This window comes from Macadamia integrifolia, chromosome 9 (genome assembly GCF_013358625.1).
Source record: "Macadamia integrifolia cultivar HAES 741 chromosome 9, SCU_Mint_v3, whole genome shotgun sequence".
NCBI lineage: Eukaryota > Viridiplantae > Streptophyta > Magnoliopsida > Proteales > Proteaceae > Macadamia > Macadamia integrifolia.
In genome coordinates this window covers 23,457,326-23,601,504 of record NC_056565.1, presented here as the reverse complement: position 1 = coordinate 23,601,504, position 144,179 = coordinate 23,457,326, and the positions used below count along the sequence as shown (strand labels likewise).

Sequence of the window (144,179 nt, the reverse complement as noted above, 5' to 3'; positions counted from 1 at the left end):
GTAGATCTGACCGGTATCACCATTAAAGCCGACCAGATGTGCATCCGCCTAGGGTAGATTAGTGCCCAGTGGTGGAAAGTTGGCCTAGGGGAGAATCCAGGCAACATGTCTCAGATAGCACATTCCTTCCTACTGTTTGCCGTGGGTCAGTGCCTCTTCAGTGACCTCCGAGGGGGAATAGATATCCACTTAGTGTTCTTCCTTAAAGATCTTCGCATAGTAGATACCTGGGACTGGTGTGGAGTCGCCTATGCATATCTCTTGCGGTCCCTGGATCCGCTATCCTATGGGGATAGGGGCCTCAAGGGGGCAGGCTACATCATCAGTTAACTTTCCTTCTCATATCTATTTCCTTTTAGTCATTTGGTCTGCACTTTCTTACTTTGATTTCTTGAAACAACCCTGGTGTTTTGAGCATTTGGGAACCATAGCCCCTAAACTGAGGGATCCTGAGACATTCTTCTTCCCCCTGACCACAAAATGGGGAGATAACCAGGTGGTCCGGGCCCAACGACATCCTCCGTGGACCACCGCTTGTTCTCTTTTGAACGATCTCACTGAGGTATGCCATGTCTGATATTGAAATTCTATTCGCCTGATGCTGTACTTACCCTTCCTTGGTTTTGCAGGCTACTTGGAGACCATTCCATGACCTTGTGTTTCTGAATTCTAAGAGAGTCGTCTGGGCTCATTAATTGTATGAGAACCGAGTCCTTTTCTAGGTCTGTGGGGCCATACCTGGTATTTAGGAGAGAGAGTAGTACCCCAATGGTTAGACATTGATCCACGTCCTTCTCCCGGTATTCCTCCACCCACTATGTATTGTCCAGAGATTGTCCCTATAGACGAGATGAAGTACTTGGTTAACGAAGTATGGGAGGACTCCTTTCTTGATTCCGATAGGGACTACAGAGCCTTCCTGGAGGAGGAGATAGTGTGTACCCCTCTCGGTCCCAATAGTCCAGTGGTATGTTACCCTTTCTTGAGTATTTCCTATAGATTCTTCCTTGTTTTGGTCTTAACTGATGTTCTTTCAGGGGAGAGTGAGATGTGTCCTTCTACTGTTCGGTCGCATGCCAGTGCTACCGACCCTTCACAAACAAGGCCCTCTACCAGTGCCAATGGGTCTCTCAGAGTTGCTAACGTCCCCTTTCATGGCTTCCCTGCCTGGACCTATCCCAACACGGCCAACCCCAGTCTCCCTCATCTTCAGGAGCCGAACACAGATGTAGACGCTTCCCTTGGGCTGCCTATTCCTCATGATTATGTGAGTATTTGATCATTTTCCAATTAGCTCTTGACTTCCTTTGGCTGATATGCTCTCTCTCAAGTGTCCTCGGAGGTCTATGCTTAGATTAGGAGGATGCACTATAGCCTATGCGAGATGATAGTTACCAAGGATCGGGAGATTGCCCAGCAGGGTGCACTAATTGAGGACCTGACCCAGAGGTTAGAGCAGGTTGGAGTAGCATCTGTGGACTCCCTGGTGCTTCATGAGGATGGTTCAGAATATGGTTTAGATGATGGCTTCTGACCTATAGGGATTTGTTCCTGTATTTCCTATAAGCACAAACACATGGATATTTTCTTTCTTTTTTCTTTTTCCCTCCCCTTGTTTGTTCATTATTTTATTTCAGCATCTCTATAAAAACTTAGTTTTGGCACAAAAAAGATCTTTTTTTTTTCTTGCAATGCTTAGGCACAATCAATTCCATAACTCAAGTCATAATTAGAATAATTGGGATAACACGAAAATCCAAATACTTCCTCATTCCATTACCAAGTGAATTACATGAAAAGGGGGACCATTTTCCTACCACAAACAGGATAGGTGAATAACAAGGTTGGGAGACAATTCTTGAGGTGGGTGAAAGTTCACTAACTCTTCTAGGTCCGTCTCCTCGAGCCCGTATTGTTGGCTAATGTACATAGGCATCATCAATTTTACATAGTTATGGCCAGGGGTCTTCATCAAAAAATCTTCTTGTGGCTTCTCTGGGCACCTCAATGCGATATCTTGCACAGTCCTTTCCTGCAGGTACTTTTCCTTTTTCCTAATCAGTGATAAGGTTGAATTCTAGAACTTTTCTCTTATCCCGGTAATAAAAAACTCCGAGTGGCTTCCCTTTAATGGTGTAGTGAGATTCAGTTTCTCGAGGAGCCAAATTTGAAAAATAGCAGGACTTCCCTGATAATGATCTAGTCCGAATCTATAGCCATAGCTCATGTCATCAAATCCTTTGAACGTTTCTACAAGAACCGTAGGGACGATGTCACCTCCCTTCTTCAACTATTTTACTCCCTCAATCAAAATAGATGGTGCACCATGCCTGGGAGTGTGGAAAACAAAACGAGCTATCAGACAAAGTAAATAAGCATCCAGGGATCGCTGCTGATGGATTCCTCCCATTGGTAGATATTGAATTAAGATCTGAGCCACCTTCAAAATGTCGATCTTCCCATACCTGAAAAACTACTTTACTTCTCCTTATTTCCATCGGAAGAAACCCTGAATTTACTCTAAACAATCTTTCTTCAAAGAGGGTTGGAATAAATTGCCTTTGGGTGGAGATAGCATACAAACCCGAAATTCTTCAAGAGTTGACCAAATCTCCACTAATCCAAACCAAAATACATGTAGGTCGGCATCCCAGTGTTAAGGCACCTGTTAGAGTAATTGGTGATGTAGCTTTACACATCCAACTTGGCCAAGAAATGACACATTCATGGATTCCAGCAATTCTGGTGCCCTCATATTTATGTCCAAGGTCCATTTCCTCAACGTCTTATCCAACGAGCCCTTAAATTTTCTTGAAACCAATACAAACAACGAGATATGATGATTTATCAAAGCATTACTCATTGGCTAATGATTCAAACAAGCCTTTACCACTGTTGCATCAAGCTCTTCCTTTTTTCTTTTGACTTTGACTGATCAAGGGTGGAGAATAAATTGGCCTTGATAAACTAGTGCCGGGTGGCGATTTTCTTTTAGAGGATAGAATCTTGGATAAGAATGGATGGACCATACGTGAATGACAGATACCTAATAGCCTTGCATGCCAAATGGCGATTCTTGGGGGATAGAATCCTGGGTAAGAAGTGACGGACCAATGGATGGATGACTGATACCTAATGGCCTTTCATGCTAAATGGCGATTCTTGGAGGACACAAACTATGATGATTTTTTAAGGTACTTTGATCATTAATCAAGGAACCGATTTATTGCCTTTAGATGGTTGAGACCGTACTTGCACATATCAAGTTACCTACGTATCCTTTGTAAGGAATTAGGTCAGACGTAGTTCAGGACATTCACTTTTTCAGACATAATATTTCTTGAGTTGAGCCAAGTTAACCAGTCTGGGTATTTCTTCACCATTGTGGTCTACGAGTTTCACAGCTTTGCCTGATAAAATTTCTTTGAAAGTGAATAGGCCACTCCAGTTGGGCCTAAATTTTCCTCTTGGGTCATGAATCAGGGCTCTTTGTTCTCGGAGAACAAGTTCTCCTTCCTCTATATGACGGGGATTTACATTCTTGTTAAAGGCTCTAGCCATTCTCAATTTATATTTCTTCAGATTATCCATGGCTTTCATATGCCTTTCATCAAGAAAGTTTAGCTCATCATGTTTGGACTTCACCCATTCTCCTTCAGGTAGCTGACTATCAAGGAGTACCCTTAAGGATGGTACCAGGATTTCTACAGGTAGAACCACCTCAACACCATACACTAAAGAGAAAGGAGTTGCCCCTGTTGAACATCGTACATAAGTCCGGTATGCCCATATGGCAAGGGGTAACTTATCAGCCTAATCCTTTTGTTTTTCTATCATTTTCTGTAGAATGACTTTGATATTCTTGTTAGCTGCTTCTATTGACCCATTGGTCTATAGCCTGTAAGTGGTAGAGCAATGCGTTCTGATTCTGAATTTTATGCAGATTTTGTCAGTCTTGCCCCAGAAGTGGGATCCTTGATCTAATATCAATTCTTGAGGTACTCCATATCGGAAAATGATGTTTTCTTGGATGAACTTGACCACGTTAGTAGATGTGAGGATTGCATAGGACTGAGCTTCTATCCACTTGATGAAATAATCAATGGCTACCAGGATGAACTCGTGGCCATTGGTTGCTTTAGGGTTGACTTTTCTAGTGATGTCGATGCCCCAAGTGGAGAATGGCCAAGGTGAACTGAGCGAATGCTGCTCGGTTGGCAGGATATGTATGATGTTAGTAAAAATCTGACACTTATGGCATTTTTGGACAAAGTCCACGTAATCTGCTTCCATTGTGTTTCAGTAATATCTTAGCTTGAGGACCTTCTTAGATAACATCTTGGCATTCATTTGGGGTCCACAAAGACCTTGATGAATTTCTTTCATGATAGCTATAGCTTGTTCCTTATCTACACACAACAATTGTATTCCATCATAGGATCTCTTGTATAACAAATCATCTTGGAGAATAAATTGGGTGGCATATCTCCTCAAAAACTTCTTCTCTCTGTCAGTTGCTTCAACTGGATACTTCCTTTCCCTAATAAAATCCACTATGTGAGCGAACCAAGATCGATCGTCCACAGTGAGAGAGTTTACGAAATTTTGATGAATAGGCCTACTTCTTTCTTCTACCAAAAATGATCGGACTCTAGCCATAGGGTTACACTCTACCATAGAAGCCAAGGTTGCAAGGGCATCAACAAACCTACTGTTATCCCTTTGGAAGTATTCGAATGAGATCTTCTCAAAGTGTTCAATCACCCTTTTCAGATGTTCTTGATATGGCTACAACTTTTTGTCTCTAGTTTTCCAATTTCCTTGCGTCTGACAAATGACAATGAATGAATCTCCATAAACCTTGATCCTTTTCACCCCAATGGTTTAAGCAATTTCGAGCCCCAAAGCACTAGCTTCATATTCGGTAATATTGTTGGTATAAGGGAAGTCGAGGCAAAATGATGAAGGCAAATAAAGGCCGTCAGGATTGATAAGTAATATTTCTATGCCACATCCCTTCTGATTGGCCACTCCATCAAAGAATAACTACCATTCATTAACCGTATCTTCTTCCTCTACTGCTGCTATTCCTTCATCGGGAAAGGCATCATCTAAGGATCTTTTATCTTCTGTGGGGTGAGCAGCCAAATGATCAGCTATGGCCTGCCCCTTGATAGATTTCTAAGTAACATAGGAGATGTCAAACTCTGATAGCAAAAGTAACCAATGGGTCATCCTTCTTGTTAAGGCTGGTTTCTCAAAGAGATATTTGATGGGATCATCTTTGAGATCAAATGCACCGGATAGGAAACCATGAAGTGTCGTAACCTTTTAGTTGCCTAAATCAACGTAGCACAAGTTCTTTTCAAAGATGTGTACTGGATCTTATATTCCAGAAACTTCTTGCTGAGGTAATATATGGCGTGCTTTGTCCCCTTTTCTGTTTCCTTCTATGCTAGCAAAGAGCCCATGGAATATTCTCCCACGGACAAATACAATAGAAGTGGTTCTCCTTCCACCAGCGGTGTCAATACCGGTGGGTTCATGAGGTAGCCCTTGATCTTGTCAAAGGCTTGTTAGCATTGGGTATTCCATTCTGTTGGCTGATCTTTCTTCAACAGCTTAAAAATTGGTTCACAGATTGTAGTCAACTGAGCTATGATCTACTAATATATTAGATGTGACCCAGAAATCCTCGTATTTGCTTCTTAGTCCAAGGCATGGGCATTTCTTGAATTGCTTTGATCTTGATAGGGTCGACCTCAGTGCACCTTTCACACACCAAGAAGCCTAACAACCTTCCCATCGTTACCCCAAATACACACTTCTAAGGGTTCAACTTCAGCTGATACTTCTTAATTCTTTCAAAGAATCACCTTAGTGCGGGAGTATGCCCCTGTCGATCTTTAGACTTTACTATCATGTCATCTACATAGACTTCCACATATTTGTTCATCATGTCATGCAATATGGCATGGCTGCTCTTTGATAGGTTGCCTCGGTGTTCTTCAGTCCAAAATGCATCACCTTATAACAATAGGTTCCCATGGAGTGGTGAAGGTTGGTTTCTCACAATCCTCTGGGTGTATGCTTATTTGATTGTATCCCGAGAATCCATCCATGAATGATAATAAAGCATGCCCCACCGTATTATCCACCAATATGTCAATGTGAGGTAATGGGAAATCATCCTTAGGGCTTACTTTGTTAAGATCTCAGAAGTCTACGCACATTCTTACCTTTCCATCTTTCTTCGGTACTGTTACAATATTGGCCAACCATTGGGGGTACTTTACCACTTGTAGGAAACCCGCATTTAATTTCTTCACAACTTCTTCTCTGATCTTCTCACTCCATTTTTGTCGTATTCTTCGGAGCTTCTATTTTACATGCTTTGCCTTAGGGTAAGTCGAAAATTGATGTTGTATAATGTTGGGGTCGATACCAAGCATATCCTCATAAGACCAAGCAAAGACCTCGGCGAATTCCTTTAGAAGATTAATCATCCGCTCTACTTCTTTGTCATCAAGTGTAATGTCAATTTTTACCTCTCGAAGGCATTGGTCGGTTCCTAGATCAATAATCTGAGTATCCTCACAGATGGGTTGGGCTTTCTTTGAATTGCATTGTTTTATTAACTCTTGATATTTATTAAGATCATCATCGAAAAAAGGAGGTAAGTCATACTCGGAATAAAAAATTTCATTCATGAAAGAAGGAGTAATAGACTCATCATACAAGGATTCTGGACTCTTCTCAAGAGGGGAGATTGACACAGAATTACAAACAACAGACTCGACTACAGACTCAATAACTGGCTTGATGCTTTCACCATGGGTGATCAGGCTAGTTGACATAATAGCATGAGCAAACTTAAAGTTTTCTCCAATGCTTGTCCAGTTTAGAAGTGGTTTAGTGGCCTGATGGATGAGGAGATGTGGCAAAGGGCCTTCTTCTTCTTCTGAGAAAGTTGTTGCTATTTCTTTAGTGGCGTCATGGTTCCTTTGGACAAGTGCCTTCTTCTTCATGAATACTAGCTGATCAATCTCGTGCTCTCAGAAGCTGAACTTTCTGAGGGGTGAAGATCGATGGAGACTACTCAATCCTTTTTCTATGAAGTCTATCTTTTTGAGCCTGTTGAGGGATGCCATCTCGGTACCTCGATCACATCTTTGACCACCTTCACTATCCTTCCCATTGCAATTGGCTTGGGCACAGTACATACATACCATCATCCTCTGTGCTCTTCTCTGTTTTGCATACACACTTCTTTCTCTGAAAGGATGGAGCTTGATCTCATGCAACTCTCGGGCTCTTGGCTCTTGTAGGAGAGAGCAAATGAAACCTTTCAAATCAATGGGAAGTGGTAGACTCTAGGTGAGCCTTATCTTCTTCTCCCATTCTCTTTTCATAAGAACTTGAGGACTAGGTGCCTCCTTCGATTGGTTCAATGTTGTAGGATTACCAGAGGAAGACCAAGTCTCAATCAATGTAATTTCTGCTATCCCAGTGATGCAACTGTCATGGTCACCTTCTTTGACTAGCATTTTCTGTTGTTCCACTTCATGAGTCACCCAATCTAACTTGTCTTGGAAGAAAATTTCAAGTCCTGGTTGCATCTTGGCAGTGGTTTCATCAAACCATGGCTCCACATTTCCACAAAAGGGGAAATCCTCTCCTTCTTTCACAAAGTATCCATTGAGAGTACGGTAGTAAGTGACGGAGTTCTTCCTACTCATCCTCAGCACTTTCTGCCCTTTGACAATTGGGGTAGTGTACCCGAGACCATTCTTCCCTTTGTTCACTGTCAAACTAGGCTGCTTTGGAACTCCTTGATGATATTTCTCTAGCCCCATGCCAAGAAAGTATTGCATATTCTTCATTATTTGATTCACTGGCAGACTTCAGATTGCTTCATAGTTAGCTAGAATTTTCTCCTTTGGAGCTTCTTTAGCAATGGCTACGCAAGTGGTGTCTATTCAAAACCACTCAGTAGCACCTCATGGTCTTGAACTTCCCCATTTTCAATGTTGGCTAGAGTGTTAACCACTTCAAGATCTCCAGCCACTAAGACCACCCTCCCCTCATGAATGACCTTCATTTTTTTATGGAGACTAGAGGACATCGCCTTCACAGGATGCAACCAAGGCCTTCCCAAGTGCATGTTAAAAGCTACCAGTATATCAATAATTTGGAAATCAACATCAAACTTCATCGGGCCAATCTTTATAGCAAGGGTAATGATGCCAAGGATCTTCCTCTTGGTATTATCGTATGCCCTTATGGTTTGGGTGCTTGGCCTCATTTCTTCTAAGTTGATGCCGATACTCTTCGCTGATCTTAATGGTAACACATTTAAAGTAGACCCATTGTCAACAAGTACCTAGGAAACTACTTTGTTAAGGCATTCAATTGTAATGTGGAGAGACTGATTGTGTTGAGTTTCCTTAGAAAGCTCAGAATCTAAGAACATCAGGGATTGCATTGCATATGTTGCTCCTACTATATGTGTGAGGTGCATAGGATGTATCTCGATCTGCACTTGCACATTAGCGAGAGACCTCAAGACTGGTTCACGGTGTGAAGGGGATACCATCAACAATCCCTAAATGGAGATGTTTGCCTAGGACTTCTTGAGTTGAGCCAAGATTGGGTTCTCTGGCTCTTTCTTCACGCTGCTAGTTCCGACCTCATTAGCCCTTTGTTGCTCTACTGCTAGAGCCTTACCCTTGCAGTCTTTCCCACTTCTAGTTTCCAACATGTTGATTGGTTTTTTCACAATAATCTCGGTGGGATAACTATCTTCATCATCACTATTGGTTAGGGTGATTATCCCCACCATAGAATCATCTTCTTCTAATTCTCCTTCCCTGCTTGGGGTGGGAAGTCAAGGACCTCCACAAATATCCACTGCCCTGGCTCGTAACTTCTTGACTGTATTGGAAAGCTGTTGGAATACAGTGTCTACCGCCTCTGTGATTGTGTCATCTGGTCCTATTTCCTCCAAATCATCCAATTGCTCTCGGTAGCATAGATCATTGATGGTTACTTTCCCTAACATTTTGTCAATTGCTTCTATCCTTTCTTGCATTCTCAATCTGTTGGAATACACTTCACATAGTTTTTCTTCCAACTCAAATGTAGAGGTGTTGTTCGTCCATATAAACTTGCATCGGCTCTCCAAATTCCCCCTCATTTTCTGAATCTGATGTAGAATCATCTCCCTCTATGCATAGGGAAGGGTAAATGCCACCTGTGGGATCAGCTATTAGGTCATCATTGCAATGGCGTATATTGAGAAATATGTCGAATGTTCTGGTGAGTAATATTCTGACTCATCATAATCATTGTACCAAGGCCCTTGGTAGTCATCCCAGTCTGGATACCCATTATCCTTAGAGTCATCTCCATCCTTCTCATCTTCATTTTTATCCTCATCATCATCATCATCATCCTCTTCTTTGCTGATTTCACTCTCACTTGATTCTTCATCAGATTCCTCAAGACCACCAAATTCTCTGGCATCCAAACGCTCGTAGTATTCAGAGCATACGGACCGAAAGATTTTCATAGGGTTGGTCCTATCATTACTGGCTCAAAGTTGGACTAGTCCTGACTCATCATCCTCAGTGTCACTTCCTATGTGGATTAAGGAATTGTATTCCTTGATTTGCTACTCTATGGCCAATGTGGTTACTGCTCTAAGAAGATCAACTATAATCTCTTTAATTACCTCTGGCTTATCTTCTGGAGTTACAACAAGCTGAATTAGAGAAGTGGGATGACTCTCCTGGTCTTCCCCTAATGCACTTACTGACCTTGTTGATGAAGTCATCTTTGGAGAATCTGGTAGTGCAAGCATATCCTTCTAATCGTATCATCCCTCCATCCTTCTTTTGAGTTATGCACTGAACCTTTAGAATGGGATTGGTATGAGGGTGATGAGAGATATGAAGTGGGATGGTATGAAGATGATGTAATGTGAGAAGTAGGGTATGAAGATTGGGGGTGATAGGATGAAGAGGTTCCTCCACTTTGATGGTGGGGGAAAGGTTGATGATATGGCAGAGTCTGATAATATGGTGGAGGCTAATAATATGGTAAAGGCTGGTAATGTGGTGCGATGGATTCTTTTGATGAGGAGGGATGGACGGGGGCAGTTGATCTTTTGACTCTTCCCCTGATGTTTCTCTTCTTCTTGGGGTTCTTATGATTCCAACCCTTTGACTCATGACTCTTCTGTAAGTATGGGCATTCATATGATTCTTCCGAGCTCTAGGTACAATGAGTTGAGTGGGGTCACTCTCCATAGTTTCTTCATGTAGATTTTTCATATGATCAGGAAGTGGGTTGGTATTGACATTGGGAGGCTACTTGATCTTGACCTCAATGGTTCCATTGTCTACCTAGTCCTAAATTGCATGTTGTAAACCCAAACATATTTCAGTATTGTGACCCTTCTAAGTGTGGTAGGTACAATACTTATGATCCCTATACCAAGCTGGAGGAGGGTTGCTGATCACTTTTGGAGCCACTGTTCTTAGCAATCCTTGCTTCTTTAACTTTTCATATATAGTTGTTACGGGCATTCCTAAATAAAAAAATTGCCTTCTTGGGCGAGGAGCCTTTTGGGTAGCTATATCTGTTACATTATGAAGGGCTATGAAGAAGTGGCTAGTGAGACTGACTGCTAAACTGCACTCACCATATTATTTTTTAGGCCCTTTCCCCATTCTACTCGGGTGTTCTTGCTTACATCTTAGGAGGATCCTTGATACTGGGCCTCTCTTATAATTCTATTCTCCAATCGTGTGCCGATGGCTATCAAGGTATCAAAAGTTTGCAAATGCTGATAGTAAAGAACATCATAATAGGGCTTTGACAAGTTCTCTATTAACATCTCTACCTGCTCTACTTCTGAAGGCCTATCTACCATCTTGGCAGCCTTGTCTCTGAATCTCATCAAGAAGGCAGTGAATCCTTCCTTAGGCTACTACCTCAACGTCTTAAGCTCTCGACGTTTCACATCCACCTCAGTATTATAGGAGTACTGTTTGGTGAAGGCCTTCACTATCGTGGCCCAATTCTGAGTTTGTGATAACTCCAACTGTGTGAGTCACCTCAGTGTTGGTCCTAATAGGGTTAACATGAAGGCTTGCCCCATCTGGTTATCTGCAAGTTGCCACGAGTTGGCGATGCTGAGGAAAACCTTGAGATGAGCCTTGGGGTCTCCTGACACATCAAACCTATCAGTCGACCACTTGAATTTTTCTGGAATTCTTGCTCCATAGAAGAAACTCATTTCCTCAGAATCCACTGCTTGGACTTCTGAGCCTTTTCCTGCTCGAATCATATTCTCCAACTTCTCTAACTGCTCTCTGAGCTTCCTTTCTTTCTCTGTCTCCAAAGGCTCAAAGAGGACATGTGCTATAAATTCCTCTTCTTCATCTTTAATCACTACCCTAGGAGGAGGGACCCTGGAAGAGGCCCCTCATTGACCATTCAGATGAGTAGGTGAAGATCCTTTCTGACCGGTTGGCCAAACATGCTCTGGTTCCCCTGAGTCAATTCAAGAAGAATTCCCACGATGACCTGTAGCTCCATTCTGATCCACATTTCTCATTGTCGGTGCCGGTTCTGGCTCATTTCTGGGATCAGCTCTGGGAGGGTTCTGAAGTGTATGTAGTACCTGAGCTATCCCACTTTTAACTTCAGCCATTTATGTCTGCAAGGTCTCCACGTGACGGACCCAGGCCTATTCGGGTGTTTCCAAGTTGAGTGGATCCATGCTTACTGGGCTGTAATCACCTGGTAGGAGATAATTTAGAAGAGATGACGGAGGTGATGCTGGATTTAGGCGAGGCAACCGATTACCCTGATGCATCCAAAGGGACCGCGACAAATACTTGAGTTGTGGAATTGTACCTAAACCAAAAGTGGTTTATTTTAGGATTCTTGAATTCCCAACCCCTTGTTCATACATTCACTAAATTAACAAACATTAATTCATCTAAGGTCAGTTCGCTAAATGGTAGGGGTGGATAGGGTTTGATGCCCTTGGTCCACCCAATGCCATAAGCGAGAAGTTCATACAAATGGCTTGTTGAGAATATTCTCATAAGACATTCCATGTAATAAAGTCATGCTTTCCTAGCTCTTTTCCCACTAGGTGTCCTTCCTCCTGATTTTCTTAGGACTTCTCAGGACTTGACGTGACCCTGACGGGATTGCCCCTGAGTCACATATCTGGACTTTTTCCTTAAGGAGTAGGGACACCTTTTATCTGAAACCCACTTTAGGAAAGCAATTCTTTATGATGGGAATATAGTGTTGGAACATTCCTTTTCATGACCACAAACGAGTTCTACAATTAGCTTGTGTCGCTCCTAGCTTCTTCATCTATTTTCTACATAATGCGAGTATGCAGTTGATTCAATAAGACCAACAAGGCTTCCTTAACAGGATCTATATACACAAGGTACATGATCCTTTTGATATACTCGTAGGTACGAGATCAAGAGGGTGACTTCCTTGCCCATTAGTCGTGACTACACACAAGGTTAAGCAATTGGCTATAGGATGGTGGAACCGTGAGTGATTGTGTGTAAAAGTGTAATGTAGGGTAACCATCATTCGATCTCAGAATGCCATAAAGTGCTCCGACCTCCCCAAGGATGTTGGCACAAATACAACATCCTCGCTGTTTGATGACGCATTCGATCTCAGAATGTTATAAAGTGCACGGACCTCCCCAAGGATGCTAGCACAAATACAAAATCCTCACCGTTTGACGATACCTTTCATTCTTGTACAGGAAATGGGTATCATTTGGTCTCAAAGTACTCTCCATTACATGACCGACCTCCTCGAGGGTGAGGGCATAACTGGGAGTCCCTCGCTAAAAGATTTCACTTTGAGCACGATGCATGATGTAATTAGTGAATACAATTACAAACATAGGGTTAACCAAACATGTTTTCAAACAAAGGTTGTGGAAAATGTTCTTGCATTTAAAGGTAGCATCTAGTATCGGAAGCTTGACATATATCCCCAGTGGAGTTGCCACTGTGAGGGTAGCGGTCGGAGAAGAATGGACTATACTTCCCCATCCTCTCTCCTCTCTCTCACTCTCTACTTTCATGGGAGGGGAGGGGTTCGAGTCATGTGTACTTTGCTTGTGGGCCTTGCATCACCGTATTACCAATTGGAGATATGTGGAGGCTTATTTCGTAAGAGAATAAAATTCATCATTTTAGACGGGGGTTTTGATGGTCTAATTCGAGGATCGGGATCATGCAAATGGGGTTTGGAGTCACCACCTAGGGTTATGGGTCTAAGACCCGGGGGTGGGCCCAATTCCTGAGAAAAGGGCCCAAAATTTGGTCTGGTCTAGCGATTTAGGGTAAATGTCAGGTTACAGAGTTGGGAAGGTGTTAAGTACCCAATCTGCCCGGTTCAACCGGTCTTCTTACTTGATGCTTGAGAACGAATATTTTCCATAATTATTATTCCACATGTATGGCTAAGTTATCATACATATATGCATTAATTGAATTCAAACTACTATATACACTAAAAGAAGGCAAGTATAAAGTCTACATTATAACGAGTTGGTTAAGAAATTATACCTAAACTTAACCCCTGTTTTGGATCAAGAGGGTTGGGCCCCTGACTAGTACAGGTTCAGACTATCTTTCGGATTCTCCTGACTTAGGGGAAGATGGTCTTGACCTCCAACTTCCTTTCTTGGGAGATGTTGATTGTGATGGTATTCGGACAAAGTTCTGGCTAGGAACGGTTGCTTTTGGATTTGGATTCGGATAGAGCTTTGGCTTAGGGAAGGCTAGTTCCAGATTTGGATTCAGACAGAACTTTGGCTAGGGAAGGCTATTTTTGGGCTTAGGATGAGGTGGCACTCCAGCAGAGCTTCTGCTGGGAATTATATTTCTGGATTTAGGATGAGGTGGCACTCCGGTAGAGCTTCCACTGAGAATGGCCATTTCTGGAAAGATTCTAAGGACACTCGGACAGAGTTTTTACTAGGAAAGGCTATTTCTAAAAACAAACGGGCTGACCTAAAAATGGATTGAAGAACTCCAAAGTCTCGAAGAACACTTTGAAGATCCGAACAGAGTTTCAAATCTTAACAAAGATCTCTTTGTAGACCCAAAGAACCTCAAAAAGGGGGGGTTTCTATCTCAAGAATGCTCAAGAACACTCAAGGGAGGTGGCTTAAGAATATACTATTTTTGGATAAAAACTGGATCTAACTAAGAATTTGGATTGAAGATCTTCAAGATCTCAAAGAACACTTCGAAGATCCGAATGAGTTTTCGGATCTTGACGAAGATCACTCTGAAGATTAGAAGAAAATCAAGAAGGGGGAGGGGAGGAAAATTTAACTCTGAAAGAGTGAAGGGGATTTTGATGTGTTGGTGTGTTATTTTCTAAGGGAGGGGGTATTTATAGTTTTTTTCGGCTAAACAAGAGAGGGGGAATCCCTTTATCCAGTGGGTAAAAGGGGGGAGTTGAAGGCAAAAATGGGAAAAAGGTGATTTTTAAAAAATTGAGAGCAGAGAAAAATTTCAGCTAAAAAAAGAAGGGGTTTTAAAAAAAAAATAGGAGGATAGAGAAATCCCAGTTGAAAAAAAGGGGGGTTTTCAGAAAAGCAGGAGGAGAGAGAAATTCCAGCCAAAAAAAGGTGATTTCTAGAAAAATGGGAGGAGAGAGAAGTTTTTGCCGAAAAAAGGTGATTTTTGGAAAAATGGGAGGAGAGAGGAGTTTTAGTTGAGAAAAAGTGATTTCCAAAAAAATGGGAGGAGATAGAAGTTTTAGCTAGGTGGTGCGGGTGATGTCATGGGTGTGCGACAGATGACGAGCAGGGTAATGGCCAAGGTGGTGCAAGTATGGGTAGTAAGTGCGTGCATGCGTGGGTGTGGGGGTAATGTGCAAGGTGTGCAGGCCATATGCGCAAGGTGCAGGTGCCATGTGCACGGCCATGTAATAGAGGCATGCACAACGTGCGACCGGGGTGTGCATGCTGTGCGGTGGGGGTGTATAGTATACGGCGGGGGTGTGCGACCAGGCTAGGCTGGCTGGATGGCTGGCTTGGCTTGGTTGGGCTTGCTGGCTTAGTTGGTGAGTGTAAAAAAAATGTGTGTTTCAAGGAAGGTTACGGGAGATCCATCGATCTGATTTTGGCATACCATATATTCTCGGAATCGTATTTCTGAGCACTATCCATCTGTATGGTCATCTTGACCAGATTCCTTAGTATATAAAAAGCCAAAATTAGACACCTTTCCTTCTGTGCGGGGATTTCTAGGGTTTCAGGCCCGGGAGTATTTCGGGGTTATCTGGGTGGGTAGGAGATGAATTTTAGGGTGTTGGGGTTAGGTGAGGGATTTTTCCAGGTTTTCAGTGGGACTGTCCATATGCGAGGCATATATACAGGAAGGCGTGATTTTCTGGGGATGATTGTCAAAGATCCGTCGACCTAATTTTGATGTATCATATATTGTCAGAATCGTGTTTTTGAGCACTATTTATTTGTATGGTCATCTTAACTAGATTCCTTCATATATGAAAATTCAAAATTAGACCTTCCTCTCTCCCGCATAGGGATTCTAGGGTTTCGGATAGGGAATGTTTCCATCAACATCTCTATCAATTGGAAGCAAGAAGTCGTGCCCAAGATCCATATTTCATCATAGCCAAAGGAGGGTGACAAAATTGGGTGTTTACAATAGGGCCAGATACAGAGGGCACTGGTACCAGTGCTAGACTCTCAGAACAGGTGCTATGTTTGCCATTCACTCGGGCATTTTGCAAAGGATTGCCCATACAAACCAGCTGTGGTATAGAATCAGCCTCCTGTTCATAGACCCACCTTGACTCAAGGTGATCCACCTCAAGGAATAATGTATGCATTATCAGCTGAAGAGGTTGAGGCAAGCCATCGATATCGTACCAGGTACCCTATCTATCTTTGGTATACTAGCTTATGTATTATTTGACTCTATTACATCATATTATTTTATATCTAAAAGATTTTCTAAGAATATTGACATGACACCTAAGTCTCTAGGAAGTAAATTGATTATTAGTACACCCACAGGCAAGGTGGTCCAACTAAATGAAGTGTATGGACCATATCCTGTTGGCATAGGTGGAAAGAAGCTGGATGCCTAGCTTATCAAATTTAATATGTAGAATTTTGATGTTAAATTGGGCATGGATTGATTATCTACTCATCGGGAAAATGTCATATGTGGCGAGAAGCAAATTAAAGTGGTGAGTGATGATAGTGAAGAGCTTGTGTATCAAGCAGGTAAGATAAAATGACCTAGAGAGATTCTCATCTTTGCATTACACATGGTAAAGTTATTAGAAGATGGATGTCAGGGCTACCTAGCTTCAGTACAAGTTGTAGAAGCAAGGGTCACACCATTAGAGGAATTAAATATAGTTAGGAAGTTTCCCGATGTCTTACCAGATGATCTAACTTGGCTTCCAACTGACAGGGAGTTAGAATTTGCCATTGATTTGGTTCCTAGAGTAGCACCAGTATCTAAAGCTCCGTATAGAATGGCACCACCCAAATTAAAGGAGTTACAGACTCAGTTACAGGATTTGTTAGAGAAAGGATTTATATACCCAAGTGTTTCTCCTTGGGGTGCCCATACGGGGGTTTGATGATGGTCCAATACGGGGATTGGGATCATACAAAAGGGTTTGGAGTCCCACCTAGGATTATGGGCCTAGGACCCTGGGGTGGGTCCAATTCTAGAGAAAAAGGCCCAATAATTGGTCTGGCATAGAGATTTAGGGTAAGTGTCAGGTTATAGAGTTGAGAAAATGTTAGCACCCAATCTGCCCGGTTCAACTAGTCTTCCTACTAGATTCTTAAGAATGAACATTTTTCACAATTATTATTATTCTACATGCATGGCTAAGTTAGCACATATATATAGACTGAATTTAAACTACTGTGTACACTAAAATAAGGTGTATATAAAGTCTACATGATGATAATTTAGTTGAGAAACTGTACCTGAACTTAACCCCTATTTCGGGTCAAGAGGGGTGGGCTCCTGATTGGTACCGGTTCGGACTGTCTTTTGTATTCTCCTAGATCAGGGGAAGGTGGTCTTCACCTCAAACTTCCTTTCTTGAGAGATACTGACTGTGATGATATTCGGATAGGGTTCCAGCTAGGAGCGTTACTTTTAGATTTAGATTCGGACAAAGCTTTAGCTAGGGAAGGCTATTTTCGGGCATAGGATGAGGTGGCACTTCGGTAGAGCATCCACTGGGGATTGGCTAGGGAGGGATAGGATAAGGTGGCACTCCGACAGAGCTTCCACTGGGGATAGGCTAGGGGAGGGCTAGGCTGAGGTGGCACTTTGGTAGAGTTTTCGCTGAGAATGGCTACTTTTGAAAAGATTCCAAGGGCACTCGGATAGGGCTTCCACTAGGAACTGCTATTTTTGAAAAGAAATGGATTGACCTAAAAATGGATTGAAGATCCCCAAAGCCCCGAAGAACACTTTGAAGATCTGAATAGAGTTTCGAATCTTGACAAAGATCTCTTCATAGAATCAAAGAACCTCAAGGGGGAGGGATTTCTATTTCTGGTAAAACTCAAGAACACACAAAGGAGGGGATTGAAGAACACCCTATTTTTGAAAAAAAATTGGATTGGACTAAGAACTTAGATTGAAGATCTTCAAAGTCCTGAAGAACACTTTGAAGATCCGAACAAGATTTCGGATCTTGACAAAGATCGCTCCGAAGACTTGAAGAAAATAAAGAGGGGGAGGGGAGGAGAGAGGGCAGAGCTTCAATACTATGGAGTGAGATGGGGTTTTTTGGTGTGTGAAATCCAATGGAGGGAGGTATTTATAGGTTTTCTAGCCAATGGGAAAGAGGGAACATCTTTATCTAACGGACGAGAGAGGGTTTTTGAACCAAAGTGGGTGAAGAGGGATTTTATCAAATGGGTTAAAGGGATTCTTGGACCAAAATGAGTGAAGAGGGATTTTATCCAATGGGCAAAAAAGGGTATTTTAGGGAGAGAGAATCCTTAGCAAAAAAAGGGGAAGTTTTGGTCTTAAGTGGGTGAAGAGGGGATCTCTGCATCTACTGGGTCAGCGGAAAACTAATCCCAGCCATTGATGGCGGTGCCCAAGATGGGCTAAAGTGCACAGGGCATGGTCAGTATGGGAGGGCAGGCAATACGGGCAATGTCATGGGTGAAGAGTCCCCTCTTCACCCACTAGGTCAGCAGAAAACCAATCCCGACCATTAATGGTGGTGCCCAAGATTGGGCTGAAGTGCATGAGGCATGGTCAGTGTGGGAGGGCAGGCAATGCGGGCAATGTCATGGGTGGTGTGGGTGTGCGATACTATGGCACGACACCGTGGCATGGGTGGTGAGCATAGGTCGTAGCCATGTGCTGCAACTATGGGCAACAACTAGCAAAGGTGCGGGCATGGGCTTGCGGGGGTGTTGGCATGGGCATAGGCCTGTGGGGGAGCAGACACGGGTAGAGGAGGCACGAGCATGGGCCTGTAAGGCCCCAAGAACGGGTAGCGGGAGTGCGGGCATAGGCCTGCAGGGGCACAAGCATAAGCCTGCAGGGGCACAGGTATGGGCCTACGAGGGTGCAGGCATAGGCCTACGGGGTCGTGAGTATGGGCTGGCTAGGCATGGGCTGGCTAGCAAACATATGCTACAGCCCATGGGCAACAGCCATGGGCAGAAACCATGTGTTGTGGCCATGGACAGTAGCCATAGACTACAACAATGGGCAGTAGGCACACGTGAGGGCTGACCTGTTGGCCAACACGTAGCGCACGATCATGGATTTTTCTGGTGATGATCGTAGGAGATCTGATGATCCCATTTTAACATACCATATATCGTCGGAATCATACTTTTGAGAACTATCCATCCGTACAGTCATCTTGACCAGATTCCTTCGTATATAAAAAGTCAAAATTAGACCCTCTTCTCTCCCATTCAGGGGTTTCCAAGGTTTCAAGTAGGAGAATGTTTATGGGTTATCTAGGAAGGTAGGGGATGGATTTTAAGGTGTTTGGGGTAGGTAGGGGATTTTTCCTGGTTTCTAGTAGGCTTGTCAGTGTGCGTGGCATTCATACGGGAAAATGTAATTTTTTGAAGATGATTGCGGGAGATCTGTCGATCCGATTTTGACATGCCATATGGGAATTGTATTTTTGAGCACTATTCATCTATACGGTCATTTTGACCAGATTCATTTATATATAGAAAGTTAAAATTGGACCTCTTCTTTCCCGCGCTGGGGTTGCTAAGGTTTCAGGTAGGAAAATGTTTCCATCATCTCTATTGATTGGAAGCCAAAAGTCGCATCTAAGATCCAAATTTCATCATAATCAGAGGAGGATGACAAAATTGGGTGTCTACAGAATGTCCCCCTTTGGCCGAGGCCTGTGCTAACAACCGAAGGGTAAAGAAAATAACTATCACATTTTGTCACCCAAAGCATGTACTGCCATCATCTTGCTTATTAATGACGGAGTTGAAAGTGGAATAGGTAATATCTCTTAACTACTTTGGAATTTAGGACTTACCTGAGCCATTGATTTTGTAGGAAAAAAATTCACTGCTCTTTCAATCCTGCAAAAGATGTTAGTACTTGATTTTTGGATTTTCCTTTGTTGGGCTTCACATGTGCCAGTTCATGGAATTTGGTCTCCAGGCTGGGTCTTTCAAACCAATCTAGGCTATCTGGGATCAGTAGTTACAAGAGAGAAATTCGCTGCTCCTCCAATCTTGCAATAGATAAAAATATTTGATTCTTGGATTTTCCTTAGATGGGCTTTACATGTGCTAGTTCAGGGAATTTGGTCTCCAAGCTGGGTCTTTCAAACCAATCTGGGCTATCTGGAACTAAAGGTTAAAAGAGAGAAATTTGCTGCTCTTCCAATCTTGCAACAAGTAAAAACATTTGATTCTTGGATTTTCGTTAGTTGGGCTTCATATGTGCCAGGTCAAGGAATTTAGTCTCCAGGCTGGGTCTTTCGAACCAATCTGGACTATCTGGGACCAGTGGTTATAAGAAAGGAATTCACTGCTCTTCCAATCTTGTAACAGGAAAAAACATTTAATTCTTGGATATTCCTTAGCTGGGCTTCACATGTGCCAGCCCAAGGAACTTGGTCTCCCAGGTGGGTTCTTTTGAACTAGGCTGGGCTATCAGTTTTCCAGGCGGGTTCTTTCGAATCGAGCTGGGCTATCTAGTCTTCCAGGCGGGTTCTTCCGAACCGGGCTAGGCTATTTGGTCTTCCAGGAGGATTCTTTCAAACTAGGTAGGGCTATATGGTACTGTCAATTATAGGAAAGAAATTCGCTGTTTTTCAATCATGTAAAAGACATTAATAATTGATTCTTGATTTTGTGATTTTTGACCTTTGATTCTTTGATTCTTCTTTGGATTTTTTATCTTTTGGACTTTTGAATTGAAATCTTGAATTTTGACCTTTGAATTGGAATCTTGAATTTTGACCTTTGAATTGGAATCTTGAATTTTGACCTTTGAATTGGAATCTTGAATTTTGACCTTTGAATTGGAATCTTGATTTGGATTGAATTTTGCTTTTCACATGAATTTTACTTTCATTTGAATTTGATTTTCGCTTTTCACATGAATGTGATGTAAATTTTATCTACCACATTAATTTGCTTTGAGTTTTACTTTTCACTTGAATTTGATTTTCATCTTTCACATGAATGTGATGTAAATTTCACCTTCCTCACGAAATTTGATTTGGGTTTTGTACTTTGTGTTAAGAAATTTTGAGCTATACCATGAAATTGGAATCCTTCTTCTTTTTTTTTTTTTTATATTTGATTCTTTGATTTTTTTTTTTTATCTTTGATTTTTTACGTTTGATTTTTGGTTTTTTCTTTTTCTTTTTTGAATTTTGATTTAAACTTTGAAATTTGAAATTTGATTTGAATTTGAATTTTGGGTTTTGATTTTGAACTTTAAAGTTTGATTTTGGATTTTTATTTTTGCATCTTGATTTGAATTTTGGATTTTGATTCTTTATTTAAAAAATTCTTTTGATTTTTTGAGTTTTAATTTGATTTTTTTTTTTTTTTTTTTTTGAATTTTGTATTGAGGGTGGGGATTTTCACTGATTTTATTTTATTTTATTATTACTCCTTGCTTTGACCATCTTTTGTGCCTCCTTGGATGGGTAGGTTACTTCTCTGAGGGAACAGAATGCTAACCAGGCCACCCATATTGAGGACTCACAGCACAGCTTGTGAGTTCGCGGTCAGCACATGATACTGTTACGTTTAGTAACTTGATGACTTCCATAAGTAGGTCCAAATATGGCACAGATGAGGATGGTGATCCCTAGAGATCAATTCTGTTGTTCTAGTAAAACACAAACGTTGTTTTCTTCTTTTGCTTTTTCCCTTCCCGTGTTCATTTCTTGGCTCTTTATTTTGGAATGGAAACTTATCTCCTTTTTTTTTTTCTGAGTTCAAGAGTTTGAATTTTAATGCACGATTAATTCCACAACTCAAGTCTTCATTAGAATAACTGGAATGACACTAAAATCCAAAGATCATCTCATTCTATTACCAAGTAAATTACATGGGAGGGAAACAACTTTCTTACCATAGGCAAGATAGGTAAGCAACAAAGTGGGGAGACAAATCTTGGGGCGGGTGGAAGTTCACTAACTCCTTTGGGTCCATTGCCCTGAGCCCATATTGTCGATTGATGTATGCAGGCAAATAAATGGATGTGTGAGTCAATCCCATCAATCTGACATAATTGTAGCCCGGGGTCTTCATAAAAAAATCTTCTTGTGGCATTATTGGGCATTTCCATGCAATGTCTTTTGTAGTTCTTTCTTGTAGGTACTCTTTCCAATCATCAGTGAGTTTGAATTCCGAGGCTTCCCTCCTTCCTTGGTAACTAAGAGCCCCAAGTTGACTTCCATTTGATGGCCTGTTCAGCGTCAGCTTATCAAGTAGCCATAGTTGAAAAATGGCGGGACTTCCACGATAATGATCAAGTCTGAATCTACGGCTATGGTTCATGTCATCAAGCCCTTTGAATGTTTCTACAAGGACTATGGGAATAATATCTCGTCCTTTCTTTAATTGTTTTATCACTTCTATTAAGACAGTTGGTGCACCACGTCCTGGAGTTCAGAGAATATAGTGAGCTATCATGCACAATAGATAAGCATCTTGTGACCTTTGCTAATGGATTCCTCTCAATGGTAGGTATTGAATGAAGATCCTAGCTACCGTAAGAATTTCAATCTTTCCATATCTGACGAATTGCTTCATTTCCTCTTTTTCCCATCTGAAAAAAGTCTTGAATCTCTTCTGAATGGTATTTCTTCAAAGATGGTTGAATCAACTTGCACTTAGGTGGAGATAACATGTAAACTCGGAATTCCTCAAGAGTTGGATAGATCTCAATCAACCCAAACCGAAATACATATAGATCAGCATCCCAATACTAAGGGATCTGTCGGAGTAGATTGCAATGTAGCTCTATGCACCCAATTTGACTAAGCACTGACATATTCATGGATTCTAGCAGTCCTGGTGCTATTACACTTATGTCCAAGGTCCATTTCCTCAATGCCTCATCCAAGGAGCTCATGACTTATCCTGCAGTTATCACGAGCAAAGAGAAGATGTGGTGATTGATCAAAGCATTACTCATTAACTACTAACACAACCAAACCTTTACCACTGTTGCATCATGTTCTTTTTTTTCTTTTTTTTGACTTGATTAAGGATGGAGAATGAATTGGCCTCAATAAACTGGTGCCAGGTGGCAACTTTTGGGGAGATAGAATCCTAGATAATAATTTGAAGGACCATAGGTGAATGATAGATACCTAATGGCCTTGCATGCCAAATAGTGATTCTTAGGGGATAGAATCCAGGATAAGAATTGATGAACCAATAGGTGAATGACAGATACCTAATGGCCTTACATGCCAAATGACGATTCTTGAGGGACACAAACTATGATGATCTTTTAAGATACCTTGATTATTAATTTATGAACCAATTTATTGCCTTGAGATGGTTGAGACCGCATTTGCACATGTCAAGTTGTCTATATATCCCTTGAGAGGAATCAGGTCTGACGTAATTTGGGCTATTCACCCTTTTAGACATAATATTTTTCGAGTTGATCTATGTTGACTAGTTTAGGTATTTCTTCGCTGTTGTGGTCTATGAGCTTCACAGCCTTGCCTAGTAGAATCTTTTTGACAGTGAATGGGCCACTCTAGTTGGGCCTGAATTTTCCTCTTGGGTCCTGAATTGGGGCACTTTGTTCTCGAAGAACAAGTTCACCTTCCTCTATATGGCGGGGCTTCACATTCTTGTTAAAGACCCTGGCCATTCTCAGTTGATATTTCTTCAGATTATCCATGACTTTCATGCGCCTTTCATCGAGAAAATTGAGCTCGTCTTGTCTGGCCTTCACCCACTCTCCTTTAAGTAGCTGACTATCAAGGAGCACCCTTAGGGATGGTACCAGGATTTCCATGGGTAGAACTGCCTCAACCCCATATACCAAAGAGAAAGGGGTTGCCCCTGTCGAGGATCCCACAGAAGTCCGGTATGCCCATAAGACAAAGGGTAACTTATCAGCCCGATCCTTGTGTTTCTCAGCCAATTTCTTTCTTCTCTTTTTTTTTTAAGGGTGGCTTTGACATTCTTGTTGACTGCTTCCACTACCCCACTCAGTTAGTGGCCTGTAGGTGACGGACCAGTGCCTCTCGATGCTTTACCCTAGAAATGGGATCCTTGATTCGAGATTGGTTTATATAGTTGATAAGCTGCCCTAGCATTCTTTAATCCACAAGGCATCACCTTGTAAGAATAGATTCCCCATAGAGTGGTGAAGGTTTTCTTCTCATGATCCTCTGGGTGTATGCTCACTTGGTTGTATCCTAGGAATCCATCTATAAATGATAGCAAGGCATGCCCCGCTATGTTGTCGACTAATACATTAATGTGAGGTAATGGGAAGCGATCTTTAGGGCTTACGATGTTAAGATCTTGGAATTCTATGCACATTAGTATCTTACCATCATTCTTTGGCATTGGTACTATGTTAGCCAGCCATTGGGGGTACTTCACTACTTGTAGGAATCCCACACTCCACTGCTTCACAACTTCTTCTCTGATCTTTACTCCATTCTGGCCACATTCTTCGGAGCTTCTGCTTTACTAGTTTTTTCCCAGGATAGGTTGGCAATCGATGTTGCACGATATCAGGGTCTATACCAAGCATATCCTCATAAGACCAAGTAAAGACTTCAATAAATTCTTTCAAAAGACTAATCATCTATTCTGCTTCTTCGTCATATAGGGTGGTGCCAATTTTTACCTCTCGAAGGCATTGGTCTGTTCCTAGGTTAATAACCTGAGTGTCCTCATGGATGGGTTGGCCTTTCTTTGATTTGCATTATTTTATTAACTCTCGATATTTATTAAGATCATTATCAGAAAAAGGAGGCAAGTCATAATTGGAATAAAAAATTTTATTCATGAAAGAAGGAGTAACAAACTTGACATACACAAACTCTAGACTTGCCTCAAGAGGGGAGGCCTACACGAAATCATAAACAACAGACTCAACAACAAACTCAACTACAGACTTGACAACTGACTTGATGCTTTTGTCAGTGGTATTTAGGTTGGTTAACTCGATAGTATGAGTAAACTTTAAGTCTTCTCCAATGCTAGTCCAATTTAGGAGCGGTTCGATGGCTTGATGGATGAGGAGGTGTGGTAAAGGGCCTTCTTCTCCTTCTAAGAAAGTTTTCGCTATTTCTTCAATGGTGTTGATATCAGATACTTGTTTCTTCACAAAGACGAGTTAATCCAACTCATATTCTTGAAAGCTGAACTTTTTTAGGGGTGATGATTTGTGAAAGTTGCTTAATCTTCTTTCTATAAAATCTAACTTTTCAAGCCTATTGAGGGATGCCATCCCAGTGCCTCGGTCATATCTTTGACCACCATTACGGGTCTTCCTATTGCAGTTGATTCGGGCACAGTGCATGTAGACCATCATTCTTTGTCTCTTCTTTGCTTTGCATATATGCTCCTTCCTCTGAAAGGCCTGGGCTTGAGCTCATGTAGCTCCTGAGATCTTGGTTTTTGCAGAAACGAATAGATGTGGTTCTTCAAATCGGTGGAAAGTTGTAAACTCTAGATGAGTCTTATCTTCTTTTCCCATTCTCTCTTCAGGAGTACCCGGGGGCTTGGGGCCTCCTTTGACCAGATCATTGTTATGGGGTTGTTAGAGGAGAACCCATCTTCAATCAGTGCTACATCCACTATTCCAGTGATGTAACTATCCTGTTCTCTTTCTGTTGAAACCTCCTCTTGAGGTGTGTTTGACTGAAATAAAGATGTAGGGTCATTCTCCTTACTTTCCCTCAGAACATTTACTAACTCTGCTAATGAAGTTATTTATGGAGATTCTGGCAACGTAAATATATCCTTCCAGCTGCACCCGCCAATCCATCCTTCTTTTGGATTTGATGGATTGTCTACCAACCCCTGGGAATGGGAATGATATAAGCGTGATGAAGGATATGAGGTGGGGTGATATGAAGGGGATGTGATGTAGGAGATAGTGTATTCTGATGAAGATAGTGGATGATAGGATGATGAAGGGATTCCTGCTCTCTGATGGTATGGTGATAGGGAAGACAATGGAAAAGGTGGATAGTATGAGATGGTGGATTCCTCTTCTCGAGTTGGTGATGAAGGAGGGAAGGTGGGTATCTGATCCTCATCTTCTGACTCTTCTCCTAATGGCTCTTCTTTCCCTGGGGTTTTTATCAAGTGATCTCTTCGAGCCCGTGGCTTGATGAGTTGAGTGGGGTCACTTTTTGTTGATTCTCCTTCCAATATATTGACTGTTGCATGATCAAGGAGTGGCTTAGTAATAACATTGGGAGACTGTTTGGCCTCGACTTCAATGGTCCCATTGTCTACCAAGTCTTGAAATGCATGCTGTAAAGTTATGCATCTTTCAATAGTATGCCCCTTCTGAGCATGGTAAGCACAATACTCACAATCCTTGTACCAAGCCGAGGGAGGATTACGGATCACCCTTGGAGCCGTAGCTCCCAAAAGACCTTGCTTCTTCAACTTTTCATATATTGTGGCCAAAGGCATTCCCAATTCTGTGAATTGTCTTCTTGGGTGAGGAACTTTCTGGGAAGGAGCATTTGATCGTATCACAAACGGCTGTGAAGGTGGAGTGGTCGCAGATGATATTAACTATTGGATTGCACCTATCACATTGGTTTCAGGATTCTTTCCTAGCCCACCGTTGGCATTCTTCCCCATGTCTTGATATTGTGCATCCCTCAGGATCTTGTTCTCAACACGTGTCCCAGTGGTTATTAGGGCATCAAAATTCTGCAGATGTTGATAGTAGAAAACATCATAATAAGGCTTTGATAAGTTCTCAATCAACATTTCTACTTGCTCTACTTCAGAAGGTCCATCTGCCATCTTGGCGGCCTTGTTTCTGAACCTTGCTAAGAAAGTGGTAAACCCTTTCCTAGGTTTTTATCTCAAGGTTTTGAGCTCTCGACGTTCCTTATCTACTTCAATGTTGTGGGGATACTATTTAGTGAAGACTTTCACTACTGCCGCCCAATTCTGTGTCTGTTTGGATTCCAACTACGTAAGCCACCTTAGTTCCGGTCTTAATAATGTTGACATGAATACCTGCTTCATTTGATTGTCAAAAATTTTCCATATCTTCATGATACTGAGGAATACCTCCAAACGAGCCTTAGGATCCCTTAACCCGTCAAATCTATCGGTTTGACACTTGAACTTTTCAGGGATTCTTGCCCCAGAAAAGGAACACATCTCATAAAAATCTACTATTTGACTCTTTTAACTTTTCCCTGCTCAGGTCATATCCTTAAGCTTCTCCAATTATTCTCTCATTTTCCTTTCTTTCTCTATCTCTGGAGGTTCCTTTTGAACATGTGCCAAAAATTCCTCTTCTTCATCATTAATTACAATCGGAGAGAGATCCCTGGAGGAAGTCCCTTGATGATCTGTAGGCCTAGTTGGTTCTGGCTCTGCTAGAGGAGGAGTTATGTTAGCCCCAAGATTGGTCCTAGGCAGGCTCCGTAACAAGTGCAACACTTGAGCTAATCCATTATTCACTTCAGCAACTTCAACTTGCAATGTCTCTACTGGGTGGACCCATGCTTGTTTCGATGTTTCCATGTTGAGTGGATCTATGTATGTGAATTGGGCTATAATCACTTGGCGGTAGAATATCTCAGAGAGATGACGGGGATAACACTAGACTTAGACAAGTCAACCGATTACCCTGACATGCCCAAATGGACCGCAAAGAATACTTGAGGTGTGGAATTGTGCCTAAATCAAAAGTGGTTTATTTTAGGATTCTTGAATTCCCAACCCCTTGTTCATACATTCACTAGATTAACAACCAAAGATCCATCCAAAGTTAGTTTGCTTAATGGTAGGGAGTGGCTAGGGGTCGATGCCCCTAGTCCACTCAATGCCATAAGTAGGAGATTCATACAAATGGCTTGGTCAGAACATCCCTATTAATACATTCTTTTCTAATAAAGTCATGCTTTTCTTTCTCTTATCCCACTAGGTGACCTTCCTCCTAGTTTCCTCGGGTCTTTTGGATAATTCGACATTTTATGGGACTTTGACAGAGGTCAGTCCAGATTACGTATGCAAAATTATCCATATTTCAATTCTAAAGAGGAAGGACACCTTTTATCCGAAACCCACTTAGGAGAGCATTCCTTTATGACTAGAATATATCATAGGAAAATTCCTTTTCAAGACCACAAACAAATTCTACAAATTAGTTTGTGGCATTTCTAGCATTCTCCATCTATTTCCTACATGATGCGAGTATGCAGTGGATGCAATAAGACCAATAAGGCTTCCTTGACAGGATCTATATACGCATGGTACGTGATCCTTTTGATATACCCGTAGGTACGAGATCAAGGGGGTGACTTCCTTGCACATTACTCATGACTACACACGAGGTTAAGCAACTGGCCATAGGGTGGTGGAACTGTGAGTGATGTGTGTGCAAAACTGCAATGCGAGAATATCATTATTCGATCTTAGAATGTCATAAAGTGTATGGACCTCCCAAGGGTGCTGGCACAATTATGAACATCCTCATCGTTTAACAATACCCCACACCCTTGTATAGGAAGCGGGTATCATTTGCTCTCAGAGTACTCTCTATGACATGTGTTGACCTCTCCGAGGGTGCGGGCATGACAGGGAGTCCCTCGCCAAATGATTTCATTTCGAGCACGATGCATGATGCGGTTAGTGAATACAATTACAAATATGGGGTTAGCCAAACACGTTTTCAAACAAATGTGGTGGAAAATATTCTTGCATTTAAAGGTAGCATCTAGTATCGGAAGCTTGACATTTATCCCCAGTGGAGTCGCCACTGTGAGGGTCATAGATAGAAATGATGAGTTGTCTCTCTTCCCTTTGGGGGGGAAGGGATTACATCGATTCTGCCCTATCTCCTCTCTTTCTCTTTTTAGTGAGGGAGGGGTGTGTCATGTGTGCTTTGCTTGCGGGCCCAGCACTGCTGTATAGCCACTAGGAGATACATGGAGGCCTATTTCACAAGAGTGTAAAGTTCATAACTCTAGATGAGGGGTTTGATGATGGTCCAATACGAGGATCCAGATCATACAAAAGGGTTTGGAGTCGTAACCTAGGATTATGGGCCTAAGACCTGGGGGTGGGCCCAATTCTAGAGAAAAGGGCCCGATAATTGGTCTGGTCTAGAGATTTAGGGTAAGTGTTAGGTTACAAAGTTGGGAAGGTGTTAGGCACCCAATCTGCCCGGTTAAATCGGTCTTCCTGCTAGATGCTTAAGAACGAACATTTTCCATAATTATTACTATTCCACATGCGTGGCTAAGTTATCACACATATATACATTAATTGAATTTAAACTACTATGTACACTAAAACAAGGTCTATATAAAGTCTACATGATGACAATTTAGTTGAGAAACTGTACCTGAACTTAACCCCTGTTTCGGGTCAAAGGGGTGGGCCCCTGATTGGTACTGGCTCAGACAGTTTTTCGTGTTCTCCTGTCTTAGGGGAAGATGGTCTTGACCTCCACTAGGGATAGGCTAGGAAGGCTAGGCTGAGGTGGCACTCTGGTAGAGCTTCCACTGGGGATAGGCTAGGGAGGGCTAAGCTGAGGTGGCACTTCGTAAGAGCTTCTACTGGGAATGGCTACTTCTGAAAAGATTCTAGGGGTATTCGAACAAGGCTTCCGCTAGGAATTGCTATTATTGGAAAGAAATGAATTGACTTAAAAATGGATTAAAGATCCCCAAAGCCTCGAAAAACACTTTGAAGATCCGAATAGAGTTCTGGATCTTGACAATGATCTCTTCGTAGACCCAAAGAACCTCAAGGGGGAGGGATTTCTATTTCTGGTAAAACTCAAGAACACTCAAAGGAGGGGATTGAAGAACACACTATTTTTGGAAAAAAAACAGGATTAGACTAAGAACTGGATTGAAGATCTTCAAAGTCCCAAAGAACACTTCAAAGATCAGAACAAGATTTCAGATATTGATGAAGATCGCTCTGAAGACTCAACGAAAATCAAGAGGGGGAGGGGAGGAGAGAGGGTAGAGCTTCACTACTATGGAATGAGATGGGGTTGTTTGGTGTGTGAAATCCAAAGGAGGGGGCTTTTTATAAGTTTTCCGGCCAATGGGAAAGAGGGAACATCTTTATCCAATGGACGAAAGAGGGTTTTTGGACTAAAGTGGATGAAGAGAGCTTTTATTCAATAGGTAAAAGGGATTCTTGGACCAAAATGGGTGAAGAGGGCTTTTATCTAATAGGCCAAAAAGGGGCTTTTAGGGAGAGAGAATCCTTAGCAAAAAAAGAGGTTTTTTGGTCTTAAGTGGGTGAAGAGATATCTCTTCACCCATCGGGTCAGCGGAAAAGCAATCCCGGGCATTGATGGTGAGGCCCAAGATTGGGCTGAAGTGCACGGGGCATGGTAAGTATGGGAGGGCAGGCAATGTGGGCAATGTCATGGGTGGTGTGGGTGTGCGGCACTATGGCACGGCACCGTGGCAAGGTTGGTGAGCATAGGTCGCAACCATAGGCAGTAGCTGGCAAAGGTGTTGGCATTGGCCTATAAGGGCGTGGGCATGGGTAGAGGGGGCATGGGCATGGGTAGAGGGAGTGTGGGTAGAGGCCTATGGGGGCACAAGAATAGGTAGAGGGGGCACAGGCATAGGCCTGTGGGGGCATGGGCATGGGCAGAGGGGGCGTGGGCTAGCTAGCAAACATGTGTTGCGACCATGGACAGCAGCCATGGGTTGAAGCCATAGGCAGCAAGCACGAGTGCGGGCTGGCCTGCTGGCTAGCGCATGCAGCGCACACACGATCATTGATTTTTTCTATGATGATCACCGGAGATCTGACGGTCCAATTTTAACATACCATATATTGTCGAAATCGTTCTTTCAAGCACTATCAATCTGTATAGTCATCTTGATTGGATTCCTTTGTATATAAAAAGTCAAAATTGGACCCTCTTCTCTCCTGCGCAGGGGTTTCCAGGGTTTCAGGTAGGGGAATGTTTCCGGGTTATCTGAGTAGGTAGAGGATAAATTTTAGGGTGTTTGGGGTAGGTAGGGGATTTTTTCAGGTTTCCAGAAGGCTTGTCAGTGTGCGTGGCATACATACGAGAAAATGTAATTTTTTAGGGATGATCGCGGGAGATTCGTCAATCCGATTTTGACGTGCCATATATTGTCAGAATCATATTTTCGAGCACTATCCATCTGTACGGTCTTCTTGACCATATTTCTTCATATATAGAAAGTCAAAATCGGACCCTCTTCTCTCCTGTGTGGGGGTTTTCAGGGTTTCAGGTAGGGGAATGTTTCCATCATTATCTCTATTAATCGAAAGCCAAAAGTTGCATCCAAGATCCACATTTCATCATAGCCAGAGGAGGGTGACAAAATTGGATGTCTACAGTACTTAATCCATCACATGTACTAACTCTGGAACCAGAGTACATAGAGGTAGATATGACTTATGAGGAGCAGCCTACTGAAATCCTGGACTAAAAGATAAAGACACTTCGCAACCGATCCATTGCTTTTATAAAGGTGCGATGGGCCAACCATTCACTTGAGGAAGTGTCCTAGGAGAAAGAATATGACATCCAATTTAAATACCCTCATCTATTCGGACAACCAAGTAACTTTAATTTTAAGGATGAAATTTTTAAAGAGGTGTGGTAGATGTAGAGCCCGGCTCTTTAAACCCAGTTTATTGATCGGTTGGTTCGGTTTGATCTTGCAGGGTCCGAACCAAAATGGGTTAATGCTAGTGCCCTATGGTACATGACAGTAACGGTGACGTCAAATGCCGAGTGGCCGAATAAGATTGAGCCTATACCCGAAGTGATTCGCATGCCTAAGCCATGCCCTTACACATATCATAAGACCATGTACAAATAGAAAAAGTGTTATCATACTTGAATGATAGAAACTTAGTCCATAACACGAGGTTAGGGTGAGATACGCATAAGATTACACTTTCCCCAAGAATACAGGAAGGTTAGCTATGTTTTGGCCAACTGGTGGGTGCCACTGGTAGGTGCGAGACCCACCTATTGGGGAAATGTGGGCCTCAGTAAGCCCAGCTTGGGTGAACACGTGTATTTTGGACTCCTCATCAAACTGAGGTCATGTATGCCCAAAGATGTTGGCTACTTCACCCTGAAAATGCGGTTTAATGTGTTTTGGTCCGAAAAGGGGCAAAACCAAACGGAGCTTAGAAGATATTTATTGGCCATGATATAAATATCAATTATACCTTTCTCTCTCTCCCATTTATGATTTTCAGTAAAGGTTGGTGAGAGGAGTAAAGAGGAGGGAGAAAGGAGGAGGAAGAAGAAGAAGAAGAAGAGTAGGAAGAAGCCTTTCCCCTTGGATTCCATAGCCACGTTTTACCTTTTCGTTGCCAAAATAGTCACCAGTGTCTTGGGATCTACATTTTGAGGTAAGTTACGCCCTAAACTGATGGATTATGATGAAACCCTCATGTGTATGTTCAAATCAAAGTAACGATAGAACCATTGTGTGATTTTCTTGAAGGATTTAAGAAAAGAAACAAAGATTTGGGAGTCATTGAAGTGGTATTTGAGTTTGGGAAGAGGATCCCAAGATTTAGGGTTTTTCAAGCTAAGGTATGATTACTTTCCTCAAATCTTGATGATGACTTAAATCCATAGAACAATCTAGTAGATGAGGCTTAGAATGTGTGGAAAATGAAGTGGGAACCACTCTATTGGGTTTTCAAGAGGTGGAATGAAGAAAAGATGGAAAACAACAAAACCCGTAAAATACTGATGGGTAGCACCGGCAGGTGGTCACACCTACCAATGTGACCCACCACTCTTCTCTGGCTCAACCGGTGAGTAAGACTGATGGATGCCTGACCCGTCGGTGTGACCTACTTATTTCGCCAGTGCCTCTAGGTCTACCGGTGAGTAGGATTGGCGGGCACCAGACCTACCAATATGACCTGTTGGTCTCCTCTGGACCTACCGACGGGTGTCAAACCTATCAGTATGAGCTACCAATCTGGGCAGTTTGCATAGGTGGATTCTCTTACCCACCTGTATGACTCACCTGTAGCCCAATGAGCTCCGATGGAACTCAAACTCACTGATAACCTTCTTCACTCTATTAAATGCGTCGTGGCTATATCTTACATCATTTACAGTCCCAAATTGGACATATTTCTAAACTTCTTATCTGTGCTAGGTTTCGAGAGACTCATCTTCCCACACCGGATCTTACCTATATTATGCGTGCATTTATTGTATGAAAATAAGTAAGTGGGGAGAGGACTTTGATCTTATTTTTGAAGTGTTTATGGCATCCTATGCATTCATAGACTATATTGACATTCCGATTGTCATTCCCATGCATATGCTTGATGTATGAATGATGCATTTAGAACTATATATGTTGTATCTTAAATTCTATATGCTTGTCACTTGCTTGGAATCTTGAGAATGAGTTTATCATATGTTGGAATATGGTGATAATTTGCCCAACATATGTGGGATTTCTAGAATAGATGCCGTAGTCGGCTTGAAAACAAATGCATTGGTACACCGTGGAATGGGACACAGAAGTACTATGTAGTCGTGTTATCTCATATGGAGCATGTGGTTAGGATATCATATTCCCTCGTGCTACGACCATTTTCAACAGGAATTTATGTGTTGGGTTATCACTGGGAGAAAGCATCGATCGTGGACTGCCGTGGTGATTAAAAGTACGCCTAGCTGATCATTAGGATAGTTGAAAACCTTGGTGGTATATTCAAAGGGCCAATCGTACTGCTTTTAATTTTTTAGTGTGGTTTGGCCACGATTTATTTTTTGTTGTGGTCCGTCCACGATTTACATTTCTACTATGGTTTGGCCACGATTTATATTTCTGAGTGCTCATGGCTGGCCTTCTCCCACAACCCTATGGGCGTATCACGAGATGGAGAACGCATCTTACACCCGGGGCAAACGCGCACTGTGGTTGTGAGTAGCATGTAACCTATGAGCTAGTAATGATTGTTTAGGTGAAGTAGGTTTAATTTGAATCTCATGCATATAATATCATTTGAATTGCAATTACTTGTGTGTGTCTTTCTTTCCATTTACTGAGTTAGTGAGCTCACCCCTCGTGTACACGTCTTTTTAGATGATTTTACAGGCTATTTAGTAAAGGAACCCGTGCTGGGTCCCACCGACGAAACCCCAGTGGGGGATTGACGGGTCTCCGAAGGATTCGATCATGGTGACGGTTGCCCATGTGAAGGTTGTGCTGCAAAGCAACAGTAACTGATTATGCTTGTTGTACTCTTTTGATTTTATGGTATATTTTTCCCTTTTGTGCTCTCAATAGTTAAATTTTTATTTCTTATGTAAATATCATGCCTACAGGCCCACATGTAATTATACTATGCATGACAATTTGGGTATCAAGAGTATATAGGGAATTACAGGTATTTCTATACAACAAGACTTCCGCTATATTATATTATTATATTCCATTGATTACTTATCATTGCTGTGCTTTGGCTACTGTATCAGATGATCCTGGTGGTTTTGGGTTACCTGGAGGGAACCTAGTCACCGGTCCGATTCTATGTGAACGGGGCCTGACACTATCTTCCTTGTATACTCACCCTTGAACCTTTGCATTGTTATCCACCACGCACTGCCTTTCATCTTCTAGCTTTTTCTACCTACAGGATGAGACCTGATGCCCAAACTGCCTACAATAGCCACACGTTACATATTGTCCTCATAAATAACTTTCTGTCGGAACCCATACCTGGGATGTACGAGGTTCAAATCTCTCCACCTGCACTTCATCAACTCTCGCAGCCAATTCTGAAATATCCATCTCAACAAGTACTCTTGCAAAGTACCCCAAAAGGCCTTGCCTTGTATGTTTATCTAGGGCCACAGGACGCCCTACTAGGTTTGCAATCGATAACAACACATTTTCATGCCAGTACTCCAGTGGGAGATCTGGAAACCGCACCCAGATTAGTTTTGTGAAGATCTGCTTCTCGTGAATATTGAAATTGGTCTTCCAGTGTTGGAACCGAATCAATTGATCACCTATCCTGAGAGGGCTCCTCCTCCAAACCGTTGCCTTATCCCCCTGACACTGGAATTGGAAAATGACATAGCCCTTTTCTAATGGATGCATTAGCACTCTGTGACTGAGATTCCATTTTTCCCGAGCCTTCTTTCTCAGCACGTCCAAAGAAATCAGACGAAAGTCTACTCGACCGATTCAGGCAAATCGAAAGTTTTGCCTCTTCGATTCATAGTCTTGTTGAGGAATCACGATGCACCGGATATTCCCAACCTGAATAGGTTCAAGCAGAGAATCAGTGGCCGGTCAATCGAAGTTTCCCAAAGCCTTTGCGTATAAACATCGTTGACCTACGTTCACCTGACGATTTCCAGGTTGAGAGAGCCCTGGACCTCAATCCAAGGTCTCTCGATCACCACCATCTTCATCCTCCACAACTCTTGCCCCATTCCCAGCCAATTCGCCAGACTCTGTCTCTCCTCCACCCGACATTTGATCCTCAAATCTTGATTGTCTTGTACGATTTATGAAAAAACATATAATTAATAAGTGCAATTTTGATTATAATACAAGGAGGAATGTTTTGTCTAGGAATGTGGCTCCTACATTTGTGCATGAGCTAGATTGACAGCGCACGAGGAAACATCAACAAGGGACATGACAGTCATTGGTCATATGTCTAGCGCAAGGGTCATACTCTCTCACAAAAACCATTTGCCCATAGACATGTTATTTTGACTGGAATCTTAAAAGTCAAATACAAGAAGAAGAAGCAACAAAAATTTCCACATATAAATGACTCTTTTTGGATTTTTATTTCAAAATACTTGTAGATTTTGCTGCAATGCAAGATCTATGTTTCATTAATTTATATTATCTTACTAATTAATAGAAGGGAAGAAATGACAAAAAATAAAGACTCAGGTCCCTGCATGGCCAACTCAAAAGATTCAAGTGAATCTGGGCAATAATTTCAACTTTGTGAGAATGGGAGTAGTACTTTCAGAACAAGTCTTGCTACTTATCATTTCCAAAACGACTCAGACCTCAAGTCACGGACTATTCATAAGCTGAGCTGCTGAGGAATGAAATGCACCCAAAAATCACAAGTTAAAAGGAAAGCCAATTATGGCCGACATGGGAGATGGGACAGAATTCTTCCCTAGGGAGGAACCTCACCCTTAGACAAAATTAACAGACTATTTAATTTCCTGGGCTTCAACTTATATCCAAAACCTAGCCTAAGCCCACCTATTGGACTATCTGATTACGGTTCACCGACCAGGTCATAGACTACATACATATTACATGGAGCTAGGGGTGTCAATCGGTCGGCCTGGATCAGTTTTGTTTGGGTTTATTTGGCTTCCCCACTTTAGGACCTCGCATCATAATCAGATCGTTTAAGTAATCAGTCCTCATAGGTTAGGCATATGGTCCCATTTATGAAAGGTTGGTCAAGTTCACATTTTTAATTGCGCTACCAATGATCCGGCTAAACGGGTTAATGAGACATTAATCTTCAAATGGGATAAAAATGGGATGTGTGTCAAGATAGGTAAATGGGTTTTAAACGACGGATAGATAAATCGGCCTTAAACATGTTGGGTTGAGTCAGAATATTAATTTATCAATCCCGACTAAATGCCTGTCCGGTAGCACCCTTGCACCAGGAGTAACTGAATGTTAGCCAGGAAAGGCTTGAGTTAAGCAGGTTGTGCAAGATTTAGGCTTTCCCAATCAGCTCTCAGTTGGGCAATTGATGCAGACTTGAAACTGACATCCCTAGGAGAGCTATATAAGATATCATTTGTTTAGGCAAAAAATAGCTAGTAAAACAAATGGTCCTATAAAATCAAAATTTCTGCTATTTGTTTTGCAGAAATTTAGACGTACATATAAGAGGAGTATAGACCAAACTATGTGCTGCTTTTTTTTTTTTTAATGAATTTTGCATCATCATATTTTACGTAAAAAAAATAATTGTTCAAATATGTAAAGTAAATTTTACACAAATAAGGAATTCAAAGTTCTAATCACCTAGGTTCAGATCCATAAGTAGTGATAATTGCCCTATGAAGACTTGTTTTTGCTATGGCTTCGATGGATTCCCTTAACTAAGCCATTATTTGTGAGTCTCTGACTCATTCTTCAACAGGCATGCGGTCATAGCCCTAATCTCCTCCTACTGCTTGGGAGCTTACAGTTTCATATTCTGTTTCATTCTCTGATGGTGGTTCTTATCACCTTTCCTCATGGTACTACTTCCCGACAGTGATAAAAAAAAAAATCCAACTCCAACTCTAACTCAAACTTTGATCACTTGATTTGCTGTGGGATTCATGTAAGGAATTCAATTGTGTATCTACAGTGATGAGATTCATCATCTAAATTCTCAATAAACTCCTACGTCTATTTTCACTTTTAAGACCCTGCAAATGAAAAAGGGTAACTTTAGGCGTCAATCATGACAGGATAAAGGAAACAATATGAGTCGGTCATCTGTAGAAAAAGGATTCATACGTCATGAACATCAAAACAAAAAAAAATTCTTGAGGAACTTAAGCTTCATGGACAACAACCTATATTTCTTCAACATGAATATAAGGACAGATTTGATTGGCTGGAGTCATATTTTGGGGTCATTATAATTTCTTTTTTTCAAAAGATCATTGTAGTTGGATAGTCCACCATGCAATCATTACCTTCTATATTTCTTAAAGGGAACAGTTTCCCCAGACCGACGGTGAATGAGGAATCTCTTGCCCACGGATTTTTTCTGTTATTGCATCCTAAATCTCAAAATCAATGCATGGATCAAGGATGGACCGCAAAGACTTGCCCGGAGGACTTCCCTCGTAGAGTGGCTGTTTTTTTCTTAATGTCAGCAAGAATTTATTATTATTAAAAAAGGAAAATGTTGGGTATGCCGCTGATATCAAGTATGCTAGTACCCATTGTGTCTATCTCTCTCTTCCTTTTTTTCTGAAATAACCCCCATATCCTTCTTGAATGATACTCCATCATGTGTTTCTATTCGTGCTATTCACTAGCATACTTGATATCGGCGGCATACCTATCCCTCTCCCAAAAAAAAAAAAATAAATAAAAGAAAGAATCAATCGAAGGCCAAACTAAGAAAAATAACAAAATTAGTGTATATATCCACCTTCGACATTGCTCAGTTGATAGATATACCAAAGCGCAAAACTTTAGTTAAAACGAAATTGAGGCTTCCTAGTAGTGTCCCAACTAGTATTTACCAAAGAGAATCTGGGGGTTGCCTCTCAGCTATTTGAAACCCTAGCAACCGTTGCATGCTTAGCCAACATATCAGGCACCATGTTAACTTCATGGAAGCAATGAGTAATATTCGAGGTGATCTTGTCCAAGTACTCCTTATAGAATAACTAATTTTTAAGAAAACCACGGGATGACTTCATTATTACCTCGTAGAGTGGCTTTATAATACTTTTTTCTATCATTTGAATAAATAAATAAATAAGAGTTTGAGTTCTCTTGGCTTGCTTTTAGCCATGTAGGGCAGCTACCCACATGTCCCAAAGTGACGCCCATTTTTAGTAATAGATATACTCAAGATAAAAGGTTTGGAATTTGACCTTCCACGACTGAGAAATTATGTATGAAAAACAAAGGAGAGGGTTGGGCTTACCACTAGCTTTCCTAGAGCTAACACTCAACTAATGAGGGGTCAGGATGGGAGGGGTATTGGGATCATTTCTAAAGGGAAGAGAGAATGATTCAGCCTCATCGTAAGCCACGGATCGAGAGAGTCAAGAAATACTCTTCTAGGTGTGCAGCCGCTTAACACAAACACAAGAAATAAATAAATGCAACGGGAAAGCTACCATTCTACCAGATTGTAGTGAAACTCTCTATGATTTCAAATTAATACACCAAGGGTGTCTGCTCAAAGCAAATTCTAATTCATTCTTCAGTGTCATTACAATGAGCAAAGCTCTTACAATTTATAAGAAAATAAAATCAATACCCTAATCTAATCTATTCTATAGCTAAGAACACATCTGAAATAAAATAAAATCCTAATTTAGGCTAGGCTCCTTGACAACTAAAAGGATCAAAATTATAAAACCCAAACAATGGAATGGGAGTTGTAGAAATCGGTCAAGGCATGGCTGCCTTAAAAAAGTCATCCAAAGAGCTCTCTCATCAAACCGACACAAGATGACTGACTATTTTCCAAAATCTGATCTAGGGGTGAGGTCTTCATGAGATTCATCTCAAGAGGGGCAGCTGTCGGGCTTCATACCAAAAACAAGGCAAGAGTGGGATCTCCTAAATTGTGGACTCATATGGCCGCAAGGATTGATCCCCCAAGTCAATATTTTATCATATATAAACCTTTTTAAAATAAAAGATGATGATGATCTCTATATGGCAAGTATGTATACTGGCCAATCCTAGCTTCTGTAATAAAACCCAGTTCAAATAAGGTATCCAAAAAGTTCCATTCCAATTTGGAAAGTGTATCTCCATAGCTGAATCCATATGGGCAGGTGCTAGATCGGTTTGGGCTGTTGATGCTATGTGGATCTTCTTAAAAATGAGGGTGGCCGTGTTGAGCTTTGAATTGATGGGACATGAAATCCTGACCTGTATCAGAGAAAGAGTGACATAGACTGGGCGCCACAATAATGTACCCATCCTTTTCTCATAAACAAAATACAATTCATAAAAAGCCATGAAGATGAACACGGACAAGTCAAGCTCTTAATCCAAACTCGAACCTCTGCCCTAGGCAACACTAATCGCAGGAGTGATGAGGCCTATGTACATATATAGCCTTTAAGCCTCCTAACCCATCATAGGAAGAAAATCTTTGATTAGACCTACGATATACTTTAAGACAAAGTTAGGCGATTTACCTTACAAATAGGGATTTCCTCATTGAACCCAAGACCAAAAGCTAATGTATACATATGTGTGTTTATTAGGTAGGCAACTGGATATTTTTGGGAACTTCTAACACTTTTTCACTTGGTCTATGGACCATATTGTTGTTGGGAAAATTACATGATTGCCTACTTCTAGGTTTCTCTTTACAAAATTATCCATCAAAAGTTTCAATTAACAAAAATACTCAAAATTATGTTTTCCTTTACAAAATTACCCATTTAAAGTTTAAATTAACAAAAATACCCAAAATTGAGTTTGGATTTATAAAACTACCCACTCAAAGTTTTAGTAATAAAAAAATACATGATTATATGAGGAAGATGAAGAATCACTATTTTGGGTAGTTTTGTAAACCCAAACCTAATTTTGGGTATTTTTGTTAACTGAAACTTTGGGTGGGTAGTTTTGTAAACTCAAACCTAATTTTGGGTATTTTTGTTGATCAAAACTTTTTGTGGGTAATTTTGTAAAGGGAAACCCAAAAGTGGGTAATCATGTCATTTTTTCATTGTTAAAAATAAAAAATAAGAAATAAGAAATAAAAATAAAATTTTTAAAAATTGATCAATATTTAAAAAAATTAACAAAATAATTCTATTTTAATATTTCGCAACAATTTTATACTTGTCAAATGAAATTGTTACACATGGATCAAGACACTCATCATGTCATTTAATCAGTATAATAGCTGATTGGGCCATTTTAGATGTATCCATAAATTTGATTGGATGGTGTCATATTTTGGGGATCATTATAATTGTATAGTCCACCACTAACTGATTACCTTATGTATTTTTCGAAGGTGGAGGCAGTTTCCCAACACTTACATTGAACGGGGTATTCAATGTCTTGGGATGGGTATCAAGAATAATAGAGAGTGTATTTTTGTCTTTGTACCGTAAATGGAGAAATGCAATAATAACCTTAGATGTGTGGGTGAATCTTACTTAGATCTGTGGGAGAAGAAAAACTTTCTCTCTTTTATTTTATTTTATTTTATTTTATTTTTTTTGGGTGGGGGGCAATAGAACACTATCCACAGGTGTGTAAGTACATGCCAGTGGCCTTGACCAATGGAAGGGAGCACATGAGCATAGACAGAGTGGGGGCTTTTTGCACGCTTTGTGTTTAGGCATAGACACACTAGTGAATAGCGTTCTTTCTTCCTTTTATTATTTATTGGAGAGCGATTTTATGAATGGTCATGGATGGTGCACAATCATGACACAATAAATCCTCATCCCCCATCAAACGGTTTCGTGGGATCCGGCTAATCTCCAACGCCTTCGGTGTCCAACTATTTACCTCCCACTCATCGATCCAATGGTTGGGATGATTTAGACATAAATCCCAACACCTACTAACACCGAGAATATATGTTCCAAATCATCCCAACCATTGGAAGAATAAAAGATAAATGATTGACGCTAGAGAGGATCTTTTTCCAATTTTGCACACACAAATTTGGAAAAGAAGTGAGGGAAAAGCAATACATTTGGAAACAAATAAAAAAGGTAAAAGATTTTGTGCATGGTGTATTCCATCACACAAGGACATGCTTCAAAATTGATGCAAGGGTATAGAATGATATGAACATATCTACCTTACCAAAAAAAAAAAACATGAACTACAAGTGCCAATAAGTTGCCATGTGGTAGATATGGTCAAGGAGACAAAAATGATTACAAAAAAAATAAACTGTGCCAGTGATATCCTACTTTTGCATTTCCTTTATGCCTACGTACACCAGCTCCCTTTAAACAATAATTTGTACATGAATATTGGCGTGGGATTCTTGGTTTGAAATAAATTATAAGAGAAATTCTTATGCTCAATAATATTTCTTAGAATCAGGGTTTTTCACCATACACATCCATATATCTAATGCATTTAAACTAAATGTGAAAATTTTCCACCAAAAAAAAAAAAAAACTAAGCCTATGTTTGATTGCAAGAAAAATTTAAAGGGAGAGAAAATGAAAATTTTTAATTTAAAAAATAAATGTTTTGTAATCATTATCCCATCTGATTGTCTAAACTATTTAAAATTTTTACTACATTAAAATGATATATTTTACATGTTATTTTTTATTTTATCTTATAGCAAAGAGTTTTGAATGCAAAGCAATGAAAAATTTGTTAACCAAATATAGAATGATTTGGAGTTAGTGATATAACACCACATGGGGTTATGATTACAAAGATTTCATTTTTAAGTTTGAAATATTCTCTTTCCTTCCCTTTAATTCCCTTTGCAACTAAAAATAGCCTTTCTGTTTTTTTGTTTTTGGTGTTGCTATTGAGCCAAAATTTCCATATACTTCAATCCATCCCTCTCCCCAAATATATATATATATATATATATTTGATTCTTATAAGATATTATACCAAATTACTAACTCGTTATTTGAATGGTCCGGCCTAATAAATCTATACAGGCGGCCTATCTTATTGTGCCATGTGGAATGATCATGTAGTAATTATGACCATCAAATGAATACTTTGGATTAGTCACATGTCAAATTTTAATTTAATTCAATCAAATAACTCTAGTGTATTAGCATACATCCCTATATATGTCAATGCATATTTATAGTACTTTGATTACTATTTCACTTTCTACCATGGTCCTGTTTTTCAGATCTTTATCTTGCAACTTGACAAGCTTTGTTTGAGTTGACATGTTGCATGTAAATATGAGAGCTTAGGATTAAATCAACTTTTGTTTCTCACTTCTCTAGGAAATTTAATCCATCCACTCTTAATCCCAATTTTCCTATCCCTGATGATATTACTTTCACTAAGGTTCCCCCGACCTTAGAAGGGTTCTATCAACTATTCCTTAATATGAGGAGATTTTTGGGGTCATAAATTCCCATAAATCTAATAAAGTTCCTGGTCCTGATAGCTTTAGTTTTGGGTTTTTCCCTTCAGCTTGGGATATTGTCAAGGATGATCGTTTATCTGTTGTTCGTTATTTCTTCTTTAATCCGTCTAGGGTTGGAAGCATTAATCAAACTTTTATTTGTCTTATCCCGAAGTTTGAAGGAGCTGATTAGGTTTCATCTTTTCAGCCTATTTCTCTTGCTAACCTTCTTTATAAGTTTATTGCAAAGATTATTGCAAATAGGCTTAAGTTGGTTATTGATTCTCTTATTAGTCATAATCAGGTTGCATTCATCCTTGGGAGGAGTATTTCTGATAATATCCGCCTATGTCATGAAATTGTTAGGGGTTTTGATCGGAAAAACCATCCTCCTTTTATCCTTCTTAAGCTGGATATTCATAAGACATTTGATTCCATCAAATGAGACTATATTGACCAACTTCTTTCCAGGATGAATTTTTCACCTATTTTCATTAATTGGATTCATTATTGCATTTCATCTTCTCATTTCTCTGTGCTGGTTAATGGTTCCCCCCAAGGTTATTTTGAATCCAAATTAGGGATCCGGCAAGGTTGTCCCATATCACCTCTGCTATTTTCTATTGCCATGGAGGGTCTTTCTAAAATCCTTTTGATCAAAACTGAGGCAAATTCCATCCAGCCTATCCCTAAGTGCAAGGATTTAAAAATCACCCACCTTCTATTTACTGATGACCTTATGATCTTTGCTAAAGCCTCGCTTTCTTCTGTGTCTGTTATTTCGGATGCTTTAGCTTCCTTCTCTGCTATATCTGGGCTTTCTATCAATCTTCATAAATCTCTTTCTTTCTTTAGAGGAGTGTCTGTACATCTTAAGGCACAAATTAGTGTAATATTGGGCATTCCCGAGGGCCAACTTCCTGTCACATATCTTGGATTACCTTTGGTTTCCTCGAAGCTTGCTGCTCATCACTATTCTCCTATCTTGATAAGGCTTCGCAAGAGACTTCAACTTTGGAAAGTAAACTTCTATCTTTTGTTGTTCGCCTTGAGCTCATTAGATCAGTTATGCAAAACTCCTATATTTTTTGGTCTGGGGTTTTTGGGCTTTTAGCTTCTATCTCTTCAAAGATTGAATCTCTTATGGCTTCCTTCCTTTAGAAAGGTCAGGAGAGTGCAAATTTTCTCCATCCCATTAGTTAAGGTAACGTATGTCTTCCAAAAAGGGAAGGGGGTCTTAGTTTCGTAGAGTTAAAGAGTGTAACATTTCAGGAATTGTTAAGCTTATCTGGAATATTGCCTCTCGTAAGAAGAGCATTTGGATTGACTGGGTGTATTCTAGATACCTCAAGTTTGACTTGATTTGGACTGCCCCTTATCCTTTGGATATTTCTTGGGCTTGGAGGAAAATTCTTAAATATAGGCATTTTGCGTCTGAGAAAATTCGATCTTCTATTGATGATGGCTCAAACACATTTCTTTGGCTTGATAATTGACATCCTGATGGTGTCCTTATTTTAAAATATGGTGACAGAATCAAATATGATGCTGGTTTGGATAGGTTTGCTAAGGTTTCCTCCATCTTGAGAAATGGGAATTGGCTTTCTTGCCCTGGTAATTCTCTCTCTCATAGAGGTTTGGAAGAAACTCCCCAATATTCGCTTTAGGCCTAGGGGTAGTGGGGATTCTGTTCAATGGGATAACTCTACTAATAAATCCACCGGTTCTATTGCTTGGAATCTGGTGCGCACTAGAACTTTTGTTGTTCCATGGTTTAGATCTATTTGGTTTAGTTCTTCCATCCCTAGGCATTCATTTACTGCTGGGAGGGCTATGACTAAATCCCTCCTCACACAAGAGTTTCTTCTTCAAAGAAATTTAACCATTCCCAATTGCTGCCTTTGTTGGAACTCTATAGAAAGTGTGGATTACTTTTTTTTCTCCTATCCCTTTTCCAAGTCCGTTTGGCATGGTATCCTCAGGAAATGTTGGCCCCTCCCTAGAGTTATCCTTTCTTTTGACAGGGAATGGAGGTGGATCTTAAAAGAATTCAATTGTAATACCCAACTTTTTAAATCCGGTCTAAATACACGGTTGACCCGGTTTAACCATGCAGGACCCGAACCAGAGAGGGTTAAGGCGGGTTCCTTATGGACCATAATGGCAAGGGTGACTTTGAACACAGGCTGGCCAGACAAGTTCGAGCTAGTGCCAGAGGAGACGGGTGTGCCCAAGCCGTGTACATGCACATATCATAAGGCCATGTACGAATAATGCTGGTATGTAGCCGTATCCGAAAGCGCATACGTATAAGATACATGTCAAGAGTCGAATTCCATAAAAATCCCACTTGTTGGCCAATTTTTGGCCCTCAGGTGGGCGGTCACAGGTGGGTGCATCCGCCCACCTGTGTGACCCACCCATAAGGTTACTAGCTGTTTTAAAAAGTATAAATAGTATTATTATGTTTTTCATTTTCTCATTTATGACACTCGGGCGTTTGGTGAGAAGAGTAAAGAGGAGAGAGAAAAGAAGGGAAAAAGAGAACGGAGAAGAGGAAAAGGGAAGGAAGAGGAAGAAGAAATGGAATTAAGTTGCGTCAAAGTTTGATCTTCGAGTTCCGATGCCAGAAGAGTGATCCCCAACACGAGATCTACGATTAGAGGTGAGCAAATGCTATGTTTCTTAAACTTTCACCAAACCCAAGTAAAACCCTTGATTTGGGTAGAGTTCCTTGAGATCTTGTAAATCCCCCTTGAGATGATGAATCTAAGGTTTGATAGATGGTCTATGTGTTGATTTTGAAGGATTTGAAGAAGTGTTTACAAGGTTAAAGAAGCATTGATGATTACTTGAGCTAAGAAGTGATTTTGAGGTTTTGAAAGAGTTCTTGAGTAAAGAAGTTAAGATGGCTTCTCAATCCTAAAATCTAACTTAGATCTAGGTTAGAATCATCTTATGAGACCTTGAATGTGCGAAAAATGGGTTTAAAAAAATCCCCATTTGATTTCCCAAAGGTTGGGAAAAGTTTCAAGGAAAATGGCATTTTTCCGCCCTCTCAGGTGGGCCAAGACCGGTGGGCCGAACGGCCAGCCTGAGGGCACTCGCCTGAGAGGGCAGGCCTCGGGCAAGACCAGTGGGCCCCTATCGGTGGACCGACCGACCGACGGCCTGACCTACCCACCGGTCAAGACCTGTGGGTCAAGACCAATGGACCGTGACAGGTGGGTTGTCCGACCCATCCAAGAGGCCCCCAACGTGATTTTTGTATCCGAATGGACCTAAAATGGATGTGCAACCTTCTTTTATGATTCTAAACATGATTTTTCCATCAAATCTTGTTAGTTTTGACCCCAAAGTGGTGAAATGCTAACCCCATTCACTTATGATAGGTTTACCGAAATTTACGTTTCTCGCGCCGGATCTCACCCGTACCGGGCGTGAGTCTTTGTACACAACAAGTAAGTGGGGAGAGGATGTTTGGCCTCATTTTAAGGCTTGTTTGGCATTCATTAAATTGTATCTAGACTAGCCATGTCATCATGCAAATTATATGTAGCTTAGCCATCCTCATATTATTATGACATATGTGTTGTGTTTATTCTCTCAATGTCAAATGATGATGTGATTATGTTATGAATGATGACATCATTGTGCATAATGCATTAATAGACTAGATGCCATAGTCGGCTTGGAAACGAGTGCATTGGTGGCCCGTGGAATGGGATGCGGCAGTATTATGCAATCGTACTATGTCATATAGGAGCATACGGTTTAGGATTATCATTTTCCCGTGCTACGACCCTTCCCAACAGGGGTTGAGGTGTTGGATTATCATTTGGGGGGAAGCAGTGGTCACGGTTGTTGGGTCACTGTGGTGGTTAGACATACGCCCGGCTGGTCATTAGGACAGTCGACAACCTCGGTGGTATATTCAAGAGGGCCAATCGTACTGCTTTTAAATTGTTGGAGTCAACACCTTTATTTTCTGTCATTTACTTTTATGTTGAGAGCCGGCGGTCGGCATGCTTTACTTTTCTGAGTACTCACGGTGGGCCTTCTCCAACAACCCTATGGGAGTATCGCGGGATGGAGTTCGCGGCTCGTACCTGGAGTATACACGCACTGTGGTTGTAGTTGCACTAAACCAAAGACTTAGTAATGTTGTTTAGGTGGATGTGATGAAAAATGAATTGCATAGCATATAGTGCATATGGTTGTGATTATTGTGTGGACTGTTGTGTGGTCCTCCTTTTCACTTACTGAGCTAGTGAGCTCATCCCACATGTACACCTCTTTTAGATGATTTTGCAGGTCACCAGCCTAGGGATCAAGGGTCGAGCCCCACAGTTGAATTTTTCTAAGAGGATTGGTGGGTCCCCGAGGACTATAAGCACGGCACGGATTGCACGTGCGAGGGTTGTGCTGTGGGACCACAGCAGTGACTCCATACAGGGTTACTTTTTTATTCTTTTGATGATCCCTTTTGTGTACTTGATACGTGAATTGTTATTCTTTTTATGTAAATATCATACCTGTGGGCCCACATGTATTTATCTATGTACTACAATTTAGGTATCAAGTATATGGGGGATATTTACAAGTAAATTAAGTCTTCCGCTGAACTGTTGAACATTATCTTAGTTGTGTGTATAATGTGGTTAGATATTGTATTAGATGATCCTGGCAGGTTTGGGTTAACCGGAGTTAACCCTGTCACCGGTCCAATTCTGTGTGAACGTGGTGTGACAATGGTGGTATTAGAGCGTGATACTCTACAGCATACCATATAGATCCCATAGAATCTATAATAGGAAATGGGATTAGGTAAATGTAAAAACTTTAAAGAGTTAAAAGCCAAAGAAAGGAAGTAATAATAATGGTTGCATTTAGTTAACGCATTTCATGGCGTGCATGAGAGAAAGTTACTGGGAAACAATAAAAGATTAGTTAATTGATGTCATAACCCATCGAGTATGAATTTAATGAAATTTCGGCAGCATAACGGCGCAAAACAAGCTTTCCAAAAAATTTTCACACATAAACACCTGATAGACAACATATACATATATCATTGAGCATAAATAACCAATGACACCACAACTAAACTACGGTAAGTTATTAAACATACAAAACTAGCACAAGCCACCAACAAAACATACCCCCCCACAAGTAAGTCCAATTACAGGGAAAGTACAAAGAATGAGAAAAGAAAGAAATATATAATAAGATTAACAACATAGAAATAAGTGAGAAGCTGGTGTGGACGGGTGAGCTAAGTCCTCAGAGATCCTCGTCATCGTCCAATACTATTACTCCGTCCCTCCTAGGTCTCGAGCTAACGTTGAGTCGATGGTCGTAGTAGTCAAACCTCAAGTTCACCAGCTATACATCCCTCCGAAGTCAGGAAAAATCCATTGAAATGGCATTGGCCGTTGTATCCAAGTCCTCGCCCAATCTGAGGAAGGAACTCTCTAGGGTAGTCTGCCTCTCTAGGATGTTTTCCTCTCTAGAAGCACTCTCATCCAGTCTTCTTAATAGCTGATCTTGCCTATCTTTCAAGGCCTTCATAGCAGACATCATGCCCTCAAAATCAAATGCACCACTCTCAGGTGGTGGGGCTCTATGCTGTGGGCCTGCAGCCCTCGTGAAGCCAGGATTAGCACCTCTCGAGTCAAGAGGCTCCTCCTCGAGGATATCCTCGTCCACAAAATCCTCCTCCTCGCACTGAGTAACATAGTCCTCATCCTCCTCACTGGTCTCCTCCTCCATGGGAACATCCTCCCTATGGGCATTCCTCCTATCCCGGCCTCTTTGAGCTCCTGCTCTCTAAGGTACATCCATGAGAATGTGGAGACCTATCCTCAATAGATTTCCCCTGTCAAACTTATCTGCTGGAGTCTTCCCCTCCTCACTACTCAGGTCCACCCCAAAGAACTCAATGATCCTGGTAAGGATCCTACCATATGGAAACCCTCCGTCCTTGGGTGTGAGGTATGGTGCTCCATAGTCTTGAGGATGACGTAAGGTAAGCATAAGTGCTCAGCACCTCCCTCTAAGGCCTTATAAATGCAGAAGGCTAAGTAGGCTGTCATGAAGCCTACCTAGTTCCGGTGACCTCATCTGGGATCAAATTGAACTGGACCAAACAGGCAAACACACGAATCTCTGGATAAAATGACGTCTCGGAATCCGAACGCTCCCTGCTGCCACAGATGGTCTCGTAGATATGGTCCTGCGTCTCCAAACTCAAGGATGGGCCCACGGGCTTACTCTTTGGAGGACTGTAGAAATGCTGCCCAACTGAAGAGATGTCCAAAATGCTAGCCAGAGTGTCCACAATCAGGTGAATGTCCACCCCCTTTACCATGCTAGTTATCGCATACTCTCCATACTGGAAAGAGACCTCCAAGTTGCAGTAGAATCTACGAACCAGTTGCTCATAACACGGACGGTCTATGTTGAGGATAGACTGCCAACCCAGTGCGGCGAACCTCTCATGAAGCTGAACCTTGTGGAAGTCGCTGACTACCACGGTCTTCTCCATCATCACAGACCTCTTTAGGAAGGCCTGCCAGTTGGTTGCTGCCTTTGAACTTCGGAAGAGTCCCTCATCATAATCTGAAGGATCGATAAGGGCCTGTCCTGGTCGCCTTGGGCGAGGGGCTAGGGAACTAGTCCCTGCACTATTCCGTTTGGAAGTGATGGTCTTAAGCCGAGTGGAAGAGGATGCGGGTTCTTTGCCCTTGCGAGAAGACATCCTGCCAAGAAAAGAGGAGAAAGAATGATAAGTAAGGATGAGGAATAACAAAGGAACCAAATAGATGGGTGAGCAAGTACAATACATAATGTGGATTATGATAGGAAGAGAAGGGGATAAATCATAGAGAAATGAATAGGAGGAAGCCCCAAAACATGATATCCACTAGCACATTGCAAAACAGAAATGTAACAAAAGGCATATAAAGCATGGCAAGTGAGGAATGATAGAAAAACCCCAATTCTTAATGTGCAAGTTTAATCTAAGAAACATGAAAAGTCTCACAATAGAGTAAAGCTTGAAGCTTACATGTCTATGAATGAAATGCCATTGTTATACAATCTAGAATATGCAAAGACATCTTCTATTATGACATTGAGGTGCAAGGAATCCACAAGTATGAAGTGGCGGAAAGAGAATCAAAGAAACCCAACACAAAAGAGATGGATTTTCATGGAAAGAGATGGGATTTCAAGCATACATGACTTTCCATGATCTCTCCAACATTTCAAGTGCAAAACAAGCATAAGGAAACTCATTTGAGTTGTTAGTTGGGGAGAAAAGGGTAGAGATAGAAGAAAGCCCCAAATTAGAGAAAATTAGGGCACGGTTGGGTTTTCTCTCAAAAATTGAGAAGTAAATCCTAAAACTAGAAATAAATCACAAAGAAAACATCACATTTTCATGGAATCATTGTTCTATGGAAAGAAACACGGAAAAAAAATCAATATTGAGTACTACACATGGTTTCTACCTCCAAGTACACGTTCTAAGAAGAAAAAATGGGGAAGAGACTTACTTGGGAGTAGAGGAGTTGAATCTTCCCAAAATCCGCCGGATTGTTGAGTGAGATCACGAGTGGAAGCGTCAAATAACTCTCAAAAATCGCCTGAGAGAGAGAGGGTGGAAGAAATGGGAGAAAAACATATGAAATAGGGCTTAAAAGCCCTATTTATGTTCCGCCTCGGGTTGGACCAGCGGGCCAACCCGAGTTGCCCACCGGTTGGGAGAAAGCTTGAAAAAAAAAAAAGGGGGATGGAGGTGTTATATATATGATATAAAAAAAAGTGTGTGCGGCTAGCACCATATTGTCGTGTGGGACCATCATACTACTTATTGAAGCACTAGCACTGTATTTTTGGGATTAAGTTATGGTTAGTTGCAAAACATCATCCACTATAATACCCTGTGCGTTGGCATATGATTATGTGCCGATATAAATTCTAAGGTGCTTAACCAATGTGGTGTATGGTATGGTCCAGGTGCAAGGATACGATGGTACGTACTAGATCCGGAAGCAATGCATGAGGTACCTCGCGCGGTCCTCGTTCGGTTGGTCGACCACCGAATCCTAGAAGGTCCCGCTCTATGGGGCAAACCCCACTCCCACAACCTCCAGAAACCTTTGGTCAGGGTGTGGCACAAGGGGACCCACCTGTGACTACACTTCCGGATCCTACACCAGTCATCACTCCGGGTGATGTTGCTACCATAATTCAATAGTCACAACAGGCTTTCCAGCAACAAATGCTTCAGCAGCAGCAAGCATTTATGACTGCTATACAGCAATAGTTAGACCTTTCTCAAACAGGTCAACCTCCCCGGATACTTACTCCACAGGACCCACCCGTAGGGTCTGACACGGGGTCACAAGCTGGAGTTACACCTCCAATTCAGCCACTCAGCACTCCTCCGTATATGGTGCCCCCTCCATACCCATATTATCCGGTATATGCACCTAATTACCCGTCGACGAATAATACGTCAAAGGTAGTGGAATCTTTCAAGAGGAATTTGTCACCTGTATTCTCTAAGGTGGGAAGTGATCCTCTAGAGCCGGATTAGTGGATCCAAGAGCTGGAAAAGATATTTGAGGTGATTGAGTGCACTAAGGCACAGAAACTTATTTGTGTGGGGCAGCAACTCAAAAATGAAGCCAACTCTTGGTGGCAAGCCTCTAAGCCTATATTGTTGGCTGCACATCCGGAACCCACCTGGGAACAGTTCAAGGAGTTGTTCTTGGCCAACCACTACCCTCGTAGTTTCAGAGACCGTAAAGAAATGGAATTTATGGCCTTAACTCAAGGGAATAAGACTATCCTTGAGTATCAGCAGCAGTTTGAAAGCTTGTTCCATTTTGCCCCCAGGCATATGAGGTCAGCTGAAGAAAAGGCTGTAAGATTTCTGAAGGGATTAAAGGCATCCATTGGGTCAGTGCTTGAGGTCTTAGATTTGACAGATTATAGCCAGATTGTGCAAAAGGCTAAGACCATGGAAGATAAGCAGAAGGGAGAACAGTCCCTCACACCTGGATTGTGGGAGAGGACAAATCCATTTTCGGACATGGGCAACTCATCCAAGGTATACCGTGGGTCGTATAATTCTGGGCCTACATATAGACAGCCCTATAGGCCATCTGGCTACCCTCCTTAACTAGCTGGTGGCTTGGGCTCTACATCTTTTCGCCCGAACACTAGTACGGTGCCTACAGGCCCAAGGCCGCCCTGACCTCCATCTACAGCGGGTCAAGAGCAGAGGGGCCCCGCCCCAGTTTCGACATCACAGATCCATTGCTTTAATTGCCATTCCTATGGGCACTATACTAAAGACTGTTGGGTCAGACCAGCCTTACCCTCTAGTCAGCCCTCTGCATACCGACCTCCCTTAACTCGGGGGAATCAACTACAGGGAAGAATGTATGCCTTATCAACTGAGGAAGCTGAGGCCAGCAAGGAAGTGGTAGCAGGTACATTTTAATTTAAGATTTTCCTTATGTTAAATATTGATGACCTGCTGTACTTATATGCATTGTTGCACTAGGTGTTCTGCCTGTATCGGGCATACCAGCCTATGTCTTGTTTGATTCAGGGGCTACACATTCATTCATATCTAAGAGGTTTGCTGAGAAACTGGGTATGTCACCCAGGACACTAGATCATGGGATGATTGTTAGTATGCCTACCGGTAAAGTTACACAGTTGAAGGAGGTGTATGGGCCGTGCCCAGTGGAAATCAGTGGGAAGAAATTGAATGCACAACTCATTAAATTCAACATGCAGAATTTTGACGTTATACTGGGCATGGATTGGTTATCGGCCCATCGAGCTAATGTGATATGTGCTGAAAACTAATTAGGATGACAGATGATGAAGGAAAAGAATTGGTATACTGAGTAGATAAAATGAAACGGGCTAGAAAGGTCCTCGTCTCCGCTCTTCAAGCGGTATAGTTGTTGGAAAGTGGATGTCAGGGTTACTTAGCATCTATACTTGATGTTGATGCAAAGGTTACACCACTAGAAGGGGTAAAGGTGGTTAAAGAATTTCCCGATGTCTTTCCAGATGATCTGATGCATCTACCGCCTGATAGAGAGTTGGAATTTGCCATAGACTTGATTCCTGGAGCAGCTCCAGTGTCTAAAGCTCCATACAGGATGGCACCAGCCGAATTGAGGGAATTACAGATGTAGTTGCAAGAATTATTGGAGAAGGGGTTCATTCGCCCAAGTGTTTCACCTTGGGGTGCCCCAGTATTGTTTGTCAAGAAGAAGGATGGCAGTTTGCGTATGTGCATCGATTACCAGGAATTGAATAAGCTAACCATTAAGAATCGATATCCATTGCCACGCATTGATGATTTGTTTGATCAACTACAAGGTGCAAGGGTATTTTCAAAGATATACCTTAGATCAGGCTATTATCGGCTCAAGATAAAGAGCGACGACATACCCAAGACAGCGTTCAGGACTCGGTATGGTCACTATGAGTTCCTAGTATTATATTTTGGGTTAACCAATGCACCAGCAGCGTTCGTGGATTTAATGAATCGAGTATTTCACGATGTCCTCGATAAATGGGTAATTCTTTTTATTGATGACATCTTGATCTACTCCAGGACAAAAGAGGAGCACACTCAACACTTGAGGATGGTGTTACAGAGGTTGAGAGAACAACAATTGTTTGCCAAATACAGTAAATGTGAATTTTGGCTTGAGCAAGTTGCATTCTTGGGACACGTAGTGTCTAAGGCCGGAATCGAGGTGGATCCTGATAAGGTGAAAGCAGTAGTAGAATGGGAAAGCCCTAAGAATGTCATTGAAATTAGAAGCTTCTTGGGTTTGGCTGGGTACTACCGGCGCTTCATTGAGAATTTTGCTCGGATCTCAGCACCAATGACTAAGTTAACCAAAAAGGGTGTGAAATTTGAATGGGTAGAGGAATGTGAGAAGAGTTTTCAGGAATTGAAGAAAAGATTGGTGTCGGCCCCTGTGTTGACCATCCCTGAAGGCACAGGTGGAATGACAGTCTACACTGATGCTTCTAAGGTGGGGTTGGGTTGTATTCTCATGCAACGCGGTAAGGTGATAGCGTATGAATCCCGACAACTAAAGGAATATGAGAAGAACTACCCCACTCATAACTTGGAACTAGCAGCAGTCATTTTTGCCCTAAAGATTTGGCGACATTATGGGGAGAAGTGCGAGATATACAGTGACTATAAGAGCCTTAAGTACTTTTTCACCCAAAGAGATTTGAACATGAGGCAGAGGAGATGGCTCGAACTCATGAAGGATTATGACTGTGACATTCAGTATCATCTTGGCAAGGCTAATGTAGTGGCAGATGCGTTGAGTCGGAAGGCACAGACTATATCGCTCTCACACTTAGCAGTCAGCCCACCACTCGTACAAGAGGCAACGCTAATGGATGAAACCCTCTTATATGAAGGAGCAACCTTAGAGCTTGAATATCAACTAGAAAACCTTAAATGGTTGGTTGTATCCCTGGCGGCTCTACAGGTGCATCCGTCTATTAGGTAAGAGGTGATAACGAAACAACCTTTGGATCCTGAATTGCAGCGGATCAGAGTTAAGATTCAAGATCAAGCAATGAATGACCCTGATTTTGTTTTTAGGCAGCAATGGGGCATTGTTGTTTCGAGGAAGATTGTGTGTGCCCGATGATTTGGATATACAAGACAAGATAGTGCAGGAAGCACACAGCTCCGAGTACTCACTCCATCCAGGAAGTACAAAGATGTATAAAGACCTTAAACAAAATTACTGGTGGCCTAGCATGAGAATCACAATAGCCCTGTATGTGGCGACTTGTCTTACATGCCAAAAAGTAAAAGCTGAGAGGCATCGACCTTATGGTACTCTTCAGTCACTCCCAGTACCAGATTGGAAGTGGGATAGGATTACAATGGATTTCGTCACCGGACTACCATGCACACCTATGGGAATGGATGCGATATGGGTGATAGTTGATCGGCTTACTAAAACGGCTCATTTCATTCCCATCAAGACCAAGTTCTCTATGGCCAAGTTAGCACAACTCTATATGGATAACGTGGTGCGCTTGCATGGAGTGCCAATGAGCATTGTGTCAGATAGGGACCCAAGGTTCACTTCCAGATTTTGAAAAAGTTTCCAGCATGCTTTGGGATCGCAATTGAATTTGAGTACTGCTTTCCACCCGCAGACCGATGGTCAGTCGGAGCGAACCATAAAGACATTAGAAGACATGCTCAGGGCGTGCGCAATGGAAATGTGTGGTAGTTGGGAAGAATATGTACCCCTTATGGAGTTTGCCTATAACAACAGTTACCAAACTACAATTGGGATGGCTCCATATGAGGCATTATATGGTAGGAAGTGCAGAACTCCTCTGTATTGGAATGAGGTAGGCGAACGCCGAATGTTAGGACCTGAAATGATACAGATGACTTGTGACAAGGTCGATGTTGTTCGAGAAAGGATTAAAGCAGCTCAGTCACTTCAAAAGAGCTATGCAGACAACCGCAAGAAAGACATTGAGTTTCAAGAAGGAAAAAAGGTGTTTCTCAAGATCTCTCCTACTAAAGGGTTGCAAAGATTCCATAGAAAGGGTAAGTTGAGCCCGAGATACATTGGCCCATTTGAGATCTTAGCTCGGGTCGGCTCAGTAGCCTACATGCTTGTTCTACCACCCTCACTGGGGAATGTTCATAATGTATTCCATGTATCCATGTTGAAGCGGTATGTTCATGATCCATCGCATGTATTACCCGTGGAACCAGAATATCTAGAAGCTGATATGACCTATGCAGAGCAGTCAGCTGAAATCTTGGACCGAAAAGTGAAAACCCTTCGCAACCGCTCCATTTCCTTCGTAAAGGTGTGATGAGCTAATCATTCACTTGAAGAAGCATCATGGGAGAAAGAAGATGAGATCCAAGCCAAGTACCTCATCTTTTCGGATAACCAGGTACACCAATTTCGAGGATGAAATTTTCAAAAAGGGGGGGTAAATATAATACCCAACTTTTTAAACCAGGTCTAAATACACGGTTGACCCGGTTTAACCATGCAGGACCCGAACCAGAGAGGGTTAAGGCGGGTTCCTTATGGACCATGATGGCAAGGGTGACTTTGAACACAGGTTGGCCAGACAAGTCCGAGCCAGTGCCAGAGGAGATGGGTGTGCCCAAGCCGTGCACATGCACGTATCATAAGGTCATGTTCGGATAATGTTGGTATGTAGCCGTATCCGAAAGTGCATACGTATAAGATACATGTCGAGAGTCGAATTCCATCAAAATCCCACTTGTTGGCCAATTTTCGACCCTCAGGTGGGCGGTCACAGGTGGGCGCATCCGCCCACCTGTGTGATCCACCCATGAGGTTACTAGCTGTTTTAAAAAGTATAAATAGTATTATTATGTTTTTCATTTTCTCATTTATGACACTCGGGCGTTTGGTGAGAAGATTAAAGAGGAGAGAGAAAATAAGGGAAAAAGAGAACGGAGAAGAGGAAAAGGGAAGGAAGAGGAAGAAGAAATGGATTTAAGCGGTGCCGAGGTTTGATCTTTCCATTCCGACGTCGAAAGAATGATCCCCAACACGAGATCTACGATTAGAGGTGAGCAAAGGCTATGTTTCTTACACTTTCACCAAACCCAAGTAAAACCCTTGATTTGGGTAGAGTTCCTTGAGATCTTGTAAATCCCCCTTGAGATGATGAATCTAAGGTTTGATAGATGGTCTATGTGTTGATTTTGAAGGATTTGAAGAAGTGTTTACAAGGTTGAAGAAGCATTTGTGATTTCTTGAGCTAAGAAGTGATTTTGAGGTTTTGAAAGAGTTCTTGAGCAAAGAAGGTAAGATGGCTTCTCAATCCTAAAATCTAACTTATATCTAGGTTAGAATCATCTTATGAGACCTTGAATGTGTGAAAAATGGGTTTGAAAAAGCCCCATTTGATTCCTCAAAGGTTGGAGAAAGTTTCAAGAAAAATCGTATTTTTTCGCCCTCTCAGGTAGGCCAAGACCGGTGGGCCGAACGGCCCGCCTTAGGGCACCGGCCTGAGAGGGCAGGCCTCGGCCAAGACCGGTGGGCCCCTATCGGTGGACCGACCTGCAGGCCGACCTACCCGTCGGTCAAGACCGGTCGGTCAAGACCAGTGGGCCGACCCGCCCACCTGTGAGACCGGTGGGCCGTGACAGGTGGGCTGTCCGACCCACCCGAGAGGCCCCCAACGTGATTTTTGTGTCCGAATGTACCCAAAACGGACGTGCAACCTTCTTTTATGATTCTAAACATGATTTTGTCATCAAATCTTATTAGTTTTGACCTCAAAGTGGTGAAATGCTAACCCCATTCACTTATGATAGGTTCACCGAAATTTACGTTTCTCGTGCCGGATCTCACCCGTACCGGGCGTGAGTCTTTGTACACAACAAGTAAGTGGGGAGAGGACGTTTGGCCTCATTTTAAGGCTTGTTTGACATTCATTAAATTGTATCTAGACTAGCCATGTCATCATGCAAATTATATATAGCTTAGCCATCCTCATATTATTATGACATGTGTGTTGTGTTTATTTTCTCAATGTCAAATGATGATGTGATTATGTGATGAATGATGACATCATTATGCATAATGCATTAATAGACTAGATGCCGTAGTCGGCTCGAAAACGAGTGCATTGGTGGCCTGTGGAATGGGACGCGGTTGCACTATACAATCGTACTATGTGATATAAGAGCATGCGGTTTAGGATTATCATCTTCCCGTGCTATGACCCTTCCCAACAGGGGTTGAGGTGTTGGGTTACCATTTGGGGGGAAGCAGTGGTCGCGGTTGTTAGGTCACTGTGGCGGTTAGACATACGCCCAGCTCGTCATTAGGACAGTCGACAACCTCGGTGGTATATTCAAGAGGGCCAATCACACTGCTTTTAAATTGTTGGAGTCAGCACCTTTATTTTCTGTCATTTACTTTTATGTTGAGAGCCGGTGGTCGGCATGCTTTACTTTTCTGAGTACTCACGGTGGGCCTTCTCCAACAACCCTATGGGCATATTGCAGGATGGAGTTCGCGGCTCGTACCTGGAGTATACGCGCACTGTGATTGTAGTAGCACTAAACCAAAGACTTAGTAATGTTGTTTAGGTGGATGTGATGAAAAATGAATTGCATAGCATATAGTGCATATGGTTGTGATTGTTGTGTGGACTGTTGTGTGGTCCTCCTTTTCACTTACTGAGCTAGTGAGCTCATCTCACATGTACACCTCTTTTAGATGATTTTGCAGGTCACTAGCCTGGGGATCAAGGGTCGGGCCCCACAGTTGAATTCCCCGAAGAGGATTAGTGGGTCCCCGAGGACTATGAGCACGGCACGGATTGCACTTGCGAGGGCTGTGCTGTGGGACCACAGCAGTGACTCCATACAGGGTTACTTTTTGATTCTTTTGATGATCCCTTTTGTGTATTTGATACATGAATTGTTATTCTTTTTGTGTAAATATCATGCATGCGGGCCCACATGTATTTATCTATGTACTACAATTTGGGTATCAAGTATATTAGGAATATTTACAAGTAAATTAAGTCTTCCGCTGAACTGTTGAACATTATCTTAGTTTTGTGTATGCTGTGGTTGGATATTGTATCAGATGAACCTGGCAGGTTTGGGTTAACCGGAGTTAACCCTGTCACCGGTCCGGTTCTGTGTGAACGGGGTGTGACATCAATGGCAAAACTTCTTGTGATATTGTATGTAAGTTGACTTTTTGTACAACAATTCACTATATTTGGTGGGAAAGAAATAAAAGGAGATGGACTTCCTCTTCCCGTTCTATTGATCAAATATAGAATGCCATCACCTTTGAGGTGAGGAATAAAATCCTTTATAGGTGTGCCAGGTGCCCGAATTCTTTTAGAAATAGGCACCTTGCTTTGGCTTGGGACCTTCCACTTGTCTCCCCTTGCCCCTAACTTTGATGAAGCCTCTTTTCTTTTGTTTCCCCCCTCTCCCTTCTTTTAGTGTACCATTCTTTTCTTGGTATGTAATTTGCCCACACCCGTAGTTTTTCTTGTATCCCCCTTGTTGGTTGTTTTGTCCCCTCCCCTTTGTTCTTCATTTGTTTGGGCTTCGGCCTTTGGATAGCCTATGGCTTGGCTTTGTATTTCCTTTTTTCTTTTATTTAATATATTTTCATTCACCCAAAAAAAAAAAGTTGTGCCTCAACCCATTATATCTGTCATTCGATAAATATTTGGACCACCTTAATAAGTAATACTCTTTTGCGAAAGATGCATGGAAACAACAAAAGCTTCTTCTTCCATCCAATAAATTTTATTTTTAAAAGAAGATTATTTTTCTTAACAAAAGGTCTCTTTTATTTTGATTGATAAGATAGAATACAATCTGTTAGTCCTAATATAGCGTCACGTGCCAAATACCAAAAAGAAACACCCTTTTGACTGAAGAAAAATGGGTTATATTAAGCTTCCTTTGTCACTTAAAAAAAAAAAAATTAAATAAATAAATAAATAAATCTTAAACCCCTCCATGTAAAGCAAGCAGACAAAAAAATCTTAAACCCAAACCCAAGATTTTAGATTTTCTTAGATTCATCTCAAGTCCTTGTACATCAGCATAGCTAGGTAACTATATATATATATATATATTAATGAAGTCCCAAACCCCAGCCAGCTAGAATCCATTCAAACCAGGCCTAAAGTTAATAATACCAAAAGATTGAAATACGAAACCGAGTCTCCAGAGTCCACTCGGCCTTGTTAATTCCATGGAAGTAGCTAGTGGGAATGAGGAGGAAAGATGTTGGAGGATAGCCCATAACCATGGTGCAAAACAGGAAACTTATTACAGATCACAAGTTCACAACCATGTGAAACATGTACAGATGTATATGCCATGATCCAAGTGGAGAATGATGAGTGAAGAGGTGGCCCTGGCCCTTTTATTATTGGGTTTCAGCTTGCTTAATGGGGGAATATTCGTTATAGAGAAAAAAGTGAAGAATGGTTGTTTGAAAGGAAGAGAAAAAGGAAGGAATAGCATTCTAAAGCTTAAATATAAAAATGCCAGCTTTTCCAAACACCTAGGTGGGCTGTGGATGTGTAACATGACATTCCATTCCAGCACTACCCCACAAACACACACAAACAATCGCATTAAGCTTTGCTTTCTCTCTCTCTTTTGCCTTCCTTTTTGCAGCTTTGGCTCTTGTGTCTCATGTTCCCCGGGTAAGGAAGACTAGGACCCCCCCCCCAACAATTCTCTCTCTACCGGCTCCTCTCTGGGTCATTCTTGGCTCAGATCATTCTCTTAGGGGGCGTTTGGTTCGAATTATCCATCGGACCAGATTCCAGGGATTCAGGATTCTGGATCTAACTCATATGAATGAGTTTCTTTGGAATAATTTCCTTTTGGTAAAAAAACTGTTTGGTTACCTTGATTCTGTCACTGGATTCTAAGTGGAAAACTGTTTGGTTACCCTGATTCTGTCACTTGATTCTGAGTGAAAACTGTTTGGTTACCCTAATTCTGGCCATTGATTCTGAGTGTAAAACTGTTTGGTTACCTTTGAGTCTTTGAACCCATGTTCTGTTGGAAAAAAAAATCCTAAAAACAAAACCAAAAACTAAAATTTGTTCCACACATGTACTTTATTTTTAATTTTTTTCTTTTTCTTTTTTATGGTAATATGTGGAAAAAAAAAAAGAGTGGAACTCGTGAACTATTAAGTTTAATAGTGTAGTGCAGTAATTTATTTTTTTTATTTTTTATTTTTTATTTTTTATCTTTTATTTTTTTTGTAAATTGAAGAGGACAAAAAGAAGAAAATTACAAGGCATGATTGCATTATAGTTCATGTAATCGAAATAGGTATCGTGTATCATATACTTCAGATTTGAAAATTTCCCAAACTAGCGCATGATTCGGTTTATGAAGATAGATATGATTCAAAGTGGGTAGAAACAATAGTCTCCAATGACTTATACAAGTAATATAGGTCCTTAGGACCAAATGAAAGAAGAAGCATATAAAGGTATAATATAGTACTGAGTTCATCCAGGTACTAGTAAATGATAATTAAGTCTTTCTATCTAAAAAAAAAAAAGGATAATGAACTCTATATCATTACAATGGCTTCGGACTTTTCTTTTCCAAAAAAATCCATCCTACATTTTTGTTTAAATCAAGCTTCTTGACTGCGTCAAGAACATCTCTCAACATTCTCATATGACCCTCCGATTCTTTTATTGCACGGTTCAAGTATCATTTGATATAGTCTGATGAAGGGGAAGGAGATGATGAAGTTGAGGTTTCCGAGCATAGGGACCTAGGTGGAGTCTGGTAAGTATCACAACTTGGGCTTGAACTTGAAATTCATTCGAACATTCCACAACCTTTGTTTTCAACCTATAAAACAAATATAATCATCTTATAAGAATACAAGGAAATAAACATTCAAATCTTAAACATCTGAAAAAAATAAAATTAAATTAAATAAAAAATTTAAGAAATTCATACCCTAGTTGATTGTGGACAACACCAAAAATATCGACCATAATTTACACTTGTTTTCGCAGTTCTGACCTTACACTGACCGCTCCCACACTCACACATCTTAAGATGGTCAACCCACATGAAGAAGGGGCAACTCATTGAACATTTAAAAAATTTCCTTCCCACATGTGACCCTGACTTAGAAGTGAAAACCAAGCAATCTTTTCCACAGTAATCACACTTTGCAATAGCACAAGCGGACATATTCGATGTCACCTGTAAGTTAACACAAACATTTTCAAGAGAGGAAATATGCATAGAAAATACTATTAAGTACGCCCCTCATCTGAGTGTGATGGACAAAAAATAGGAGACTTTAATGGTACAAATTTTATACCTCCTAAACAGGAATTGAAACTGATATACAATGGTGGGAAAGGAAAGAAATAAAAGAAAAAAAAATGTGATCAAGATTCACCTCATCTGTGTTCTTCAATTGTTGCATGCACCTGTCTCTCCATCACTTATCATGAGGAAGGTTATAAGGACAAAGAGTGTTAAATACATGCCATTTCTGCTCTCTCTCACCAATTTTCTCAATGGAGTAATTTGGGTCACCTATGCGCTCCCTATTTATACCATACCAAAAAACCCAAAATATTATGACAAATAAGAATGATGTTGTCCATACTTAAACCTTGAAATCATTCAGAGAGGAACATACAAAGAACCATTGTCTTAATATTTCTTAAGACTACATGCCACCATTGTCACAGACTTAACATAACATCAAGTTACATCAACCAAACAGATGCATTTTCTATTCAAAAAAACCATTGTCTTAGAGTGTCCAAACACTTCCTTTTGTCACCTCAATTCTTCTCAATCTCTGGCAAGTACATATCTCAAGCAGATTTCGCCTATCTTCTACTCTTGTTTCCAAGAAGATAATGGCAGAATTCTTCTTGGCCATGAAATATTCCTTGGCCTTAAACTTTTGTTGGAAATTGAGATATGGAATGGCATCAACAACATCTATAATTGCTCTCCCAAATTCAGACTGAGATTCACTCATTACCATCTTTTCGATTAAGTTAGCAATCGATTTCAATGGACTTACCACCTTTTCAGCTGCACCCTTCTTCCTCTTTTCTCTACCACTGTTGACAGACACACGAGGTCTTCCTTGAGAACGACTAGTACTACCAATGGGAGTGGAAGGAACACTTTCTTTAGGTTCAATAGGTTCATAGTCAACACCATCATTGTTCCCTATTCCCTCAACCTGAGTACCAGTCACGTCCATCATAACTTCAATGGCAGCTTCAGAGGGGACTGTTGAATCATTCCCAGTTGCCATTTCTTTCCTTAGCAAAGCTTCAACTTCAAGGTGAATTAGGAGCACACTATGTTCTTTCCAATACTTTTGTTCTTTTTTCTAGCAATATAAAAGACAATGTCAATGTGCTTATGTTTTAAGTAAGAAAAAAAAAACACAATTATATAGAAATTATAATTTAAAAAATTCCATTATACCCTATAGTCATTCCAGAAGTGTTGAGGAGCATCAAATCTCATATCAGATGCATTCCAACCCAATCCACTTTGCTTTTGTAGGTCACCCAATGCTCTAAGCCTTTGCTTCCAAATCCGGAAATGGTTTCTCACTTGTTCACAGTCGTAACTAGTGAATAATTTCTCTTTCAGTTGGTTGGCAATTTCAATGAACTACTATTTTTTCAGTCCATTATCTCCACTCTTACCACTCTTGTACTGCTTCAATACACACTCCAACATGTAATGAGAAACGGTACTAGGCTATGAAGCAATGTCCCGTGACCTACTATTAGAATCTCCTGTTGGTTCCATCACATCAAAATTAACAAAATACACCATAATACAATACAATGTGAGTATATTTCATAAATACCAAGTAATAATAACAATTACTAATTGGGAAATCTATAGACCTAGCATTGCAATTTAGTTAATAGTCCACATACATGCATCCCACAACACATAATTTTAAACAACAAGTAATAATAACAATTACTAATTGGGAAATCCATAAACCTAGTATTGCAATTTAGTTAATAGTCTACATACATGCATCCCATAACACATAATTTTAAACTAAGTAATAATAACAATTACTAATTGGAAAATCCATATACCTAGCATTGCAATTCATGCATCCCACAACACAAAATTTTAAACTAAGTATGTTTAAGTTATACAGTCATCCCAAACCATGCAAAAAAAATTAAAATTATCCACATCAGAAATACATTCCAAATAGATACTCAATCAATAGAAAATATTTCAGTTCATAAATATGCAATCTGAGTAGGACAAATCGTCTGCCACCCAATCAGCCCACATCTGGTCTGCAATTTGTTCTCGAAATAGATCCCAATCACCATTCTCCTACACATGATCCTCTCCATCAGAACTATCGTCTTCAACATCATCATTTACTTGGTGAGGGGTAGATTGGGTATTAGTACTATCTTCTTCACCCTCTTCATCCTCTTCATCAAGCCATCGCTCTTCTTCTTCAACATTATTCTGTGTAAGAATGTGGTTGTGCAACAGTACACATGCCAACACAATTCTTACTTGTGTTTTGAAAGGATATTCTGGTTGGTTTTTCAAGATCTTGAATCTTGACTTAGGAGGCCAAATGAACGTTCAATCACGTTTCTTAATTGTGAATGTCTCAGGTTAAACAATTCCTTTTTATCACTTGGTGACTGATCACAATTTCTCTACTCTTTCAGATGGTATCGAACGTTTCGATATGACCGTAAGAACCTTGCTTGGTTAGCATACCCAGCATCAATGAGATAATATTTACCTCGTGGCACCACCAATTTTTCGTCACCATCTCTGTGCAATGCATTGTCTAAGATTCGAGCATCTGATGCTGACCCTTCCCAACTAGAAAGAATGTAAGTATATTTTATGTCAAAGTCACAGACAGCAAGAATATTTTTGGAAATATCACCCTTTCTATTACTGAACCTCGGATGGTCGCTTAGATGCACCCACGCAGGGATATGGGATCTATCTATGGCTCCGATGCAATCGTTGAAATAAGGGTAAAATCTTCCTTCATTACTTGTTATTCGATGATGTACTGCGACACTTGGAGGTTTCAATAGTATCGGATACAATTTAATTATTACACCCAATACAAGGTTAAAGTACCGACTTACAGTCTCACCAGAATGTCCAAACTTGTGTGCAATGACGCGGTTTTTAACATTGTGTCCTACTATCTGTAGAAACATAACTAGTTGTTCATTCACTTGCACAGATCTGTTATCCCTCAGTAGACCTTTCTCCCTAATCAAATGACTTAAACTGAAAAAATCCCTCTTGCTTAACCTTATTTGTTCTCGACAGGTTTTATCACTGTGACCGATAATTCTCTGTCTCAATAATACCGCGTAGGGGTTCACAGCAGTATGGCTCTTTGTTCAGATATTTTTTGATATACTGGTCTACTGCTATAACAACAGCAGTTGCAGCAAAGATTATGATTTTCCTTCACCTCTTGTAGCCATCATCAAACTCCATTGTAAAAATAAATCTACATTCAAATTAAACAAATAATAAATTGCTGATCATGATTAATTAAAATGTTATTTTATAATTTTTTAATACAGGCACTCAAACCCATGATTAGTAAACTTCCAGTGTTTACCAATCATAAAAGTGATAATGGGATAGAAAGATCCAATATTCAGTCACATATTGTTGTTCATTCAAGCAACATTCAATGAATAATTTCATTGCAAACAGAGCATCAATAGGAAAAGAATAGCAACAGAAAATCTACTGAAATGTAAATTCCCAAACTTTGATTCACAAATCACTATCAATATTGAGGACAGACAAAGCAACCACTTCCTTCCATAAACATACAAAGCAACACCAAATCCATGCGATTTTTCAACTTATTTGACAACCATGACAAGAGTTCCTGTTAGAAAGTGATTGTCTAAAGTTAAATGTGTTTGATGAGAATTCAAGACAGAATTTTGGCTCAGTAATCTTATTATCAATGGGCAGAGCTCAGGCATAGGCTCCAGATCCAATAGGCTAGTGCACCCCCTTAACCCCATCCCAAAGGACCCAAACCCATCCAATTGCCCAAACCATGAACCTGCTTAATTACAAATGGATGAAGCATGGACATGCCTATCCCAGCCCATTTAACAATCAGGTAGGTCCAGGCTAGCCATATAGATTGAATCCCCCAGATCAATCTAACACTAACAGTGGCCATTGTCTCTTTACTCCAAAAATAATTAAGGTTTCTATGAAAAAAGACAATAAATAAGGGATAACCTAATGAAGAAGAAAAGGGTAAAAGCAACAGTACTTTGAAACTCCTGGCTAGGAGTAAGACACCAATGTATGGATGGCATCATTCAGAAAATAAAGTACCAGATTACCGGTACAACCAACAATCTCATTTGTTTTTCCCTCTATATTAAATGGGTAGATATTCAATAACATGAAAGATATGCGTTGATACTTCAAACCTGATCACTGACATACCTCAGAACAGCTGATGCAACTCAAAACATAATTGTACCTTTAAAGAGAGACACAATCTACTAAACGGGAGCTTTTAACTTTGGTTTGGGTATCTAAAGGATGGGCCATAATAATGAAAACAACTATGCTGATCTTAGGCTCAGGCGAATCTTCCAGTAGCACCACACAGATGTTCTGTTTTAACTGCCACTGCTACCGCTACTACAGCAGAGACCCATAGATTATGGACATTTTAATGGAGCAGATGTCCACAAGGTGCTGCTGTCTTCTTCAGATGCCATCTTCTCTTTCTAATGACTATTCCCGTTATTGGTGAACAGAGAAAAAAAAAAACCTATTCTGGTTGTCTGAACTATGCAACAACATCATGGGAAGCTGTAAAATCTGCTATTTTTTAAAAGACACATCTCTTAAAAGTGTTGACAAAATAGGAAGACATTTCATGAATTTATACACAAACTATTTCTATTTGTAGAAATATATATATTGGAATAAAAATACCTGCCACGGTTACTTCATGAATCAATCCATAAACAAGGAATCTAAAACATGGAACATAAACAACTATCATGCAAAACCCAAATGCTGAAAACCTATCAATATCAACAACGACAGACAATGAAAGGAAATAGAACTGAGAAACTTCCAAATCCCACACAAACATAATATAAATGGCTATGATTAGTAGAATTTTAAAGGATAAAAGTCAAAAAAATCATTAAACAAAAAATGAAATGACCTATTTGATGCAGAACCTCCTTTAGCTACTACAGAGAACTTGCTGGTCTTGTGGAGTCTTGAATCTTCCTTTTGTTTTGGAGGGAATTGGTTAGACACTTCAATGGCAAAGTTTCCGTCTCAGAGGAATAGGGCAAATCGAGAGCAAAGAAACCTGCATACAACAAAAACAAGTTATCCGAGAGAGGAGTAGAAGCAAAGGGGGGAAATAACTGTTATGCTATATCTGAAACTTCAAATCCCCAAATTAGGTTTTCAGATCTTCGATTGAAGAGGATTTAAGGACCATACCGCAGACTTCAGATGGATTTTGCACTACCATCGACAGCCGATCGTCTAAGCCAAATGTGTAAACCTTACACAGTGAAGTAGAAACCTAAGAGGCAAACCCTAGATATGAAGGTAACAACATAAAAATTAGAAACCTAAGCTCAATAATATGAGTAAAACACAGACGAAGAACAAGAAGAAGAAAACACATAAAGAGGATCAAACGCACCTTGAATACAGCATTGGTTTTCAGATGGCTATCGGCTGCGATTGTCTTCCATGCAAAGCGGGTAAATGTGTGACAAAAGAAAGGAAATCTCACCTCGCGTTTTCACTTTCACCGGAGAGTGTCGATCGGCTTTTAGCGAATGAGGGTAAAGTGAGGGAAAAACCCAATAAAAGTTGATTCACTCTGATTCTCTACCTTTTATATGAACCTTGGAATCCCTTGACTCGATTCCGGATTTACCTATTTAGGTTAATCCACTTGAGTCCTAGGTTTTAGTGTAAATGGGTGATTCAGTTGAACACGCTGACTCCGGATCAGTTGCTTTAAAATATGAACCAAACGGTTTAATTTAAATGAGAACCTGAATCCCTGGAATTTGATCCGATGGATAATTCGAACTAAACGCCCCCTTAAGATACCATGCAAACCATGTCATCTACACACAAGTCAAAACCCCCATCCCTCTACACCATAATTATTTCAAGCAGTACCATATGAAGGTACTCTATAGCTTTTGGCAATGAAAATTATAGCAATGAAGAAGGGAATACTTGAGAGGACTACATCACATGCACATGAAACATGTTACTAACTAATAGGAATGAGATTTCATCTTGGCCATACACGTGTACAAATGAAAATATTTGGCCATTCTAATTAAAAAAGTTTAATCTTGATTAGGAAAAATTATTGTACCCAGTGCACAAGGCCTCCATATAATGTACATAATATTACCCCCGCTTTACTAAGAGGTTGTTTCTTTACTCAAATACCTCACCACTGTGCCGAGGCGTGCCCTGTATTTAATCCTGATTCAAATAGTTTGTTATTGGTTTGACTCAGTGGAATCATCTTGAGTCACCCTAAGTTCTCAGTGTAAATCAGGTTAATCGGAATCAGCCCTGGATGTATAGAAACAAAATTATTGATGGAAACAATCCTCCCAGTACATTACTTCATGGTAGGGAGGGACTTCCCTTCAATCTCTTCAGGACCACCACCCATGTGCATAGTATAAGGGAGGCATGATCAATTTTCTTATATCCTTAATTTCAACCCCCCAAAAAAATATTGTTGAATCAAATCAGAATCCATTATGCCACATATATGTATTGATGTAGGCTCGGATCATAGGCCAATCCATCAACGAGATTGTCACATGATCAGTTTTTAGGTTTTGAAAATTTCTTGGGTTAATTTTGGTATGCCTTTCACGAGAAACAAAGAAAGATTCTATGGAGTGGAGATGGAGTAAATTTGGAAACAAAGATATTGAACAACAACCTTTACCCATTTTGGATTTCCCTAGTTGGAAGATTTTACTTTAACAATTGTCAATTAAGTAATTTAAATTGGGGATCGGGATCCTCTGTCGCGCAATACAGCATGTAGTGCAGATCCAAGGGCTGGGAGCCCCTTGGGCTGCACTCCCATGTATTGGGCTGCATGTCTGAATGTTCCCAGCCCTTGGATCTGTGCTACCCTACAGAGGAACCCGATTCTAAGGCAAAGCTATATTTTAGCAAGGAACTTACCTTGGTAAAAGTTATTTTGATTAGGGTTTTTTTCTACACAATCTCAGCCCTAAGAACTTAATTAGATGGATGGTTGAGATTGATTAGGGTTTGTTTAGGTTTTCATTTTCTTATAGATATATAATGCGAGAACAATGTAAGGGGGTTGAATTATGGATTTTTTTTTTTTAATATTGTACTGACTGAGTACATCCCATTATCTTTCGTTCCTACAAAAATACTATAATCGATCCCCACGTTACCGAGATTACATCATGTACTCTGCTTTTTAAGAACAATAATATTATCACTAACTCTAGTTCTTGAAAGGTAAGAATGATAGGGTGGGAAAGGAATTTTCAATTATGATGAGAGCAAAATAAGGAAGGAAAGGAGGGGCTGCTCTGATAACTCTACACTTTATACTAACCTTCTTCCTTGTGGCTGCTTTGTGCATCATCTTCCTTGTGGCTGCTTGTGCTTTGATAAGGTTTCAGCAATGATATGATGTCGATGGAACAGAAAATCACGACATGTGACTCAGGTGTCGTCATGTCATGGGACCCCCAGCCCACAGATCGATCATTGCATGTAAATTCCAGGCAATGGTAACTATCATCCACTCTGCTCTGCATGCCGTGGGAAACCAACAACACATATCAACCCATGGTGAAACCCATTAAAGTCTCAGGGTTCAAACATCCCAAGTAGGATATGTTGTACACTTCTGCAACATCTCACTCCATGTCCATATCCATATCCGCAAGTCACAAATACCGATCGAGTTTCACTCCCTCTGCCAATTTTAGAAGGGTCCTTGTTAATGCACGTGGAACCATTCTCTCTCTCTCTCTCTCTCTCTCTCTCATTGGAGATAAAATCATAGTGGAACGGGAATGGGGCTTTGGTTCCTTAGCATCATATTGGCCATACAATGCAAAGGCTTCCGGATCCCACATTTAGATTGGGAACACAAGATTGCTTTTTAAGGCACCATACGATAAGATAAAAGTGAAAACAAAAATCACTAATATATAGGGAATGAGATGCATGAGTCACGAGTGAAAGGGAGGAGTAATTGCTAATTAGAAGGGAAGCCATCCGCGTCTCCTTTTATTTAAACCCTTTCTCACTACTCTTGATTATTCATTCTAAATATTATATCCATTCACTCCTTTTTATAGAGAGAGAGAGAGAGAGAGAGAGAGAGAGAGAGAGAGAGAGAGAAGGAAGCCAGGTTAAAGAAAGGTCCATGGAAGCCAGAAGAGGACTTGCTTCTCACAAGATACGTAGAGACTCATGGGGAGGGGAAGTGGACAACTGTATCAAAGAGATCAGGTGACCCTTATATCTCACACTCCATGTATATTAAATGTTCACTAAATATTATTTGTTTTTTCCCCTCATATCCTCTCCTGGGCAGGTTTGATGAGAGGAGGGAAAAGCTGCAGACTTGGATGGAAGAACTATCTTAGACCAAACCTAAAGCGTGGAGAGATGTCGCAGGAGGAGGAAGACCTTATCATCCGTCTCCATAACCTTCTTGGAAATCGGTAACTTGGTTCTTTAAAGTTAAAAACCCTGCACACAAAGAATGAAACCAATTGATCAACCAAAGACTACTAGCTGACCATTTTTTGGGGGGTGGTGGTGAAGGTGGTCATTGATTGCAGGTCGACTTCCTGGTCGAACCGACAATGAAGTAAAGAATTAATGGAACACCCATCTCATCAAAAGGTACCCTCAATGCATTAAGAGTAGGGTAAGCTTCAAGTCCAGTAGTAACAAGCAGAGAAGTAAAATCTCCCATCCACCCATATGTGTCGAAGATAGTAATGAAAAGCAAGAAGCTGTCACCACCGATAGCAGCAACAGCAGCTGCCACGGCGGCCCTGAATCCCAACAGTTGCCCGCCGGCAATGGCAACAGTGGCGGAGGGGACACAGTATATGACGATCCATCACTGCCACCACTCTTGGACTTCAGTTCCATTAATGTTTGGCTAGAGTCCTATGAAAATGGAGCAGATCAGAGGTTGTCTTGGATAGAATCTCCTTTCTACTTCCCCGAGGACAGTATGTACCCAACTTTTGTACCATATAATGCATAATAGGAGTCATTACTGACGGTTCAGAACTTCCACTACCATTTGAACTGTGTCATACTGTCATGTCTCTCTTGTTATCCGTTAGTTTTGTGCTGTCATCGTCCACGATTGTTTAAGGTTGGCACTTGAGAGCTCTTCCTTCGAAGATTACAGAACTTTGTGTACGTAGAAGAATATAATACTCACATGCAATATCGTCTTTAAAAATTACATAATTGTATGTAAGTATAAGAATAAAATACTCTCTAACCCTTCTAACCCTAAGGCTAGCCGAGTTGGAAAGGAGCCTTCGCCTCAGGAAGTATGTGGTTTTGAATTCAATTCCTCAAAGATAAGAACCATCCAACGAGGTAGCAAAAAAAGGGAACTTACATTATTTGTGGACACCCGACATCTTACTTCTTTTGTTCCCTCAACTCAAATGGTGAAGTTTATAAGAGTGACAGCCCAGTATTCAATCATCATCATTGCATCTGATAGTTCTGGACTACACCTAACAGGTGTGATCTAATTTAGATGCTTTATATATGTTGTGCCATCCTGCTTTTCAGCCGGTCTTACTTTTTAACCGGTTCGAGTCATGGTTTGTGGTATTGGTATAGCTGATCCTATATCGGTAGATCAATACAGAGAAAAGGTGGAATGATGAAAATAAAAAGATAAATAAAAAAATTAATTAATTAATTTTTAAATGAAACAAGGGGCAAAGCTGTCCAATATAGATTGATCTGCGATACTGTATTCAATTTCGATTACTAAATCCCTAGTTCGAATCCTTGTATTCTATAGCGGTATACATAATTATTAATTATTGTACTTGTAAATGTTTAGATCGGGTTTTAGGTTCAATACGTGTATAGGGGAAAAATTATAATTGTGTAGAGATTAAGATTTTTAGGGTTTCTTATATATTGTCTTTGTGGACAAACCCTAGACATGAATAAGGCGAAATTATATTATGAGGTGGAGAGTGATGGAGAGCTTTTCTCATTCAGTAAAAATATCTCTAGTTGTCTCAGGCGGATGTAAGCATTCGTGCCGAACAACGTTAAATTCTTTGTGTTAAGTGTAATTGTTTGTTTGGTTTCTTCCTCGTGCTTGTTCATTCATTCTCAATAACTGGTATCAAAGTGGGGTTCTGCCTATCCTCGTAAGTAGTGTCTAGGGCACTTGCTAGACTATGGAACATTAAAGCCAACCTACTAGGAGGTCTTGGGTTTAAACATCTTGGTTAACTAAGTGATGAGAAGCTTCATCCCGTGATAACATTAGATTTTATGAAAATTTTACAACTAGTCAAAAGCATTAAATGGGATTTGAAAGTAAATGATTCCGTGTCTAGGATAAATCTTAAATGTTAAAACCCCAAGGGTTGCTCAATCAGCAAGGGACCATGCCTGAAGAAGCGGGGACCTAAGTTAGATTATTCTTCACTCCTTCAAGCCACCCACTCATGGTCGCTTAGTTCTCATGGGCCTTGGGCTTTCCTGGTCCAATGTGGCTCCAGGATCATTTATGGGCCAAATGTTTGCCTAGTCTAACGAAGGGTGGAAAAGGTTCTAAAACTAAAAGTCTTTTAAAGGCTATGTTAAGTTGCAAGTGAGATTTAAAGGAAATGAAGCAAAAAACTTAAAGAGTAGAAATTTTTGTTCATTACCTCACATGATTGTTTAAACTACTTAAATTTCTTACCATATTCAGTAATAATACATTTTACATATATATTTTATTTTACATTCTAAAACAAAGACTTCTGGATGCAAAAAGTAAAGTGAATTTTAATAACCAAATATGACACAATTTGGAGTATAGTCCACATGGGGTAATAATTACAAATTCTTTTTTTTTTTAAGTTTGAAAATTTCACTTACCTTCCCTTTAATTTCACTTACATCTAAGTGAAGCCAAAATGTCGGCCACTTTGGGTGTCCCAGTTACTCATTTTCAGGGAAAAAAATCCTTAAAAAATTAGTCATTAGGGTATTACTTCCATGAATTTATTATTATTTTTTTGGGTAAATAAACTTATCTTAATGAATTACATATTTTCGTCCACCATATATGGAATGGAAGTAGCTAGGCAAAATCGTCTTGCTCGAAACAGACAGGGTTTTCCTAGCTAGAGAGTTAGCTGCTACATATTTGCTCTCCCTAGGAATAAATTGGAAGCTACATTCCATGAGTTGATACTCAAGCTAGCTAGGCAAAATCGTCTTGCTCGAAACAGACAAGGTTTTCCTAACTAGAGAGTTAACTGCTACATATTTGCTCTCCCTAGGAATAAATTGGAAGCTACATTCCATGAGTTGGTACTCAAGCAATTCTATCTATTAAATTCTTTATTTATTTATTTATTATTATTATTATTATTATTTTTTTTTTTTTGAAGATTTCAGCATTATAAATTATGTGATTTTTTTCAAATGATGTTCTAGGTGTGCTCAGTTGTTGAGCTAAGTGGTTTCTTCTTATGCCTACTGGGGGCTGCAAGAATCACCCATAGAGCTCAAGGGATTGTATGCATTGCCGCAAGATCGCAAATGCTGGTAACTTGTGCCTCTGCTACTGGATCAAACACTACATGGAAAGACCTACTTCCGGTAGCCAATGGCGCTGACCCACCACCACCGCCACTGGCCTCAAAATGTTCAAGTGATTCTGAGTCTGAGGTTCACATCTCAATCTCATCACAGGACATAACATCCTTCCAAACCAGGCAAACTTTAGGTGGGTAGCAATTTAACAATACAGTAACATAAGTTATGTTTATCCTACCTTTCTTTGTAGTGTGGTTCTTATTAACTCAATCATGGATGCAGTAACATATTTGAAACACAACAATGGGGGAATCACATTGTTTAGGTTCGCGCTTGACCGTGGATTGCTTCATACGCTCTTTGCTTTTGAATTTTCTCGTGTTATGGATCTTGAGCAAGGTGGTTGTTCTTTCTCGATCAAGTATATTTACAGACCTGGTTCCCTTTAAAGAACATGGGAGAAAAGGAAGTATTAATTTCTTGGGTTTTTGAGTCCTTGTTCACGTACTACATCTTGTAACATATCTTAGATCTAATTCCATGTTCTTAATTAGATTAATTGTTCAATGATTCTACTATAGTAAAAGGAAATAATTTATTCATATTAATTTCCATTTCCATCTGTAATGTACATGTAATAGCCAGTCTACAGAGTTTTCTCATCAGAATTCTAGTAGATAGTAGTGCTTCTGTAAATTTTTTTTTTTTAAATTAAGGCCAAGGTCCTCTTGAGTTTCTGGAGCAGCTACGCTAGCATGAACCTCTCTCTCACTCATAGTCATACGAAATGACATCATTGCCCTCTTATGTACAATATCATCATTAAGCAGATCCTCTCAAGTCCCAATGCACCAGTGGGCATCCAACAGCCAGGGGTGAGTACCCAGATGTTTCTAGCCATCCGATGTGCATTGGCGCACTGGGTGCACTTGAGAGCATCCAGATCCTGTGTATTCCCCTATTGCCACATGCCATTCAAAACACAGACGACACAATTAGTGAATCGAAAACCGAAGGGCAATTTCGTTAGCTGGATCTGGACTCCAAAAACCCCATACTTGAGATGTCACACCTCGTTCACACAGAACCAGGCCAGTGACCGGGTTAACACCGGTTAACCCAAACCTGCTAGGATCATCTGATACAGTATTCCACCACAGCATACACACAACTAAGAAAGAACTCATCAGTTCAGCAGAAAACTTGGTTTACCTATGAATATTCCCATAATACTTGATACCCGAATTGTGATACAATAGTTAAATACATGTGGGCCCGAAGGCATGATATTTACACAATAAGAGTACAATTCACACATCAAGTACACAAAAGGAATCATCAAAAATTATAGTGTACAGCTCAGCTCGGTATCAAAGCTTAGAGCTCAGCTCGGTATCAAAGGTTGAGCCCAGCTCGGCATCAAAAGTGGAGCTCAGCTCGGTATCAGAACTGCGGTCCCGCAGCACAACTCTCGCACGAGCAATCAGTGTCGTGATCTAATTCCTCAGGGATCCACCAGTCCTCTTCAGGGAACTCAACTGCGGGACCCACCCCGTGCTCTTCAGATGGATGACCTGCAAAATCATCTAAAAGAGATGCACATGTGGGATGAGCTCACTAGCTCAGTAAATGGAAAGATGGACCACACAACAGTCCACACAACAAATCACAACCATATGCACTATATGCTATGCATTACATTTTTAATTACATCCATCTAAGCAACATTACTAAGTTTTTGGTTTAGTGCTACTACAACCACAGTGCGCGTATACTCCGGGTACGAGCCGCGAACTCCATCCCACGATACGCCCATAGGGCTGTCGGAGAAGGCCCACCGTGAGTACGCAGAAAAATAAAAACATACCGACCACCGGCTCTCAACATAAAGTAAATGACTGAAATTTAAAGGTGCTGACTCCAGCAATTTAAAAGCAGTACGATTGGCCCTCTTGAATATACCACCGGGCTTGCCGACTGTCCTAATGACCAGCCGGGCGTAATGTCTAACCGCCACAGTGACCCGACAACCGCGGCCACTGCTTTCCCCCAAATGGTAACCCAACACCTTAACCCCTGTTGGGAAGGGTCGTAGCAAGGGAAAGTGATAATCCTAAACTGCATGCTCCTATATGACAATAGTACGATTGCATAGTGCCACCGCGTCCCATACCACGGGCCACCAATGCACTCGTTTCCAAGCCGACTACGGCATCTAGTCTATTAATGCATCATGCACAATGATGTCAACATTCACCACATAAGCATATCATCACTTGGCAATTAGAAAATAAACACAACACCCAAGCATAACAATGTGAGGATGACTAATCTACATAGCATTTTCATGATGACATGGCTAGACTAGATACAATCAAATGAATGCCAAACAATGCCTTGAAACAAGGCCAAACATCCTCTCCCCACTTACCTGTAGTGTACAATGACTCACGCTCAGTACGGGTGAGATCCGGTGCGAGAAGCGTGAGATTTGGTGAACCTATCATGAGTGAGCGGGGTTAGTATTTCACCATTTTGGAATCAAGATTAACACGATCCAATTACAAGATCATGTTTAGAATCCTAAAAGAAGGTCACACGTCCGTTTTGGGGTCCAATCGGACATAAAAATCACGTTCGGAGCCCCTCGGGTGGGTCGGACAGCCCACCGGTCTTGACCGGCGGGTAGGTCGGCCCACCGATCGGCCCTCTGGTCTGACCCGCCGGTTGGGCCCGAGGGTCCTGCTAAGACCGGCGGGCAGGGTGGCCCGCCGGTCGGCCCGAGGGTCCTGCCCTCTCAGGCGGGTACCCACAGGCGGGCCAAATGGCCCACCGGTCTTAGCCCATCGGTCTTGGCGAGAAACTGCTGTTTCTTCCCAAACTTCCCCCAACCTTTGGGGATTCAAATGGGGCTTTTCCAAACCCATTCTTCACACATTCAAGGTCTCATAAGATGGTTCTAACCTAAATCTAGGTTAGATTTAAGGAATGGAAAGCCATCTTACCTTCTTTGCTCAAGAACTCCTTCAAAACCCCAAAATCACTTCAAATCCACAATGCTTCTCCAACCTTGTAAATACTTCTTCAAATCCTTCAAAATCAACACATAAATCATCTATTAAACCTTAGATTCATCATTTCAAGGGGGATTTACAAGATCTCAAGAAACCGTACCCAAATCAAGGGTTTTACTTGGGTATGGTGAAAGTTTAAGGAACCCAGCCTTTGCTCACCTCTAAACTTAGATCTAGTGTTGGAGATCACTCTTCCGGCGTCGGAATGGGAAGATCAAGCCTCGGCGCCGCTGAAATCCATCTCTTCTTCCTCTTCCTTCTCTTCTCTTCTCTTCTCTTCTCTTCTTCTTTCCTTTCTTTTCTCTCTCCTCTTTACTCTTCTCACCAACGTACGAGTGTCATAAATGAGAAAAGAAAAAGGAAAACTTAAATGCCATTTATACCTCCTAAAATACTAAGTAAATCACATGGGTGGGTCACTCAGGTGGGTGGATGCGCCCACCTGTGCGCCCACCTGAGGGCCAAAACTTGGCCAACAAGTGGGATTTTGACAAAATTCAGCCCTCGGCACGAATCTCACTCTTGGCATAAGATGTAACATACGTATGCGCCTTAAAATACGGCTACATACCTGCTTTATCCGTACATGGCCTTGTGATAGGTGCAGGTACACGGCTTGGGTACACCCGTCTCTTCTGGCACTGGCTCGGACTTGTCGGGCCAGCCGGTGTTTAAGGTCACCCTTGCCATCATAGTCTATAAAGAACCCGCTTTAACTCTCTCCGGTTCGGGTCCTGCATGGTTAAACCGGGTCAACCGTGTAATCAGACCGGGTTTAAGAAGTAGGGTATTACATGAGATCTCTTGCACGTACGTTCACCTGAATGTACAATTTAGATGCCTAAACGTATGCGTAGAGGATTTGAAATTTTGAACTCTTGCTATGGCAGCAAAACCCTATCCCTCCTCTCCATTTCCCCCGAGCCGCAACCATCCTCATAGTAGAGATGGCACTCTCCCTACGACTTTGGTTTCCTCTACATCTAGCCTCACACGTATTGGTCAGGTAGATCTTCTCGTACAATGTCGAGCAACACTTTTTGATCAGGTTTCTCTCAATTTCCAATTCAAATCCATAAGAACAAGAACTCGTCGCCCTATCCATGCCATCGTAGAAGAAGAGAAACAGGAGACTACATTGTCTGAGACGAAGTGCAGCAATGCTGGAACGGAAGATGCAAAAACGAGTGGAGCTGCTAAAATGACAGAAAGTCTTGAAGATCAAGAAGCAATGAAGGCGAGGAGGGGGCGAGAAGAGCAAAAGAAAGGAGACAAGGGAGATAGGGTAACAAGCATTCAGTTACTGTTGCTGATCTAATCACATTTCGGTATGATCAGTATTAGTTCCACGTTACTTAATGCGCTGATCTAATCACCTTTTTACTTGGGGAGGCGTGGGCGTGGGGTGAGGGGGTATCAATCGACCAAAGATTGTAAAACTTGAAACCTGAGATTGTAATGGTTTCTAATAGAACTAGGGAATTATCTAAATTAAACACCAACAGAAAAACAAGAAAAGCATTTTCTATTACAAACCTTGAGGAACCTTCCTCAGTAGCTTCTTCAATCCCCTGTGAGTATTCAGACAGGTGTAGAGCTCTTGTCACTATCAGGACCATTCGTATAGCTTGCGCTAATCCCAAAACTAGCATCAAAGCTTCCAAAACTCAATCCGGTTCTTTCTGCTTCAGGAACATGGAGATGGTTAGGAATAATAACATGTTGACCATTTGAGAAATGTAAATCTTCCAGCTTCTTCTTCTGCAAATTTGAAGTTGCTTCTTCTGAAGCAGAGGCACTCAATGAAGGTTGTACACAAGCTCCTAATTCAGGACACCATGATCCAAATTCAGGATTCAGATCCTCTCCCGCCACCGCAGGGGCGGGTGTTCGGGAGAGGGACCAGAAAGACACATAACAGGAGAGAGAATGTGAAACCCCCTAACCTCTCTCCTGTTATGTGTCTTGCTGGTCCTTCTCCAGCTACCCCATAGCTAAAGAGGATTTAAATCCCCAAATTCATTATCAATAAGACTGCCTTTGTTTCACCACAAAAAAATTTACGAAATCTGTTATAAAAACAATAACAAAATGTATAAGCATCAGTAAAAGGGGGGGGGTAATTTACTGATATGCAATGCAAAAAGTTGGAAAACAACATCCATTTCAAAATCCAGGATGTCTTACTAAAATAATGTTGGCATTTTGGCCCATTGGTATTCTTGGCACCCATGGAGGACTCCATCATCATCTTGTGCAGGATTTTTATTTTATTTTTTTCTTACTCAGTCATGTTCAACCGGAAGAAAAAAAAAATACAAATGATGGATAGAAGCAAACACAGCCTAAGTAAATTTAATTTTCCAAGAAAAAGATATGGATAGAAGCCTTCGTATAGAGATCTCTACTTAAGGAATTTGCAGGCTCATCCAACAGGAACCCGCAAATCAACGGATACTCTGTTCTTCACTAAATTTCTGATCTTTTAAGCTCCTCTAAAGCTCAAGTCAAAGTAAACTAACAACATCATGCATAGCAAAATAATGCAAATAGCTGCCCAAATGAAACAGCTGATAAACCAAATCAAGACCACAAACTTATACCTCTGCCAAACATTAACTTAGCAGTTAGATTAATCATCGGGGAATCCTAAAAATCTGTTTATGATATTCGAAACTGGGGTAGCATCTCCTTGTGGGTAAGAAACAAGAGAGTCGAGTATCATGTCTGCAATAGTTGGGTAGAGCATTTGGGGGCGAGCACAAAGTAGATGTTTCCTCTTTGCAAGTTCTTCAGCCAACTCACTCTGATGATTGTCCATCAAATCCTCATTAACTACCACAATTAATGGTTTTCTCAACCTTAGTGTCTCAAATATGCTTCCTGACCCTGCAGCATCACTAAAACCAATAAATGAGTATTGATTTGTTGATACTAATACAGCATCAACGTCAAGCCTCCGTGCAATTATGAGAACTGATACTTTAAATATTATAAGGTTGGAAACTCAATTATTGAATTTTCAAGGTAGATGCTCATGTCTAATCTAAGCAGATGAGGTTTAACAATGATGTAAAGATCACTTGTCACCATATTAGATCCATTTAAGTTAGAACCAGCAAATATCATATGCCACTTCAGGTTCCTCACTTTTGCAGGTCTGGTTGCTTTGCATTCTACAGTCTGAAGAAATTAGGATACCCCATATCATTTGAACTTCTACTGCAAAAGTGGTCTCATACATGTCGCTCACGCTTCTTGTTGGCTTTCTCTGAAGAAGCTCAAAAGCAAAACCCTAGGAGATTCACCTTACTCAAGCCTCATATATTTTGTGTTAATCTGCGCTAAATCGTGCACCAAAAACTGCTGCCATTGTCAATCCAATAAGCTTGTTGTCTTCTCCCATGAAACCGTATTAGGTACTTGCAACCCACAGCGAGTACTCCTAAACCAGCCTTCGTTTACTGCCTCTGTTCTAGGAGCGGTGTTAACAGAAGAAATAGTTATCTAAGGATTTAAATCCCCTCCGAATGCTCTTCCCCAGAAGATTGAACCACTGCAGAGGGCAGGATTCAGTTTAGGGTGGAACTGGGAATGACTTGTATTGGTTTTGTACACAGCAAAGGCTTCTCTTCTCGCTCTTTAACTGTACCTGCTACTAAAAATGTCTAAATCGCTTCTCTTCTTTTCTCACTCTTTAATGTTAACTCACTCTTGCCAGGTTTGGACTGGATTTGGATGTGTATGTTGTTAACGGCTTGATGAGGTCCTGTTCACTATCATCTAATATCAGAGACACCCAGCAGTTGTTTGAAGAAGCTCCTGAGAAAAGTTTGATAGTTTGGACTACGATGGTAAGTGGGTATGCACAACATTTTTGCACAAATGAGGCATTGGATGCTGTTTGACCAAATGATCTCAGAAGGGACTGAACCCAATAGAACTCTTACTTCTGTATTGTCTGCTGTGCCAATCAGGATGTCTGTACTTGGGAGAATGGATTCATGTCTTTATAAAAGCCAAAGGTATTGAAATGGGAGTGATCCTTGGCAGTGCATTGGTACACATGTACGCCAGAAATTGAGCGATTCTGATGGCTCGAAGATTGATGTAATGCCTGATAAAAATATAGCTACTTGGAATGCCATGATATGTGGGTTAGCTGTTCATGGGAATGCTCTAATGTGGGAGCTAGTTCAACTAAGAACCAACCCTACAATAGGATCGATATACTGTCTAAACAGCAGGCTATAGCAAGAACTTTGACACAATGATACAGCCTTGAAAGATGGTCCACAATAAATTAATGGATCTGCACGACTGGAACTTGAAGGTATCAACAGGGAAAACTCCAACAATTGATGCCGCAGGGTAAGTCTTTTAGTTTCAGGCAGTACCTCGATGGAGTAGTAAGTAGTAACAGGTCAATGTTATAAAGCCAAGTAACCTCTTGTACCAAGAACAGTGCCACGAATGCTTCTCACTTTCTCAGATGCTGAAGATTTGCAGGAATGATGAAAAGAAAAAAAGGAAAAGATATGAAGATAGAAAGGATAGGTTTAGATCAAACCTCCCACTCACTCACGGGCCTCTCACCCACTCATAGGCATCTCACCGGGCATCTCACCCAACTGCATCCCACAGCACAACAGCATAAGCCATTTTTCTTTTAATCTGACTTGATTCGTTGGCTGCATATTAGCCTTTGCCTTTATTTATAATAATCGGTTACAAACTAACTCTAGTGAAAAAACTGATTAACATAAAAAAGGAAAGGAGTCCCACGCATGGTGTGGACCGTGTACTACCTTGTACAAGAAATAACTTTAAAAAAGTAACTGAAACCTAACTAAACCTAGAACTAATTAGTAAGTGAAAAAGCAATAAAATCTACCTAATATCTTTTTAAACAAAAATAGAAACTAAAGATTTCTCCTCCTCTACACAAGTAGCTAATGTCTTGGATTCATCTCCCACGCAAGCTGTCCATACAGCTATCAAAATATATTCTTTTAAGAATCTTCTCAAAACGAAGAAGTAACCATCCTTGAATCAATAAAAGAAGTCCTCTTCTCTAGTTTCTCTCCTTGGGTCATCGGTTCCCGGAGCTTGATGGTCTGAGACGGCATGGCCTCCCCCCTTGCTGGGGTTCCTCACCCCCCACTGCCTATCCCTACCGTCTCCCCCTCTGCTTCTTCCCCCTCTCCAGCCCATCTTTCCCCTCCTTTGGGAGTTCCCTGCAACTCTCATTTCAAACGCCCCACCTCGTCCCCTGTTGAGAGCCTTCATCTCCATTTTGTTCCCCCAGTCACTCCTGGAGAATCCAGTGTTGCCATCTGCCCAAAGGGATTGCTCGATTCTAAGGCTTCCCAGTGGAGCAACTCCCTAGTTGGTCACTTTTTAGGCAAGCGCCCTCCATTCCACATCGTGAAACTCTCCCTATTGAAGCAATGGCGCCCTTCCGGAACTGTCGATACTTTTCTTCTCGACCATGGGTTCTTCTTGTTTCGCTTCTCAGAGGAGCAGGATGGCCTAAGATGTTTGGAGGGAGGTCCCTGGCTTGTTGGAAGAGTCCCCATTTTTCTCCGCCCCTGGCATCGGCAATTGCTTCTAAATCGTGTCGATTTCTCCACTATTCCCCTCGGGTTTCCCTTCCACTTCTGGTGCTCTGAGGGGTTAAGTGCGATCGGGTCTGTGCTGGGAACTCCCCTCTGCTCTGATATTCACCCCAAGAGGAAGGATCGTCTCACCTATGCGAGGATTTGCATTGAAGTCACGGCAACCAATGCTCTTTCTTCCTCCATAACCATCCATGATGGGGATGAGTTTCTTTTCAACAAGCTGTTCACTATGATTGGAAGCCACCGCAATGTACCAACTGCTAAGTCTTTGGTCACAACACTAGTACCAGCCCTCTCAAGCCTCCCGTCCAGCATGTTGATCCTATTGGGCCCTTCCATCAGAGAGATCACTCGCTAATGATGGAGCCTGAGCTTGGCCCCCTTCCTCCTCTCCGCTCGAAGGCAAGAAATAGAGGCAGACTCAGAAAGAGAAATGCCTCTCGCCCTACCGTTGTCAGTCAGGCTGCAACGGCCACCGGAGATCCTCAGGTCAGCCATACCCCATTACCTATTGGGCAAAACAGGTTTGCCGTGCTGGAGAACTCTAACAACCTCAATGTCCCATCAATTATTGTCGATACAAGTGATGGCGACATCCTGATTTCCCCCAGCGGCAACCAAGCTTCAGAGGGTACAACAGATGACGTTGGCTGCTCTTCATCCACTAACAAGGCCTCGTCGGATGCCTTTATCTCTGTAGACGAGGAGACTTCCTCAGAATCTAAAGGAGACACTTCAACTGAGGTGTCTTCTGCTTCTCAAACACCTTCTCTGTTGCAGTCTCAAAAGAAGAATCCTTCTCGTCAAAGTGGACCATCTCCTTTAGAAAGTTCCCCTGTTATAGCCCCTCTGGTTCCACGAGCCCTTACAACCTCATCTCCCACGTCTTTGCCATTGGATGAGAGTCGAGTTTCCTCTGGGCCTTTATCTCTGATCCAACCCACTTTATCTGAGCCCATTAAGCCCACCAACTCTTCATCCCTTTTAGCCCACTGCGTTGTTGGCCCTGACCAGGCCCAGTCCTTGAGTTTGAGCCTGGATGCGCTAAGCCCATCTGCTATGGACTTAGCTTCAGATCCTATTTTGATATGTGAGGCGACCCGTCAGGTTCTTTCTTCTCTGCCCGAAGGACCTTCCTCTTCTGCCAAACCTGCAAAATCTTCCAAGTCTGTGGCTCTGCATAACTCCAAAACCATAAAGCCTCCTTCAACCCAGGCCAAACCCAGTATTCGACAGTCCTACTCTCCTTCCCCTGCTACTCGATCCTTACCAGAGGAGAAGGTCCCACCCTGCCCCTGGCTCTATCGGCTCCTCCCCTGAGGAGCAATCGCTACCCCCGGCCCAGCCTTGCCTAATGTCCCAAGGGTTCATTTGGAACTCCAGGTGTCTAAATCCCCTGTCTAAGCATGCGGTGGTGAAATCCTTCATCAAAAAGCTTAGATCCTTTGATGTAGATGCACACCCATGGACCGATCCAAACCCAGTTAGGTATCTAGACAGAGATGAGGCCGATCCATATTTGGTTACTTGGTCTAATAGGATTTAAGTAAATCTTATTTATTCGAGAATATTATGTAATTTTTTATTTTAAGTAGGATCCATAGGAGATATTAGTTTCTTAAATTATTTTAGTTTCTTAGAATGAGTTAGTTTCCTATTTAGAGTTGGTTTCCTAGTTTCGTTTTTGAACTAGTTTCCTTTTAGGATTTGTTTCCATGTGGGAGTCTTTTATTTTCCTATTTAATATGCTTGTAACCGATTGAACAATTAGAGATTGAAAAGATGAACTGAGTTTTGAGTGTTGAGAGCCTGAGGGTTGTGTGTGATTCTTCTCCCCCCCCCCTTCTTTGTGCGATTTCTCCGTTTCCCCTCCAACTTTGAGGATCTCAAGGATTTTTCTCCCTACCCTACTGGCCCTCCCATCAATTGGTATCAGAGCCGAAGGATCCCCATTCCTTCCCCTCCATCTCTCTTTTAAATGAAAGGAACAGCAGTGCAAAAGATAAGAGAGAAACAAAACACAAAAGGAGCAGCAGGAAGGTGAGAAGAGAAGAACATAACAGAAAAGGAAAAAGGAAAAAAAAAAAAAGAAGATTCCTTCGACAACCCTTCCCTGTTTAGAGTTTTGCCGAGAAAAAAAAAAAAAAAAGAGCAGAACTAGAAGAGAAACAGAAATCAGAAGAAGCAAGAAGACAAGAAAGAAAAAAGAAAAAGAGAAAACGCAGCAGAAGAGGAAGAAGAGAAGAGAAGAGAAAGAAAGGATAGATACTTGCAAGATCCCATTGAGTCACGTCCCTTAGTCAAAGCCGACTCTCCATCACTGGTTCCTTCAGTTCGACGGAGACCAACGACTTATGGCTTCCATCTCCAAGGAGACATCTCCCCCCTTTATTGTCGGTAGCCCAAACCTCACCCATGAGCCTTTTTTTCCTCTCTTTAACTTTCTTCTAACTTTTCTGATTTGCCTACTTTGCCCTCTCTTTATATGTTATTTCCTTTATTCCTAGTTCTTCTTCTTTTTTACATGTCACTTCCAAGTATACCCCTGCACCCACATTGATATCCTTTTGAGTAAAGTGAACTTTTAATATTTACAATTCTGCCACCCCTCCAAAAGAGAGAGAGAGAGAGAGAGAGAGAGAGCAATGGATCTAGATCTTTTATCGGATATCCGTCAACAAATACAATTGATAATAGAGAAGCTCGATGAGGCTCAACGACATTACATGGACATCAAACCCAAGTACACTCTATCTTCAACTATGTGATCTCAGTCGTTGAACAACAGGTAGACGAACCAGAAGATGAACCACCAATAGTAGAAGATGAGATATGAAACCGTTGGAAGCTGAAGATCAACTTGTGAAAAATTTAAAATTGGTTGATCTCCTCAGTGAACCGATCTGTTTTATTTTCCCGAGTCACTACTTCACCAATGAACTTCGCGTTGTGGATTTCATAGCATTCGATCATGGTTGTAATGGTGACTTCATACAGGCAAGGATGAATGTTGATTGATTGGTATTGATTCTCCCACTCTACAAAACTCGTGGATGAGTTTTTCTCAACATCGGGAGAGTTGATGTAGATGCACACCCATGGACCAATCTAAACCCATCTAGGAATCCAGACAGAGATGAGGACATCCATATTTAGTTACTTGGTCTAGTAAGATTTAAGTAAGTCTTATTTATTCGGGAATATTATGTAATTTTTTATTTTAAGTAGGATCCGTGGAGATACTGGTTTCTTAATTTATTTTAGTTTCTTAGATTTAGTTAGTTTCCTATTTAGAGTTGGTTTCCTAGTTTCGTTTTGAACTTGTTTCCTTTTAGGATTTGTTTCCATGTTGGAATCTTTTATTTGCCTATTTAATATACTTGTAACCGATTGAGCAATTAGAGATTGAAAAGATGAATCGAGTTTTGAGTTTTGAGTAGTGAGTGTTGAAAGCATAAGGACTGTGTGTGATTCTTCTTCCCCCCCCCCTTTCTTTATGCGATTTCTCCCTATCCCCTGCAACTCTGAGCATCTCAGTGATTTTTCTCCCTACCCCTACCGGCCCTCCCATCATCCACCTTCTGTTGTCTAATTGAAACGCACATCAAAGTCTTCTTTACCCAGAATTGTTGCCTCCATCACCCCTGGCTGGGAATCCTTGTCTAACCATTCTTCCCACCCTAACAGTCATATTTGCTTCTTGTGGGATAAGACCAAACTTCTAGTCTCCCTTTTATCTTCTTCCCCCCAATTCCTTCATATTTCTATCACAGACATAGCCCATAGCTCAACCTTTTTCCTCACCCCTCTATGCCTCTAACAAGAGGGCTGACAGAGATTCCTTATGGGATGATCTTAGGCTTATTGCCAATCGAACTGGCTCCTATCCCTGGGGATTTGTGGTGACTTCAATGTGGTAAGATTCAGTCATGAGAAACAAGGTGGCGGAGGCCTAGACATTGCAAATGTAGAAGCCCTTAACGCATGCATTTCTAATATTGCTATGGATGATCTTAGATGGTTGGGAATAAAATTCTCATGGAATAATAAAAGGTCTGGCCAATCCCGGATTGCTTGTAAGCTTGATGAACTCCTAGTGAATGAAGCTTGGCTCACTGCTTTCCCTTCCTCCCATGCTTCTTTTAAAGCCCCGAATGTATCCGACCATAGCCCCATCTCCATCATTATCCAGCCTTACACCTCCTTTGGCCCCAAGCCCTTCAAATTTTTTTATAAGTGGACCTCCCATCTCGACTATCCCAATATTATCAAAGAAGCTTGGCTATAGCCTGTCCAAGCCTTCTCCACTCCCCTCCTAGGCCTGGCAAGGAAGCTAATGTCAAGGATGCTCTTAAAGCCTGGAACACTAATTCCATCTAGATTTTGCATCAGACTGATCACCTCAATCCCTCTCTAGCTGAGGAATAAAAGATTGAAGCAGTTACCCTATCTTCTTTGCTGGCCCAAGAAGAGAGTTTTTTTAGACCAAAATCTAGAATCAATTGGTTGGAGCTTGGTGATTCCAATACAGCTTACTTCCATAGATCTTTCAAAGCCAGAAACAACAACTCCATCACCAAGTTGATTTCCACTCAGGGGAACCTGGTTCACAGAGTCGATGAGATCAAGGTGGTTGTGGATCATTTTGAGAACCTATTCAGGCCCTCCATTAATCACGCCCCCCCCCCATTCTGGATGGTCTCTTGAAACAAGTCCATCTCTGCCTCCATGGTTTCTGTGTTGATGGCTATTCCCACAGATGAGGAGATTATTGCAGCCATTCACTTTCATAAGGCCAGTAAAGCCCCAGACCCTGATGGATTTAGTATGGGATTTTTCTCTTCCTCTTAAGACCTCATTAAGGATGATTTGATCAAAGCAATCAGAAGCTTCTTCTTCAACCCAAGCCAGATTAAAGGGATTAGCCACATATTCCTCTATCTCATCCCAAAGAAAGAGGGAGCTGACGCTATGAATGACTTCCGTCCAATCTCCTTATGTAACCTCCTCTACAAGTTCATTGCTAAGATCCTGGCTAATAGGATTAAGCAAGTGGTGGGCTCTCTTGTTAGTAGCAATCAATCAGCCTTCATTCCAGGAAGAAGCATCGGCGACAATATCCTCCTATGCCACAAGATTGTTAGAGGATTTGACAGAAAAGCTCACTCCCCGGCTGCCCTTATAAAGATGGACATTCATAAGGCCTTTGACTCTTTGAGATGGAATTACATCATCATGGTCCTTAATTCCATGGGATTCCCCCTAGTCTTCACTAACTGGATTTATCACTGTATTGCTGCTCCCCGCTTCTCAGTGTTGGTCAAAGAGAGTCCAGCGGGGTACTTCGCCTCCTCTGTGGGGATTCGGTAGGGCTGTCCTCTATCACCTTGCATCTTTTTCTTGGCCATAGAGGTTCTTTCTAGAAGTTTGCAAGTGGCCACTGATCAGAATCTCATCTCTGCCATCCTCAAATGTAAAGCTATCAAGCTTACTCACCTGGCATTTACTGATGATTTGATGATCTTTTGTAGAGTTGAACATTATGATTTGCTTGAACCACTTTGCTTCTTTGTCTGGCCTCCGTACCAATCCGGATAAGTCCCTTATTTTTCTAGTTGGGATCTCTGACACTACCAAAGCAGTCATCCTTGGTTAAACAGGCTTCTACTTGGGTCAGTTACCGGTAAAATATTTGGGGCTCCCTCTCACCCCAGCCAAGCTCTCCGCTCACCATTGCACCCCTATGCTTGACCTCATTAGGAAGCGTCTTCAGCTATGGAAAGGAAGGCTTCTATTGTTTGCGGGTCGATTAGAGCTCATCAGATCAGCTCTCCAAGCTTCTTACATTTATTGGTTGGGTATTTTCGGTTTGCCATCATCCATCACCTCCAAGCTTGAGTCCATTTTTGCTTCCTTCTTGTGGAAAGGAAGTGAGTGTTTAAAATTCTTTCACCCTGCTAGTTGGGCTGCATTTTGCCTTCGGAAAAAGGAAGGACGCTTGGGCCTAAGAAGGATCAAAGAGGTAAACTCTGCTGGAATCATCAAGTTGGCTTGGAAGATTATATCCAAAAAGACAGTATATGGGTCAAGTGGGTGTACTCAAGCCTCCTCAGGAATGACTCATTTTGGACTGTGAAACTGCAAGCTGATGCCTCTTAGGCTTGGCGTAAGATCATGGCCACCCGCCCCCAACTATCCTCAGCCATCTCTTCCCAAGTTGGAAATGGGTTATCTACTTATATATGGCTTGATCCTTGGCATCCCAAAGGGGTCCCCTACCTTGTTGTTAGTGCCCAGAACATTTATTCCTCTGGTCTGGCCAAGCTCGCCTTGGTTGCAGATATTATATCTGCTGGTACTTGGGCTCTCCCCTCGTGCCGGCTTGCTGAATTTGGAACTCCCTACCAGTCATCTCCGACTCCCAGAGGCAAAGACATGATTCTACTATTTGGCTACCCTCTTCATCCAATATTTTCTCCTCCAAGGTCACTTGGGATTTTGTCAGAGTCCATGGTCCAGCCACCCCTTGGCACAAGCTTATTTGGTTTCCTCATCACATTCCCCAGCATAGTTTCACGGCCTGAAGAGTATTCACCAACTCATTACCTACGCATAGTTTCCTCATCCATAGAGGCATCTCAGTTAATCCGATGTGTATCCTATGTGGGAATGAGCCGGAATCTGTCGACCACCTTTTCTTCAATTGCTCGGTCTCCATATCCATATAGAAAATGATTTTAGCTAAATGTTGGCCGATTAGTAGAAGAATCCTCCATTTTTTTGTAGAGAATGGATATGGACGGACAAGAACTTCCATGGCAAGACTATTTGTGACCTGGTGGGAAAGCTCGCCTTCTATGCAACAATCAATCAGATCTGGATGGAAAGAAACCGTAGGAAATGGACCTCCAACTCTCGCTCTCTAGATAAGATTTGGAGTTCCGTTTCCTTCGATGTCAAAGCTAAAATCTCTCGGATGTCCTCCTCTTGTATTTCATCTATTAGAAACTATCATACTGTTCATTCCTAGGATTTGCCTAGCCCCATTATCAGGAATGTCCCCTCATGAGCTAGGCCTTCTCTATTCTCCCCCCCCCCTTTTTTCTAAGGGCCGTATGTTCTTTTTTCGTTCTTCTTGGTAATGAATTATTTATTCACCCAAACAAGAAACCCATCCTTGAATCCAGCCAGCCGGGAACCATGAAATCTGGAAAAATCTTCAGTTATTCCCCACACAAGGCTGCCAATAAATCCTGCAGTATTTGCTCCATGCAAGCTAGCCATGGGGCCAATTAAATTAGAAGGAAATCTGTACCAAAAATATCTCCCACAGCTAGGAAAAATCTGGAAATTATTTCCTCCTTAGTCAGCAACCAAATCTGGAAATTAATACCACTAATTGATCCTGATATATGGGCAGCATCGATGGGCTTGGATATACCCATAATATGACCAAAATTCAGACCGAGCCCCATTGATGTACCAATACTGCATCATGCTCAAGGGGCTCTGGAGCTCTTCCTGGAGTTCTGGAGTTAAATTTCATTTAATCGAACAAACTTCATAGTGTGGCTGGAAGGTTTATGGTTTGTGCTGCGAAGCCTCAATAAGTGGGTCAAAATTAATTTAACTCCACTTCCATTGCAACCAAATGACTCAAAAGGGGGGAGAAATTCCCTTCAATTCAATGCAACACCAGTATAGTACTATATTTGATAAAACAGGACACAAGTACAATCATATCAATCTCCTAAGCAGTTACAAAGTATTAATATCTTACCTGCATGGCTGATAACAAGAGATGCTGATCTTAGATAATCTGCAATGCTTGGAGAAAATGTAAAGTAGTCTACAGCTAAGGACCCATCTTCTCCAGAAGACTGCACCACAAGATAAACAATCAGGAAAATTGATTGAAAATATGAGTGTGCGTGTGTGTGTGTGTGTGTGTGTGTGAGAGAGAGAGAGAGAGAGAGAGAGAGAGAGAGAGATGTGCAACCATACAAAAAGAACTTTCAAAGTGGGAGGAAAGCCTTTACTGGAAAGGAACAATATAAATAGTAGCAAAATAAAGTTCCTTCGGGGGAGAAGAGCATACTCCTCTCCCATGTGGTGCAGGAAGGAAATCAAACTTGACAGTTAAGAAATTCTCTTCTAAAGAAATATTTGGTTCATCTAATGAAAATTCTGGAACACAGTGCAGCGCTATCATACCCATACCCAAATAGGCAGTTGAAACAATCAACCCATTATTTGTCACTTAATTTTCCAAGGTTCCTACGTCAACCCAGAAAATGTAATAAACAGGTGAAAGGTTGCTCTCCATTCTTGAGACTTCCTTTGGTTACTTCATCTTCTTCCTCTCTTCTTCTCCCTCTCTTTTTATTCTTGTTTCTGGTTTTCTGGTTTAGCTACAGCTTCTGAGATTGTAACATGGTATCAGAGCTGCTGTAGTTATATTTATCGGGTTCCGAAGACAAGAAATCTGCTGGTTACAATTTAGAGGTTCTTCTTCATGGTGCGCAGCCACTCATTGCTGCAACTGCCATTATCTAATTCCTACCGGAGTGATTTTTCCTTTGTAAAGATCTACCTTGCCTTTACTGTTGGAGTAAGTGGCTGATTGCTTGATGATTTGAAGCCGGCACCTCTCCTTCTTCTATCTTACTCTACCTATATGATGACGGTCAGGTTTGAGGCTGCTGTTCTTGATAGATTGATCTAGTTTATCCTACATATATGAGTTGTTTGGTGCATATATGTGCTTGCTGCCGATAATGCTTATTGATGCTTTTGCTTGCTTGTTGCTGATATATTGTATTGATGCCTACATGTTCAGATCTGAATTGTGGTATGGAGAGTTGGATTGAATGCTAAGTTTCAGATCTGAATTGCATTACTACCTATCTGGATACGCTCATCCTATTGCTTACTAGTCACTCTACTAGATTGTCATGGCTGGGACTGTGCCTGTTACTACTTCCACTGTTTTTTCTACTATTGCTTCTTCTGCATCGGATAATATCAATGTCCAGATCACCTCTATCAAGCTCAAAGGGTGCTCGAACTATCTTCTTTAGGCTCAGTCTGTTAAGGTGTATTTGTTAGCTAAAGGAAAACTAAGCTATACCACTTCTGAGGCTCCTTTGCATGATGATGCTAAGTATAACAATTGGATGAAGGAGAATGCCTTGATTCTGATCTGGTTGTGGAACAGTATGGAACCAGATGTAGCTGCCAATGTTATTTTCCATTCTACAGCCAAGGGAGTATGGGATGATCTGAAGGAAACATACTACCAAGAGAAGAACATGATATGGATCTATGACATATATGAGAAGCTTTTCCAGTTTCCTCAATCTGATAAATCCCTCTCTGAGTATTACAGTGCTTTTAAGGGAATGGTGGAAGAGCTAAATGTCTTCCAACCTCTGACTACTGATATTGAGAAGTTGAAGGCTCAGCGGAATGAGTTCTTCGTTTCCAATTTTTGGCCAGTCTGAACAATGATCTGAAGGCAGTAAAGGGTCATCTACTTGCTGGTGATACGGTTCCCACTCTGAATGATGCTTTTTCACGACTACAACGTATCACCTCCTCATCCAAATCTGATCAACCTTCCAGAGATAATTCTGCATTCTTTACTAACTGTGGCCATGGGCGCGGTCACGGAGGAGGATGCGGTCTTATGGGTCGAGGTTCTAGTGGACAGTCCTTGGATCGCATCGGTCGCCAATGTACTTACTGTGGGAAACCTAACCATACTATAGAGACTTGCTAGGCCAAGCATGGCAAGCCAGAGTGGGCAACTCAGTTAGCCAATCATGCAGTGTCCGATGATGGTGCTGATATTGTATCTCCAACGACTACTACACCTAACCTGCTTCAGGAGATTCTTCTACTAGTATGCGCGATGACATTAACCAATTACTCCGGCACTTGCACTCTCTTGAGGCTTTTTCTAGTACATCCCATGGTGCCTCCACATCCGCTGCTACCCTTGCGCATGCAGGTACATCAACCCTTCTTTCCACTACATCTACCCCCTAGATCATTGATTCAAGTGCTTCCGCTCACATGATTGGTAAGTCATCACTTTTTCAGACCTTCTCATCCAGTACTAGTTCTACATCTGTCATTCTTGCTAATGGTACATCCACCCCTGTCCTTGGACATGGTACTATTTCTCTTACTTCGTCATTGCACTTATCGTTTGTATTACATGTACCTCAATTTCCGTTAAGTCTTCTTTCTATGAGTCAATTGACTAGATCTCTCAATTGCTCAGTAACCTTCTTTCCCTCTTATTGTATTTTTCAGGATCTTCACTCGAGGAAGACGATTGGTGGAGGGTGTGAAAAGGATGGATTGTATTACCTCAACAGTGGCTGTCCTCCCACTTCTGCTGCCGCTACTACTGTTGGGGATGTCTCTCCATTCCAATGGCACTGTCGTCTAGGACACTTGGCCTTACCTAGATTACAGCTTTTGTTTCCGAGTTTTCTACATGTTTCTAGATTAGAGTGTAAGGCCTATGAGTTGAGTAAACACCATCAGGTGTCTTTTCCATCTCGATCAGTGTCTCGTAGTCCGTCGTTGTTTTCTTTAGTTCATTCTAATATCTGAGGTCCTTACAGAGTTAGTAATAGGTTTGGTTTTCGCTATTTTGTTATATTTGTAGATGGTCATTCTCATCTCACATGGCTTTACATGTTAAAGGACAGATCTGATTTTCTATGTGTTCCAAAAATTCTATAATGAAATAAAAACTCAGTTTGGCATTTCCATTAAGATTTTTCGTTCTGATAATGTTTTGGAATATGCTCAAAATGATATTTCTGACTTTTGTGATACCCATGGCATGATTCATCAGACTAGTTGTGCATATACCCCACAGCAAAATGGGGTTGCAAAGCCCAAGAACCGGCACCTCCTAGAGGTAGCTCGGGCTATTATGATACATATGCATGTTCCTAAGCATTTTTTGAATGATGGGGTTTTAACCGCATGTCATTTGATTAATCGCATGCCTTCTTCCATTCTATCGAATAGGTCTCCTTTCTCTATCTTATACCCTACTCTACCTAGTTTTCCTCTTCCTCCCGGGTTTTTAGGTGTGTGCTTTGTTCACAACCTTCACATGCATGTGGATAAGTTGTCTCCACGGGCTACTAAATGTATTTTTTTTTGCTACTCTCGTACCCAAAAAGGATACAAGTGCTATGATCTTGTTACTCACCGGAACTTTGTAAGTGCTGATGTGACCTTTTCTTAAGGTACTTCTTTCTTTTCTTCACAGGTGTCTCAGCCTACTGAGGAGTGGTCATTTACCTATCCTCCTCCCATTCCATCCCTTATACCTATTCCTGATACCCCTAGTACCAGTGCACCTGTTCCACCTCCTCTACAGGTTTATCAGCGCAGGGCGAGGGTTGGACAGTCCAGTGGCAAGGTTCTTGATCCAGCTACAACACATCCTCCATCGCTCCCTTCCTCTGGTGAAGTTCCTCCTTCTGATACATCTGATGACTTACCAATTGCTAGCAGGAAAAGTATACGTTCTTGCACTCAGAAATCCTTGGTTGTTTATCCTATTGATAAGTTTACGTCTATCTCTCACCTTCCACCCTTTATTCATGGCCTTGTTCTATCTCTTTCTAGTAATCTTGTTCCCCGTACTCATTCTGAGGCTCTACATATCCCTGGATGGAAGGGTACCATGGATGTAGAAATGGATGCTCTCTTGAGTCATGGTACCTGGAGTCTAGTAGATTTACCTCCTAATAAGGACCTGGTGAAATGTCACTGGGTATACACTGGTAAGTATCACTTTGATGGCTTGGTTGAGCGGTTGAAGGCTCGCCTGGTTGCCAAGGGTTACAGTCAGACTTATAGTGTTGATTACTTTGAGACTTTCTCCCCAGTTGCTAGACTTAACTCTGTTCGCGTTCTTATCTCTCTTGCTGTCAACTTTAATTGGCCTTTATCTCAGTTGGACATCAAGAATGCTTTTTTGTATGGTGATCTACAGGAGGAAGTTTATATGGAGCAACCTCCCGGGTATGTTGCTTAGGGGGAGAATAAAAGGTCGAGTGTGTCGCTTACACAAAGCGATCTATGGTCTCAAACAATCTCCTCAGGCATGGTTTGATAAGTTCAGTGCTACCATAGTCACTTGTGGGTTTTCTCAGTGTTACTCTGATCACTCTGTGTTTGTTCGCCGTGGGGGTGACAAGGTTGTGTTGATAGTGTACGTTAATGATATCATCCTGACTGGTAATGATGAAGCAAGAATTTCTGAAGTGAAAAGTCACCTACAGCATCATTTTCAAACAAAGGATCTAGGCCAACTTCATTATTTCCTTGGGATTGAGGTAATCCAAAGCAAGAAAGGGATCAGTCTATCCCAAAGGAAGTATGTAGTGGACCTCCTATCTGATACTGGGATGCTCGCATCCAAACCTATTGATATTCCTGTGGATCCTCACCAAAAGTTTGGTGTTGATGATGGTGAACCTCTTCAGGATATACATCAGTACAGAAGTCTAATTGGCAAGCTAATTTACCTTACTGTGACTTGCCCTGATATCTCCTATGTTGTTGGGGTTCTCAGTCAGTTCATGCAATCACCTTAGAAGGCTCATTGGGACGCTGCTGTTCGCGTTCTTCGCTACCTGAAGAGGGCTCCTGGCAAAGGGCTTGTTTATCATCCTAATAGGCATATGGATCTAGTTGGCTACTCTGATGCTGATTGGACTAGCTCTGCTAGTGATCGGAGATCTACCACTGGATATTGTACCTTTATTGAAGGTAATTTGGTCAAGTGGTGTAGCAAGAAACAGACCACTATTGCCCGATCTAGTGCTGAGGCAAAATACAGAGCTATGGCTCATACTACTGCTGAGCTGATGTGGTTGCGTTCGTCACTCTTGGAGTTGGGATTTCCAATAACCAAACCTATGCAAATGCATTGCGACAACCAAGCTACTGTATATATTGCCAGCAATCCGGTCTTCCATGAGAGGACCAAACATATAGAGGTGGACTGTCACTTTGTTTGTGATGTTGTTCTAAAGAAGCTGATTGAGACCCCGTTTGTTTCATCAAAGATTCAGTTGGCTGATATGTTCACTAAGTCCTAATTTGCTTCTAGCTTTCGCAATGGTTGTAACAAGCTGAGCATGGGAGATTTATATGCTCCAGCTTGAGGGGGAGTGTTGAGTTAGTGCTATTCCCAAACAGAAAATAGCGCTAATCAGCACCTACGACAGGGACTTTTTAGTCCTTGTCGAGTATGTTTGGGGTATTTTGGGGCTTTTCTTCATATACCTATGGGCTGTTATGTCTTTGTATTGTTTTTCTTCTTGACCTAAGGTTATATATACATTAGAGAACCTGAGATTACATTCATATTGAATAAATCCCAGGTTGCTCTCCATTCTTGAGACTTCCTTTGGTTACTTCATCTTCTTCCTCTCTTCTTCTCTTTTCTCCCTCTCTTTTCATTCTTGTTTTTGGTTTTCTGGTTTAGCTACAGCTTCTGAGATTGTAACAAAAACCAATAGTAACCATCTGGTTTTTTGCTACATGGATAATCCAGATCATTTTGGGCAAATTGGGTAGTTTTGAGAAAACACCACAGAAACAAAATTATACTAAAAAAATGAGGTCAGAAGATACTTTCGACATGTTCTTTTTTATCATTACTTATAGGGAGGAGGTGAGGTACGCCACCGGCTTTCCTGGAGCTAGCGGCTCAACCAATGGAAAGGCTGGGATGGGAAGGGCAAAGGGAACTTTTCCAAGGGGAAGAGGAGAGAGATAGACATAGAACTAGGTATACCAGCAGGCATACTTAGCCTTTTCTTTTACTTATAACATCTTACCATGCAATAGTTGTAATTATAAGCTAAGTAAAGTGAATCCATAGATCTACTTGAAGAAATGGAGGACTTCTCCCTCAGCACCCACACTCCTTTGAACCCATTCTCTACAAGCCGATATCTTAAGTTTTCCCTAAGGATCCCTTTTGATGGAAGTGCACTTGTTTATTTGGTGGATGGCTGCACTGGCATCATAACACACTGATGTGATCCTAGGGTGTAAGCAAAATAAACAGGTCATTTTTCAGACACAATCCAAACTGAAAACTCTTGCTCTCGATCTAGAAACCCTAGCATGAGAAAACTTATCGAAGGATGCCGCCTAGGGCAGCCTGGCCATTAGGCTGAGCTGCTCCCCTCTCTCTCTCTCTCTCTCTCTCTCTCTCTCTCTCTCTCCCTCCCTTCACCTTCTCCCCTCTTTCTTCTCTTCTCTTCCGAATCCCTCCCCCCTCCTCCTCCGCTCTTCTCTGCATCTCCCCTCCCCCCTACTTCTCTTCTCACAACCTCTTCCTTCTGCTCCCTTCTTCCTCCTCCTCCTCCTCCTCCTCCTCCTCTCTCTTCTCTTCTCCTCTTCTCCTCTTCTCCCTCCTACACCGCTCTTCTCCCCCTCCCTCCCTTGCTCCCTTGCCCTCTCTCTTCTTCCTCCTCCACTCCTTTTCCCTTCTTCTCCCATGCTTACCAGCATCGATAACCGGAGCAGGGTTCGAGGTTGATTATCTCGATCGGTGTTGAGGCTGCTGCAACTGCTCAGCCTGTCTTCCACCCAGTTGTTTGCCCTGTTGGGCCTGTTGATGACTTAGTGTTGGCCCATCCTAAGCTTCCCGCCCTTTGGACACCTCTCCCTCCAAGCCAACAGTCCAACCTTTTGATTGGACTTCAGGCTCGCTTGGTCTGTTTGTTGGCTCATCTGCTTCTCTGGTTCTGCCTCTCGGTTAGCTACTCGCCATGCCTACAACCCTTCTAGACGCCACTCGCGCCAGAAGTACTATCTCGTTAGTCGTCTCCCCTCCGGATGCCAGGCTCGCTTGGTCTGTCCGCCTGCTCAAAGCTTCGGCCTTCGCCCTTGTTGTTTTCCTGCCCTCGGGGACCTGTCGGCCACTGGGAACCTGCTTTTTGGTCTATTTATATGCCTCTTCGACACCATCCAGCTATGCCGTTCTCGGTCGGCAGCCACTCCACCGTTACCCTCAAAAAGGTCTGTGCCTTTTCGCCTTGGAGACCCCTTTCGCTAGGCCAGCTGACTGCTTGGTCAAGGCCCTCCGTAAGGCCAGCTCTCTTCCATCGTGGCTGCCTTTTCACCAATGAGGCTCCTTCGTGTTGGCGGCTGAGGAATGTTGTGTCGAGATGTTAGGGTTAGGGATTGTGGTTCTCTTCCCAGTTTAGACCGATTTTCCCTCCACAAGTTGGGCATCAGGGCTGGCCTGTTGAAATTCGTTGAGGCCATGTGGGTCCTGTTTGATGCCCTATTGGGCTTCTGTATCCCTTTTGGGTTTGTAAACCCCCTTTTGGGTTTGTAAACCCCCTTTTGGGGCTATATTCCCCCCCCCCTCTTCTTTTAATGCATTTTACAATTCACCAAAAAAAAAAAGAAAGGTCTTGAAGGGTAATAAGAAGATCTTTTCTTCCTACCAATGCTGAACAATCAGAGGTAAGCCAGGTAAAAACTTGGAGAAACCTCTCACAAGAGGTCCAAACAAACTGAAATCTTAGGATCTGAATAGCAACCAGCATTCCTCTATAAATAAAGCATTAACAGACCTAAAACCCCAATAATAATAATACAACAACAACAAGAAGAACGCAGTCTTACCCCAACTAAATGGGGTCCGCTAAAAACCCAATAATAATAAAAAATAGATTTCATGAAATTGAATCTGGGGGAATTAGAGATAACAGGTATGAGTTTCGTTTTGAAATTCCTATTTCCAGGAGGGTGTTGGGCTGAGAACTCGCTGATAGACTAGCTCAGATGTGGGGATTGATTTCCCAAAGTGGTAGAAGGAAGGGGTGAGGAAGATCAAAGGTCAGTCGTGAGTGATTGTGGTATGGTATCGCTGAAACAGGGCACGAGCACAGAGATTAAGCAAGAAGAAATAAGGGAGGAAGATGAGAAAAACATAAAGGACTAAGATTTTAAGAAGATGGGAGAAATACAAACGACTAAAGCAAGGAAAAGAGCAGATTCAATGAAGGCGAAGGGATAAGACTTCATGGCCAATCCTTGGCTCCAACAGTAACTCAATCATTCAATATTCAAATAAACAAGAAATATAAACCTCCTCAACTAGGAAACTACTAAATAAAGAAAATGAATCAATAACTTCAATGTTTACAAGATTTCCTGATATTGTGGACAGTCTCAAAAGTTTAGGCAAAACTTATACTAACACTGAAAAAGTCAGGAAAATCTTAAGGGCCTTGCCTGTAGCTTGGAGACCTAAGAAAACAGCAAAAGAAGAAGCCAAAGACTTGACGAAAATCTCTTTGGACTACTTACTTGGATCTCTACAAACTCATAAAGTAGAGTTGAACGCCAACAAACCAAATCCTAAGAACAAAAAGAGAACCATAGCTCTAAATTCAACTCAAACTATCGAAGAAGTAAGCGATGATGAAGAAGATGAAGAATTTTATATGGAAAAAGAAATTTCACTCATCACGAGAAAGTTCAACAAGTTCCTCAAAAAGAAAGGAAGATTTCAACACAAGAACAAATCCTATGGAGACAAATCCTATGGGAAAAAAGGTAAATCTAAAATTAAATCCAAGGAAATCTCTTCTAAAGATATAATCTGTTTTGAGTGCGGAAAGCCTGGACACTTCAGAACCGAATGCCCACAAAAACCAAAGAAGAAGGCTTATGTAGCCACATGGGACTCAAGTGATGAAGAGGAGAAAAGTGAATTTGGAGAAGTCACCAACCTCGCTTTGATGGCCATTGGAGATGAAGAACAAGAGGTATGTCGAACTCAACCTAAATCCTTACTAAGGGACTCTAATGAGGAGCTTCAAGAAGCCTTCGAGGCCTTGTATGAAGAAAGTATCAAATTAGAGTCTGATAAGAATGAACTTGAAAAAGAAGTTGACACACTAAATAAGAGAGTGGATGCACTAACCTCATAGGTGAGTGAACTAGAGGAAGAAAACTTCAAGTTGAACTCCACCCTCTGCACTTTTACCCAAGGGCAAAGGAACCTTGACAATCTTCTTGGATCTCAAAGGAAATTTCCAAATGAAAGAAAATGACTGGGTTATAATGGACAAAATTCATCTAGACGTGAGAATCCAAGAAGGGGTGACCAAAGAAACCAACCATCCACCTCTTACATTAAATGTAGTTTTTGCAAAAATACAGGACATTCTATAAACCAATGTCACTCCAAGAAAAAGAAGAAACCCAATTCTCAAACTGAGAAACCAAGAGTTAGCCATGCCTACTATTACACGCCCCTAAGAAGGCAATATAGGTCTTAAGAAGACTCTAGGCCTATGCCTAGGTATAGAAAAACCCAACCTCAAAGAGAATACTCTATTGAGAGGCCCCAAAGACAATACCAAGGGTATGAGAACTACCCTCGGGACTTACAGACCACAAGAAAAATACTAAGATCAAGGATCCTATAGATTTCAAAAATACTATACTCCTCAAAGATCAAATGGACCTTATGAACATCAAAGGACCCAAAGAAACCCAAAGTCATCCCAAAGGCATAACCAAATACCTAAAAAGTACAAAACCATTTGGGTTCCAATAGGAAAGTTTGACACTAACAATAATGGACCCATGAGATTATGAGGACCAATGTACGATTAAAAACCTGTTATAGGTTTGCTTGAAGAATAAGGTGGAAGCTGAATGGGTCATCGATCGTGGATGCTCCAAACACATGACATCCAACAAGAACCTATTCTCAATCTTACGGGACCACGACTGAGGATGGGTCTCCTTTGGAGATGACAGCAAAGGAAAAATTGCTAGTATTGGAAAAATAAGACTTGGAGGTATTTCAATCTCGAATGTTTACTTTATGAAAAATCTGAATTATAATCTCCTAAATGTGAGTCAGTTATGTAGCATTGGATACAAAGTAGAATTTAATGTCTCCCATTGTTGCATTAAAGATGCAAATGATAATTTAATACTAAAAGGGTCTAGGAAAAACAATATCTATGTTTGTATGCTTGACGAATCAAGTTCCTTGAATGAATGCTTGGTTTCTAACCATAGTGAGTCTTCATTATGGCATAGAAGACTTGGACATGTAAATGTCAAGTTAATTCAAACCATTCTATTCAAGGATCTTGTGAGGAACCTTCCTACAATCAAGTATGAAATAGAAAATTCTTGTGATGCTTATCAAAAAGGCAAACAAACCAAGGTCTCTTACAAGTCGAAGAATATTGTCTCTTCCTCTAGACTATTGGAACTACTTCATTTAGACTTATTTAGCCCTATCAATATATCTAGTATGAGTGGTAAAAATTATACCTTTGTAATCGTTGATGACTACTCTAGATACACTTGGACTATTTTTCTGAAAAACAAAAATGATGCCTTCGATGAATTTGCAACTCTATGTAATAGACTGCAAAATCAGAAAGGGTATACTGTAACCTCTGTGAGGAGTGACCATGGAGGAGAATTTGACAATATAAGTCAATTTGACTTATATTGCAACAAGTATGGTATTGACCATAACTTCTCTACTCCTAGAAAACCCCAATCTAATGGGATAGTTGAAAGGAAAAATAGGTCATTACAAGAGATAGCTCGGACTATGCTTAATGAGTATTCATTGCCTAAGTATTTTTGGGTTGAAGCTGTAAATACAGCTTGTTATGTGTTAAATAGGATAATTCTTAGACTTTTACTTTCTAAGACCCCATATGAACTGTACTTTAGTAAAATGTCAAAAGTAGACTACTGTAGAGTTTTTTGGTGTAAATGATTCATCTTAAACACCAAAAGATATCTTAAAAAATTTGATCTGAAATCTGATGAAGGAATATTCTTAGGATATTCACTTAACAGTAGGGCATATAGAGTTTTTAATAAAAAGTCATTAATGGTTGAAGAATCTATGAATGTACGATTTGAGGAATCATTATCTAATGACTTAAAAAAATCTCCTATTGATGATGATGATATCATGATTGATGAGCTTAAGAACAAAGTTAATGATATTTCTCTTGATGATTCAAATGATGTCACCATCGAAAAAATAGAAACACCTATTAAGGAAGTCATCCCGCATAGGAATCATCCCTTAGAAAATATCATAGGGGATCTAGATGGAGGAATCCAAACTAGATCTAAAACCCGAGAGGTATGCAATCATTCTACATTTATCTCAAGGATCGAACCCAAGAACATAGAAGAAGCACTAAAAGACAGTGATTGGATTATCTCTATGCAAGAGGAGCTTCACTAGTTTGAAAGAAACAAGGTATGGGAACTTGTGCCAAGACCTGACCACCACACCATCATTGGTGCTAAGTGGGTCTTTCGCAATAAACTGGATGAAGATGGGAACATAGTAAGAAACAAAGCGTGACTACTTGCCAAACGGTATAATCAGCAAGAGGGAATAGACTATGATGAAACCTATACACCAGTAGCAAGGTTAGTGTCCATTAGCATGCCACTAGCTTTTGCATGCCATAAGGACTTTAAACTATATCAAATGGATGTCAAAAGTGCCTTCTTGAATGTATATGTAGCTCAACCCCTTGGTTTTGAAGACCCTAAGTTTCCAAACCATGTCTATAAACTTGAGAAAGCCCTGTATGGCCTCAAACAAGCCCCTAGAGCTTGATATGAGAGATTAAGTACTTTCTTGATAGAAAGTGGCTTCTCAAGGGGGAGGATTGACACAACCCTGTTCATGAAGAACTTGAAGAATGGCATACTCATTGTTCAAATCTATGTAGATGATATCATCTTTGGCTCAACCATCGAGAAAATGTGTACCGATTTCAGTAGCAAGATGAGCAATGAATTTGAAATGAGTATGATGGGAGAGTTAAATTTCTTCCTTGGACTTCAAATAAAAAATTGATAATGGAATTTTCATAAACCAAAGCAAGTACACTAAGGAGCTGCTAAAGAAATTTGACATTAATAGTCATAAATCTTCAGACACTCCGATGAGCTCATCCTTGAAACTAACCAAGGATGAGGATGGCACTTCTGAGGATGTAACTAGATATAGAGGCATGATTGGGAGCCTTCTATAACTAATGGCAAGTAGACCTGACATCATGTACAGTGTATGTGCATGTGCTCGTTTTAAAGCTGATCCTAAGAAATCTCACCCACAGTTGTAAAAAGAATTTTTAAATATTTGAAAAACACATGTGATGTTGGGTTATGGTACCTCAAAAACCAACCCCTTAGCTTGGTCAGCTTTTCAGATGCTGACTTCGCAGGCTACCACATCGACAGAAAAAGTACCAGTGGTACCTGTCACTTTCTTGGCTCTTGCCTTGTATCTTGGTTTAGCAAGAAACAAAACTCCGTTGCTCTATCTACCACCGAAGCCGAATATGTTGCAGCTGGTAGATGTTGTGCCCAAATCCTTTGGATGAAGCAAACTTTCCAAGATCTTGGAGTGAGTTTCGAATCTTGCCCAATCATGTGCGATAACACCAGTGCCATAAACTTGAGTAAAAATCCCATTTTATACTCAAGGGCAAAGCACATTGATATTCGACACCACTTTCTACGAGACACCATTCAAAATGGCGATGTTTCTCTAGAATATATTGAAATCGAGAAACAACTCATAGATATATTCACTAAACCACTTGGTGAAGAGCGTTTTAGCTTCCTAAGGAAGGAGTTTGGCATTTGTAACCCATTTGGTTGAATGAATAAAAATTCCTTCATACTTATTTATTCCAAAATCCCAAACTTGAACAACCCTTTCAAAACTCACAATTTTCTAGGTCTTCAGGCAATTTTGGAATCCTCCGGTCGACCACGTATGGCTGAAAGGATTATCGGTCGACCGCCTATTATCGAAAGGATTACCGATCGACCACCACAATATACCGATCGACCGGTGCCATCAAAAAATCGATTCCAAACTCCTTTAAAATCGATTTTTTAACTACTGTGTCTCATTTTAAAAACTCCTTTTGGCCTAAAACCCTATTTCGACTATTCCTCTCCCAAAACCCTAGCTTAGAACCCATTTCTATCCTAGATCTCTCAAGATTCTCTCCCTTCCCTCTCAAAAACCCTTGCATCTCTTCTCTTCTTTCGCCCTTCATCATCATGGACTCTCACCATCCCCACAGATGCAAGAAAACGATAGCTCAGAAGGGAAAAAGGAAGGCCTCTAACAAAGATATCTGGTTCTCCTCCTCCATTGCTCAAGAATCATGGGATCTCTACATCTCTCGACATATAGAGCAAGGTAGAACCATCAATTCTGACTCTTTGTCCAAGTATGACATCAAAGACCTATTTGATGCTTTGGGATGGGGCAACATTCTCAAACTAGAGTTCAACTGTTATCCCCACCTTGTCAAAATGTTCTTTTGCAGCCTCACTTTCTCTGGTGAAGGTGACAACCTTCTAGTCCATTCCTATGTCAAGGGAGTTCCTATAGATATAGACATTCTGATATTAGGAGAAATCCTAGACATCTCTATGGCAGGGGAACTCAAATACTACCAACCCAAGACCTATATAGAACAATTCATGGATGTTTACTGTGTGTACTCTAGCAGAATGAAGGAATATGCTACTCACAAAATTAAGGCTAAGGAACTCACCGATATAGGGAGGATTGTAAATCTCATCATCTCCTACAACATCCTCCCAAAGAGTGGTCATAGAGATGAAGTCTCCCCATTTCATGCTTATCTCATCTATTGTATTTGCAAGAATGTGAGCATCAACTTTCCTAACATTCTGCTCAAAACCATGATTATCCATGGTGATAGACTTCAAAAGGGAAATCTTCCCTATGGAATGATGATTTGTCAAATCCTAGACCACTTTCATGTGGATTTTTCTGGTGAATCATTTGAAGAGATCAATCTCTTCACTATTTGCAAGATGCACCTTCTTTCCAAGCAGACCACTGGCTCCAAAAAGACTGATGCTGGACCCAGCCAGCCACAGCAACAAGGAAGTGATGATACGTCAGCCTATGCGACCGTTGCCGATCTTTAGAAGGTTGGGAACATCATCCTTGCCCAATTGGTGAAGATGGAAAGAAAGCAGAATGAGACTCTCAAGCTCCTACGCAAAGATGAGGAAGATGAAGATGACGGAGAAGAAGAAGAAGAGGAGGACACAGAGGATGAGGATGCAGAGGATTAGGATTTTTTTCTTACTAAACTCTTACCCTGTTTTTATCTTGTGGAACTTAGTCTTTGTTTTAGTCTTTTATGTTACTTTTTGAAATACTCTGAGATACAGAGTTGAACCTATGATAATTTTCTGTGTTATGTTAGTTTAATTTTTCTTTGGCATATACTCAGGGGGAGCATTTTAATAACTTGTGTAGTTTTGATTCGCTTTTTACTGCTGACAAAAGGGGGAGAAACTTCTAAAAACATCTATCTTTATAGTATCTATCTTTTTTGAAATGACAAGTATCTATCACTGAATTAAAATATCTTATTGAACCTTGCACTGTGCTATTGTCATTTCTTGTATTTGGTTATGTTGCCTGTGTTTGTTTGTCATCACCAAAAAGGGGGAGATTATTGGGAAACATGTCCACACTCCTTGCTATGTTTTGGTATTAACAAACAAACATACATCTTTAACTTGATTTGATAAAATGTGATTAGCTTGAAGAAAGTGTAATTATTTTAAAGAAACACTTAGAAGGTCGAATCAAGACATCAAGGTTTGAACTCATGTAGACATGACCTTGAAGCTTAAAGACATTCAAGACCCAAGATAATAAAGACATTCAAGACCGAAGATGAAGACATCAAGACCCATAATGATGAAGATAACAAGACCCAAGATGATGACATAGGATAAAGAATATATTTTGTAATTTGTACACACAATGCATATGCACGCACCTCATGCATCATACTAGAATGACCTTAGGTGGTAGAGTGCAATATGCTCTAGTAAAACTCTGAAAACAGAATTAACTTGATTCAAGGGCATATTTGGTAATCTTAAAGTCGATGTCAAGAGATGAAACCTTCATATAAGTTGTAGGAAATTGAGTCACAATTCCAGCGCAACTAATCTCAGATCAATTCGAGGTCGGATCGAAAAGTTATGGTCAAAACATTGACGATTGGTCAGTATAACAGCACTTTGTGAAAACAGTCTGTCATGTTGGCAATCAACCGGCTAGAAGCCCCGATTGATCGGAATTGTCCGAGACCATAGTCGATCAAATGATAGAAAGTCCCAGTCGATCAATGCCTCCCTGGAAAAGCTCCAATGGCTAGTTTTTTACCTCAACGGCTCTTTCCAATCGATCGGCTATCGATGGCGGTCGACCGGTGGTCCCAGAATACGACCATTAGAGCCTGATTTCCTACCTAAAATGCTTCACTAAGCTCACCTATAAATACCTAAACCACTCTTAATTAAATATGAATTAATAAAGAGCATTAAGAGAATTATTGTAAGTATTTAAGAATCATTAAGATTATCCTATTCTACTTGAGTCGCTCGATTACTCTAATCCCAATAAGAGGCTCAAGTCTCAATCAAGTCCGTTACTCTCTCCTGTGCAAGTCAAAGCCATAAGAGAGGACTTTACAAAAGATGCATCATTCATCTCTTATTCTTATCATTTGCACCACACTTGAGGTATTCCTCTTATTCCACTACTTCTTATTTATTTCTGTTTTTACAATTCTAGACTGTTCTTAGGATTGTAAGGATTCTCTTATCCTAAAAAGAGGAAGGTGTCTCTCTACCTCCAAAAGAGATTGTAAAGGGTCCTCTCTTCCTGTAAAAGAGATTTGTAAGGATACTCTTATCTGTGAAAAAGATTGTAAAGGTTTTCTTCCTTAGCTACCGTACTAAAAGGGAGAACTAGTGGAATACCTTACAAGAGGATTCTTATAGGGAGTGGACTAGACTCGGATTGAGTCAAACCACTATAAATCTCGTGTTGTGTGATTGTGCCTATTTTACTCATTCCGCATCATTTTTAATTTGCAATCACACTTGGGACCTATATATCAAAAAGAGTTAAAATTTCCACTAGTATAACCTATTCACCCCCCTCTAGGTTATTTCATTTATAAGTAAACATCGTCGAAGTATTTTAGCGGCGTTTATAAATAAAAGCTGCCAAAGTATTTTAGCGGCATTTATAAATAAACGCCGTCGAAGTATTTTAGTGGCATTTATAAATAAATGATGCCGAAGATATTTTATGGTGGCGTGCGTAAAATACGCTATAGATCTGTTGCGGTGGTGGATAGAGCGACGTTTGGGTGGCATTTTCCATAAATGACGCCATAGCCATATAGCAGCATTTGCACACTCTATGGCGGCATTTAAAAACGCCACCATTGACCACTTTTCTTGTAGTGTATATATCAGATTTAATGTTCTTATGTGGAATTAGGAGTGATTACTTTCTAAAAATATGGGAAAAATGATGAAGGAAAGGAAACAAAAAGCTCACAAACCCAATGAATTGAATATTTGATCTTTCCTCACTAAATTTCAAGGAACAAATAAAAGATCATAGGTTGAGAATGTTATGCAATCTGAAGCTGATCGGAAGGCCATTGAATCCGTACTTGCTATGTGCTAGCCTTCCCCTAGGCATGCATACTAGGTCCTTTGAGAGAATAAGAGATGTTGGATTGGGTATATACTAGATATCTCAAATATGATTCCATTTGGATTCTTTCGATCCCCATTGATTCATTTTGGGCCTAAAAGAAGATTTTAAAATAACGACATCTTGTTTTTTATCATATCCAATCTGCTATTGGTGACAGTTCTGACATCATTCTTTGGCTTGATGACTGGCATCCTAATGTTGTGCTTATTTTAAAATATGGTGACAGAATAAGGTATAAAGTTGGTTTTGATAGGCTAGCTAACGTATCTTCCATTTTAAATGATGATCTTTGAGTTCCTTGCCCAAAGAATTCTCATTCTCTTATTGAGGTTTGGAGTAAGCTTCTGAGTGTTTGTTAGAGATTTAGGGACAGTGGGGATTTAGTCCAGTGGGTGCCTAATTCTTCGAAACAATTATGTTCTTCTACTTGGAATCAAGTGAGATCAAGGCTCATACTGTTCCCTAGTATAGGTTAGTTTGGTTTAACTCTTCCATCTTAGACATTGTTTTACTATTAAGAGAGTTATGACTAATTCTCTTCCGACCGAGGAGTTTCTCTCCCAAAGAAACATTAACATCCCTAATTGTTGCCTCTACTGAAACTATTTCGAAAGTGTGGACCATTTACTCTTCTCTTAGAGTTACCCAACCTTTTGACTGGGACTGTAGGTGGATCTTACATATATTCAATGGTAAATCTTCCTATGAATCCTTTGGCAAGTTGGATTTTAGTGTAGTGATTCATCATATTTAGTGAGAAAGAAACAAGAGAAGATGGACTGCTTCTTCGCATTATATTGAGCAGATTTGGGATGACATCAAGTTTGAGATAGAGAAATAAAACCCTTCATAACTATGCAAGTGCCTAGAATCTAGCAGAAATTGGCTTCATGCCCTCTCTTGGGATCTTCCTCTCATTCCCCACTAGTTTTTGATGGATCATCTTGTCTTTTTGCTCTTTTTAATTCCCCCCCCCCCTTGGTTTTGTTGTATCCCCCCTATTTTTGGATGGTTTGTCCCCCATGGGTTTTGGTGTGTTCCCCTTTTCTTTTGCTGCTTGTGTTGTAGTTGTCTAAGGTAGGAGCTCTCCCTAGTTTATGCCTTTGTGGCTTCTGTTCTTGCTTCTTTTCTTTCTTTAATTAATATATTGTCTAATCATCCACGAGAAAGAGAGAGAGAGAGAGAGAGAGTGTGGTCTATTTCCTCTTGCACTCTTTAGTAGATTCATATTTCCATCTCCTTTGATGTAATGCAAAGGCCCTCTTTGCAAGGACTCAACACTTATGACTTAGAATATGATAGCTATTTTGCCTAATAGAGATACCTAATTCTAGTACTTTTACCCTAATCAAGGATTTACACTATTCTGGATGAATGTGACTTAGTCTATGATAAAATTACTTTTAAATTAGAAAAATATACTTGTTTTTGGTTAAATTTGATTGGTCAAATGAATCTAGAATTATTTGAAACTTTGGAATTAGAACAAACATAAGAATAGCTTTCCAACAAGCCTGAGATTACTTAAATTTGAGTTGTAATGGTTAAGTTATTTTTAGTCAAACCTATTTTTAAAGTGCGTGAATGCAATAAAATTACTTAAATGAAAAAAATATCTTATGGACATCCAAAAAAAAAGCAATTTTGGTGTACTTCTGGTTTTTAACAATGTTTTACCATAGTAGGAATTATGGAATTTTCAGAATTGAGGAAAACCCCGACATGTAAAATTTAAAAATTGCTCCCACCGTAAAAAATCCAGTTTTTCTTCTTCCAATAAGGGTTGAATTTTATTCTTTTGGAATTTAATTTTGAAACTATTTCCACTCATTCAACAAAAGGGAGAAGAGGGGAACCAAACCCTTGTCCTCTTCTTCCCCTTTTCCTCTTCATCTCCTCTCTGTTTTTCTCAATCCCTAACTCATGTCCCTTTGTTTTTTGAATATTGAAAAGAGACTTCTTTCATCCCACAACAAGAAGTAGGCACCAATTCTGTCACTTGTTCCCTCTTAGATTCAAGTACAATGTGGGAGCAACTCCACGAATTGATTTGAGAGGAGTTTCATCCTTGGAGTGTTGTTCTTTGTATTGAGAACTCTTATTTTGAACCTTAGGCTATGTTTGGTTGCAAGGGGAATTAAAGGGTAGTGAAGTGAAATTTTCATACTTAAAAAAGAAATATATGCAATCATTATTCCATGTGAGTATATCATTACTTTAAATCATTCCATATTTGGTTATAAAATTTCACTTTACTTTACATCCAAAACCCTTTGCTATAATATGTAAAATAAAAATCACATGCAATATGTATCATTACCAAATATGGTTAAAAAAATTAAATAGTTTATATAACTACATTGAATCACATGGCGTAATGATTATAAACATTCATTTTTAAGTATAAAAATTTCACTTTCCTTCCCTTTAAATTCCCCTTGCAAACAAACAGAGCCTTAGTGTTTGTTTGTGAAGGTATGTATCCATTTCACAGCCTATTGAATATTTGGTAAATATATGTGATACAACCCTAGCTTTGAAGTAAATATATGTTTTGTTCATCTCAGATTTTAGAAATTATCGTTTATACCTTAGAATATTATGAGTTTCCTCATGATTTCAAATTCTATAAGTTGTTGATATACCTTAGAATAGAAAAAAATCATTTATGATATCAGATTTCGGAAGTTTGTTGCTTATACCTTGGGACGATGGGAGTTCTTTATTATTTCGGATTTTGTAAATCTTGTTCGTTATACTTTGGAATATATAAAGAATCATTATATTCTTCCTTCTTTTTTTTTTTTTTCCATGGTAATTGCTCAAATCATAAATCTGAAATATTGGAATGATTCAGGTTCCTCCTTTGTGAACTGTACATGGTGTTAGCTGAGATCATAAATCTTAATATTGAAAGTAATTATGTTTTATTTCATGACCCATCAGTATGTTGCTAAAATGGTGATGTTTATAGCACTTGATTTATTTATAGAAAAGATCAATAAGGGTTATTTAGACCATCAGTCAAGACGATAGTTGGGATCGAGGGTATATTGACAATGGGATTTTGACCTCGCTGAGAATCCAGTAAGTGTATTAGGACCCCAACCAGGATGTAGGTTCCGTGTGGTGAACCGATTGATGACTGTTTGGACCTCATCTTGGATGTCAATTAAGGGTATATCTGAACGTCATTGGTGATGACAGTTGAGGGTATGTTTGGACCTCACCTGAGACGTCATTCTAGGGTTATGTTTGGACCTCATCTAAGACGTTAGTTGAGGGTATATTTGGGACACCCGGCCAATATATATGTTGAGCCCTAACTGGCTTGTCAATGGGGTGAGTGCATGGGATCGGTCTCTTGTTTGATGCATTGATGGGGTGAACCCCAAAAGGATTTCGTACAGTGTTTTATTCTCATGTAGTTAATTTTTGTACAGTGATTTCGGAAGCAAGAGATTTCAATCTAATTTCTTCCGCTGCGCGATTGGATATCTGCCAATGAAAGGTCATTGTGCCCTCATTTGATTTGTTAGTGTGAATTGTCGCCCCCATCTGATACATCAGTGTGGAAATTGGCTAGATGTCATTGAGTGCTTCCACGTTAAGGGAAAACGATATGAATGATTGAATCAATTGATATAGACAAATTACATTTTGGGCCCTGACTGATTCATCAATGGGAATTGTTTGGACCTTTTCCATTTATTGGAGTTGGTATTTGAATACGATGGGAATTATTAAAAATCAAATATTAATATAACCTTTCCCCTCGTTTGGGATTGGTAATGTAACCATTCTCCACGTTTGGTATTACCCATTGAATTTGATATAAGTAAATGGGACTTTCTCTTTTATTAGAATGGCATTAGAAATTGAATAATTCCAATGAATTTGATATGTGTGAATGGGATTTTTCCTTTTATTGGAATGACATTACCCATTGAATTCATGTATGTGAATGAGATTTTTCCCTTTACTGGAATAGTATTTGTGAATCGAATGTATCCATTGAATTGATTTATGTGAAAATGGAATTTCCCCCTTTGTTGGAATTGATGTTTGGAAGTGATTGAATCCATGGAAAATTGAATGTGAATGGATTCATTTCTCTTTTATTGGAGTTAGTATTTGAAATACGTCAGGATCCGTTGAAACTGAAAATGATATGAATGATGAATCATTTCCTTAATGGAATGGGTAATTGAATATTGATATTGAAATTGGATTCTTATCCCCTCATTGAATTGAATCATTGATACTGACATATACAAGTAGATTTGAACCAATTGGCTTTTGAAATTATATTTCGTGGTTATGTGAACTTATTGAAATTGTACAAGTAGATTGGAGAACTTTGGAAATTATGTGTTTATGTTTTGGATCATCATCTCTTTAAAATCCTAAATCTGGATATCTATCTTCAAATCGAAAATCAGGTTAATGAGGTTAAAATGTTCTTCAACTAAGATCTTATAGTACTAAGACAAAGTTTGTATAGCTGTGATTCGGCTGCTAATTGAGCTAGTTGAGCTCACCCTTATATTATTGGTTTTTATTATCATAGTGAAAAAATAAAGCCCCTGGGAGTGGTGAGACTTTGGAGAAACTCTTTTTTTTTTTTTTTTTCAATTGGAGGCTTTTGTGGTGATATTGTGATAGATAGAAAATATTTTTTAATTTTTGGAAGACAACATTTGGTGCATCTTTGGTTTGATTTCTATTTGTATTTATTTAACTTATTTCTATTTTTATGATTGTTTGGTATAATTTATAACACCTATTTGTGGCAACAGATCAATTTTTTCGATTTTTACACTACTTTTAATGAGCACGTGTTGTATGGTACTCCAAATCAAGCGTAAAAAAGTCTTTTGATCCCTGAAAAAAGAAATATCACTAAAAAACTCTTTTCCTCCTCACGAGGGCTGCTTTTTGCTAGAGGAAGAGGATTGGGTGCCAGAGGGGTGAGATGCACAGGTATTGCAGGGTGGTGTGATACAGCAATAGGGGCGGACCCCACCTCAAAGTTGGAAACTAAGGGCCCGTTGGATAACGTTTCAAGAAACGCGTTTCTGCCATTCTGTCACACCTCGTTAGCACATAACCGAGCTGGTGAACGAGTTAACTCCGGTTAACATACAAACCTGTCAAGATCAATAATGCAGTAACTGCAATACAGCATACATCTACTAAACTAAGATAAGACCTGTATTTTTAGCAGAATACTTGTTCATAATAATACCTATAATTGTTACCCAAATACTTGATATCCAAATTGAGTCATAAAATTTATATACATTTAGACCCGAAGGCATGATATATACACAAAATATAACAATTTAAGCATCAAGTAATTAAAAGAGAGTACATCAAAAGAATAAAAAAGAATCACTCCAGAGTCACTGCTGCCATATAGCACAATCCTTGCACGTGCAATCAGCACCTTACTCGAACTCATCAGGGACCCACCAGTCCTCAGAAAGAAACTCCACAGTGGGGCCCGGCTCTTGATCTCCAGGCGGGTAACCTGTAAAATCACCTAAAAAGAGTTGTACACGTGGGATGAGCTCACTAGCCCAATAAGTGGAAAGGAAGACCACACAAACAGTTACAATACAAATGCGCCTATATGTATGCAATTCATTTTAATCTTATTGGCCTAACAACATTACTAGGTCATAGGCTATGTGCTACTCACAACCATAGTACGGGTATGCCCCGGGTATGAGTCGCAAACCCCATCCTGTTATACGCCCATAGGGTTATCGGAGAAGGCCCACCTTTGGTACCGGAATTTAAAATGCAAGTTGACTCCCTACAAATTTAAATGACAAAAAGTAGATGGGTGACTCCACCCGAAATAAAAGCAGTACGATCGACCCTCTGAATATACCACCGAGGTTACCGACTATCCTAGTGAACAGTCATGCGTACTTCTAACCGCTGCAGGAGTTCGACAACTGCCACCCAATTCTTCTCCCCCATAGTAATCCAACACGTAAACCCCTTTTGGGAAGGGTCGTAGCACAAAGGGGTATATAAATCCTAGCCACATGCTTCTATATGAGCATAGTACGATTACACGATGGCACGTCTCATTCCATAAGCCACCATGCACTCATTTCTAAACTGACTACGGCATCTAAATCTAGCATGCATATCATGTCCAAATGAGATTCCTCCATCACATACATTAAGATATAATGAATATTCGATCATAACACAAAGCATAGCATATTACGTAAATGCACATTCAATGTTTGATACGACATATGTGATGTCTAGTCTACACACAAGTGACATGATAACATGGCTAGACTAACACATGTTAAATGATGCATAATATTCTAAAATTAAATCAGAGTCTACTCCCATTTACCTGTATATGTACAAAGTGCTTGTACCCAGCATGTAAGAGATCCGATGTGTAGGTACGTGTATAATGAGTGTAACCTATTATAAACATAATGGTTTATCATTTCACTATTTTAGGGTCAAAATCATCATGTTTGAACACTAAAATTGGGTTTAGAATCATAAATGAGTGTTACCCATCCAATTTGGACCCATTTTGGGCATTCTGGAAAGACAGGTGGGTATGAGTCAAAGATAGGCGGGCCTTGGAGCCCACTGATTTTATGCTCGCTGGTTATACCAGAGCTCAGAAATTGAATTTTAGGAACTCAGGTGGGCCAGAGACCCAAAGACAGGTGGGTCTGGAACACCCCCCAGTCTTGAAACGAAATTATTCCATCATCTTTCTCATCTTCTCTCTGGCTTGGGGAACCTGTTTGGGGTCGATCCGACGACTCAAATCACTCATCTAAGGTCCAATCATGTATCCTCAACCTAGATCTAAGATCAAATCAAAAGAAAAAAAAATTTATTACCTCTTTCTTAAGAACACCAATGAAACCCTAAATTTCACTTCTTTTGCTCATGAACTTTCAAATACTCTAGATCTTCACCAACACTCATTTCAAATCCTTCAAAATCATTGTACCTACCTTCCATTAGTCCTTAGATTTGATTATCCATGTAATATTAGCAAGATCCAAGTGGGTTCTTTCCCAAAAATCAAAAAGAGGGTTTCTCTCTCTTCTTTACTCTCCCACCGACCAACTATCATTAATAAGGAAAAAGACAATAAATGTCTCATATTTTATACCTGGGCCCCCAAAAATATCTTCTAGTCATAGGTGGGTACATATTACACCTGTTCCCTAATCCGGTCTAATTTGAAACTATTGTGATAGGCCTCGGATCAGAGATAGAAAGTATGATCGGGTTTTGGCTCACGATTGTGCATTACTAAAGGGGTAGAGATGACCCCACATGTTCGTGCATTGCGTACCTACTAACTAGAAGGGATTCATACCTTTCGATCCTAAACGATAAGTGACCCGACTCCCCACACTTGATTTCCAGCACGCATCATAATTGTTGAAAAACCTTAGGCATGTCCGAAGGTAACCACCCGTGAGAGACCAACCTAGGGATAGCAACCTGTCACCACCAAAAACAAGCCACCGGAAGCAGCCTGGGCATGAATCGGTGCCTATTTTCGGTGGTTCCACAAGCGGCTGTTGAGGTTCTGATGCCCGTGGGCCTCGCCACATGCATTGTAAATGGTACCGGATGATCCCAAATCATCCTCCACACCTTCCTCTTGATGTGAACACCTTATGGACCTAAATGTGTAGGTCATCATGCCTGAAACTCATTTTAACCTGATTAGTTCAAAATAGGCCCAAACCAAACAGACTCTTAGGCCCAACTTAAGTTATAAGTTGGGAAATGAGGATTCATTTCCTCAGTTCCCTTGTTCCCAACGTAGGAGAGGAGAGAAAGAGGAGAGGAAGGAAGAAAAAGAGGAAGAAGGAGAAGGTTAGAGGCCTACCTTAGTGCCGGTTGCCACCTTGTTGTCGGAATCACTACCGGAGGTAAGTACAATATCCCATGCCCCTCTCTCTCTTCATTTTGACCTAGGAAAAGCTAGGTATGGATAAAATCTTGGTGTAAACATTATGTTAGGGTTGTGGGATAGGTGTTCTACCCTCCCGGTGTTGTTACCGAGCTCGAACCAAGCCCGATGAGCTCTGGCAATATGTAATGCCAAAAGACCAACTAGGATTTCGATCGTTCGATCGACATATCTCCCAAACGGCTCGATGGAAATGGAATTTTTTTAGCTTATAATGATGCTAGGGACATCCCCTACAAACACCACAGAATAAATCCTAGTAATCTATCCCTAGCTGGAAAGCCTCAAATTGTTGGACTGCCCTATACCTCCATCATAAACAGTCCACCAGATCTACTGGGTTTGTTTCCGGTGGCATATTCTCGGTGGACATGGAGCCTAATGTGCTCTTTGTCATCTGCACCAAAAACAGGTCTGATATTTTCGGTGGAAATGCCCTGTTTCCTTTGGTTGTTTCTGATGACAGTACTGTCACTTAAGGACAATGTCTGTACATTTTGGGGGTGACCTATGTGGGTCCCTTCTGAGGTTTCCGACATGTACTGATGTACAATTTCCTTGTGTCTATGACAGTGATGTGCACGTGCCTCGATGCTAGAATCGAATTGATCAATCGATGGCCGCACTTGAACCCAAACATGATTGATTGTAAAACAGGTGAGGGGATGGACTGTGTTTATTTCTAAAATGTTTATTATCATTAAATTGCTCACATTTCAAATACGATTATGGTATGCTACATTGTCATTTTATGATTTTGATATGAATTGTATGGAAATGTATGATAGGATCCGGTGTGGCTAAGGTGGTACCGGTACCCTGATCGTCGTGTGTTTGGATGCGTGTGTGTGTGTGAGACAGAATCCGGCGTGATCGAGGTGGTACCGGTGCCATGATTTTCATATGTATGTTGATTCATGATTGATTATGTGCATTAGAGTTAGTTGTAGTCGCGGATTACACTTTGTGGCTAAGGTCTGGCTAGTATCGTGTACCTCGGGACTACATTTGGAAATGGATACGCTTCGTGGCTGAGGTCTTACCGGTGTTGCGTAGTCTATACTCAACTGTTATTTGCATACTAGATTAGGTAAACGGTCTTGGGTTACACTTTGTGTCCAAGGTCTCTCTGGTATCGTGTACCCAGGATTGTATTTGGAGATGGATTACCCTTTGTGGCTGAGGTCTCTCCGGTATCGTGTAATCCATACTAACTGTATCATTATGAAGGCATGTAATATATATATGGTTAGGTATCACTCCCTATGCTACGCACCCTTGCTAACAGGGGTTGAGGTGTTAGATAACCCATTGTGGTATGTTTGATAAGCCTTTCCAAAGTGCCACTCCCGTGGTAAGATGTGATTGTTACCGGAGGCGGGAACCTGTCCAGCATGGTCGATATGTTTTTAGTGTCATGACTGCCAGGAGGGGGTTATCAGGTGGGTGACCCATAGATGCATACGAGGACCGATAGGCTTCTAATCACGGCTAGGGTTTGTATCGCTGTGTAGTCGATGTTATTTTCGAGATGAGTGATACATCCTAATGCGCCATAGTAGCATTTATCAAACTTAGTTTGTATTGTTAGGTGGATAATAAACAAATGAATTGCATCACGACTAGACTATGTGTTTAATTTTCACAATCATGCATCATAAATTATTGCTATCGTCTTACTTAGATGTGTTTGACCCCACCCCTCACTAAGCGATTTGGAAAGCTCACCCCACGTATACACCCCTTTTTAGATGATGATGCAGGTACCGTGGTGCCAATGGTAGGTGACCTAATATCTTCCAGGTCAGAGTATGGTGTGAGCGACTGGTGGATGCCAGAAGCGGAGAAGCACGATCAGGATTGTGCTTACAATCATTGTGCTTACGCCGCACCGTGAGATTGTACATCATATTTTGATACTTTTGGATATAGTTATGGATTGTATATATTCTTGAGATTATATTATATGTCATGGATGAATGTAATAGGATAACTCGGTTATTGCTATTATATTACCATTAGATATTTTCCCCATTTATCTATAATTTCGCTACTATACTCTAATTCCGCTGCTTATGTTGGTTGTGTTGTAAGATTGTGAAAATGTTAAGGTACTGCTATCAGAGATCCTGGTAGGTTTGTGAGACAGGTACGTATCTTACTCACACCGCCAGTATTCCTTATGGTAAGTTGGGTCTACTGGGAGTGGGGTGTGATAGTACATATCAGGTGGGCATTCTCAGGCGGGTATATCTCAGGTGGGTATACCATTCTAGTCAGCCCATTGCTAGTGTTCCATTGGACTTCAAAGGGGACAAACTCATACTTATAATTAAGTTACAAAGGCACCCAAAATTACTAGCACGTACGTTTACTTCTTGTACATGGCCTCGTGGTGCGTGCAAGTGCAATGCTTGGGTGCACATATTACACTTGGTACCTGCTCGGTCATGTCAGGCCAACCTGAGTTCAAGGTCACTCTTGCTACCATGTTCAATATGGTACTTACGTCAGTTCGGTCCGGTTCAGCCTCTATATGTTCAAACCAAGTCAATACGGGTAATTAGACCGGGTTTAGAAAGTAGGGTATCACAGTTTCTGTGTCCAGAAAGCACAGAAACGGAACAAAAAGTGTTTGATAAAACTGTTTCGTTTCACTTATTTTCAGAAATTGAAATTGAAATTTTTACCTATTTATGGTTCAAGAAACGACCCAGGCGAAACAAGTTCACAAGTAAAACTTGTTTCGCTGTTTCTAGGAATGACTCATGGCCATTCTTTCGCTGGTTACTATCAACTTCCAGAAACATGACTCATCAAACACCTTCCATTCCATATCTGTTTCTAGAAACTGAAATTTATGTTTCTAGCATTTTTTGAAATAGAAACAGCAGAAACGTTATCAAACGGGCCCTAATTTTCTTCCAAAGAGGCGATCATCTTTAATGGGAAAAAAATGGAATTTCTGACGATTATTCTGGGGGATTCTAAATGAGTTAGAATCTAATTATCTTTCCATGTTTGATTGGAGTTCCTAACATCCTCATTTATTGTTAGAAGGTTAGTTCTAGTGACAGTTGCAGAGTTGTAGGTGTCCATTTTTGCAGCTCTTATTGTCCATTTATACTTCAAGCTTTGACCGACAATCGGTTGTTTCCTCATTCGTAGCGAGGATTTCCGGCACTTTTGGCTTTATAAACATCGGTTGCTTCTTCAAGGAGATTCTTCAAATACACATTCATACACAGAAGGAATGACAATTTCTATACTCATGGGCCTGCTATTGAAGTTCATTCAGACAAAACAAGGATAAAAGATAAAATGTAGAAAAAAATTGGGAAGAGAAAGAGGTTAGGGCTCTACATTTCTTCGAGTAGGAGATTCCAAACAATTTCTTTCTGTTATTATAGATTCTCCCATCCCTTTTTTTCTCGCGCTCAGGCTGTTTGCTTGATTCTTCTTCTAAACTTTATCAAAGCCTTTTGCTCTCTCTCTCTCTCTCTCTCTCTCTCTCTCTCTCCCTCTCTCTCTCTGTAATATCCCGCTTCTTAAACCCGGTCTGATTTCGCGATTGAACCGATAAAGCTTTATGACTTCTTTTCTTTCCATTTATTACCCCGTACGTTTGGTGAGAAAAGTAAAGAGGAGAGAGAAAAAGAAAGGGAAGAAGAAAGGAAGAGGGTTTGAAGTCATTCTTGAGCAAAGAAGGTAAGATGGTTCCCCTCACTTGAATCTAACTAATCTAAGCTAGAACCATCCTATAGGACTTTAAAGGTGTGAAGAATGGGTTGAGAAAAGCCCTATTTGGGTCCCCAAGGAATGGAGGAAGTTGAGAAGAAACTGGGGTTTTTCCGCCAAAACCGGCGGGTAGGACCGGTGGGTAGACAACCCACCTGAGAGGACCAGGGGGTTCCTGGCCAAACCGGCGGGTAGGACCGGCGGGTCCTACCGGCGGGTCGTACGACCCGCCGGTCCCAAACCGGCGGGTAGGACCGGTGGGTAGACAACCCACCTGAGACACCCACCTGAGTGGCCAGAATGTGATTCTTAGGTCCGATCGAGCCCAAATCGGACGTGGGACCTTCTTTCGACGTTATAAACACGATTTTGACGTCGGATTTCATTAATTTTGATTCTAAAATGGTGAAGTACTAACCCCGCTCAATTTTGTTAGGTTCACCAAAGCCTTCCCGATTCGCTCCGGATCTCACCCGTACCGAGCGGGACTCCTTGTACGCTACAGGTAAGTGGAGAGAGGGCGTTTGGCCTTGTTTCAAGGCATTTGTTTGGCATTCATATAACTATATCTAATCTAGTCATGTCATCATGAATATGCTATATAGATTAGTCATTCCACACCTTGATGTGCATTTATGCTATGTTTACTTTTCAAATGCAAATTGAATGAGATGTTATATGTTGAATGGGTACATCATGTTGCATAATGCATTGATAGACTAGATGCCGTGGTCGGCTTGGAAACGAATGCATTGGTGGCCCGTGGTATGGGACACGGAGGCACTATGCAGTCGTACTGCATATAGGAGCATGCGGTATTAGGATTCTCACCATCCCGTGCTACGACCCTTCCCAACAGGGGTTGAGGTGTTGGGTTGCCATTTGGGGGGAAGCAGGGGTCGCGGTTGTCGGACACTGTGGCGGTTAGGCATTACGCCGTGGACGGCATTTCTTTATTTTCCGCGCATGTGGTTGTAGTAGCACTAAAACCAAAGACTTAGTAATGTTGATTAGGTGTATGTGATTTAAAATGACTTGCATGGCATGTAGTGCATATGATGTGTTGTGATGTGTGGACTGTTGTGTGTGGTCCACCTCTCTACTTACTGAGCTAGTGAGCTCATTCCACGTGTACACCCCTTTTTAGATGATTTTGCAGGTCATGCACTGAGGAGCAGGGCTCTATAATAGGAAAATGGGGTTGGGTAAAGATAAAAGCTTAAAGATTAAAAGTCAAAGAAAGAAAGTATAAAATGGAGTTATATTATAAGTTGCATTCATGGCATGCGTGAGTGTAGATAAAAAGGTAATTAGATTGGAACTATAACCTATAAAGTACTACTTCGACGAAATTTCGGCAGCATAATGGCGTAAAGTGGGATTTCCAAAAAAAATTTACACAAAACCTGATAAACAACAGATAATAATATAACCAAGAGCACAGATAGAAAAATCACATCACCACAAAACCACATAGGTATTCCACATATGTGATCGTATAATCAACCTCGTGTTCACCAACCGTCCTCCCTCCGAAGCCGGCCATAGTCTGCTGAGATGCGGTGGCCCTGGTGTCCAAGTCCTGACCCAGCCTACGGAAGGAATCCTCCAAAGTGGTCTGCCTGGAGGCAATCTCGTCCAGCCGCCTCAGTATCTGGACCTGGCCATCCTGCAATGCCGCATGGAGGCTGTCCTACCCTCATAGTCGTAGTCACCACTCCCAGGTGGTGGGGCTCCATATGGTGGGGCTGCAGCTCCGGAAGAACTAGGACCCGGACCTCTCGACTCCTGAGGCGCCTCCTCAGGGATGCTGCCACCCATCAGATCCTCCTCGTCTTGAGGAACGTAGTCCTCGTCCTCCTCATTGGACTCCTCCTCCATGAGGACATCCTCTACAGGGGCAGCCCTCCTACCCCTACCTCTCCGAGCTCCCGATCTAGGAGGTGAATCCATGAGGGTATGGAGACCCATCTTCAAGAGGTTGCTCCGTGAACCTTCAGCGAGTCTTCCCCTCCTCTCCCCCGAAGAACTCGAAGATCCTGGAATCCTCGTCCTCTGGGTGCTTATACATGAAAATGGTGATGGCAACGCATGGAAACGTGCCAAAACAGTAAAATGACAGCAAAGGACAGCAAAAGCAATAGGCATGAATGAAATGGGGGAATTCAAGTCCATTGTGCAAATTGGAATAGAATGGAGTGAAAGCTTGAAACCCTAGGTCTAGAATGAAATGCCATAGTAATGGGATGATGGAATTGCAAGAATATACCCCAAATGGACTATGGAATTCCATGAGTACAAGTATGGATGACAATCAAGGAAACCAATGCCAAAATAGGGATTTTCATGGGAAATACATGGGGATTTCAAGCATAATGGATGATTCAATGAAATCTAAATCATATCTAGCATAAAACAAGCGAAATGCATTACAAAGGAGTCGTCAATTTGAGCAAAACAGCAAGGATTGAAGAAACCCCAAATTTGGGAACCTAGGGCATCAATTTGGGTTTTTCTCCAAATAGAGAGAGATACTTCCCATACACTACAAATGAGCACAGTGGAATCATCACAAATACATGGTCATACTATTCTATGGTGGAAAATATGGAAAGGAAGCTTATAAAGTAAACCTATACAAGCATTTCACCCAAATTGAAATTCTGGAAAAAGGAGAAGAAGAGGAACTTACTTGGATGAAGACGAGTTGACTCTTCACTAGGCGCCGTGTGGATGAGTGGAATCGCGAGTAGGACGCCGAGTAACCCCAAAATCGTCCAAGAGGAAAAGGAAGAAAGAGAGGGGAGAGGGTGAGAGGACAGACAAAACAGGGCCTTTCTGGCCCTGTTCGTGTTTTAACTCGGGCAGACCGGCGGGATGTGTGCCTAAATCAGTTCTATGGTGTTTAACCAATATGGTGTGTGATATGTTCCAGGTACAAGGATACGATGGTACGTACTAGATCCGGTAGTAATGCCCGAGGTACCTCGCGGGGTCCTCGTCGGGTCGGTCGACCGCAAAATCCTAGAGGGTCCCGTTCTGTGGGGCATACCTCACCTCCACTACCTTCAGAGACCCTTGGTCAGGGTGGGGCACATGGGGACCCACCTATGACTGCACTCCCGGACCCTCCACCGGTCATTACACCGGGAGATGTTGCTACAATAATTCAGCAGTCCCAACAAGCTTTCCAGCAACAAATGCTTCAGCAACAGCGAGCATTTATGACTGCCATCCAGCAACAGTTGGATTTTTCTCAACCGGGTCAACCTCCCCGGGTACCCACTCCGCAGGACCCACCTGTAGGGTCTGGAACAGGACCACAAGTGTGGGTACACCCCAATCCCACCATTCGGTGTTCCTCAGCATGGGATGCCACCTCCATACTCCTACTATCCTGCCTATGCTCCTAACTTCCCGGCGAGAGCAACACGTCAAGGGTAGTGGAGTCGTTCAAGAGGAACTTACCACCGGTATTCTCTAAGGTGGGGAGTGATCCTCTAGAACCGGATCAATGGATCCAAGAATTGGAAAAGATATTTGAGGTGCTTAAGTGCACAGATGCCCAGAAGCTCATTTGTGCTGAGTTACAACTCAAGAAAGAGGCAAATTCTTGGTGGCAAGCTTCCAAGCCTATATTGATGGCTGCTCATCCAAAACCTACTTGGGAGCAGTTTAAGGAATTGTTCTTGGATAACCATTATCCGCGCAGTTTCAGAGATCGGAAGGAGACTGAATTCATGGCCTTAACTCAAGGAGGTAAGACTGTCCTTGAGTATCAGCAACAGTTCGAAAGTTTATTCCATTTTGCCCCAAGGCATATGCGAACAGCTGAAGAAAAGGCAGCAAGGTTCCTAAAAGGCCTAAAAGCATCTATTGGGTCGGTGCTTGAAGTCTTGGATTTGACCGAATATGGCCAGATTGTACAGAAGGCCAAAACAATGGAAGATAAGCAAAAGGGTGAACAGTCCCTCACTCCTGGACTGTGGAAGAGATCAAATCCATTCCCAGATGTGGGAAATTCCTCCAAGGCATACCGTGGATCATATAGTTCGGGGCCTATGTATAGGCAGCCCTATAGGCCATCTGGCTACCCTCTAGGCCAGTTGGTGGTTCGGGTTCTACTTCTTTCGCCCGAACACTAGTGTGGCCTACAGCTTCAAGGCCACCTCGACCTTCATCTGCACGGGTCAAGTGCAGAGGGGCCCCGCTCCAGTTCCGACGTCTCAGATTCGTTGCTTCAACTGCCATTCCTATGGGCATTATGCGAAAGATTTCGGGCCCGACCAGCCTTGCCCTCCAGTCAGCCCTCTGCGTATCGACCTCCCTTACCTCGAGGCAGTCAACCGCAGGGAAGGATGTATGCCCTATCAGCCGAGGAAGCTGAGGCTAGTACAGAAGTTGTAGCAGGTACATTTTAAATTAAGAAGTTCATTATGATTTATATTGATGACCTGCTGAAATTATATACATTGTTATATTAGGTATCCTACCCATATTGGGCATACCAGCCTATGTTTTATTTGATTCAGGAGCTACTCATTCCTTCGCATCTAAGAGATTTGTAGGGATTCTTGGGATGTCACCCAGGATCCTAGACCAGGGAATGATTGTTAGTATGCCTACTGGTAAAATTGCACAGTTGAAGGAAGTGTATGGACCGTGCCCAGTGGAGATTAGTGGGAAGAACTTTGATGCACAACTCATTAAATTCAATATGCAGAATTTTGATGTTATATTGGGTATGGATTGGTTGTCGGCTCATCGAGCTAATGTGATCTGTGCGGAAAGGCTGATTAAGGTGACAGATGAAGAAGGGAAAGAGTGGGTATACCGAGCAGATACAATGAAAAGGGCGAGGAAGGTTCTTGTCTCCGCCCTCCAAGCGGTAAAGTTGCTAGAAAGTGGATGTCAAGGTTTCATAGCCTCGGTACTCGATGTTGATGCAAGAGTTACACCTCTAGAAGAAGTAAAGGTGGTTAAAGAGTTTCCCGATGTTTTCCCAGATGATCTGATGCATTCACCACCTGATAGGGAGTTGGAGTTTGCCATAGACTTGACTCCTGGAGCAGCTCCAGTATCAAAGGCTCCATATAGGATGGCACCAGCTGAATTGAAGGAGTTGCAGATGCAGTTGCAGGAACTATTGGAAAAGGGGTTTATTCGCCCAAGTGTTTCACCTTGGGGTGCCCCGGTGTTGTTTGTCAAGAAGAAGGATGGTAGTTTGCGTATGTGCATAGATTACCGGGAGTTGAATAAGCTGACCATTAAGAACCGGTATCCATTGCCACGCATCGATGATTTATTTGATCAGTTGCAGGGAGCCAGAGTATTTTCAAAGATAGACCTTCGGTCCGGCTATTATCAGCTCATGATAAAGAGTAGTGATATACCCAAAACAACATTTAGGACTCGATACGGCCATTATGAGTTCCTAGTGTTGTCCTTTGGGTTAACCAATGCACCGGCAGCATTCATGGATCTAATGAATCGAGTATTCCAGGATGTACTCGACAAATGGGTAATTGTTTTTATTGACGATATCTTGATCTACTCCAAGACCGAAGAGGAGCACACTCAACACTTGAGAATGGTGTTACAGAGGTTGAGAGATCAACATTGTTTGCCAAGTACAGCAAGTGTGAATTCTGGCTAGAACAAGTTGGATTCCTGGGGCACGTAGTGTCTAAAGCTGGAATCGAAGTAGATCCTGCTAAGGTAAAAGCAGTAGTGGAATGGGAAAGTCCCAAGAATGTTACTGAAATTAGAAGCTTCCTGGGTTTGGCTGGATACTACCGGCGTTTCATCGAGAATTTTGCTCGGATCTCAGCACCAATGACCAAGTTGACTAAAAAGGGGGTGAAATTCGACTGGGCAGAGGAATGTGAGAAGAGCTTCCAAGAATTGAAAGAGAAGTTGGTGACTGCCCCTGTGCTGGCTATTCCTGAAGGCACAGGTGGAATGACAGTTTATACCGATGCTTCCAAAGTTGGTTTGGGTTGTGTTCTCATGCAACGCGGAAAGGTAATAGCGTATGCATCCCGAAAACTAAAGGAGTATGAGAAGAACTACCCCACTCATGACTTGGAACTAGCGGCAGTCATTTTTGCCCTTAAGATCTGGCGACATTATTTGTATGGGGAGAAGTGTGAGATATACAGTGACCACAAGAGCCTGAAATACTTCTTCACCCAGAAAGATTTGAATATGAGACAGAGAAGATGGCTTGAACTCATGAAGGATTATGACTGTGATATTCAGTATCATCCCGGCAAGGCTAATGTAGTGGCAGATGCATTAAGTCGGAAGACACAGACTGTGTCGCTCTCATACTTAGCAGTCAGCTCACCGCTTGTGCAGGAGGCGATGCTAATGGATGAAGCCCTCTTGTATGAAGGGGCGACCTTAGAGCTTGAACCTCAACCAGAAAACCTTAAGTGGTTGACGGTATCCTTATCGGCCCTACAGGTGCATCCGGCAATTAGGCAAGAGGTGATAATGAAGCAACCCTTGGATCCTGAATTTCAGCGGATCAGAGTTAAGGTTCAAGACCAAACAATGAACGACCCAGATTTTACTTTAGCCAGTGACGGGGCATTGATGTTTCGAGACAGATTGTGTGTACCCGATGATTTGGATATACAAGATAAGATAGTGAAAGAAGCACATAGCTCCGAGTACTCACTTCATCCAGGAAGTACCAAAATGTACAAAGACCTCAACAGAGTTATTGGTGGCCAAGCATGAAAGTCACCATAGCTTTGTATGTGGCGACTTGTCTTACCTGCCAGAAGGTAAAGCTGAGAGGCATCGACCTTATGGTACCCTTCAGCCACTCCCAGTACCAAATGGAAGTGGGAAAGATTACAATGGACTTGTCACCGGACTACCAAGTACACCTAAGGGAATGGATGCGATATGGGTGATTGTGGACCGACTTACCAAGACTGCTCATTTCATTCCTATCAAAACCAAGTTCTCCATGCCCAAACTAGCACAACTTTACATGGATAACATAGTGCGGTTACATGGAGTGCCAGTGGGCATTGTTTCAGATAGAGACCCAAGGTTCACTTCCAGATTTTGGAAAAGCTTACAGCGTGCCTTGGGATCACAGCTGAATTTGAGTACAGCTTTTCACCCACAGACGGACGGTCAGTCAGAGCGAACCATACAGATATTAGAAGACATGCTCAGAGCATGTGCAATGGAGATGAGTGGCAGCTGGGAAGAATATATACCTCTTATGGAGTTTGCATATAATAATAGTTACCAAGCTACAATTGGGATGGCTCCATATGAGGCGTTATATGGCAGAAAGTGCAGAACTCCTTTGTATTGGGATGAGGTAGGTGAACGTCGAATGTTAGGACCTGAGATGATCCAAATGACTTGTGACAAGGTCGACGTTATTAGAGAACGGATTAAAGCAGCTCAGTCCCGTCAAAAGAGCTATGCGGACACCCGCAGGAAGGAGATTGAATTTCAGCCAGGAGAAAAGGTATTTCTCAAGATCTCTCCTACTAAAGGTTTGCAAAGGTTTCACAGAAAAGGGAAGTTGAGCCCAAGATACATGGGACCATTTGAGATCTTGTCCCGGGTTGGCTCAGTAGCCTATATGCTTGCTCTGCCACCTTCTCTTGGAAATGTTCACAATGTATTCCATGTATCCATGCTGAAGAAGTACGTGCATGATCCATCTCATGTACTACCCGTGGAACCAGGGTACCTAGAAGCTGATATGACCTACACAGAACAGCCAGCTGAAATTTTGGACCGGAAGGTGAAAACCCTTCGCAACCGCTCCATTTCCTATGTAAAGGTGCGATGGGCTGATCATTCACTTGAAGAAGCATCTTGGGAGGTAGAAGAAGAAATGCGAGCCAAGTACCCTCATCTTTTTGATCAACCAGGTACGCAATTTCGAGGACGAAATTTTTCAGAAGGGGGGGGTAATGTAATATCCCGCTTCTTAAACCCGGTCTGATTTCGCGGTTGAACCGGTTTAACCATGCAGGAACCGAGCCAGAGGATGTTAGAGCGGGTTCCTTATGGGCTATGATGGCACGGGTGACCTTAAACACCGGCTGGCCCGACAAGTCCGAGTCAGTGCCAGAAGAGACGGGAGTGCCCAAACCGTGTACGTGCACCTACCATAAGGCTATGTACGGATAAAACAGGTATTATATCTGTATTTTAAGATATATACGTATGCTACAATGTATGCCTGAGGTGGGGTTTGAGCCGAGGTCCGAGCCCGGTCAAAATCCCAAGTTTTGACTCTCGGGTGGGTATGACAGGTGGGTACACCCACCCACCTGAGTGACCCATCCAGCACTATTCACTTAAGTAGGAATAGTATATAAAGCTTTATAATTTCTTTTCTTTCCATTTATTACCCTCGTACGTTTGGTGAGAAAAGTAAAGAGGAGAGAGAAAAGAAAGGGAAGAAGAAAGGAAGAGGAAGAAAGGAAGGATTTCAGTGGCGCCGAAGCTCGATCTTGCCATTCGGGTGCAGGGAGAGTAATCTTCAACTCGAGATCTACAGTTGGAGGTAAGAAAAGTTGGGTTTTATGAACATTAACCATACCCACGCTTTAAACCCTTGATTCGAGTATGGTTTCTTAAGATCTTGTAACCACCCTTTGAAATGATGAATCTAAGGTTTAATAGATGATTTATGTGTTGATCTTGAAGGATTTGAAGAGATATTGACAAGGTAGAAGGAGCATTGTGAGTTGGAAGTGATTTGGAGGGTTTGAAGTCATTCTTGAGCAAAGAAGGTAAGATGGTTCCCCTCACTTGAATCTAACTTAAATCTAAGCTAGAACCATCCTATAGGACTCTAAAGGTGTGAAGAATGGGTTGAGAAAAGCCCTATTTGGGTCCCCAAGGAATGGAGGAAGTTGAGAAGAAACTGGGGTTTTTTCACCAAAACCGGCGGGTACAACCGGCGGGTCCCTACCCGCCTGAGAGCACCCACCTGAGAGGGCAGGGGGTCCCTGGCCAAACCGGCGGGTAGGACCGGCGGGTCCTACCGGCGGGTCCATACCCACCGGTCCAAACCGGCGGGTAGGACCGGTGGGTAGACAGCCCACCTGTCTGACCCACCTGAGTGGCCCCGAAGGTGATCCGTTGGTCCGATCGAGCCCAAATCGGACGTGTGACCTTCTTTCGACGTTCTAAACACGATTTTGACATCGGATTTCATTAATTTTGATTCTAAAATGGTGAAGTACTAACTCCGCTCAATTATGTTAGGTTCACCAAATCTTACCCGATTCGCTCCGGATCTCACCCGTACCGAGCGGGAATCCTTGTACGCTACAAGTAAGTGGAGAGAGGACGTTTGGCCTTGTTTCAAGGCATTTTTTGGCATTCATATAACTATATCTAATCTAGTCATGTCATCATGAATGTGCTATATAGATTAGTCATTCCACTCATTGATGTGCATATATGCTATGTTTACTCTTCAAATGCAAATTGAATGAGATGTTAAATGTTGAACGTGGACATCATGTTGCATAATGCATTGATAGACTAGATGCCGTGGTCGGCTTGGAAACGAATGCATTGGTGGCCCGTGGTATGGGACACGGAGGCACTATGCAGTCGTACTACATATAGGAGCATGCGGTATTAGGATTTTCACCATCCCGTGCTACGACCCTTCCCAACAGGGGTTGAGGTGTTGGGTTGCCATTTGGGGGGAAGCAGGGGTCGCGGTTGTCGGACACTGTGGCGGTTAGGCATTACGCCCGGCGAGTCATGTAGGACAGCCGGCAACCCCGGTGGTATTTCAAGAGGGCCAATCGTACTGCTTTTAAATTGCTGGAGTCAGCACTGTCATTTAATTTATTTACATTTCTGTCGAGAGCCGGTGGACGGCATTGTCTTTATTTTTCCGAGTACTCACGGTGGGCCTTCTCCAACAGCCCTATGGGCGTATCGCGGGAGGGAGTTCGCGGCTCGTACCCGGAGTATACGCGCACTGTGGTTGTAGTAGCACTAAAACCAAAGACTTAGTAATGTTGATTAGGTGTATGTGATTTAAAATGACTTGCATGGCATGTAGTGCATATGATGTGTTGTGATGTGTGGACTGTTGTGTGTGGTCCACCTCTCTACTTACTGAGCTAGTGAGCTCATTCCACGTGTGCACCCCTTTTTAGATGATTTTGCAGGTCATGCATCTGAGGAGCATGGGGTGGGTCCCACAGTCGAGTTTCCTGAGGAGGACTGGTGGACCCCTGAGGAGTTTGAGCACGGCGTAGACTGCGCGTGTGAGAGCTGTGCTGCGGGACAGCGGTTTTGAGGCCGAGCTAAGCTCCAGCCTTGATACCGAGCCGAGCTGTGTACTCTGATGATTTTGATGATTTACTGTATATACTTGATACTTGGACTTTATTCTTTTTGTGTATCTATTACGCCTTCGGGCCCAAATGTATATAATTATGGTATCATCATTTGGGTATCAAGTATATGGGAATTATTTACAGGTAAAACTTAGTTTTCCGCTGATCTGATGAATTGATGTTAGTGTGTGTATGCTGTGGTGGAATACAGTATCTGATGATCCTGGCAGGTTTGGGTTAACCGGTGTTAACTCGGTCACCGCTCCGGTTCAGGGTGAACGGGGTGTGACACTGGTAGTTTCACTATTTATTTTTGGGAGAAAGAACACTATCCGATGGTATTGCGTACGCCTAAACACATGGAGAAGTGGAGTTGGGCATAAGATTCTTTTCACAACCTGGTTCCACTCCCTCCATGTGCCTGAGTGTACACAACACTATCATGTAGCATACTTTTTCCTTTATTTTTTGTCGATCAAAAGGAAGTTTCACTTGTTGAATTGGTCATTCCACTATCACTTGGGGGAGGGTAGGAGGTAGGGAGTTGTAGGGGAGGGAGATGAGGTGGTTGCTTGGTCATTCCACTATCACTTGGGAGAGGATAGGAGGCAGAGTTGTAGAGGAGGGAGACGAGGTGGTTAGGACAGGGAGGAGAAAGGGAGGGTGTAATGATGATAGAGAGAATGGAGTTCTATCAATGGATGAATTGCACGACTAAGATGCAGACAGGGGATCCAACAATCAATAAGATGCTAGCTAGTGTGTAGAATTTTATAACACACCGCTAGCATTTATATCCCTCTCCCTTAATTCTGTTAGCCATATATTTTGCTTTTGAGAAGCTAACCTACAGAAGAAGCGAAGTAAAAGTGCAATAAGCTTATTCAATTTTGCCCTCATGTTACTAATTGCCAAGCTAGGTTGGGAAAATCTTAAGTGCATGTTTTGGTAATCTTTTTTGTTAAATCTCGAGTGCATGTTTTGGTAACCTTTTAGGCTTCCAGAAACTAGCTTCTAGGAGGTGTTAGTACCCAAAAAAAAAAAAAAATCCAATTGAGTTTGTCTAGATTGAATCAGTATTTTCTTGTTCTTTTTGGACCGAGAGTTTCACTCACCATAGGGCGAAGGAGGCCCCTCACCACTATCATCGGTTCCATCCAATAGGACTAAGAAAGATTTTTTTTACTCATTCAATACGAGATGAGAGTTTATGATCACACGAGTCCAATCACAAGGTTAAATCATCCACGGTTGAAGAAAAACTCTCACCTTTTTTTTATCCTCCGAACTTAGGATTCATCAACCCCAAAATGGTTAAAAAGGAGCATGTACTATGCCCCAAGAAGGTTCAGAATTTACAAATGTTTGAATCCAATTTGATAACCATAGTGGATAGAGTCAAGAATTGCTTGCCAATAGTTATTCCTTTTATTTTTTAAAATTATTTATTTTTTAGAATCCTAGAAAAGATGAATATTAAGAAAGCCTACGCAGAAAAAAAAAAAAAAAAAAAGTCTAAAAGGTACTGTGGACAGTGAAGGGCGAAATGACCGTCTCACCCCTCGTTCTTGCCCATGTTGATGCTTCTTCTAATGCTCCCAATAACCTCTGTGCTAGTGTAGGGACCAAGTTGTATTTTAGGGAACCTTCTCCTTATTTTTAGCCTTCTTTAGGAGAAGATTAATAAATGCTACTTCTCTTTTAAGGTAAGAAAAACTAGTCCAAAAATTAAAATAATTTCTAAATTTTGGAAAAAGAATTGATCCTTATCTTGAAATATCAAATAGGGGTTCTAATTCCTTGTGTAGCACATGGGTTATTTGTTCCTTGTGGGTAATAGAAGCTTTTTCTGTTTCTAAAAGGATTTCTATTTCTAAAAGGATCAGACTTGATCAGTTAGGTCCCATGACTATTGACTAGAATTTCGTATGACCCTTAGCTAGCTTGGATATGCAGAAAGACCCTAGCAGCCTAAGCCCCTTTCGCCCACCACAACTTCACCCATGAGGCAGGGAAAATTGGGTTTGTGCTATAATTGAAGAGTCAGGTTTGGTATTAAACAAACCCACTCTTACCTAATCAGTTGCCATTACTATTGAAACCCTTACCAGCACCTAATGGGGTAGAAGACATGATAGTGCATAATCAAAATTTATATTATTCAACATATTTTAGATCTTACCACATGTAGGGTTAACATTCTTAAGGAGAAGATGTACAAGGGTTACATTTTGTATCACAGGTGCAGAACTTCCAAAGAAATATAACTCTTGTCTAATTAAATAGCATTTCTATCTTTTATTGGGGGTGAGGTGGTCATTTTACCCTCGTGTTTGGACATAAGGGCCACACTATCTTTCAGGGTTATTTTTCCCATCTTTAATTCATAATTTGTTATGAATGGACAAGTCTTTTAAGAAGAAGAAAGAAAGAAAGAGAGAGAGAACTGATTTTGAGTTTCAGTGGACTTCTAGAGAATTGTGAAAGAAAAAATAGTTTATTAATTCCATACCCTCTCCTCTGTTTAGGATTTTTATTTGTCTCATTATTACAACTGTGGAGCTATGTCATTGTAACTAACTACTAACAATTCTAACCAATTAACATGCCAAATAACAACTTCCTGACGGATATAAATTGAGAATTATGTCATCTTGTAGTCCTTGGTCCAACTTGGCTTCTTCTTATTTCGGTTACTCCTCTTCCTGCCATGTTAATTATCCCTTCTGACATGGAGCACTATATTGATCATTGGGCCGTGGTTGCAACACTAGCTCCTGTTGCAACTCGAGTTCCACACCATCCAACTCCCTATGAACAATACCAATGACCTGCTCTTGATCCAAAGCTATAGCCCCATTCATAAAATTCCCGTCCACATAAAAAACGACCTTGTCCTCAAGGTTGAGCTCAGAAAAGTATTTCACAAAAGGTTTAAAGTTTTCCCAAGTAGCATCTGCCACATCCATACCCTCCCATTGAACCAGAATATGTTGCACAAGTTCTAATATAGAATAACTTCCCTAGTGGCAAGGATAGCAAAAGGGTTGTGTACAAGTTGCTGATGATGACTCAAAACAGGTAAGACTCCAACGGTAACACATTAAGGATCCCCTCAAAATGTTTGAGCAGAGAGACATGAAAAACTGGGTGTATTTTGCTTACAGGTGGTAACTGGAGATGGTACGCCACCTTGCCTACCCATTTGAGTATCTGAAATGGCCCATAGAATCTGTTGCTAAGTTTTTTATTGGATCTAGAAGTTGTGGTCTATTCTCTATAGGGTTCTAACTTGAGTAGGACCCAATCACCTTCGTTGAAATTTAAGTCCTTCCTATGGCCATCAGCATTATGCTTCATTGTAACTTGAGCATTCAAGAGATTGGTCCAAATGTGGTGAAGTAATTCAGTCTTGTTACTGAGCTCATTTTCATTAGCCTCCACTTTTTATTGTTCCCCCAGTGTAATCCGGCAGAGCAGGAGGTAACCGCAGATACAAAGCTTGAAAGGAGCTAGTGCAATGGTTGTATGGTGGAATGTGGTGTACCAGAACTCAACCCAGGTCAGAAACTTGAACCATGGTAAGGTTTCTCATGAACAAAACATTGTAAATACTATTCCAAACACCTGTTCAGAGCCTCAATTTGGCCATCCGTTTGAGGATGATAAGTTGTGCTAGATTGAAGAGTAGTGCCACTGAGCTTGAATTTTTTTTTTTTTTAACTGATTGAGAAAACTCCACCAAGTTCTAACCTATTAGGTGAAGATTAATTAGCAATAGGACCCCTACAAACTGGGTGAATGTGAGCATCATGGGTATAGGTATGTGGGCCCCACAAAGAAAAATGCAGAGTTTTTCCTAGATAGCACCACCGACTGGCCGGTGGGCAGGTGGGTGAACTATCGGTGGCCTCAATCATGCCCACCAAGCTGTCATCTGCCTTGTGTCTTTAGGTCTGAAAATGTGTGTGACCTTGGGAACCCAAATTAGATCCATTTGAATCCTCACTTAGCTCCATCTACACATGCCAAATTTAGGTGAACTGTAGTCACTATATACACTTTGCTAGATAAGTAAGCAGCCCAGCTGCCCTCAATCACTGTTATAACCTGGTACTCGAGGAGTGCAGCTGAATTTTGATATAGTGTATCACAAAAATACCCCTATGTGGCCCCATTACTGTTTGGCTGAGGGTATCAGGTCTATAAGAGACCAAAATAACCCTAGATAACCCCATTACTACTTAGCCTAGGGTATCAAGTCAAAAAGAGACCAAAATACCCCCAATTGGCCCCATTACTGCTTGGCCCAGGGTATCAAGTCAAAAAGAGACCAGAATACCCCTGGTTGGCTTAACTCTAAATGTGGTCTTAAGATCAAGGAATGACTAGGATAACATTGCTTGACCAGATTTAGTTAAAATTATTGTATACTAACATCTTGGCAGGAACCAAACAACGGTAGCCCACTGAAGGTTTCCCACTTGGATGCTCAAGTAAGATTTCAACTTTCTAGTCAATTTTATTAGAGAGGATCATATTGATTTCTTGATTTATCGGGCTTTACCTACTTAAAATTGCCAATCCCTAAAAAAAATTTTATCAATAAATTATTCGCTTGTGTTTTCACATTGGCTCCTCAGCCATCCATGAGCAAAATAACGGTAGTACGTGCTTAGGGTGACAAAATTTGGTAGTTCTTTCTTTGCCCTTCAGCCATGGCACAAGCCTTGGCCAAAGAGGGCATTCTATAGACACCTAATTTTGCCATCCGACCTGATAATGATGATAAATAGGGAATGACAGAGATTCATGCTTTACCTTAGAAGAGAATCTAGGTCTTTTGTGGTGACTAGGACTCGAAAGTAACCCAAAACCCTAATCTGACTCGAGACCTTTTCATAGAAAAATTATGCCCGATCTTATGGAACATTGTATTAGCATGCTATATACTAAAGAATCAATTCTAAGTAATCTTTGATGGCTTAGAAATGACATGAATAAGGATTGCTAGGACATCCCCCAGTTTGCAATAGGACAGAAAATCATTCCTTGCAAATCTCGAACTTTTATGAGCAAAAAATGAGCTCAAAACCCACGCCATTGGATAGGTCTCAGAAAGACAATTCCGACAATATATCACATGTCAAAATCGGACCACCAAATCTCCCAGAATCGCTCCCAAAAGTCAGAATAGGGCAAACCAGACTTGTTTTGCCTGGGATCCTTCCCTAAACCGCCAATTTCTCTATATTTTTTTATCCGATTTAACCCCGGAACTGTGAAATGTTGCCTTTTTTGGGTGGTGGACCAGTAAAAAAAGACACCCTATTTGGCAGGTATGTCAAAATTCATGTTTATGGGTAAAAAAAACATATAAATAGCACCCTTTTTGCCTTTTTTAGTGTGTGAAAGGAATATATGAGTGACCCCATCCTACCTCATGATTGCTTCCCATTCCCTTGTGAGAGAGCCAAGTGGAAGGAATGTTTCATTCCCCAATCATAAGTTATTCTTTCAATTGTTAGTATATTCCTTCACTCAATAATCAACCCACCTTTTTCATTTTTTTGTATATTCCTTCATTCCAATTATGGCCAACCTAGGTGATATATCATAGCCTGACATTTGATCTAAGGTCGAAATTCTACCCGATTGGGTCTAGCTTTTATTTACGCGTTGAAGTTTTGTAGAAATTTCCAGAGATTTTCAAGAAGTGTTTTGGGTCTTTGAGGTGTATCGAAGGCCTAAATTCTCCAAAGAAGAGGAGCAAGCAGCTAAGATTATTCCCACCTGAGTCAGGATCCTTCACTCAAGATCATGTACGGATCAATAAGGGCCCACCCCTCTTGACCTAAATCAGGGTCAATGTCAAGTATAATTTCTCAGTAGAGTAGGAATAATGTAGACTTTTTATTTGATATAGTATTTTTATAATTTTGTATATTAAATGCTTAGTGTTTAAAATTTAAAAGCAACCGCAAGCGTATGGATTATTGTACTTACGGGTCGAACACAAGTGAAATAACCTAGAGGGGGGTGAATAGGTTATACTAGTGGAATTTAACTCTTTTCGATGTATAGATCACAAGTGTGATTGTAATTTAAAAGAGATGCTGAATAAATAAAATAAGAACAACCACAACATAAGATATATAGTGGTTCGACTCAATTCGAGTTTAGTCCACTCCCTACAAGAATCCTCTTGTAAGGTATTCCACTAGTTCTCCCTTTCAGTACAGTAGGTAGGGAAGAAAACCTTTACAATCTTTTTACGGATAAGAGTATCCTTACAAATCTCCTTTCCAGGCAGAGAGACGCCTTCACAATCTCTTTTAGAGGTAGAGAGAGACCTTTCTCTTTTTAGGATAAGAGTATCCTTACAATCCTAAGTACAATCTAGAATTGAAAAAAAAAACAGAAAATAAGAAATAGTGGAATAAGAGGAATACCTCAAGTGTGGTGCAAATGAGAATGAATAATAAATGATGAGTGATGCACCTTTTGTAAAGTCCTCTCTTACGGCTTTGACTTGCACAGGAGAGAGTAGAGGACTTTGATTAAGACTTGAGCCTCTTGTTTGGGATTTGTGTAATAGAATAACTCAAGTAGAAATAAACTTCTCTAATGCTTGCAACAATGCTCTTAAAGCTCTTTCTTAATGAATAATTAATTAAGAGTGATTAGGGTATTTATAGGTGAACTTAGTGAAGCATTTTAGGCAAGGAATCAAGCTCTAACGGACATATTCTGGGTCTACCGATCGACCGCCATCGGTAGCCGGTCGACCGCCAAGAGCTGTTGTAGATAAAAAAATAGTCGTTGGAGTACTTTCAGACAGGCACCGGTAGACCGAGACTTTCAACAGGTCGACCGCCTATGGTCTCGGACAGGTCCGATCGACCGGGGCTTCCAGACGGTCGACTGTCTATGGTCTCGGGTGGTTCCGGTCGATCGGGGCTTCCAGTCGGTCGACCGCCAACATGACATGCTCTGTCATACTGACTAGTCACCAGTGTTTTGACTATAACGTTTTGGTCCGACCTTGGATTGACTTAAGATCAGTTGCGTTGGAATCACAACTCAATTTCCTACAACTTCTATGAAGGTTTCATCTCTTGATACTAAATTTAAGATTCCCTAAAATACCCTTGAGTTAGGTTACTGTGTGTTCCACACTACTTAGAGACTTTCCATACCTAGTCAAGGCATGCTCTATGGTCATTCTAATATGATGCAATGTACATGCATGAGGTGAGTGCATATAAGTATGTGAAAATTACAAATTACATTAAAAATAACTAATCTATCCTAGTGGTCTTCTTCTTCACTCGAATCTTCCATTCTTTGGCCCTTCATATTCTTTCCTTCTTGTTTGCTGTTTCATGTCTTTAAGCTAAGCTTCATGTCTTGATTCGACCTTCGATCTTCTAAGGGTTTCTTCAAGCTAATCACACTTTAACAATCAAGTTAAAGATGTATGTTTGTTTGTTAACACCAAAACATGGCAAGGAGTGTAGACATGTTTCCCAACAATCTCCCCCTTTTTGGTGATGACAAACAAACATAGACAATGAAACCAAATACAAGAAATAATTTGACTATCTCTGTGTAAAGATCAATAGGATAATGAAATGCAGAGCCAGAAAGTAAACAAGGATAGATAAAGTCATTTCCATAAACAATTTAACATTTCCATAAGATAATACTATCATTGTCATTGTCATACTATCATTGTCATCTATCATTGTCATTGTCAGAAGTAAATCTTCTCCCCCTTTTGTCAACAGCAAAAAGGTAATCAAAACGACACAAAAAAAAGATACTCCCCCTGAGTATGTGCCACATAGAAAAGTAGCATAAGTTCAACTTTCCATAAATGTCAAAAGTATATAATAATAAACGACTGAAACAAACATAAAATTGCAAGAAGAAAACATAAGTTCTAATCTGCTGCATCCTCATCCTCCATGTCCGCCTCATCATTGTCTTCTTCGTCATCCTCAACGTCCTCTTCGTTGCGGAGGAGCTTGAGAATCTCATTCTGCTTTCTTTCCATTTTTGCCAACTGGGCAAGGATGATATTTCCAACTTTCTGAAGATCAGTAACAGTTGCATAGGCTGAGGTCTCATCACTGCCTGGTTGTTATGGCTGGCTAGGTCCAGCAGTAGTCTTTTTGGAGTGTGTGGACTGCTGGGGAAGAAGATGCATTTTGTGAATGGTGGAAATATTGATCTCTTGGGAAAATGGGTCAAATGATTCACTAGAAAAATCTACTTGAAAGTGGTCCATGATTTGGCAAATCATCCGTCCATAGGGTAGATTTCCCTTTTGAAGTCTATCACCATGGGTAATCATTGTTTTGAGCAGGATGTAAGGAAGGTTGATGGGTACACTTTTGCAGACACAGTAGGTAAGATAGGCATGAAATGGGGAGATTTCATCTCTATGACCACTCTTTGGGAGAATGTTGTAAGAGATGATAAGATTGACAATCCTCCCTATATCCGTAAGTTCTTTAGCCTTAATTTTGTGTGTATTAGCATATTCCTTCATAATGCTAGAATACACACAATCAACATCCATGAATTGTTCTATGTAGGTCTTGGGTTGGTAGTATTTGAGGTCCCCTGTCACAGAAATGTCTAGGATTTCTCCTAAAATCAGGATGTCGATGTCTATTGGAACGCCCTTAACATAGGAATGGACCAAAAGGGTGTCACCTTCACCAGAGAAGGTAAGGTTGCCAAAGAACATTTTGACAAAATGGGGATAACAATGGGAGTCAAGTTTGAGAATGTTATCCCATCCCAAAGCATCAAAAAGGTCTTTGATGTCATACCTGGACAAAGAGTCGGTATTGATGGTCCTACCTTGCTCTATGTTGCGAGAGATGTAGAGATCCCATGATTCTTGAGCAATGGTGGAGGAGAACCATGGATCTTTGTCAGAGGCCTTCCTTTTTCCTTTCTGAGCCACGGTTTTCTTACCTTTATTTGGGCGGTGAGAGTCCATGATGATTAGAGGTGTAAGAGAGAAAGAGATGCAAGGGTTTTGGGAGATGAATAGGAATGAATCTCAAGAGTTATAAGGTACAATGAAGTTCTAGGCTAGGGTTTTGGGAGATGAATAGTCGAAATAGGGTTTTAGGCCAAATAGGATTCTAAAGTTTTGAAAAAAATGGGTTAAAAAGTTGATTTTAAAGAGTTAAGAATCGAATTTTTGGCGGGGTCGGTCGACCGGTATATTGTGGCAGTCGACCGGTATCCCTTTCGGTTAGAGGCGGTCGACCGGAAGTCCTTGGCGGTCGACCGTCAAACCATTCGGTCAGTGCCGGTCGACCGATATATTGGGGCGGTCGACCGGTTGATTCCAAGAAATTTTTAGAAAAAAAACCTTTATGGCTGTGGAAAGTATTTTTCAAGTCCAGGACTTTAGGAAAAGAATTTTCAAAAAGAAATGTTTATTCAGCCAAACGGGTTGCAAATGCCAAGTTCCTTCCTTAGGAAACTAAAACGCTCTTCACCAAGAGGTTTAGTAAATATATCTGCGAGTTGTTTATCAGTTTCAATGAATTCTAGAGAGACATCACCATTTTGAATGGTGTCTCGTAGAAAGTGGTGTCGAATATCAATGTGCTTTGCCCTTGAGTGTAAAATGGGATTTTTACTCAAGTTTATGGCACTGGTGTTATCGCACATGATTGGGCAAGATTCGAAATGCACTCCAAAGTCCTGGAGAGTTTGCTTTATCTAAAGGATTTGAGCACAACATCTACCAGCTGCAACATATTCAGCTTCTGTGGTAGATAAAGCAACGGAGTTTTGTTTCTTGCTAAACCAAGAGACAAGGCAAGAGCCGAGAAAGTGACAAGTACCACTGGTACTTTTTCTGTCAATATGGCAACCTGCGAAATCAGCTTCTGAAAAGCTGACCAAGTCAAGGGGTTGGTTTTTGGGGTACCATAACCCAACATCACAAGTGCTTTTCAGATATTTAAAAATTCTTTTTACAGCAGTGAGGTGTGATCTCTTGGGATCAGCTTGAAACTAAGCACATGCACATACACTGTACATGATGTCAGGTCTACTTGCTGTTAGATATAGAAGGCTTCCAATCATGCCTCTATATCTAGTTACATCCTCAGAAGGTCCATCCTCATCCTTAGTTAGTTTCAAGGATGAGCTCATCGGAGTGTCTGAAGATTTTTGACTGTTAATGTCAAATTTCTTTAGCAACTCCTTGATGTATTTGCTTTGATTTATGAAAATTCCATTATCAGTCTGTTTTATTTGAAGTCCAAGGAAGAAATTTAACTCTCCCATCATACTCATTTCAAATTCATTGCTCATTTTGTTACTGAATTCAGTACACATTCTCTCGTTGGTTGAGCCAAAAATGATATCATCTACATAGATTTGAACAATGAGTATGTCATTCTTCAGGTTCTTCACGAACAGGGTTGTGTCAATCCTCCCCCTTGAGAAGCCACTTTCTATCAAGAAAGTACTTAATCTCTCATACCAAGCTCTAGGGGCTTGTTTGAGTCCATATAGAGCTTTCTCAAGTTTATAGACATGGTTTGGAAACTTAGGGTCTTCAAAGCCGGGAGGTTGAGCTACATATACCTCTTCTTGAATGTATCCATTCAAGAAGGCACTTTTGACATCCATTTGATATAGTTTAAAGTTCTTATGGCATGCAAAAGCTAGTAACATTCTAATGGACTCCAACCTTGCTACTGGTGCATAGGTTTCATCATAGTCTATTCCCTCTTGCTGGTTATACCCTTTGGCAACTAATCTTGCTTTGTTTCTCACTATGTTCCCATCTTCATCCAGTTTATTACGAAAGACCCACTTAGCACCAATGATGGTGTGGTGGTCAGGTCTAGGGACAAGTTCCCATACCTTGCTTCTTTCAAACTGGTGAAGCTCCTCTTGCATAGCTATAATCCAATCACTGTCTTTTAGTGCTTCTTCTATGTTCTTGGGTTCGATCCTTGAGATAAATGCAGTGTGATTGCATACCTCTCGGGTTTTAGATCTAGTCTGAATTTCTTCATCTAGATCTCCTATGATGTTTTCTAAGGGATGATTCCTATGAGGAATGACTTCCTTAGGTAGTGTTTCTAATTTTTCTATGGTAACATCGTTTGAATCGTTAAGAGAAATATCATTAGTTTTGTTCTTAAGTTCATCAATTATAATATCATCATCATCAGCAAGAGATTTATTTAAATCATTAGGTAAAGATTCATCAAATCTTACATTCATAGATTCTTCAACCATTAAAGATTTTTTATTAAAAATTCTATATGCCCTACTGTTGAGTGAGTATCCTAAGAATATTCCTTCATCAGATTTTGCATCAAATTTTCCAAGATGATTTTTGGTGTTTAAGATGAAGCATTTACATCCAAATACTCTAAAGTAGTTTACTTTTGGTATTTTACCAAAATATAGTTCATAAGGTGTTTTAGAAAGCAAAGGTCTAAGGATTATTCTATTTAGTACATAACATGCTGTATTTACAGCTTCAGCCCAAAAGTACTTAGGCAAAGTGTATTCATTAAGCATAGTCCTTGCAGTCTCTTGTAATGACCTGTTTTTCCTTTCAACTACTCCATTCGATTGAGGTGTTCTAGGAGCGGAGAAGTTATGGTCAATACCATACTTGTTGCAGTATAAGTCAAATTGACTTATATTGTCAAATTCTCCTCCATGGTCACTCCTTACAGAGGTTATAGTACACCATTTCTGATTTTGCAATCTGTTACATAGAGTTGCAAATTCATCGAAGGCATCATTTTTATTTTTCAGAAAAACAGTCCAAGTGTATCTAGAGTAGTCATCAACAATTACAAAGGTGTAATTTTTACCACTCATACTAGATATGTTGATAGGTCCAAATAAGTCTAGGTGAAGTAGTTCTAATGGTCTAGAGGAAGAGACAATATTCTTCGATTTGTAGGAAACTTTGGTTTGTTTGCCTTTTTGATAGGCATCACAAAAACTATCTATTTCATACTTGATTTTAGGGAGGTTCCTCACGAGATCCTTGGATGCTATGGTTTGAATCAACTTGACATTTATATGTCCAAGTCTTCTATGCCATAATGAAGATTCACTATGGTTAGAAACCAAGCATGCATTTAAGGAACTTACTTCATCAAGTATACAAACATAAATGTTGTTTTTCCTAGATCCTTTTAGTATTAGATTATCATTTGCATCTTTAATACAACAGTGGGAGACATTGAATTCTACTTTGTATCCAATGCTATATAATTGACTTACACTTAGGAGATTATAGTTCAAATTTTTCACAAAGTAAACGTTCGAGATAGAAATACCTCCAAGTTTTATTTTTCCAATACCAGCAATCTTTCCTTTGCTGTCATCTCCAAAGGAGACCCATCCTCCATCATAGTCCCGTAAGCTTGAGAATAGGTTCTTGTTGGATGTCATATGTTTGGAGCATCCACTGTCGATGACCCATTCAGCTTCCACCTTATTCTTCAAGCAAACCTATAACAGAAATTTAATCGTACATTGGTCCCCATAATCTCATGGGTCTACCATTGTTAGTTTCAAACTTCCCGACTGGAACCCAAATGGTTTTATACTTTTTGGGATTTTGGTTCTGCCTTTGGAATGGCCTTAGGTTTCTTTGAGTCCTCTGTTTTTCATAAGATCCATTTGATCTTGGAGTATAGTATCTATAGAGTCCTTGGTTTTGGTATTTCCCTTGTGGTCTATAAGTCTCCCTAGGATAGTTCTTGTATCCTTGGAATACAACTCTCTATGAGGTTGGGTTTTTCTATACCTGGGCATAGGTCTAGAGTTTTCTTGAGGCCTATATTGCCTTCTTAGGGGTGTGTAGTAGTAGGCATGGTTTACTCTTGATCTCTCAGTTTGAGAGTTGGGTTTTTTCTTTTTCTTGGAGTGACACTGTTTTATGGAGTGTCCTGTCTTTTTACAAAAACTACATTTAATGTAGGAGGTGGATGGTTGGTTTCTTTGGTCACCCCTTCTTGGATTCCCATTTCTATATGGATTTTGTCCATTATAACCCAGTCCTTCTCTTTCATTTGGACTCTTCCTTTGAGAACCTAGAAGGTTGTCAAGGTTCTTTTGCCCCTGGGTAAAGGTGCAGAGGGTGGAGTTCAACTTAAAGTTTTCTTCCTCCAGTTCACTTACCTTTGAGGTTAGTGCCTCCACTCTCTTATTTAGTGTTTCAACCTCTTTTTCAAGTTTACTTTTATCAGACTCTAATTTTATACTTTCTTCATATAAGGCCTCGAAGGCTTCTTGAAGTTCCTCATTAGAGTCTCTTACTAAAAGTTCAGGTTGAATTTCACATACCTCTTGTTCTTCATCTCCGATGGCCATCAAGGCGAGGTTGGTGACTTCTTCTCCAAATTCACTTTTCTCTTTTTCATCACTTGAGTCCCATGTGGCTGCATAGGCCTTTCTTTTTGATTTATTTGGGCATTCAGTTCTGAAATGTCTAGGCTTTCTGCACTCAAAACAAACTATGTCTTTAGTAGGAATTTCCTTGGGTTTAATTTTTGTTTTACCTTTTTCCCCATAGGATTTGTCACCGTAGGATTTGTTCTTGTGTTGGAATCTTCCTTTCTGTTTGAGGAATTTGTTGAATTTCCTCGTGATGAGTGAAATTTCCTTTTCCATGTCGAATTCTTCATCTTCTTCATCATCACTTACTTCTTCAATAGGTTGAGTTGATTTTAGCGCTATGGTTCTCCTTTTCTCAGAATTTGGTTTGTCGGCATTCAGCTCTACTTCATGCGTTTGGAGAGATCCAAGCAAGTAGTCCAAGGAGATTTTCGTCAAATCTTTGGCTTCTTCTATTGCTGTTTTCTTGGGTCTCCAAGGCGCAGGTAAGGCTCTTAAGATTTTTCTGACTTTTTCAGCGTTATTATAAGTCTTGCCTAAACCTTTAAGATTATTCACAATATCAGTAAATCTAGTGAACATAGAAGTTATTGACTCATTTTCTTTCATAGAGAATGACTCGTAATCAGAGACAAGTTGATCTACCTTTCTTTCTTTTACCTCTGCTGTACCTTCGTGTGTGACAAGAAGCATATCCCAAATTTCTTTAGCTGTGTCACATGCAATGACTCGGTTGAACTCTTGTTCATTGAGGGCACATTGAAGGAACGTAATGGCACGGAAGTTGTACTGGATGAGGGTGATGTCTTCAGCCGTCCATTCTCCTTCATTCTTAGGTACTGTCTTTCCATCAACTATCTTGGTGATAATGTATGGTCCATTCTCTATGGCTCTCCATACAAGAATGTTGTGACCACACACAAAATTCTTGAATCTGCACTTCCAGAAAGAAAAGTTTTCTCCATTAAAGTACGGGCGTCTCGAGGCGTTCATGCCTTCTGGTGGTCCTTGGAATGTGGTCATGGTCTTTGACTCACTATTAAGACGATATAATCTTAAATAAATTGAGCTCCCGCTCTGATACCAATTGAAATAACCTAGAGGGGGGGTGAATAGGTTATACTAGTGGAATTTAACTCTTTTCGATGTATAGGTCACAAGTGTGATTGTAATTTAAAAGCGATGCTGAATAAATAAAATATGAACAACCACAACACAAGGTATATAGTGGTTCGACTCAATTCGATTCTAGTCCACTCCCTGCAAGAATCCTCTTGTAAGGTATTCCACTAGTTCTCCCTTTCAGTACAGTAGGTAGAGAAGAAAACCTTTACAATCTTTTTACGGATAAGAGTATCCTTACAAATCTCCTTTCCAGGCAGAGAGACGCCTTCACAATCTCTTTTAGAGGTAGAGAGAGACCTTTCTCTTTTTAGGATAAGAGTATCCTTACAATCCTAAGTACAGTCTAGAATTGTAAAAAACAGAAAATAAGAAATAGTGGAATAAGAGGAATACCTCAAGTGTGGTGCAAATGAGAATGAATAATAAATGATGAGTGATGCACCTTTTGTAAAGTCCTCTCTTACGGGTTTGACTTGCACAGGAGAGAGTAGAGGACTTTGATTAATACTTGAGCCTCTTGTTTGGGATTTGTGTAATAGAATAACTCAAGTAGAAATAAACTTCTCTAATGCTTGCAACAATGCTCGTAAAGCTCTTTCTTAATGAATAATTAATTAAGAGTGATTAGGGTATTTATAGGTGAACTTAGTGAAGCATTTTAGGCAAGGAATCAAGCTCTAACGGACATATTCTGGATCTACCGGTCGACCGCCATCGGTAGCCGGTCGACCGCCAAGAGCCGTTGTAGACAAAAAAATAGTCGTTGGAGTACTTCCAGACAGGCACCGGTCGATCGGGACTTTCAACCAGTCGATCGCCTATGGTCTCGGACAGGTCCGATCGACCAGGGCTTCCAGACGGTCGACTATCTATGGTCTCGGGTGGTTCCGGTCGACCGGGGCTTCCAGCCGGTCGACCGCCAACATGACATGCTCTGTCATACTGACTAGTCACCAGTGTTTTGACTATAACTTTTTGGTCCGACCTTGGATTGACTTGAGATCAGTTGCATTGGAATCACAACTCAATTTCCTACAACTTCTATGAAGGT

At 41.1% G+C, this 144,179-nt stretch overlaps 1 protein-coding gene, 1 long non-coding RNA gene and 1 pseudogene across 2 annotated transcripts; 1 reads left to right on the top strand and 2 right to left on the bottom strand.

Annotated features, from left to right (window-relative positions):
- Positions 1-60,632: 60,632 nt before the first annotated feature.
- Positions 60,633-67,231, bottom strand: LOC122087966. The gene is made up of 4 exons (XR_006142924.1): positions 66,756-67,231; positions 66,466-66,618; positions 61,182-61,433; positions 60,633-61,070 (listed from the first exon to the last, which is right to left on the bottom strand). It is a non-coding gene; the product is annotated as an uncharacterized LOC122087966 (long non-coding RNA).
- Positions 67,232-68,984: 1,753 nt separating this feature from the next.
- On the top strand, positions 68,985-70,729 carry LOC122089636 (annotated as a pseudogene).
- A 7,630-nt stretch (positions 70,730-78,359) lies between these two features.
- LOC122089635 (UDP-N-acetylglucosamine transferase subunit ALG13 homolog) lies at positions 78,360-90,034 on the bottom strand. Its single transcript, XM_042659351.1, has 3 exons — positions 89,915-90,034; positions 89,597-89,696; positions 78,360-79,084 (listed from the first exon to the last, which is right to left on the bottom strand). The coding sequence occupies exons 1-3, from the start codon at positions 90,032-90,034 to the stop codon at positions 78,828-78,830; spliced, it is 477 nt and encodes a 158-aa protein (XP_042515285.1). The 3' UTR covers positions 78,360-78,827.
- Positions 90,035-144,179: the final 54,145 nt, after the last annotated feature.

Bases quoted from the DNA above. Each gene is read 5' to 3' on its own strand.
- LOC122089635 (XM_042659351.1), bottom strand. From the start codon at position 90,034: ATGGGTATGATAGCGCTGCACTGTGTTCCAGAATTTTCATTAGATGAA. The intron at 89,697-89,914 runs GTATGCTCTTCT...CTTGTGGTGCAG, and splicing joins CTGCACCACATGGGAGAGGA to TCTTCTGGAGAAGATGGGTC. The intron at 79,085-89,596 runs GTAAGATATTAA...GTGATGCTGCAG, and splicing joins TCTTGTTATCAGCCATGCAG to GGTCAGGAAGCATATTTGAG.